At 32.5% G+C, this 116,905-nt stretch overlaps 6 protein-coding genes across 8 annotated transcripts; 3 read left to right on the forward strand and 3 right to left on the reverse strand.

Moving 5' to 3' along the window:
* Window positions 1-31,358: 31,358 nt before the first annotated feature.
* LOC130892513 (uncharacterized) lies at window positions 31,359-45,503 on the forward strand. Of its 2 annotated transcripts, none has more exons than XM_057797959.1 (5): window positions 31,359-31,707; window positions 37,804-38,132; window positions 40,986-41,149; window positions 42,937-43,038; window positions 45,058-45,503. In XM_057797959.1, exons 2-5 carry the CDS (start codon window positions 37,847-37,849, stop codon window positions 45,430-45,432), a joined length of 927 nt encoding a protein of 308 aa, XP_057653942.1. In that variant the 5' UTR covers window positions 31,359-31,707; window positions 37,804-37,846; the 3' UTR covers window positions 45,433-45,503. The 2 variants fall into 2 exon arrangements, with proteins under 2 accessions (XP_057653942.1, XP_057653943.1); XM_057797960.1 differs by having other exon boundaries at window positions 31,474-31,707; window positions 41,046-41,149.
* A 1,506-nt stretch (window positions 45,504-47,009) lies between these two features.
* Window positions 47,010-63,086, reverse strand: LOC130892416 (arf-GAP with Rho-GAP domain, ANK repeat and PH domain-containing protein 2). The gene is made up of 12 exons (XM_057797833.1): window positions 61,641-63,086; window positions 60,252-60,488; window positions 59,551-59,908; window positions 57,976-58,169; window positions 57,072-57,307; window positions 55,100-55,223; window positions 53,393-53,605; window positions 53,148-53,335; window positions 52,848-53,096; window positions 50,403-50,537; window positions 48,895-49,113; window positions 47,010-48,834 (listed from the first exon to the last, which is right to left on the reverse strand). Exons 1-12 carry the CDS (start codon window positions 62,662-62,664, stop codon window positions 48,571-48,573), a joined length of 3,441 nt encoding a protein of 1,146 aa, XP_057653816.1. The 5' UTR covers window positions 62,665-63,086; the 3' UTR covers window positions 47,010-48,570.
* Window positions 63,087-63,285: 199 nt separating this feature from the next.
* On the forward strand, window positions 63,286-68,351 carry LOC130892417 (uncharacterized). Its single transcript, XM_057797834.1, has 4 exons — window positions 63,286-63,997; window positions 64,125-64,257; window positions 64,557-64,686; window positions 64,745-68,351. The coding sequence occupies exons 1-4, from the start codon at window positions 63,396-63,398 to the stop codon at window positions 64,828-64,830; spliced, it is 951 nt and encodes a 316-aa protein (XP_057653817.1). The 5' UTR covers window positions 63,286-63,395; the 3' UTR covers window positions 64,831-68,351.
* A 6,250-nt stretch (window positions 68,352-74,601) lies between these two features.
* LOC130892973 (dual specificity protein phosphatase 22) lies at window positions 74,602-98,706 on the reverse strand. Of its 2 annotated transcripts, none has more exons than XM_057798732.1 (6): window positions 98,614-98,706; window positions 86,750-86,866; window positions 85,617-85,741; window positions 76,265-76,436; window positions 75,536-75,851; window positions 74,602-74,901 (listed from the first exon to the last, which is right to left on the reverse strand). In XM_057798732.1, the coding sequence occupies exons 1-6, from the start codon at window positions 98,632-98,634 to the stop codon at window positions 74,720-74,722; spliced, it is 933 nt and encodes a 310-aa protein (XP_057654715.1). In that variant the 5' UTR covers window positions 98,635-98,706; the 3' UTR covers window positions 74,602-74,719. The 2 variants fall into 2 exon arrangements, with proteins under 2 accessions (XP_057654715.1, XP_057654716.1); XM_057798733.1 differs by lacking the exon at window positions 98,614-98,706 and adding an exon at window positions 87,800-88,035.
* A 7,279-nt stretch (window positions 98,707-105,985) lies between these two features.
* Window positions 105,986-110,368, reverse strand: LOC130892253 (vesicular integral-membrane protein VIP36). The gene is made up of 6 exons (XM_057797532.1): window positions 110,139-110,368; window positions 109,971-110,086; window positions 109,725-109,922; window positions 108,766-108,928; window positions 108,544-108,710; window positions 105,986-106,291 (listed from the first exon to the last, which is right to left on the reverse strand). Exons 1-6 carry the CDS (start codon window positions 110,338-110,340, stop codon window positions 106,079-106,081), a joined length of 1,059 nt encoding a protein of 352 aa, XP_057653515.1. The 5' UTR covers window positions 110,341-110,368; the 3' UTR covers window positions 105,986-106,078.
* A 233-nt stretch (window positions 110,369-110,601) lies between these two features.
* Window positions 110,602-114,999, forward strand: LOC130892254 (caspase-7-like). The gene is made up of 5 exons (XM_057797534.1): window positions 110,602-111,099; window positions 112,167-112,646; window positions 112,845-113,083; window positions 113,380-113,525; window positions 114,629-114,999. The coding sequence occupies exons 1-5, from the start codon at window positions 110,965-110,967 to the stop codon at window positions 114,904-114,906; spliced, it is 1,278 nt and encodes a 425-aa protein (XP_057653517.1). The 5' UTR covers window positions 110,602-110,964; the 3' UTR covers window positions 114,907-114,999.
* Window positions 115,000-116,905: the final 1,906 nt, after the last annotated feature.

Raw genomic sequence — 116,905 nt, forward strand, 5'->3', positions numbered from 1 at the left:
ACACGAGATTTCTTGTTTATTTTCTGTTGCTTGATCTGTAGAAAATTATAGTGAAATACATAAGCAATAAATTCTAAATGAAATAAAACGCACTTTTTGATCCTGAGGAATCAGCAGCAACAAAATTAATCCTTTGGCAACTGATTAGCAACAAATTCTCCGTTCATCTATATAAAATACATTTCTTCTTTAGTTTTTCATATCTTTTATAGTCTCGCAAAGAATATTTAGGATTTTGCACTTGCTAGGCACGTTTCATATAGGATTTATTTTCAACAATTCCGTATACATTGAATTTTTCCATAATTCATAATTACTGCTGTATGGTGTATCTGAAACCAAGTCGAGCAAAAAGAACAGCAAGGCCGTGCCATCGAAGCAGTTCAAGCTATTTTCGACCCCTATAACTTCGTTGTGGATAAACTAAAAGTTTGTATTTCTAGTTACCGAACAAACATTGTATAATTCGGATTTCAATAAATTTGAACCAGTAGTTTAAAAATTGTTTACGAGCTTGGTCAGGTGAAAACTAAATTTGAAATTATTAATAGAGCTTACGTTTATCGCGAACAGTTTTCCATATGTATAACATATGCTATAAATATGTGCAGGTCAGGGCTTAAGTCTTAATAATGCACTGATGGATATCGGTTCTGCAGTATTCACATCCAGTTAAGTTTACGTGGCACTTTCGAGAGCTACAAGTCTGGGCGAGTTACATCTAATTAATGTCGATTTTCGAAGTATAAAAGGGCAGGAATCTTCAATTTGTGAATAGACTAAGAGGCCTGCGAGAAAAACCCTTAGAGATTTGAAAAAATCGTTGTTAGTATTTAAGAAGTAGAGGGTACTGGAAAGAGAAGAAAATGAGATGCCATCTAAAAACCAAGTCTCGCAACTCAGTTCTTCTACTGTAAAAAGTTGTGAGATTCATGTAATACCAAATCGGTTGACTTACTCAGTCCCTACTTAAGTCATCTTCTGATTTAAGTCAGCGAGATTTTGCAATCGCAATCAACAATCTATACTGAACACACTGTTTACACCAACACTCACAATTAAAGTATCTAACGCACGTTTCGATAACCAAGTTATCGTCTTCAGAGACTGATGGTATACTGTTTTACCTTTCACCTTCAGGCTCCGAAGACGACAACTTGGTTATCGAAACGCGCGTCAGACAGTGTAATTGTGAGTGTTGGTGTAGTTGTAGTGTAAACAGTGTGTTCAGTATGAATATCACCAACGATTTCAGAAATTTCAACTCACTAAACAATTTTATTTACTATAATATGTATTTCTTGTATTGATTGATTGATAGCAAAGTCATATTTTATTTAAGCATATAAGATTTCTAGATAATTTTATACTTTCGCGGTTCCCTCGTTTTTTTGGCTCTAGAAAAAAAATTAATGAAGTTGTTATATTTTTTTTATAATCTATACAAAAAAACAAACAAATTTAATAAAAATTATATGAAATCTCCAGGTGAGATATTTCTCATTTTTTTTTCATAAATTCGCCGTAAAAACGAAGATTTGAAAAAAAATTCATCGAAATCGGATGATTTTTCGATTTTCTTAAGCCAAAAAACGATAGGAACCGCGAAAGTATAAAATTACCGATTTTTAATATTAATGTGGTCACTATAAGATGTTGTTAGATTAGCTAATTACGTAATAACTAAGAGGAACTGAATAAATCAACCGACTTGGTACTACATAGATTTTACAACTTTTTACGGTTGAAGAACTGAGCTGCTAGACTTTTACAAGCTTTATTTTTGATATCATATTGTTTCATTGATGGCTGTAATTGAATATTTCAGCTGCTTCCCGATACGTTTTATAGTTATCAGACAATAGAAATATGTACAAAATAATTATTTCTTAGCATTTTGTTATACAGTCTATCTACTTAAGTTGGAAACATATGGGAAACTTTTTTATTAATGGTTTTATGATACAAAGTTCTACTTGGTCCAAAAGTTAAAATGCAACTATCAGATATCAATTATTCAAAGCAGTATACGAAGATTAGGTAAGGTTAGGTTAGGTAAAGTTGTTTTGAATTAAAAGTTATATTAAAATATGCAATTACAGCCATTTATTATGAAAATTAAGGTTTTGTGATTATTTACTAATTATTCAATGTAGGATCACCTGACATGAAGTATGTGACAGTGAATGTCAGAGTGACTTGGTGTTTATACCATTACAATAAAAATGGTGAATTTACTAAATCGTGAAGAAAAAATAGAACTTGTGTTAATTGTTGGAGACAATTACAAAACACATAGATATGCCGCAAATAATTTTAATAATAGAAACATTAGGCATTCAACAAAAATTTTAAATAAATTTAAAGCTAGTAGAATTATAGAAAATAAATTTAAGAATAAACGCCGAAAACGGGTTGCGAATGAAGACATTGAATTTTGAGGTGATGCTTTCTGTCGTAGAAGACCCAAAAATGTCATTAAGAAAAAGGGCCTCTGCAATCCAAATTACTTCTGTAAGTAAAGATACAGTAGCAAATATTTTGATAAGTAATAAATATCGTGCATACAAACCGCAATTTGTATACACATTACTACCAAGGGATTACAATATTCATTTCGAATTCTGCGCTCTCATCTAAGGAAAGTTGGGTGTTTTTTACAAAAACTATAATATTCTCCGATGAAGCAACATTTTCTTAAAACGGGACCGTCACGTCACAAAATTGTCGCTGGTAGTCTAACAGTAATCCAAACTTTGTAATAAAAAATCGGATTTAATATTCTTTTAAAACAAACGTATGGTGTAGTGTGTACGAAAATAAATTAGTTGGACCTTTTTTTATCGTTAAATGCCGCACAATACTTACAATTATTAGAAAATCAAGTGATTTTGTGCACAACCTTACAAGAACGTATGACAAGGTGATTCACAGCTATTCAGATATTTTTTGGCTTCCTAGGTCTTCTGATTTGACTCCCCTTGACTATTTTTTATGGGGTTACTTAAAACAGTAGGTTTATCAGCGAGGAAGTTTGATGTGTAGACCATTTTGAGAGGATTATTTCTGAAGAATGCCAAAAAATTACTCCAAATATGATAAGGAAAGTAATACAAGAATTTGACCAAAGAACAATTAAATTTTTACAAAGAGACGGTGGATATTAGCCTTAAATTTCAAGTCTGATATTTTTTTACGCATACCTTTTTAAAAGTTTCGTAATAACCCTGTATTGACTAGAAAAAAAAATTACTTTCATTTATAAATGATAACCCGTGCCGACTTGCTATTTTAATTTATCCATACAAGTTGCACTGTAACTACATGTTTCATTTGCCATTTTATACGTGATTTTTGAGACTATTATTGCTCCATTGTTTAGTGCGTAAACATTTCGGCGGAATTACGGAGTGATAGACAAAATATTTTCCTTTTAGGATTGCCTAGATAACAAATAAATGGTGCAAAATTACCATCTAATCGACAACTTCTCTCAATCCTATTTTACAATATTCGTGAGGTTAAATTGACTGTTAGGAAGTGCACCATATATTGGGAAAAAGCAAGAATTCCAACAAGGGCATTTCCTAACTGCGTGAAGAAACTTGTTGATTTATATAACGTTTGGAGAGATTCGCAAAAAAATTGTAAGAAAACTCAGATTACGTTCAAGAACAATTTCAAAATTAATCTTGATCATTTATTTGATATTGCACATGCTGATGCTCTTGAGAGAATGAGAATAGAAGAATATAAATTATTTTTAATGAAACAAAGAGAGCCATGTCGACCGGGATGCTTAGGTGGTGTAGATAAAAAATTGGCAGAAAAAGAAGTAAGATCTACTTCCGTCTACTTACACCACAAATAACTTATAAAGTCTAGAAGATTCAGATAAAGAACCGATCTTGACTTCTGAACTGAATTTTGAACCTGCCATGATCAAAGTTCAAAAAGAGGTAGAAAGAATCTCATAACACCTAAACTAGTTGCAGCTTTAGATCGATACCAGTTAAGCATTAAAGATTTCTTTTACATTCTTAATGCGGTGGTAGAAGCGCTTTGTTTGAGCAGCGATGATTTCTCTATTAACAAATCAAGGGCAGAAGCAATAAAATCTGACTTCCAAAACAATGTACCCGACGTAGTCACAGTCCATTGGGATGGGAAACTATTACCCGTGTTGGATGTACGGAGCTCAAAAGAAGAACGCTTGCCAGTTATTGCTTCATTTGACGTTAGAGAACAGCTTCTTGCAGTGCCGAAACTAGAGAGTTCTTCTGGAAAATATCAAGCTAAGGCTGTATCAACAGCTCTCTTTGACTAGAACCTTCACGATAAAGTTTTAATGGAGCTTGTGCTATTTTGGAGCAAACTTTAGGATGAGAATTGTTGCTTTTCGCCTGTCGTCATCATGTTTATGAATTTGTCCTAAAAGCTGTCTTTGAAACCAAGATTTAGCAAATTACTATTAGCCCAGATATTCCGATGTTCAAAAAGTTAAGAGAAAATTGGAAAAACATCGGTTCTGGTAAAATTGAACCATGTCTTCATTTCGTAAAATAACGTGTTACCGATACAGACATTCAAGATTTGTTACTATTTTATAAGACAGAATTAGAAAAAGGTTTTGTAAGAGATGACTACCGTGAAGTGGTCGAACTGTGCGTTATATTTTTAGAAGGAGACACAGAGGAAAAATTAAAAATAAAACCCCCCGGAGCTACGCATCAAAACTCTACAAGACGATTGCTTATTTGTCGTTAAGTTAAAGCTTGGCTCGAATGTACACTGGCGACCAAAGCACCTAACCAAGATTTGCGCTTCTTGAAGATGTTATAAGAGTACGAAAAAGTTGACGCAACAATTTCTCAAACGTCTATAAGCAAGTTTAGCCATCACTTGTGGTATTTATGTGAAGGGATATTCATTCTATCACTATTTGATGATGAAGTTGATAACGAAACTAAGAAGAAAATGATTGCCAACTTCAACAGGGAGGCAAAAAAAATGATTTCTGCAAACGCTACGACCCGTCGAAGGAAGAACTAACTCAAAAGTTGTTTGCTAAGTAAAATTCACTTTTGTTATATTTTCAAAATTGTTGTTGATTTTTATTTGTTATTTAACCTATTTGTCTTTTTCTTTTCAGATAAAATACTGGATCATTTCGTATCGGAAAAGAGCAAACAATTTTTATCACGACTGCAGATCGACGACGAGTTTTCTAAAGGAAGATGTATCTTAGTGGAATAAGAATGCTACTTTTCTGGAAACTAAAAGAAGAATAAGGGCTGTTAAATTAATGCAAGATTTTAATGGACTTATCACGGCTCAAGAAGGACCAAAACAGTTCTTGCTGCGCTGTGTCCAGGAACATAGAAAATTGTATCCGGACTGTAAAAAAACTACTCTAAAAAGAAGTTACCCTGAATAATTGTTATTACTTTATGGCTTTAATTGAAGATTTATGTTCATCTCATTTATTTATTTTATTCGTTGCATTTATATAATTTTTATAGCAGACCGTAATTTCAGGACAAAACACGTTTTTTCCTAAATTTTGAAGCTCGGTCGGCACTGGTTGCAATTATGCTAGATTGATGAAATTTTATATTTAAGTATCTTATAGCGTTGGTAAAAAATATAGAGGGTATGCATTTCGAAATTCGAAAAAAAATTTTTTTTGTCGTATAAGGGACACCCTAGCGGGTATGTTGAAGCTGTAGGACATTGAATTAAAATTTAATTATCTTTGCTTCTGTTAAATAAATATTCTTTGTATGGATTTTTCAATTTCTACAATAAATAATTATTATGCATTCATTACTTACGTAAATTGCAAAGTTGTTCAACAACAATAATAAATAGAAAGATTATCATGTTTTTAACAGGGAAGAAAGATAAATTGTATGCAGCCAGAATAATTAATACGGAATGATTAGTAAATAATGAGAAAACTTGAATTTTCATAATAAATGGCTGTAATTGCATATTTAAATATAACTTTTAATTCAAAACAACTTCATAACATTTTTTTGAATTGTGGAAAGTAAAGATACTTTACTCTTGCACAAATTCAAATTATTTGCTTTTAAAAATTGATATCTGATGATAGTATTTTATCTTTTGGACCATGAAGAACGTTTTTTTCATAAAACCGCTAATAAAAAAGTTTTCCATATGGTTCCAACTTAAGTAGACACACTGTATATATAAATGTTTCCTGGTGATAATTTTCGATATTATAAAAAATGAAGATAAGCAGGAAAATTGTGAGTAAAATTCATATTTTTTATCATACCTCGTAAACTACTGAAAAATTTTGAAATCTGTTGTATTTTAGTTTTCAAGCTACGCAGAATTTTTTACGAATAGGTAATAACTTTTTTTCTTGAAATTAACAATAAGAAAGTTTTCTATATGATGCGAACTTAAGTGGACGAAATGTATTTTAGTTTTGTTGCATCTTCAATCAATGCTATTAATGATTAATATTTTTTTTTCATATCATTCACCTGGCACCCAAACAAAATTGTCGATTTAGACATCTGGTATATTCATCTATTTAATATCCCATTTGTTATCAAGAGCCTACTTTGATTATATACCAAAATCTCCCTACTTTTTTTCGATAAACCTCGACATGCATACTTTGGGTGTAATACATGTTAAATACTAGGTTACCCCTCGTCAAGGTGCATCTACTATAAAATTAAGTCTCTCACCCCTTTTGTTTTTTTGTGTAACTGAACACGCTGCTTAATTTTTTTTGCTAGTTCAGATGAATGTGTCTCAATTTTAACCCTCTTTCAAACCTCCCCAATTAGCATAATTAATCCAGCATGGCGCAAAAAAAAGTTATAAATAAAACCACCCTCTTACCGCAACGCTAGTAAAAAAACTGTTTGCTTTTACTATTTGTTACAATACACCCTTTATGAACGGTTATCGTCCAATCATAATTAACTAAAATACGATGAAAAAAATGTTTCTTTACAATTTATTCGATCTAAATTAGTTGGTGTAAAACGGGGATGAGATTTTATTGATTACATTTTTTGTTGGCAATAAACGTTTAGGGTTGTGAATAACATTTTTAAAAACAACAGTTTGGTATTTGGTAATATCGATTTCAATATGCTGTTAATTTTCCCCGATAAATTTCTTATTTACAATATTCTACATAATCTTCTTACTTTTTTTCTAACTAAATCCTAAATGGATGTGAGAATAAGTGAAAATTACTTAGTACTGCAACTGAAGAGTAGGCCATCAAGAAGATCTGATCAGATTTTGAATGTGAATGCCAGAAAGGAGTCTGGCATCGTACTGTAGCTACGAAACTCGAACACGAGAAGAACATGTCACTTATTCTACACGACTGAAGCTGATGTAAGTAGGCATACGTGGATGGTCCCAGAAGTACCTGACCTAACCTAGAGATGGCGGTAGTTACACAATCTATACTACTTAGTATTTGTTGGCAGCCATCAATAGTAATACAATACTTTTATTTGGAAGGCATTAGCCCAACCAATATGAAAGCTGATCTAGATTCTACTCTGGGTGAGACTGTTCCTTAGTTATCAACAGTAAAATATTGGGAAGCAGAGTTTAAACAAGACCCTAGGACCTGCGAAGATTAGCATCAGCAGTGATCGACCCAATGAGGTGAAGACTCGAGAAATGTTGAAGAAAATCCACAAAGCGGTACTGGATGATCGTCGACTGAAAGTGCACAAGCTAGAGGATATTGTAGGCATTTCAACAAGTGCTATACATCGCATATTAACTGAAAATTTGGACATGAGAAACCTGTGCGCAAGATGGGTGCCGCGTTTGCTGACAATGAAAAAAAAACATCGTCGTAAAGATGTTTCTATCGAGTATTTGGCCTTGTTTCACAGAAATAAAACCACTTCACCCCAGAAATAAAAGAACAATCAAAACAATCGACTGAACAAGGAGAATCGGCTCCAAAGTAGACAAATGTCGTTCTATCTTGTAAAGGGAAAAACTATCAACGACGAGTACTATGCGAACATATTGCAACGTTAATAAACCACTGCATTTGACTAAGAACAAAATATTGTTTCATCAAGCCAATGCAGCAGCTCACACTTCTATTATTTCAAAGGCCAAAATTAATAAAAGTTTAAATTGCTACCTAATGCAACCTATTTGCCAGATTTAGCCTCCTCGGATTATTTTATATTCCCGGACTTGAAAAAATGGCTCGGTGGTTAAAGATTTTCCAATAATGAAGAGGTGAAATCGATAATTAATGGCTATTTTGGGGAGTTTGACGATTCTTATAATAAAAAAGGGTATCGAACTTATTGAACATCGCTGGGAAAAATGTATGGAGCTATATTTGTTGGGCTAGGTACTTCCGGAACCATCCTCGTAGTAGTAAGCGGGCAACTAAGAACGGCCATTGGCCATATCTCAGAAATGGATAATGTTGCAGATTCAGGGGAAAAAAGCAAAATTTGTATAAGTGGCATTTAGTCCCGTTCTGCTTAATAGATTTTTTTAAACTTAATGTTGTTTGAGATAGATTTTGTCCAACAATACGAAATAAACAAATTCTAAGTAATTTAATTTGCAACGTGAATGCTGGAGGGCGTTTTTTATGAATTTCAGATATTGTGATTTATCTTGAAAAATAAACAAAAAAGAAATCACCAAAGAAACCAAAATTTAAAGGAATAACTGGAGATGATACACATAAAAAGCCAATTATAAGAAAAACTTCAAGTTGAATCCATGTAAGAATTCGTAGGAGGTGATGCTACTTATGAAGGATGAATAGTACAATGCCATTTGAAAAAATTTGGGAAAGTAGAATGCCATAAAAAAGGGAAATGGAAGCCCACGAGCAACGTGAAACAACGCACCACGAACTGTTTCGGAACGAAAAGATGAAAATAACTGGAAACTTTTTATAAAGAATAAGATGAATATTAAAATTAACACCCCTACACCCTATAATGTGGAAAGGGAAAAGTTAAAATCAAGTCTAAAATCCCTGGTACCACAATTGTTGTGGGCCAGTGTAAAAACAATTGTATTTGGCAAACATTTTATTTTTTAGTACTTTTTCAATAAAGTGTGACTTTTAAAAAAATGTATGTATTTGAAACAATAAATAAAAGAGCTAACTTCAAATAAATCATTCGATACAGGGTGGTTGATTAGTGTGATAAAGTTCAGTGACTCCTTTGTCCTTTGGGATATCAATTTTAAAATCTGAAGGGATTATAGCCATTATTAGTCTTCACATTTTGAAATTATTTACAAAATTACAGAGTGTTCCGTATCAAATTTACATTTTTTTGAATGAAACCCCATATCTTTTATTGCATATTCTGAATCAGCTTGACTTTTCCTTAACAATAATATAAGGGTGGTGATGTGTTTTAAGGTGTATTTGAAAGTTGGCGTCTCTTTAAAAATCTTCATCTCATTATAATGAAAGGTCAATGAAATTCAAGCTATATTTCGTGATAAATTTTTAAAAATTTTCAATTTTCTTGTCTGATATTTCTTACTAGGACAAACTAATTAGTTTTCAACATCATTTTCTCTTCCAGTAGTACTGTAGTACCAGTACTACAGTACCAAACACCAATGATAAAATGTCAATTGATAAAAAATAAGTATGTTGATGGATCTTTTCGATACTCACATAAAATAGAGAAAGATTTATTTGAAAAAACCTAGAAAATAGTTTATTATTATTTTGATCCACCCTGTATCAGATTCAATGAATAATAACGAAATAAATAATGTTACAGAATACTTTCTTTCTCGCCAAAAGATCTTCATTATTGAATTTCTCTTACATTGTACAGGATTTTGAACTTAGGAGTTTTATGGGAAATTGGTTAAAATACCTCGTAGAACACCCTATATCATTGTAATGGAAAAATTAAATTAAAAATATGTAACTGTGATATGGCACAATATTCTGGAAGATTTTAAAAAATTTTAACTTGTTAGAACTAATTTTCAAATTGATATCGCAAAGTACAAGGGAGTCACAGAATTTCATCATTCTAATCAATCACTCTGTATACAACATTCAAATTTTTAGTATTTTTTTAATACAGCGTGATTTATGGTAAAAAACAAGTTTACAATAATAGTAATAAGTAATAAATAATAACAATAATAATGAATGAATCATTTTAAATATAGTTTGTCCCCGTGTTTTGAAGGTGTGTTTGTATTAATTTAAATAACAGTTTTAGCATTTTAGCCTCACCTTCGAAAATAATAATGAAGTAGAAGAAAATTCGTACCTATTTTCACTATTAGAAGCTTCAAAAATAGTTTTCATCACATATTTGCAAAACTGACTGCACTTGGGAAAGGTAAAAAATGCACTACTACCTAACCTAACCCAACCAAGGAATAAAAAAAGGCCCGGTGTGTGTATCAAAAATCGAAAATATTTCATCGATTGATTCCCCTCATATTATACAAACGATAGAAAACGGTACACAATAAAAAAATGCTCGCCCTTCATTTTTTTTTCTACCCTTACGGTTCACCCCAACGCTTTTTTTTTCACCCCCAGGCAATATGAGAAATTGGGTTTTGTTCTTTAGATATAAAATTTTGTACGCAGACTTAGGCGTGTTACACATTAAAACTAACGACTTTTCTTTGTGCTGTAATGTTGTCATATTTCTGAAATTTAGATGAGAAAATGTATACAATGTTTTCTTTTTTAATGAAAACGCTTTTCATTAAAAACTTTTTATTTATTACGGAAAGTAGCGCTAATGCTGATCTTTCTTAGGACAAGAATGTCTTCGAGTTCAGCCATTAAAAGTGTATTATTTTGAAAGTTATTACAGTTTACAGCGTCGTACTTAAGAAACAAAAAAAACTGATAAAATCAAAGCTTTAGCTTCTCTTTAAAACTTTTCATCTCATTATAATAAAAGTTTATTACATTCTAGCAGTAAATTTAATCTGTATTTCATAACATATTTAAAAAAAATTTCAATTTTCTCGTCTGATATTTAGGAGAAACTAATTAATTTTCAACTTCATTTTCTCTTCAATATACGTTCGTTTATAGTTCTTTTCCACAAAGAATTTGATTCTAATTGAACCATTTCCTCATTAATAATGGTTAACTTTTTGTTGTCTACTTAATTTTTGAAATGTGGCAACACTGATGTGAATATGTCAAATCTGACATTGTGATCACATTTTTAATGGTGAACGTTTATGGTACGTGTTGTCATACAGGTGCTATTTGAGTGGTTTACAGATACTTGAAAAATTACGGAGATTTTCTATAACTTTCTAAGTGGATTAAACCAACAACAGTGTGCCGATCAATTCGCTTCAACTTTGGTTGATGAAACACCATCTCAAGCCAACGTCTTTTGCTGGTTTTCATGATTCAATCGTGTTCGTACTTCACTACAGGATAAATTTCGTGAAGGCCATCTAAAATCTGCTGTGGTGCTAGAAAATATCGATGCTGTACGTAAACGGATGTTGCAAGATCATCATCTGACATAATGTAAGATTGGGCATTCGTTCCACACACATACATGCAATATTGCATAAAAATTTAGCTGTCAAAACGATTTGTTCGCTCAAAAAAAAAACTCTTGTCAATTGATGTAAAGAAATGCTGAAAAATTTTTAAGATGTGCTTCGAAAGACGTGACAGGCAACGGATCTGTGCTTATGAACCCGAAACTAAGCAACAGTCGACTGTATGGGTCTTTCACCATAAAACCAAAAGCTCTTTACGATGCAGAAATTTAAGGCACAGAACACACGACACAAGAGTCACTAAGCAACTAAATGCAACCAATATACCTACAGAAAGACACAAATATAAACGTATACGTCGACGCGAGCATTAATGACGAAATAAGAACAACAGGTATGTACATAAAAACCAAAAACCAGGAGACTAAACACACACAACTCATCGAGACCATAGCAGACATCAACGAAATAGAGATAATAACAATGAAAATAGGACTAGACAAATATACGACAATCAGACAACAAACAGATGGACAAGACAATACGAGAAATAGCACAATCACAAACGAAAAATAAACTAAACACACAACTAATAACACTAAAAGATATATTGAAGACGTCTCAAGGGGGAAAATGTTATATACAAACAAGACACAAAATGGAGGTTGCACATCAACTAGCAAAATACGGACAAAACAACAACAAACGACCACCAGACATCAAACATATTAATAAAAGGCAACTGAAGAAGACAACAAAACAAAATCGCGAGCTGGCAGAAGAAATGGGACGTAGACAGTACAGGCAGAAAGACTTACAAATTGATTAAGACCCTAAAAGAGATACGATTTGACATAAATTGGAAGCCGACACAATTACTAACAGGACACGGACATATGCAGGAATACTACGTTTCAATCTGAGACAGACAACAGGCAAATGCGATCTAGACAGCACACTCGAAGACTAATACCACATCATACACGAATTCGCCATAGAACAAAGACAGTAGGCACGCAAAACATAGACTGAAATACATAGACAGGACATACCCATCGACGCCTCTTCTTCTACTTCTTCCCATTTTAGGCAGATTGCCTGTTCATTCTTCGCAGCATGCTATTGCCTCAATTGATGACAAGATTATCACTCCATCTTTTTCATGGCCTTCCCAGACTTCTTCTCCCCAGTGGTGAGTTGTCTCTAGCTATCCTTACTATTCTTTCATCTCTCATTCTACTTATGTGTCCGTCCTATTGACGCTTTCTGCTCAGTATCCATTCGTAAATATTTTCTACTCTGCATTTTTACTTTATAACGTCGTTAAGTTCCCTCTCTAGGAGCGTTATTCCAGTCATTTTTTAAAAAACTTTCATTTCGCTTGTTTCCAGGAGCCTTTTTGTTTTTGCTGTATGAGGCCGAGTTTTATGGGTCTGATTACAATTTTGTAGGTTCTTGACTTGGCCACAATACTTATGTATTTGTTTTTCCATATAGTGTCGTTCAAACATCCGGCTGCTCATGCTGCTTTTATTGTTTGCTGCCTTACCTCTGTCTCAATATCACCATATCCGGATAGTTAGTTCTATTCCCAGATATTTGAATTTCATTTCTTGCTGGATTATTTTGTCGTCTATGACCAGTTTGCATCTAAGAGGTATTTTTGATGTTGTTAGGCTTGCATGGTTGCTGGGTGGAATCAGTAGCTCAGTAGTCATGGTGCCGGATAAAGGAGGAGGGTTCCCAGGTTAGGTTAGCACCCTGCCTGAGGTCAAAAAAACTCATATACTCATATAACCGACAGGCGTAGACGCATAGGATAAAAAGTTAATACAATGGGTGAATGAATGGGGATAGAACATGATATTAGACGACGAAAATGAAATCATAGCACAAACACACCAAAATTAAGACAGAACAGACGCAAATAATGGACGGTAAACTCAACAAAACTTGATTGAAAATAGACATACATGTCTATGTGTGTGTTTATATCTAAATGAAAAGACTGTATCTATAACATATAATAATAAAGGAAAACGTCGGACATTTTTTCCCAATAACTTTTAGAGTTTAGTTGATGGGATGGTGTTCTTCTTGGTTGGGGTGTCGCTACAGAAAAGGAATTTTACCGCATGGCAAAAGGTAGGTCGATAGACCATCAGGCCAAATCTAATTCTGTATGGGTCTTACAAGACATGTCAAATCCAACAAAATTTGTTCGTACTCGAAGTATTTCGAAGCAAATGGTCGCCCGTTTATTTTTTAATTAACTAAACCGTTTTATCAGAATGGTTAGTTCTTAATGGAACACCGAGATTTGTTTGCCAGAAGTGTTCGAAAAAATAAGGGAAATTAATTGCAGATCCCGCAGATCAAATATAAATCGGGAGATCAACGTTGATCTGAAATTGTTGATGTATTCAAATCACATATTTTGGAGGTACCTCAATAGGAATGGAAAAAATGCTTCAACAATTGGTTCAAACGCATGCAAAAGTATATTGATCTCAATGGAGAATATTTTGGAAAACAATAAAGCCATATCAAATTATAAATATTTTTTTTATTTGTCTATCTCTAAACTTTAGTAGCAACGTACTAGGGGTAGCAAATAATAATATATGAATGAAAAAAAATTGATACGTCAAGTTTGCTTGTGACATGAAAACATATATTTTTGTGAAAATTATAAGGAACATTTAGAGATATTTTTACTTAATATAGAATAAAAACTTATGATTTTCTTTAATATTTGACTTCTGGAAAATCTTTTTTAAGTCTCGAACAATAATCTGCTAGCATTTCAAGACTCCATTTCCCTTGTTAACGATTTTCCGATTTATTTTTGCCTACAATATTTTGATCAAAGTTCACAAAACATTTCCAGAGAAGATTTTCTTCATCATTCAGTTTCCATTCAAAGCTCTTTATCAGTTTTATCAGTTTTGTGAACCTTTGAATTTTTGTCCCACTGAATTTGGATAATTTTTTTTTCAGAAATGGTTTTTTATTTGAAATTTTGATTTCTTGGAGCTTCACGCGCTTTTTGAAACTCGCCACATTTCTTTTCTTTAATAAGTAGTAAACTTTCACATAAATTTCTCTTTATTAAAGGAACATATGAAGACAGTTATTTTCTCAGAAAACCGGGATGGAGCTTAATATTATTTGAATTGAGCCAATTCTGTAAAGCTTTTTGAAACAACTTGGTTGAGGGTGATTCTTTGAAAACATCAGCATTCATGTCTTCATGATGGTCAGCGAAAAGAGTAGATTCAAAAGTCAATAAACCACCTTTAACAAAACCGTTTCAACTGCCGATGTATACTTTCATTAATCTGCACCCCTTTCCTAATGATGGATTCAAACAGATAAATAAATTATTTGGTAAAGCCTGTCTTCGACTTGCAACAGTTTCATTTACCGCAATTCATTTGATCCTCATTGATCCATGTCAACTCAGTTCACCATCTCTAACCATGACAAAAACTTTATCTACTGCCGGAAATTGTTTTCTAGAGAAAAACACATGTATTTTCTGAATAATCGTGAGTTTTATTTTAGAAACCATGTTTTATTACTCTCTCATCCATAAAAATAGTTATATAACCTTAAATAAAGGACATATATACAGCATGACCACTAAAAAGTGGACAAGAATGTAGAAAGCACCCTGTAGTATAAAACCCATTATGTAATTGATGAAATTCTATGTATTCACTTGAAATAATGATATAGTATGGTCATAATTTAATAATAACTAAATAATAATGCGTTTTCTGTTGTTGGTAACTTTTTTTCAATTATAATTTTCCTTTATTTCAGAATAACGGTGCATCCTGTATACAGATGGTTATTATATTATAGCCAATCCAAAACAATCCTCCATACTATCAATTCCATATCAATTCTGTCTTTTCTTATTACTTGTATCAATATCAATTAATTTATTGCTAATTCATCTGTTACTATTTCTTTTTTCGCTTTGTGGCTTCTTAAGGTCTTATTGTTAAAGTATTGTAATTATTAAATATAAATTTGTAATGAACTCATTTACAATTAACAATTAAGGTTGATACGTTTCTGTGCTGGCGCTAATAACGAAGCAGACTGAGACTTTTCATATGGAATACGCGATTAAGTTTTATGTAATTACATACTCATTACTTGATATTTTAGATTCGATAGGAGATTAATTCCTTTGACAATAATTTTGTAGAATTATTATTTTTTTAAACAATGTTTTATCAAGTAATTCAAACAAATCATATAAAAGTTGTAGAACCAGAAAAGCAATACCCCAGATTTCTCAAAGAAGAACAAAAAATAAATTTCAGCAACTAACAACGAATTCCTGTGAAGTCTAAAGAATGCAAATCTAGTATTTTTTTACCCTAACGAATCCACCCTCGCTTTTTTTCACCCTCAAGTCAATTTATGCTAAACCAAATAAATACAGAACACGTTCAAGTAATTGTATATTAAGTTACAAGGTTCTCAAATGCTCTGGTCGACTACAATCTTCCCTAACTTGAAAAAAAATCTATAATGGTGTATATGTGTATATAAGATATGCTAGTTAGAAGGAACGAAAAGAAGTTTTGATTGCTTCATTGGGATGCAAAATATCATTTTCCTCCCGAATTTTATATATTTTTAACTACGTCTGGCGGTGGGAGAGCCTTTTAGGATCTCTTAATTGAGTTTGATCTCTACATTATTTAGTAGAATTTTAATAAAGATACGAATTTTAAATTTTACGATAAGAAGCGAATGTAATATTAATATAAAATGAATATACAGATTGTCACAGATTTCTTGGTACTACTATAAAATATATTTCACTTCCTGGGAATTTTTCGTCAATATGGATAATTGTTTTACAAACAATCGGAGAGGCAAAACTGGTTCAAAAGAATGTCCTTGGCGCTCTTCTGACCTCATTCATCTCTAGACTTTCATCTATCAATTTATTCTAGTTTCAATCAAAGATTTTCTACTCAGTTCCTTCAATATACAAATCTACTTTATAATAAGTGTTTACCAAACACTTAGAGAGCAGAACCCATTTGAAAGCTTCTCCAAATTCTTCAGGTGTTATAAACCATTCGATTTTTATTTAGTTCCACTTTTTATGGAAGATTCTCTGATAGTTTTCGTCAAAATGAATCTCAACTTTGGGATATGTGCTTTCCAAAACACCTGAAGAGACAGAGCTGATTCAAAAGCTTGGTCGTCACGCTCTCCAATTCTCATACACCTCTCGACTAGCAGTGGTTTCCATATTTTTGTGGAAAATTTCCTGCACTTTCATTCCATGATATCGACCAATACCTGGACAACTACTTTCCAAACTCTTGGAGAGGTAAAGCTAGTTCAAAAGCATGTCCTCAGCGCTGTTCTGACCTTATCCATCTCTAGATATTTATCTAGCAGCGTTTTCCACATTTTTATGGGAGATTTTTTGAGAATTTTCTTCAATACAGATGTCAACATTGGGTAAATTGTTTCCGAAACACCTAGAGAGACATAGCTGATTCGAAAACTTGGTCTTCACGCTCTCCAATTCTTATACATCTCTCGACTTCAATCTAGCTGTGGTTTCCACTTTTCGTGAAAAATTTCCTACACTTTCATTATAAGATATTGACCAACACTTGGACAAGTGCTTTCCAAATACCTGGAGACGTAAAGCTGGTTTAAAAACATGTCCTTACAGCTCTTCTGACCTTATCTATTTCTAGATGTTTATCTAGCAGCGTTTTTCTCATTTTTATGGAAGATTTTATTGGAACTTTGTTTAATACAGATGTCAACATTGTGTTAATTGTTTACGATACACCTGGAGAGACAATGCTGATTCGAACGCTAAGTCTCCACGCTCTTCAATTCTTATACATCTCTAGACTCCAATCTAACAGTGGTTTCCACTTTTCGAGAAAAATTTCCTACACTTTAATTTCAAGATATTGACCAATACTTGGATAACTGCTTTCCAAAGACTTGGAGAAGTAAAGCTGGTTGAAAAGCATGTCCTCAGCGCTCTTTTTTGACTTTATCCATCTCTAGATATTTATCTAGCAGCGTTTTCCACATTTTTATGGGAGATTTTTTGAGAATTTTCTTCAATACAGACGTCAACATTAGGTTAATTGTTTCCGAAACACCTAGAGAGACATAGCTGATTCGAAAACTTGGTCTTCACGCTCTCCAATTCTTATACATCTCTCGACTTCAATCTAGCGGTGGTTTCCACTTTTTTCTACAGCCTATTCATAAACTTGAAATTTTTTATATTGGGACAAACATGACAAACACAAACGAAAGTGATGGGCTCTTTTCTATTACTACGAATGGCCGACGGGAAAAGATAAACTTCGTTTATGTTGAACGTCACCAACGGCAGACCGATCAGTAAACAGCGAAATCAAACGGCAACTATGAATGGTCAATTTTATGAATCGGCCATTATGCTCAGTGCAAAAATCATAACCTATATCCTAATTAACCATATATTTTTATAATAAGTATTCTTAATGAAATTAACTTAAAATTATTAAAAACATCTTGATAACATTGTAAAGACAAAATGTGTAAAATTTTTCGTAGTTGCAAATTTAGACCTCATCTTTTGAAAATACTCCGAACCTTGCTTTTAGTTCTATATAGAAATCTGCATAAATTCAATGTTTCGCATATCATATGATCCTTCAATTACTAGATGGCGCTGCACGTACGATATTATTCCAAATAAAATAATGTCAATTGAATATTAAGAAACATAAATAATTTAAAAATTTCAGTTTTGTGGTAGATTCATTTCATTTAAAATTTATTTCTATAGTTCTATTTGGATTCAAGAAGTTACAATAGTTAATCAATTGCCACATGCAAAAGAATATTTTTGTACCAATCTATAGGTTTAAGGCTTCATATTCAAGCTTTCACATTTGACTTTTCAGAAAATAACCCGGTTCACGTTCGCTGTTGTTCAAAAACTGAGTGAATCAGGTCGTAGTCATAATATAAGACCCTTTCTTCCGTAGTCGACCAGTGGGTAAATGCGATAAGATGAAGGGTTGATCCCTGTGGGGTTGCTTGTCTCCTATCGGACGCCTCCCCAGTTGGCGGATAGGGGAACGCCTCCCAGATATGGGTGGTACCGGTAAAATGAAATATTCGGGGTGGACCAAATACTAGCAAGTTGCAGAGTAGTAGCTGCAACATTAATGATATGAGCTCATTGAAGAATAACTTCTCTAAGAACTTATAGTCAGAAAGTTGCAGGCGACCAACAACTGAAAAAAACCGGCTGTAACACTACGATGGAGAAGGCAACGGGAAACCACTCCATAAATTTTTCCAAGTGTAGTTAGCAAGGTGCAAACTAAAGCCGACGAAAATAATACTGATGGACATAGAGATCCAAGAGGAGGAAATGCAATACCAGACTGGTGGGGCTTCTTCGGTCTTTATCACACGGAAACCCTACAAGTTAGATCATAAAACATCAATCCTAAAGATTTTCGAGAGTATAATTAGATTGGGAATGGGAATAGTCTCTAACAGGAAAACTCAGTAATTTAACTCAAGACATGGAACATTTAAAAAGCGACAGACATCATAGAAATGGATTAAAAAATAAGAAATGCAAAAAATTGTATTCCCATCAGCGACAGGATGGTACTACTCCAATTAAATAGTAAACCATTTAATATGAATATTATTCAAGTATATGCCTCTACTGTTGAAAAGAAATATGACAATGAAATAGAACCATTCTATAGTCAATTAAAAAAGACACTTAAAAACCTAAAGAAAAATGAAGTCTCATAGATCGTAGATGACTTTAACAGTAAATTGGACAAAGTCAAAGATCTGACTTGGTAGGTGAATACGGATTAGGAGAATGCAACGAGTGGGGTGATAGATTATACCAATTCTGTCAAGAGCATGACATGATAATCACAAATACATGGTTTAAACTACAGGAATGACGATTGTATACATGGAAAGGACCAGGAGATAACCCACTTCACATAATTAGGAACCAGATTGACTATATCCTAGTAAACAAGGATCATAATCTTCTGATAGCCGATATTAAAATCAATCTCAAAGTCAAAAGTCCAAAAGAGTCCAATAAAATTAAAACTGGATATCACAGAGAACACTAGATTGAAAATCATGTAGGTTTGGAGGAGAATGAGCAGTCAAGGTAGGTTGCAAATCATCTCCCAGGAGCAAAGTGAACCTTCTTTGGAATTTCTGAATGTCGAAGCTGGTCAATGTGGCGCTTTACCTCCACTTGTTGATCGTCGAGCTGAACGATGTAGTGAAGTCTTCTTAAGAATGGTGCCAAGCTTCCACTGATTCCGGTTGATGGCATAGTACCTCGACAACACGCGATCTCCACGTTTAATTGGCGGTTCTGGAGAATATGATCAACGCTTGGCTTGTGATTGATCGGACGAAGTACATCCAGTTGCCATCTAATGTTCCATCCAAGGTAAAGCTCTGCTAGTGATTTTCCACAAGCCATTGTAATGTACCTGTATCTGAACAAGATCTGGCGGACTTTTTTATACATGGGGTCTGAATCGTTAGCCATGGTTTTTAATCGATGTTTAAGGGTCTGAACAATACGTTCAGCCAGACCGTTCGTGACTGCATGACACGGTGTAATGAGTTTTAAAAAAATCACACTCTGGGAACAAAATCGCTTCAATTCTTAACTCACAAAAATTGACGTATTATCCGAGACCATCATGGTTAGGAATCCATAAGTGGTAAATATGTGTTTCATCAATTCGATAGTTGATTCTGAAGTAGGCGAATTTTTACAAAGTTTTACCTCCGCCCATCTTGACTTAGCATCGATCACAATCAGAAATTGGTAACCATGAAACGGCCCAGTGTAATCGATATGAATAAGCTTCCAGTTTCATTCTGGTTCGTCCCATGGGTGAACTTGTGCTTTAGGGGGGCTGGTTTAATGTTTGGCGCAAGACTCGCAAGTTCGTGAAAGACGGTCAATGTCCTTGTTGATTCCTTGCCAGTAAACATATCGACGGACTAATTGTTTCATTTTAGTTGTGCCTAAATGAGTCCGATGAATTTAGTCCAAGATTGCCTGTTGTAGAGATTTCGGAACGACAATTCGATTACCTCTGAACAATATACCATCTTCAACAGTTTATTCACATGCCAAGGTTGGATCATTTTCGATTTCAGCAATTATCTTTTGAATTTTACTATCAGAGAATGAACCAATTTTGATGGTTTCGGCATTCATGGCGCAATGTTTATCTCGTCGCCACTATTAAGGTGTAGACAAACACAACCATGGAATTGGATTAACACTGATTTTATTGACAATAGTTTTTATATCTGGCGCAAGATTAGATAACTTGAAAAAAAGTGAAGTAAGTCACAACAATTATACACCATTATTTAGACAGATGCACTTAATTGTAGTCCTACTTGGAACTGCAGAAAAAAATCATTATTATACCTATTATCTTGCTACAACTGAATATTAAATTATAAAACGTAACTAGACGAGTAAAATGTACCTGCCTGTTAAGGTGTTTGGTTTAAACAGGATACCAGACGTGAATTGAGCCCTTTTTGTACCCTTTCCTTTTTTTTCTGAAAAACAAAATTTTAAACTAAAAACCATAAAGGAAAATGAATTCTTTAGATATAAAACAAAAGAAAAAAAATTCAATTCCAAAGTATCTTTATAAATAATAATGGTAGTCAAAATCGTCTGAACTAGGTCATCATTTTATTGAATTACGATGGGTTTTAAACATACTCACCTTCTTCTTTGATAACATTTTTCCAAACCTCTTAGCTAGCTCTGCTGCTAGCACTTTCTTTAGTTTTACAACCTCTTTGCCCATATTAATTGTACATGGTTAAATATGCAATAGTAAGGAGGTAGTCCGAGTTAGGTTAGGTTAGGTTAGGTTAGGTTAGGTTAGGTTAGGTTAGGTTAGGTTCCGCTGTAAGACCTTGAAGCTGGTGGAGTGGCTCAGTAACTTTCTCTCTTCTTGTGCCGTCTTGACGGACTGGTGGAGAAGAGTGAAGCTAAGAAACAGCTAAAAAATCCAAAGGAGTGTTGTACGCTGATGAAATGACAATTTGTTGTCCTCCCGGCGTACGACACTCCCGAGGATTGAGGAGGGTGGTTTAGTGGGTGAGAGTCCCACACAAACTCAGAGCATTTGCACCCGCCCGTTGTGAGGAAGGCATTAGCTTCCACCCCACCTCTGGGCAAAAAAAAAGGTTAGGTTAGGTTATGTAAATCTCTTATTTTATATGTAATATGTACTTAAGTACTAAATAAAAATATAAAGAAATATAAAATTTACTTTATTCTGTAGATTGTTACAAAAATGTTGTGAGGAAACTTTATTAAGGGCAGATTTTTCATTTAAAAAAAATGCAAAGTAGCCCCCTCTAACGGTAAATTTTTTCAGACCTTAAGTGATAATAGGTCATTTCTCTTATAGGAAAATCTAAAAATACAAAAATATATCTTATTATAAATGTCGGTGATTTAATAAATAACTGTATTTCATAAATCATGTACTTCAGTAGGTTAGCGCCCAAAATACACATAGGATTAAAATGACCCTTCGGTCTTGGCGCCTAGTTTACATGTTGTAAAAAGTACATTAATCCTTTAGCGCCCAAATTACATCCGCCCGTATTACGGATAGACAGAGGGGATTTTCTTAAAATGTAACGTAACATTTTTTAAATTTGAATTGAACGATCCTTAAAGAAAAAAGCAGAATCAGAACACGTCGAGTGGGTAGACAAAGATAAAGTTGATATAGAAAATCTGAATATGATCAATTATTATGAACTTGATAAAATTTCTGATCCAGAAATTCATAATCTTGAAGAGTGATTGGAAAATCCTTTTACCAAGGATACGAAATGATTTTTATAATTGTACTGATTAATATAAAATGAGTGTATAACTTAAGTTACGTCAAAGACATGTTTAATAATCCAAATTCTAAAATTTATTTATTTTTAATGAGACAAAAAATGTATCAAAGCGAATATAATCTTAACAGTCATATAATATGACATTAGATAATTTAGCTTGCAATATTTATGTTAAATAAACATGTATAAGCAAAGCATCGTGTGTAAATAGCTTTTTTATGGTGTAAATAACTGGTTTTCTTTTTCGAGAGGTTGTTAAGTTATCCTAGACCACATTTGGGCAACCACAGGCCCGCGGGCCGGATCCGGCCCCGTGTAAGATATGATCCGGCCCGCGAGACATTTTGGAAAAACCCAATTAAAAAAATATTACACTAAACTAAGTACTTATACTTAGTACTAGTACATATACTTATACTAGTACATATCTTTAAAAGAAAACACTTGTTTGTGCTTTTTATCTTATCCGGCACTGGATATGATATAAATAGACTATAAAAATGTGGAGTCATCAATAGACTAATGAATCCCATAGCCTACACAAGTTTCCTTGTGTTTCCTTAGTTTACTCACGGGAGTGACGGTGAGGCGGCAAACATCAAAACCTTCGATGTTTGCCGCCTCACTCTTTGATAATCACCGCCACTCGGCTTGCTCGATCAAATTCTTTGAAGTTTGCCGCCTCACGGGCTACACATCAAAAGATTTTATTTATTGCTTCTCGATTATTCTAAACTAGTTTATTCCAGATTATTCCTTCATTTTGTCTATATAAGCGGGTGGATGGCCCGAAAGTTAGTTCAGTTCTATTTGAGCTACCGAGGTGATAACTCAGACAAGCGATATCCTAGCGAACGGCTAGAGCCGTCAACTTGCTTTGTGAATTTGTGTGCATCTTGAGTGGTTACTAACTATAGTTTGTTATTAAGTTTATTGAACGAAAAGTAAAAAAAATGATGTCTGGTGGAAAGAAACGAAAGGTAGATACAGAGGGTCGCCAGTTTCAAGAAAAATGGACTGAAGAATTCTTTTTTATCTTGCACAATGGTAAGCCTATTTGTTTGCTTTGTAATGAATCCATTTCAGTAATGAAAGAATTCAATATAAAGAGGCATTACTCAACTAAGCATGCTACACAGCACTCACTGACAGGACAATTAGGAACAGACAAAATCCAGAAGCTTAGAGCAAACATTGAAAAACATCAACAAATGTTTCATAAACAAAGAACACAACTTGATAATGTTGTAGAAGCTAGTTTTATAGTTAGCTCAAAATTGGTTGGCAAAGGCATTAAAACCATTTGCCGAAGGAGAATTTATCAAGGAGTGTATGTTAGAAGTTTGCGGTGTTTTGTGTCCTCAAAAGAAAAATGAATTTGAAAAAATTAGTTTGTCAAGACGAACTGTTGTTCGACGTATAGAAATGATGGCTAATGATATAAAAACAACATTGACTGACCGTATGGCTGGTTTTGAATCATTTTCCATGGCATTAGACGAGAGCACCGATTTGTCTGACACAGCTCAACTGGCTATATATATTCGAGGTATTGATAAGGAGTTCACTGTTACTGAGGAATTGCTAGCTTTACAGCAATGTGGTAGTAAAAACCATCAATTTTATTCGATCCCGAGGGCTTAACCATCGTCAGTTCAAGACGTTTTTGGATGAAATATCAGCTGAATATAACGACGTGACATATTATTGTGAAGTCAGATGGATGAGCAAAGGAAAAATGTTTCAACGGTTTTACGAGCTTAGAAATGAGATACCAGACTTTATGAAAATAAAAGATAAGCCACTATCTGAATTGAGTGACCCAAAATGGATATGTGATTTAGCATTTCTGGTCGATCTTACAGGCTATTTGAATGATTTAAATTTGAAACTTCAAAAACAAGGACAGTTAGTAAATGATTTGTACAGCCATTTGAAAGCGTTTCAGATCAAACTACGCTTGTGGGAGTCACAGATGCAGTCTGGTAACAGTTACCATTTCAACACGCTCTCTGCGTCTGAAAATATTGCTTATGCTCAATATGCTGAAGAACTCAAGTTACTGTCGGAACAATTTTCGAACAGATTTAGCGACTTCAAAAACATGGAAGAATGTTTCAATTTATTTGCTACTCCTACAAAATGTAATGTACAAAATGCTCCAATACACTTACAAATGGAGTTAATCGAGATTCAAGAAAACTCACTCCTAAAATCCAAATTTGAAGACGTAGAGTTGTGCGATTTCTACGAAAAATACCTAGAAGAAGACAATTTTCCGTAATTCGCAAGAAGATTGATTTCTGCGTTTGGCAGTACTGATAAATGCGAACAGCTCTTTTCATTGATGAAAGTTAATAAATCGTACAAGACTGACTGACGATAATTTGGAAAATTCTTTACGTCTTTGTATCAGTGGAATTCATTCAAATATCGATGGATTAGTTTCCCAAATTCAAGCTCAAGTGTCTCATTGATTTCAGTGTATTTAACTTTTGTAGTTTGTAACAATTGCAAATGTAACTATTTAATTATAATGTTGTACCATTTTTTAAAATTTCATTTTGTTATTTTAATAAATACAATAATCACATTGTCAATATACACATACATGTCAATAATAAATACATAATACGATAATAACATTGTCGTATTATTTCATGTCTAATATCTATCGCAAAAAAATATTATCACTACTTTAAAATGTACTTTTAAACGCGGCAAGCGAACGTTTTGCACGCTAAAGTTTGGCCCTCAGCATGTCAAAGGTTGCCCATACCTGTCCTAGACAGATAGACAGGCCATGAAATGTTGAAATATCAGCGTTACGTAATTTATGAACAGTCCCTAGGATGTGTTGCCACAACGATTACTGACTGTGGTGGAATGTTGGGTAAAAGCTGTTCATTAAGCAAATCTGCAAATAATTCTGCTGTCATATCTTCATGATAATCAGCTGCACAGTTTCCAATTTTTTGAGCAAATATTAATAAAGCATTAGACATGAAACCGTATTTGCTTCCAGCGTGTACTATTATAATGTGTTTCCTTTTAGAACATGACCCATTCAAACAGCTATTTTTACTATTGTCAACCCAACCGAATTTTACTACATTGTGACTGTTAAACCATGTTTCATCTAGATAAATTATGTGTCTATTGGAACTTGAGTAGTCTTTTATCTAACGCAAATAATCTTGTCGCCATCGAACTATCTTTGACGATTCGGTTATTGCTATATGTATTTGCTGTATTATATATATTATTATATAAACTATAAATTGTCCTACGTATAAAATTTTGAGTAGATTTATCAACTGATTTCAGTTTTTCTTTACATGTCTTTCGGTTCTGTGAATGATCCAAAGCATCCGCTTTCGTGACTACTCGATAAATTTATTTACTCTAGTTAATGCAGCAATTCTTATTATGATTGCATTATCAGATTGCTGAATATTTTCCTTCTTTAAACAATCGAATATATTTAAAATAACTTGCTGTGTTTGTATATCTAAATCTTTATTATTAAATTCATATCTGTCTTTATTCTCACCACACTGAGCAATTTCATTGTCTTCATTCGCCCATGGTCTAAAGAAGGCCTATTTCTATTTATTTAAAGAAATTTATGAATTAAATAAATCTCACCAAGCGACGCCACTGCTTATCGCAGACTTTCTGGCATGAATATTTCGAAGAAATTGTGTACATACGGCTTCGGCCAATAGAAATGCATTTATGTTTACAATTCGATGTTTTCATTGGTAAATAGTGGAGATGATGAGTCCACGTGGATTGACGGTTTGTTAAATGTTTACCGAATTTTATACGGGGAGTAAACATTATTTTTCATTTCTTAATTTAGTATGAGTGCCGTGTGTATTTATGACATATTGATTGTCCTCGTATAACTGTCTTTTGCAATTAATATTGGACGAACTATAGGTATGACACTATGTTCTTAACAAACCTTGGTAATTATACACTTTCACGGTCACCTGGTTTTTTGGCTCTAGAAAATCGAAAAATGGATGGATTTTAATGATCTTGGTCTCAAAATGTTCCATTTTACGGCGGATTTATAAAAAAAATTAGTAGAAATAGCTGGAATGAAAATTTCTCATAGTTTTAGTCTTTTAAATCGTAAAAAAACGGTTTTGCAAAATAATCCTTTACAAAAAATTATGGTAATTATACACATTTTTCGATTTTCTAGAGCCAACCTAACCTAACCTAACCTAACCTAACTTAACCTAACCTAACCTAACCTAACCTAACCTAACCAAAAAACCAGGTGACCGCGAACGTGTATAATTACCCTTTTGGTAATTTGCGGTCACCTGGTTTTTTGGTTAGGTTAGGTTGGCTCTAGAAAATCGAAAAATGTGTATAATTACCATAATTTTTTGTAAAGGATTATTTTGCAAAACCGTTTTTTTTACGATTTAAAACAGTAAAACTATGAGAAATTTTCATTCCAGCTATTTCTACTAATTTTTTTTATAAATCCGCCGTAAAATGGAACATTTTGAGACCAAGATCATTAAAATCCATCCATTTTTCGATTTTCTAGAGCCAAAAAACCAGGTGACCGTGAAAGTGTATAATTACCCAAACCTTTTTGGTTTTTTTTTTGGTTATAAGTACGTTAATAAGGTGAAAATATAAATATATTCATTATATTTATATAAATGTTGTTCTTACGAAAATACCCACTCGAGGTAAAACTAAAAATATATCAATCTACTAAAAGAAGTGATACTCCTATTAATTACGAATGTGTCATCATTTTATCACTTCATATTCATATAAATAGATTGTAACTTCTTGTGTTCCAAAAAACCAAGACGAAATAAGTTTTTCAAGGCTTTTATTGTAACATTTTAATACTTATATTTTTTTATTCTGTTTTTCTCCTTGTATATAAGTTTCCAATTTTAACGGAATATCGAATTAAACCAATTACTTGGGCGTAAAATGCATATTGCTCAACAAAATCAAATCCATTTATATCCGAACTAGTAATAAAAAAGTGTAGGCAAAATGTTCGACTTCTTCGTTAATAATATTGTGGGTAGTTGTGAGAAGGTAAACACTACACCTAGATGTATATCTGTACGTTATGAAAAAGACACGACAGGATGTACGATAATAGACACACGAAATAGGAAATCGAAGCCATTGATGAAAGAAAGTTTATGGTATTGTGACTACTCGGTATTGTGTAGAGAGTTCGTATACTACTCGCCACGTTTAACACGAAACCAATCGGTTAATGAACTAAGTAAGTACAAATAATCGAATTTTAAAAGGTTCTCCGATTTTTTTCATTTATTTCAAAATATTTTTTTACGACAGATGATTATTTAGGGTAAATTGTCTTCAGTTATAATTTTCCGTTGACATCAGAAGCATTACATTTCTAATTTATTTCAATTTCAAGTTAATTCATACACGGTGTTTCAAAAAGAGGTGATCCCGTCTGTAGGATACATAAATAATATTTTGGGTTCGCTCAGTAAAAAATTTTCGTGAAATACTACTTGGTACGAACCCTGTAACTAGCACCCTCTATGAGAGCCAGACATAAAAACAAATTAATTGCATGTATAAGCTTCCAAAACATATTCGTATTAAATTTCAATACAATGTTGCCAGTAGTTGCGGCAAAATCGCGAAAAATGTGTATAATAAAATTTTTTACTAAGCAAACCCAAAATATTTTTCAGTTTTGTATCTATCTTAGAGAAGGAATCACCTGTTTTTGAAACATCCTGTATATGAATGAATGTTTTCAAAACGTAAAGGCCTATTTGAATAGCTGGTATTTGAAAACAAACGTGGCTAGTGGACGACACACACATTTTACTTCTGTTCAATCTGCCAATCTCATTAAAATCAAAAAGTTCTCTACGTTCAAACATAGACAGTATCTTAAACAGAAAAGAGTTGAAAAACGAAATATCCCATCACTTCATTTCTGGTACGTGCGTATTACTAGTAAACTGTTAAGTGCTTTACAGCAGCCTGGGAAAGTTATTCTTTCAAATATATCTTATAGATACAACAGTCCAGCCCTGATTGGGTTTCAAAAATAAAAAATGGGCTAAAAACATATTGAACTCTTATTTATACAAAACAATAAAAATACAAAAGAGAAGAAAAAAGTTAAAAGGTACAAAACGTGCTAAACTGTAATGTAGAAAATGTAATTATCGTAGAGGACATATATCACAGTTGTAGTTAGTGAAGTAAGATACTTCATACAATAATCAATCCGGTCTTTGTTAGATGAAAGATGATTTATGAAGCCTTCTTCTTTCCAAAGACTACTCGTTACCGTACTTTTAACTCTAATTGGAAGAATATATTTAGGTTTACTAGAAGATACTCGAACTTCAAGAACAAGTACAGAAAATGTTCCAGGAGAATTTCCATGTGGATGCTCTCAAGAAGTGCAGGAAGATTTATGATCAGAATATATATCTCATGCTTTTACTAAGTTAGCTAGTATCAGAACATCATTAAAACCCTTTCTAGCGAAATTTCAAGAAATAATAAGAAGAAAACTAAATATTATACTAGTTTAAACAAAGTTTTACCGGAGAGTTTATTGGAGATGTACATAGTAATTCATTCTTACACAGTTCTTAAGAGATATTGCTAATATTAATAAAATTACGTTTAAATTTGGATTACCAGGATATAGATTTGGAATATCAACACAAAAAGTCACAACACGTTTTGCCAAAACAACAAATAATGTCTTTTAAAAATAAATTACACTAAAAAAGTAGGAAAACCCTGTGGTCACACTCTGTTTGTCGTCCAGCAGCAAAATTAGTGTTACACAGGTCACGGCTTTGGATTGCCATATACCTGGTTGTCTACCTGAGTGGGATATTGAGGTTAGAAGGGAAGTAGTATAAAACAAACCTTGTAACAGCCCTCGCCAATTAACTGACTCCTTTGGACCTTCTGACGATATCATACTTCACCAATTAAAATATTTAGATGAAATCTATAAGTTTTTGAACAGCCACGATACTGCTCGTAAAGTCTAAAAAAATGATAATTGGAATTGTAAAACGAAAGCACCCCGCTCCACAAGTAAATGCATATTTTACATTTTAATGTAAATGTCAATATTGAGCGAATGATGCATTATTATTAAGTTCGAAGTATGCTAAGGATAGTTCTTTAAACGAACAATTTACCTCAATTAAAACTCGAGATATGAAAAAAGAAGAAACCTACAATATGGAAAGGATATGAGTGAAGAAAATCAAATACGAATCGATCGAGAGAAAAAATTAGATAAAATAAATCAAAGATAGTTTTTTATATTTTTTGTAGCGTGTTATATGTGTTTTCGTGCCTTCAGTTTACTAAACTCCTCAATAACTTCTGTAAAATCGATTTCTTTTGAAATATTTCTTTATATCGACAGCACGGCTAGATTAGACGTCGATCTTGACCCATTGTAAATCGAAGATAATTTTTAATCAGTTTAAGTTTCGAAAACTTCCTCTCGCATGATGCAACCAAGATGCAAACGATTCACTGAAGTTCCATTTTATTATAAATTGAAGGATTTCTTCGGCTCTCCATTTGGCAGCAACGTCCATACTCGTATTTCTGGGAAAACTTGCTCCTTGTCATATTCACCATAAAATTGTATCAGATTGTCAACTGCTACAGTCAGAGCGTCATCTGAAGCTTCTATCATAAACTTTGTTTCAATAATTTGAAAAATATTATTGATTTGTTTCATTGACCGACGTATTTCTTCTTGAATTGATAATCCAGTATCATGAGCTGTTTCACCCGGCATCGTTCTTTTTAACTTCCTCGTTATTGCATTTTTTTATACCAAAAGTGGTTCGTTCGGACACTAAATATTCATTCAATGCGTTTAGTAAGCAAGAGCAAGAGACTGCAAATATTGTTGAACTAAATTTACTTCTTCCAGTATAGCCAGAATTGTATATAAGTTAGAAAGGTGAAATCACAAACATCCGGCAGGAGCAGGCCTGCTCCTGATCTTGTATCTAAATTTGCTTTTGTTGAATCTTGAAAATGTTCCAAACTACTCACAATTGTCTCTATGTTTTCTTTTACAACTTTCACTGACTCGTAATAAGCACTCCAGCGAGTATCCGAAAACGTTTTAAATTTTTTCCAGTTTTCTCTTTCAGTAATTGCCATCTCTGTGTAGATAACGAAAAGAACGAATATAATTTCTTACCTTCAGGCGAGCGATTTTTTCGTCTCGTCATCTATTCTCATAAACGTTTTTGTTGTGTTTTTACGTAAGGGTAAATTACACGAAGGCATAATTTTGATTTCTGTTTATTGCACTACCACTGAAGACGTGTAGCTTCATTCTTCAAAAGTGCGCTTCTTGTGGGCCCTTCCATCTATTTTAAAACTTCGATGGTACTAAACACATTTTTAAAGTCTTGTTAGGGATTTGGGAAGCAATGAGCTTAAAATTTATGTAGCTTTTGTCCCTTTTTTAACCTAATTGTGTTAAATTCATCTGTCCCCATCTCGATTATATTTGTATCTTTCTTTTTAGTTTTTTATTGTCCTTCGAGATATAATATTTTTGTTCTAAATCCTTATTGTGCTTATTACTTTAATATATATTCGAAATTACAAAAGAAATAAGTGAAAGTTGATATTAGGACAATAATAATTCCATTTCCGGTTGCTGTTAAAAACCAGTTTGATTTTAAAAACAATAAATGACTTATAAAGCATATAAAAAAATCATGTTTTAAACTACATGTGGTCTTATTTAAACCATAAACAACTAATTCTTTGTTACGAAGAAAATATTCAATGAACTCAGTGTAATTTAAATTGCAAATTTATGTATGTGTCTTACAGTCGAACCCTACGATTTCAATACACGTCGAGTTCTTTGGAATCTTTAGGAGTCTCTGTAATTTCCGAGTGGACAAGGTCTCTGAGCACATGGCATGAAACAAACGTCAAGATACAAATACACATAAAAGTTCATTCAGTTTGTTCGGTATGTTATTCACGACAGGTACACAGGTAGTTTAAATGACATTGAAACTATCATTACCGTGTAAAAAAATTCTACGAAACCGACAAAATTATGAAACAATCTATTAGATTTTAATACTTTGAAGTGCAGTTGTTGGAAAAATGTTTGTTAATGTTTAATTATTTAAGGTAAGTCGAAATGCTTATTTATTTCCATATCTATATTATCATTTCAACAATATAGATAAGAGTTAATGTATTTATATTGACACAACTTAGTTAAAATAATTATAATTATTTATAAACTAGATGGCATAGCGCCAAACATTTTATGCAATTTGAACCAAGGTGAATATTATAATTTCCATTAAATTATCTTATAGAGTGTAGTTGATTACATTGAAATAATGAAACATCGACTCTAGAACGATTATTGAGGAGAAAAACGATGTTCGTTTCAATAAAAGAACCCAATTACGTTTAAAGCAACACGTAATTGAGAGTATGTATATCCAAATTAGATTCACGAAATCTTCCGATGCCCATTTTACAAGCCCATCATTTCAACTGGCATCTTCAAATCCTCTTCGATTCCTCAATTATTTCGTTAATCCAGCTTGCTTCTTCTTTTACCTCTACTGGATGATTTGCTTTATAAGCCTAATATTCAACACCCTAAAAAGACCTCTTGGCTTCAATGAGCTTCACTCATTTCAAATTTTACCGCTGCTATCCGCCAAAATCCGCTATCCATTTTAGTCAACAATGACACATCCGAACTTACAAACACAGACAAGCGCTTGAGAAAATCCTTGGATAAATTCACGGATGGATGCGAAGGACATTCCACCACCCCCTGACATTTACACAGATCCTGACCCTCTTTCGTGTCGCGGTTTCGCTCGTAGACTCCTTCCTCTTTCCTGAGTTATATAGGAGATTCCGGAAGGTCTTATCTTTTTGTTAAGAGTTAGCTTGTTAGCTATGTACTCTTAACTTCTTGGTCGTTTAGACGTCTCAATGTGTGTGTGATTATGCTGCATGACTCGGAAAACCTAGGATCTTTGTTTTTTTTTTGTTTTTGTATTTTTTTTTTGGTACATTTGAATTATATATTCTTCACAATGTAATTATTTATCTTTATCTCTATATATCTGTCGTGTCACGTTTCCATATAATAAAATCAACTTAATACGGTCAATAAAAGAAATTCCAGTCCAGGTCGATCTTTGCAATAGGTGAATTTCTTTGACAAAAGCCATTGATGCAACCCATCAATGAATTTATCATATTCGTTTGTATCTACTATCTGAACCAATCTCCAACTCCCTTTGTCATTCCAATTCACATCTTCAATTCCTCTTTCCTTGATTTCCCATTTATTTCGCTCATCCAGCTCTTCCTTTTGCGTTTTCTTTTCCCTGACGACTTGCTTTATCAATCTGATATCCACCGACAAAACTAGATGACTTCCATGATCACTCTAGTTTTTGATCCTCTCTATTTCAAATTTTCACGTTGCTATTCGCCAAAAATCCATTCTCATAGCCTTCAATATCTTCTTTGTTCTTAGTTATGTCTGAATTGTATTGATATTCTTGGCAATGTAGTTGTTTTCACGTTTGCATCCAATAAAATCAATTTAATCACGTTGCTTCTGGTTTCTTCTAGAAATACTTTTCTTCTCATATAAACTGACACTAAACAATATTTCTCAATTCCACTGATCAGACCTCAAAATCTTGAAGTCACTTCACTTTGAGCTCTGATTGAGCTGAATTAGACTTGTAGCTGAAAAAATCTGAACTAGATCGAACAAAAAATGCTATGAAAACTCTTTATTCACAAGCATACCCAAACTTTGGAAGATCTTGATTACACTGTTTCCACTTTCTCTTTTCTTAAATGCCTCAAAACTTATTAAAGAAATTCTACTGGCCAAAAAAACGTGGCGTTGAAGTCAATCGACTACAGATATGATGTAGACACCTAGGAGGTTAATGATTTGTTCCCTGCGAAGACTTGTAGAAAACTATAATAAGTAACACCATGCATCTGCCTTCAAAATAATACTTTAATCAAGGATCTGCTTTTTGAAAGTTTAGAGGCAACGTTGTTGATATAAGGGAGTCATCATTTATGTTGTTACCTCTTATTGTATATTAGTAAAGTGTTTTTATACTTTTTTTGGGCATATTTAGGTGTGTCACTATCAATTGACATATGCTGTTTATATAAATACTGACCGTTGTGTTTATAGCCTGATGTTGATAAAGCCCATAAACTTTCCAATATGATTATAATTATAAATAAATAGTGATAAGCATACGTAAATACTACATCGTTTCATTTAAATTGTCTACGTAAGAATTAATAATTAATAATATTTGTTTATGTTTAAATATGTTTTTGGTGTTCACTTTGACACGATCAAGATGGATTACTTCGTAATTATAGACACAAAGTTTCCTTAATTCATAAATCAAGGAATAATTTATCAATTTCTTCTAATTTTAATATACTTTGCAAGTGTTTTGAGGTCGGTGATTTGATAAGGGTTTGCATTTTTAACTGGATGTATTAGAAGTTCAATATTTCGATCTTATTCGGGGTAATTTTTATAGTACATATGAGGTCTTGTGAAAGAGCCCGCTTTCGGTTAACTAGAACTGGATATTTTTCTGATGAAATCTGGTATACGAAAGCTGCTACTTAAGTTTTAAGAAAGACAAATATACCTTAATTTCACTGTATACTACATGACACTCTTGCAATATCAGCTTACGCACTTTACATCGATTTATTCTGACAAAATGACCGATTTTGGACGACTTTTACGAAATTCATTCCGTAGAGAATTGCGACCACGATTGAATTCGGAAAACCAGCGAAAAACGGTGACTGAATAGGACTCAGAACTGGGGGAAAGCTGTCTTAGGCAGGTTCTTTTATGTCTGCCTAAGGATTCCGTCGAAATGAACTCGGTAGTGAAGGGTGCGTGAATTGGTAGGTGGCTTCATCACCAAAAGTTGTAGCTAGTTGATCGGCACACTGCTGTTGGTTTAATCCACGTCGAAAGTCATAGAAAATATTGGTGATTCAATTCCATTCTTTTACCATGATGAAAGTTTCAAGTATCAGCAAACAAGTCAAACAGTAACACGTTCTGAGTTCCCTCACTATTAGAAGTGTCTAGCTTTATGATCAGATTTGACATATTCACATCAGTGTTGCCATATCTTCAAACTTAAGTAGCAACTCTCGTACATAATGATATACAAAGGAAGAGCCCTTAGTAAAATCAGTTAAAAATCATTCCATCGACAAAATATTCTCATAATAGTATCCACAAATATTTTTCTTGGTTTCTTCCTCGAAAGATTAGGATTCTTAAGCATTTTTGTCAAGGCATTTTCTAATATTTCGTAATATTCGCATCAGATGTCCACTATTGGGCAGCATTGGTACCTCGATTCTATGAAATGAATGACCTCTCCTTGCGACGATTTCTGGTGATTCTACTTTGTCTAACCACTTTATGTTCGGGTTGTTTATACTATCCACATCTACTTGCACAGCGTTTGAAACTCGGTATCACGGAATCTTGCACTATTGGACAACTTTTATATATCTTATAAATGGCGATTTATGGTATCTTCTTCCCATTTTTCCTTCCCGTTTCCTTCATATTTTCTTGTACTGTGCGAGTATCATTATTTGATTGATTGTCTGTTGCCTTTGTTCGTTTTATGTTTTTTTTGTCTGCTTTTTCTCCATCTTCCTATAGGCTTTGCTTTCCATATTCGTTTTGTTGATCTATCCTTGTTAAATGTCCATTTCTCTTAATCATTTATGCTCTTCTTGATTTCATTTCTTATTCTATCCATCGCAATTTTTCCTTCTATTTTTCGTAGATACTCCATTTCCATCACTTCACTGTCTATTTTATTGTTAGTTACGTTTTCACTTCCATATATCAGTGGTGTTATTATCATTGTTTTTTATTCGCTCAATTTTATTTTCATTAATATCTCCTTCTTATTGAACAATGTTTTATTCAATGCATAAGTTTGCTGCTTTTTGTATTCTGTTTGTAATCTCCGCTTCTATTTTACCCTCTTTTATTACTGTTCCAAGATATTCAAAAGTTGTGTCTTGTTTTTCTTTCACTGGTGGTCTAACTTTGCTTCCATTTTTCTCGTTTATGATTATTGTTTCACATTTTTTCATGTCAATTTCCATTTGAAATTTTTTTATCTCTTCTATCCACTTGTTATAGTTCTGTTAGTTTCTAGTATAATTACGATGTCGTCTGTATATAGTAAACCTTATAAGTTTATTAGGATCATGTTGAGGTATCCTATGTTCGTTTGTAGGTATCTCGTCCGTTTTATATTGTTAGTATAAACTGCCCCTATGTTTTATCCCTTTTTCTACTATAAAGCCTTCTAATATTTGTCCATTCAGTTGTATTTTCATTTTTACTCTTTTATATTCGCTTTTTGTGATAGTTAATACTTTTTTGGTATTTCTAGTATCTTCCAAACGTTGTTTCTTTGGATTGAGTCGACTGCTGCTCTCATATCTATGACTGTTAAGTGCAGTGTTTCTTCTTTTTCGTAATTATATTTCTTAGTATGAAAATAATACCTATTTGTCTTACTTTTCTTAATGCTTCCCTTTTAATCCCAATGTTCCACGATATTCAAGCGTCCAATATTAAAACGATTAAGTTAACGCCGTTCCGTTCAATTTTAAATACTTTCCTTACTGTCTGTATTATTCAAAATATTTTTTGGCGACAAAGTAACTTCGGTTTTATAATATAAAATAGAACACTTTTTTTAACAAAGAATAGTTTTTAACCAATTGAATAATCACGATTGAAAGTTATAGTCATTTGTGAATGTTTAACCATTCAAAAATTTCTGCAAACTCCGAAATAATTGGTAATCAGATGGTGCTAGATCAGAGCTCCAATAGTTGCCAAAGTTGTGTGCATTATAATGGTTAAACACTAAACCTTTCCGTTTTGAGAATTCTGTCTGTTTTTCTTTGATTGCTTCATCCAGTTCCAATTAATGTTGACAGTAAACATCAGAAATGATCGTTTGGTTCCTTGGAAGCTGCTCAAAAAACACAACACGTTGATAATCCCATCAAACTCACGGCATGAGCTTTTTTATTGTTTTTCAGCTTTCGATGTGGTTTGTGCTGGTTTTTAGTGTTTGCTCCATGATCGTTTTCGAACTATGTTACTGCACAGCACCCATTTTTCATCACCAGTGATGATTCTTTTCAAAAAAGGGTCAGTTTCATTTCGTTCAAGGTGCACATCGCAAATGTTGATTCTTTGTGTTAAATGATTTTCTTTCAATTCGTGAAATACCCAAATATCAAGCTTCTTAACTTGCCCAAGGCATTTTGATTGTTTTCAATTATTGTGTACGATACATTTAGCCTCTTCGCTACCTCTCGAACAGTTATATGACGATCCTCTTCAATTATGTCTTTGATTTGGTCATCTTCAACTTGAGTAGGTCGACCAGAAGGTTGCTCATCTTTGAGGTAAAAATCTCCACAACGGAATTTTTTATACCATTATAAAGGAACTTTGTTAGTAAAAAGTGAAAGTACTTTGTTGCCAACGTAGTTGTCTTCTAAGGCGATACATCGATGTGTCTCAAAATAGGCTACAGTTTCGACTATGACTTCTTCTTCGTTACAAAATTTCTGTCCAGCGAGGACTAAGTTATGCAATTTGTTCATCGTTTTTATTTATTTGTAATACGGTGCATTGTCTTGAGGAAACAACATTTTCTTTTTTTTTTCAAATAGAGCAATTTTTAGCGATGTTGTCCTTCAAAGCTATAATAATTATACATTGTGAATGAATATTTTACCAAAATACTGATGCCATATTCTTGTTGATGCGTCTTTTCGTGCGTTTCCTTATATTTTGAAGTCGGTTCATGACGTACTTTCCTTTCGGCTGACGATCGATTGGACTCTAGTGTGAAATGACTATTAATGAATGAATGAATGTACTAGTAGTGCCATCTATGTTATCTATATGCCTGCTTGGTGGACTTTCGCGTTTCTTTACATTTTGAAGTCAGTTCATGACGTGCTTTCCATTCGGCTGACGATCTATTGGACTTCAATGTGAAATGACTATTAATGAATGAATGAAACTACTAGTAGTGTCATCTATGTTATCTATGCCTACGAAGTATTCTGCCCATATAATACGATCTCACAGGGTATTATTTCATTTCGTTTTAGAAATATGTGGTTCAAAATCATTCCTTGACAGTGGACTGAAACGATGGAAAATGCAAAAGGAAACCATCAAACAAATAACCCGAACGATATTCAATTGAAGGAATCCCGTTCGAGACCGTGCAGCTTTTACGAAAACAGCGGCATTGAACACTTAAACACTTCGAATAACAACATATCCAAGGATGAAATTTCCACTAGATCTCAAATAACTTTTGTGAACACAACAGTTCCGGTTAATATGACGACACAGGATATCGCCGGAAAACACACACCTACTAGAAACAGCTTACGACATAGCAGAATGATTGTAATGAATAAAACCGGAGAAGGTAATTACTATTTCACAATTTTTCTTTTATATTTCTATTATATTCGGATTAGATTAAAAGTTTGGTTCCATTCATAGAACTTTTTAAAAAGGTCAAACTAAATATAGTTTTAGTTTATTAGCTTTTACGATGTATGTGAATGCGGTATTCATCTTACTAATATCAAGCTTTTGAAATACAAGGTGTAAACGTTTTTCGTTTACACCTTGTAATACTAACCGTTCAACCTCCGAACGGTTAGTATGTACCCTAAGCGAAGAGCAGGAAGCGCGCATGCTCTGTAGGAGACTGCGTAGCTCTCGTACTACAAGGTTCGTTGCAACACATCAAAGAACAGTACTTGGTACGATGAGGATTCTGTGCAATATTTTTCTTTTTGTCTAAAGTATTAGGGAAACCTGAAAAAAAATTACTAATTTTTCCGGATTATTCATTGCGCACAGGCCTGTGAGTTGGCTGTGCGCGTGCGCCGAACTTGAGAATCGCATAGTCTCCATGGGATAGAGTCGTTTGTTTTGATGTTTGAATCAATTTGAATTAAATAATTGATATAGTTTAGACGATAGGAGATCGATCTATTTACTAATTAAGTAACGTAATTTCAGTAATAAATGGATATCTCAAGTCATCGGCGTCGTCAGATGCAAAATATAGCATGTCAAACTAATATTGGAAGTAAAAAAGGAACTTGTAGTGCATGTTTGTGTAATAAAAATTAATTAAACATTGAAAGTGCATTAGGAAACATGTGACTTTAAGACATCCATTTATTACTGTAATTACGTTACTTAATTAATAAATAGAACGATCTCCTATCGTCTACACCATTTCATTCATTTAAATCAAATTGATTCAAACATCAAAACAAACGACTCCATCCCATGGAGACTATGCGATTCATCAAGTTCGGCGCACGCGCACAGCTAACTCACAAGCCTGTGCGCATCCGGAAAAATTAGTAAATTTTTTTTTAGGTTTCCCTAAAAGATATTTTGTAATTTCAATTTGCAACCACGGTTTTAATTATTAACTTTTTATCGTATCAAGGAGAAAATTCAGGGTTTGGATTTTCATAATGAGCATTTTCGATTCATATATTTTTTTTAATTTTTCCGAATATTTGGCTGTTAGCTTGATGGAACTCTCCAACAGGGCAGTTTGCGTTATTCGAACGATTCTGTTTTGTGATTTAACCGATTTAGGCAACGTTTGTGGTTTGTCTTTTCGTATCTTGGCTGTACTGTTCAAGAACCCTAGCCGGAGATTGCGCGAAAATATTGAGACGCTTCCAATACCCGTTATAAGATCAGTCCAGATTAGCAGGTTGGAATGAACCTTTTAGAGGAAGAGCCAGTGACCAATTTCAGATCGTCGTTTCTTTCAAAAGTCACGAAACTTTCTACAGTAAATCCTCTATACCTACCGAAAATGAAAAGCCACTTCTGACCGGGATAGGCTACCCTAAAATTTTAAGGAGGGTGAGAAATAAGATTTATTTTAGTTAAAGTATCAGTCATAAGATTTTAAGATATTACTTTCGACAGTATTTTGTCTTCATGGAAGTTTTGCATTTACATCCCTCCTAATTGTTGACAGAACGCTATAAATATTTATATAAAAAACCTATTTTCGTCATTTTATTTTAGGGTAGTCTACCCCGGCCACACGGGGCTGCCAGAAGTGGCTTTTCATTTTCAGTAGGTATAGAGGATTTACTGTAGAAAGTTTCGTGACTTTTGAAATGACCCCTGAAATTAATCACTGGCTCTTTGTCTTTACATATATATTTTGCATGCATTCATTTTGAAGCTTCGAGGAAAGATATTTGATACTTAAGTTTTGAAATAGACAAAGAAAAACTTATATTCATAATCAGATATGGCTTTATTGTTTTTCAAAACATTTTCTATTAAGATCAGTACACTTTTGCACGCGTTTGAACCAATTGTCGATTGAGGTACCTCCAAAACATATGATTTGAACGCATCAGGTGTAGAAAAACATTGAACACGCAATTTATTTTTGATCTGCGGGCAAATGAAAAAATCATTGGGTACTAAACAAGAACTGAACGGCGGATGATCGATCAATTCGATGTTTTGACTGTTCAAAAACGTTTTTGTTTGAACTGATGTGTAAGAGCTCGCATTGTTGTAGGCGAGAATGATTCGTCTTCTGCGATTGGTTTCCCTGATTTTTTCGAACAATTCCAGTAAACAAATGCTGGTGTATAATTCAGAAATGATGGAACCAATGGAACCATTGGCTTCGAAATGCTTCGTCCTTGATCAATTTTTGTTGGATTTTGCTTGTCTTGGACAGTCGATTGTATAGGCATCTTTTGAAGCACCGTGATTGAATTTAACTTAAGTAGCAACTCTCATAGTATGTAAACAAACTACTGACTGGTGCAACCGTTTTACAGAACTGAAGACGTGGATATTAGAACAACGCTTTCAAAACAACGTCAATGTCCTTTTGAATTCATTAGCGGCAATTTTGTTGGAAAACTATAGATATGATTAACAAGTAATTCGGGAGTTGTTTAATCCTTACCTAAAAATGTGACATAAATTTCGTTTTCCACGCATGAATGCTACAAAATGTAATAACAGAAGTCAAAGATTGCTAAGTCCGTCTAATTATGTGGCCATTCAAACTGATTTTTGTAATTATTTTTCGAGCTCTGTGATCGAATGCATTATGTAGTCCGCTATGCTAATTATGTACCTTCTAAATCGAATAGAAAACATCGGCACCTGTGATTAATACGCCTTTCTTTAACGAACAATTTCTTGTTCTTCTGTTATATTTTATTATATAAAGCGAACCTAATGAATGTTTTATTTTCAGCACCAACAAACACGACTATAACTTTACATCACCATAAGTTTATACGATTTCTACTTGTAGGAATTTTGGTTATAGGACTAGCCATGTGCATAACCTCTTTATGGTTGTTACTTTGGACACCAAATTTGAGATCAAAAGATAATCCTGGTTGGGGTGGAATACCGGTAAGTTCACTAATATTTTCACTTCATTTTGTTAACTTTTTTTTTCGTGACGAGCAGTTTCGTTCTGGATACTTATTTTTCAATGTCTAATTGCATAGTTCTTTTTTTGCGTGTACTATCGAAGACGTACTTCTTCGACTACCAATGCTAGTCTGAATTACAACTGCGCTGGTAGAATGATACAACAGGGCCTAAAACATCGTTGCCTGGATGTTAACAACAATTGGACATTAATTATGAGTTACATAAGAGAAACTCATGGCCGGTATACACAGCAGCGATAAAACTGCGCAAACGAACTGCACAGTTCATTTGCGCAGTTTTATTCACAAAAATCAGCACAGTTCGTTCGCAAGGCTTGGTCTAGGCGGACGCGTCCGAGCACGTTAAAACATGTCGCTAGAAGATTGTAGCAGAATCATACTTTCGTACGAGCGACCTGTAGCTAAAAACCTCATTGAGTTGCAGATAATCTTTCATGAGGACTTATCTTTCGGGGAAAATTTTAACTCGTTCAATAAAATTATGTGAGAGTATGACATTCTTTTAAGAAGGCAATCCTTACACCACACACTATGATTTTCTTTTCTTTTTGCACAAAACAAGCCAGGCTAGCGCAAGCGCGTCATCGTCTTATATCACGATTGACGTGTTTTTCTTCAGAGTTTCTGCCGAAAACGTTCGATAAACTGCTCAAATGAAATGTGCAGTTTGTTTGCGCAGTTTTATCGTTGGCGTGCATACCAGCCATTAGCCACGAGAAGGAAGTGATACTAACGCGTTTCCAAGGTACTAGAAGGTATTAAGTCGGTTAATGTCAACTAGTCGACGTTTTCATCCAAATTTTAGGTTTTATTAGGAAAAGAAAGAGTGAAAATCTGCCACGAGGAGTACCAGCTCCTGGAAGTAATGCTAGCGCAGTTCCGTGTTACTGAGATGTTTTTAGACGGAAAATATCAACTTGTCGATATCTTCTTAAAGACTTTAGGTTATATTGAGATAAGAAAGAGTGAAAATCAGCTTCGTGAAGAAGATGCCGAAGCGATTCCGTGGTACTAGCACGTTTTAAGTCGGTTAAAGTTAACTAGTCGGTGTCTACTTCAAGATATTCAGCTTTATGGTGAAAAGATAGAGTGTAAATCAGCTATAAGGAGTATTAGCTCCTCTAAGTAATGCTAGGCCGGCCGGTTCCAAGGTACTGTCAGGTTTTATGTCGCTTATCGTCAATTACTCGGTGTCTTCTTCAAGATTTTAGGCTTTATTGGGAAAAGAGAGAATGAAAATCACTTACAAGAAAGAGATGATGAAGAAGATGTCAACGCGGTTCCAGGGTACTGGCAGGCTGTGTTAACGTTAACTAGTCGCTGTCTTCTTTAAGATTTTGTGGTTTTATTGGAAAAAAATGTAAATCAGCCTAGAGAAGGAGTAAAATCTCTTGCAAGTAATGCTAGCTTGGCTCCGAGGTACTGACAGGTTTATGTCGGTTATCGTCAATTAGTCGGTATCTTATTCAAGATTTTAGGCTTTATTGGGAAAATGAAGAGTAAATATCAGCCACCAAAAGAAGTACCAGCTCCTGGAAGTGATGTTAGCCCGGTTTCGAGGTACTGAAAGGTTTAATGTCAGTTATCGTCAACGAGTGGGTGTCTTCTTGAAGATTTTTGGCTTTATTGGGATGAAGATATGAGATATGAGATTATATGAGATTATAAGATATAAGACATAAGACATATAAGATATGAGACTTTATTGTGATATTTTATTCATAACTATCTCTTATTTTCAAGGTACTGGTATCTAGTTTTGCTGGAATACTTTTTACAACTAGTATACCTAATCCTAAAGGATATTCAGGTAGGAAATTCGGTTATTGGCAGAAAACGCTTAAGGTGAGCATTTATTTTTACATAAACCTTCTATGATTCATCAATCAAAATATGTACGAGGTTTTTGTAAAAACTTCGGTGAATGATATTAGGAACAGACCAAAGCAAACGATACACATAAATCACCTTTATTGGCCTTCAAATTATACAACACACATTTGTGTCAATGTTCATAATACTTCTCAATTAGAATCGATCCAAAAACGGATATCACAAGTCCTTGAATGGCCAACACTCCCGCCAAATGTGCTCCTTTAAAAACCTCCTTTGTGTTAGGACAAGTCTAATCCACTTCTTCATAGAAGTTGTTGAAGAAGACAATCAATGTCTTGATCAACTTTTGACGTAGGTACATTTTGGGTAGCGGGATAAACGTCATTCAATCGATTGCTACTTGGAATCCAAATGGAACTGGTAGCACCAGGTTTCGTATCTAGAACCTGGCGCATTCGTTCATCAGGCAAATACCCGACGATATAGGACAATACAGCCGCAGATGTACCCATCGCCGCGTCACTCGATTCGACCAAAAGCTGTTTGGTTAATCGAGCAATTTTGTTTTACTGTTAACCCCTCCTCTCCCAGATTACACCTCCATCGCTATAGTTAGCAAATAGATTCGAAACGAAACCTTCTTCCAAAGGAACATTTTTCCTACATGAGGGCCATATCCCACACGGAAACTCGCCTAATCCAACCCAAAAGAAACCGTTCTTCTAAGGTACGACAGAACTTAATGGTAATACCAAGAATAACCTCTATTTCTCCCTAGTGACGATGAATATCCCCGCTTCGAATCCCCTGCGAAACGAAATCTCCTGGTAAAATTCATGACAATTCTAGCATTGCACTATATTAGATCATATCCTACAAGGAAACGTCCCTATTACAATCAAAAAGGGATGAAGGATCCCAATGGTAATGCCAAAAATTACCCGAAGAATCTCTCTCAATCCAGTGACAATGGAAAGCTCTAGCGGCATCCATTCGTTTTAATTTTTGATCATCTGGTCAAATGTGAGGCACACATTGGGGGCAGATCTTCTACTTGCCCTTATTTTCGCGGATGGGGCAAGGCGCAAATTGGGACACATATAGCACGTGTGAGGAACAAAACAATTGTTGTTACTGAACTTAAGTTCTACAGCGAGACACGTTTGTGAACTCACGCCTGATAGTGTCCTTCCTCCGCCATGGATCGTAGAGTCAGTGCGTTTCGTACTGACCGTGGCTCTTCTTCAGTCGTTGTTTCCTTGTCGTAAACACATTTTAAGTGACGTACACTTTTATTTGTCTTCGTAGATGTTTCTCCCAATTTCTGATAAAACTGGATGTACAGAGGATGCTCCATATGTTCAACTCCCGTAGAGGGTTTTTCCCATGACAGCTTTGAGGATTGGTGCTAGATAGCGCTCTTTGACGTGTCTATGCGCAGTAGTGGTAGTAGTACACGTTTCCGTTTATATATCGGATCATTCATCGATATTTTTAGACATACCTCGTAAATAATGTATGAAAAATAACAACTTTAAATCATAAATTGTTTTTGACTAAGAGTTGAATGGAATCTTTTTGATTAAGAGGTTTTTTCTTGATAGCTGCACTGGTAGAAGTGTACACTAAAGCGTTCTTTGTAGCAGAACCAGCGCTGTTCTTAATAGCAGTGCAAGAGAACTAGTTCACCCGGTTCACTGTACTACATGCACTGGATCTAGTGTCAGTTCAGCTAGTGAAGTGCAAAGCAGTGCAATAAGTGTAATCTGGAAACGGCGGTACTACATCTTCGTCATCGGACGAATGTAAAATATCAAAAAGTACTAAATCGGATGACATAAAATAACCTCAAATACAACAATAAACATATGCTCCATTGTTCTCTGCACAACTCTGCACTATATAGTTCTTTGTATTCGCCCAGTTCCAGTGCAGCTACCAAGATCAAACCTAAGTATAATGAAAAAACAATAATCTTGAGAAAAATTGGAAAAAGTGTATTTGATTTTTGGGACTTTTTATTTTCAGTACGTTTCAATATTCACCAGTACGATGGCGGCTTGTACATCTCTACTGACGTTCGTATTCTCTCTACTACACGTCATAGGCTTGAACGCAATGACGTGCGCTCCTCCAGAGAAGCTGGACTCTACTTGCTTCTGCAGCTTCAACACTACGGAAGCATCGGTGTTAGATACCAGTTACCATTACGTCGATTTGGGTTGCGAAGAAGTCCAAAATATTTTGAATGTTTTAATTATATTTGTGAGCATTATAAGTATTTTGGCGTTTATATTCGAACTTTTTTATTTGTATATGCATTGGGTAAATAGAGATATACGTAAATATTCCAGGGTTCCGATTAACGTAAATGCGTTCCATATTCATAGAGAAAATAGGTAACACATAATACGAAGGAAATTTAGTGTAGATATAATTTTTATAAAAAAATATATATATTGTATTATTTCGAAGTTGTTGTTTGCATTTTCCCACCGGCATTGACCCATTAGGTACAGAATAAAAAAGACCACGATTAGTCCTTATGGAAATTGGGTTCCGAACAAATTTTCCAAAACTTGGCACAATAATAGTTTGAAACAAGTCTCAATGGGTGCGAAAATCCAAAACCCACTGGAACCTCGTCAAAACTACCCCTAAATTCCAGTTCCAAAGCCACATTCTACTATAGGGAGGTTTCGTGCCCATTGAGACTTTTAATCAGCTTGATTCGAAGTATCATTGTGTTAAGTTTACCAACAGTTCCAATTCCCTTTCTTACCTTCGAAAACTTCAGGGGTAGTTTTAACGTAAGCCATTTCAATAAAACCACAAACAATGGAACCGTTGACTCCGGGCTGAGACTGTGATAGAACTCTCTTATCTCTACTACTCTAGAATGTGCCAGAACTCTCACATATGTTTTCAGAACTGTTTTAGAACTGCCGATACTGTGCTGGAACTCTCCTGTCTCTACTACTTATTTTTAGAGTTTCGTGTCCATTGAAACTTGTTTCAAATTATCTTTGTGCCAAGTTTCAGAAAAATTGGACGAAACTAATTCCTTTCCTTACCTTAGAATACTTCAGGTGTAGTTTTGATGGAGAGTATTTTAATAAAACCACAAACAATGAAACCGTTGACCCCAGGTCGACACGGTGCTAGAACTCTCCTATCTCTACTACTCTAGAATGTACCCGAGCTCTCACATATGTTTTCAGAACTGTTTTAGAACTACCGATACTGTGCTTGCTTCAAACTATCATTGTTCCAAGTTTCAGAAAAATTTGATAAAGCTCAATTTCCATATTTCATAACATAACCTTAAAAAGTAGTACAAAGTATATTGCTGGGCCGGTAAGCACTTGTTATCATGACACAGATACAACTATCTGAAGCACGAACATGCTTTTTTTAATCTTTTTCGACAGCGTTGCCAAACTTATGTCGACCTCTGTAAACCTTCTGGTAGGGCTCACTTAACACTATTAAAGGCCGATGTCGTAGAATAGAGAGTCAATAAACATCCCTACCTTGTTTTGCTATCAGACAGTTTAAGAGACGTAATTTCAACACTATTAGATACATCCAGAACGGGTTCTGGGCCCGCCGATGGATTAGCTAGTCGTTGGAGGAATCACTAGACATTGTACTATACACAAGATTCCAGAAAATGGGAATAACAACCGACAAATATCACGAAAAATGTAATGAAGAACTAGGGATCATCTGTCTTGACGGAAAAACGACGTCAACTGCAAGCAGGCAGTAAATTGCCTCGAGGACATAGAAAAAGCAAAAAAAGTATTCTGGGTAAAAAATAAGCTATAAAAGAGAAAAATTCGGTAGCCATCCAACAATAACAATTACACTGTGACGAGCGTTTCGATAGCCAAATTATCATCTTCAGAGCTTTACGTCGAGTTATTGCTGTTTAGTAAGTTGTAATATTAAATGTAAAGGACTTTAGTATAACAAAATTGGACAATTCAATATTTATTTTATTATAATAACAATTATTTAAAAAATCTGTGGATCTAACATATAAAATTTAATATTTCAAAATTACTTTGTATATAAATATGATTGATAATAAAATATTGGAGTAAAATACATTTTCTTAATAGAAAAAAAAATAAATTTTTTGAAGGCACATCATAGAGGAAGTATTTATATTCAAATTCGAATCAGTTAAAATGTTTACCCTCTAAAAAATAATATTTTAGGATGGGTGATAAACGAAAAATGGTGGACGTTTGGAATATTTTTAAATCCATTTATCCAAGTCCAAAGGTCACCAAATCATTTTTTTAAATAATTTCATACATATTAGTCATAAAAATTGAGTTATTAACAAAAATATCAGATTTTTTATTCATAACTCAAATTTCAACATTTTTTATTTGATAACAAAAAAAATGGATTAATTTTTTCTGAAAACAATTATTGGACCCCATTATAGACCCAAATAGTTTTCTACATATTAATCGACCATTATATTGGGATCGGACAACCGATGTATGGCAGATTTCCGGTTAAAAAGCATGGTTTTCGCGCTTTCCAGACTTTACATCTCTCCAATTTTATCTAGCAGTTTTTTCCACTTTTAATGGAAGATATCTTGCGCATTTTCGTTAAGATGATTGTTACCGCTTGGAAGCTTCTATACAGGAATAGTTGAATAGTTTTATGGATGATTTCCTGAACAATTTTGGCAAGATGGGGGCTAATACATGTTCAACTATTTTCCAAACACCTGGAGAGACAGAACTGGTCAAAAGCTTAATTTGTACGTTTTCCAGGTCTTATAGACATTTCAACTTCAATCTAAAAGTTATTCCACTAAATTTTCGTCATGATAGAATTCATCATTGGAATAATTGTTTTACAAACACGTGGAGAGTCGAAACTGGTTCAAAAACTTGGTCTCCACGCTCTCCAAACCTTATATATCTTTCATCTTCGATCTTACAGTAGTTTCCTATTTTAATGAAAGAATTCCTGCACATTCATGTCTAGATCTCAATCAAAATGTGTATAATTATTTTCCAACAGTTGGTGAAGCAGAACTGGTTCCAGATCATGGTCACCACACTTTCCAGAATTCATACACCTTTTGACTTCAAACTAACAGTAGTTTCCAATTTTTATGTAAGATTTTGCGCACATTTTCATCAAGATCAAGATAAACTTTTGGATAAAAGTTTAACAAACGCTTGGAAACACAGAGCTAACTCCAGATCATGGTCTTTACACTCTCCAGACCATATACCTCTCGATTTTTGTCTACTAATGGTATTACTAGAAAAAGTGGAAAGAGAACGCAGTTGAAACAACCACGGGACGATAAATGACATCTATTACAATGAAAATGGAAGCATGGAGGTAATTTAGAGGTAGTATTGAAAATTGGGGATGATAATTTGAAAAATTTGTTGGTTTTCGATATAAATTCGAAAATTTTCGTTACATGATGACCGTTCTTGTACACCATTTAAAAAACATTCTTTTCTAACACTATTAGAATTAAAAATCGTTATTTTACTCGATAGACACTAAATTTGGAGGCGGCGTTAGGTTATTGGGATATCTGGCTTTCAACATGGCGCTCAACCAATTAGCTCTTGTGGCGGCATCGTTCCAAACTAATACTGATCCAAAATAAGGAGAATTTTTCGATCTGATGGGATGCGAATTGGCATCGATGAAAGTGATTGTCCATCTCGATTGTGTACTACGTTTTGATTCGTGACCCAAATACCAAACTATATCTTCGATATTCCAACAATTTAAAGTAACTTCTCCCTGTAAATATAAAAAATAAATCAGGCTAGAAATTATTTTTTTTTCATTTTTTCAACTTACCGATTTATCTTTGAAACAAGTCAATTTTCCTTGAGAAAATTGGAAAGTGAATAATTTAAACAGTCTCGTTTTGCTATCCGCGAATCTCATTTCTCCTGATACAGGATATGGTTTATCCAAAATATATTCCCAATATTTGGATAAAGGCGCCAGTGTTAAATAATTATCTTTCCTGTCTTGTTCATCCCAGTATCCCCATTTCAAGACGACATTGAGAACCTAAAACATACAAATTTATAGGATAAATTGAATTTTACCTACCCTTATTTCATTAATGAAACGCTTTAGAACCAATACTTTCACCTTATTGAAAGATTTGTGAAAAAAAAGTACCAAATAAGTTTATAAATGATATAATGACTTATTTAACATCACTCATAGTACTTTTGATCTCATTTTAATCAATTTGAGATATAGTTCGTGTAAATTATGCTCTAAACACATAAAGAGTTTCTATTGGATTGAGATATAAGTTACAAACTGTTAGTACCATTGCTAAGATTCCAAACTCTTCAAGAAAAATTATGATTTGGATAAAAATCTCTACTATATACTGGAAAACGACAATCGTTAACCGTAAATAAAATATATTTGACCATCAAAGACCAAAAAATTTAAAAGTAACTGTCTTCACTGCTAAATCTAACTTTGAGACAGTTACTTTTAAATCTATATTATGTTTTAAGGTCTATAGCACTGATTTTTCTTCCTTTCTAATTTTAAGAACCTTTTTATTGGTCTAATAATCGATTACTGTACTTCTACAATCGATGCAACAGTTGCAGCACACTCTTCATGGGTTAAATTATAATTCTGGTTGTATTTTGAAGTTTTAAATGTTTTGCTTGTTAGTAAAAAGTGTTATAAACATCTCTTATGGGATTATGTCGCATAAATGCTTCTTAAATTTAACTTTCTTCGTTAATTTTGCTCCATTAAGTATTTTTCTTTCCATCTAACGTTTCACAAATTCATTGGGTCTTTCTTGTCTTTTGCCACCTCCTGGTTTCTTCTGCGCTATGCAACTTGGTTGTGGCATTATATTCTTTGTTTCCACATTCATTCCACTATATCTTTACAATTCTTTCTTTCAGTACTTCATAAGTTGTTTATAATCACTTGTTACCAACTTTTATTGGCACTAGAATTGGTTTTCCTCCCAATATTCTTAAATCATCTTCATTGAACCACTTAGATCCGGGTTTCTTGTCTTCTGCTACCTCCTAGTACCCCTTGCAGGATGCTACATGTTTGAGCCATTTTATTCTTATTTTTTATACTCTTTCCTCTATATCTTCAGCAATTATTTCTCTAGGTACTTTATAGATTGATTATATTCACTGTTATCAACTTTTATTAGCACTAGAATTGTTTTTTTTTTCACTATTCTCCAATCTCCATCTCTTTCTATCACTACCAACATCGTAATTGAACTTTTCCACTTTTTCAAATTCTTATTCCCCTCTAACTCATTATTTATGCCTTACTGCTTTTCTTCAATCACTCACCTTTTCTTGGTAATGTATCGGCCTTATTAGTTTATCATTCAAAATGATCTCTTCCAAAACCAGTTCGTGAACAGCAAATTTGATATTAGAGCTTAATTCTTTACAAATATCATAAGCAGTTTTATTTGGGCCCACCTACAAAAAAAAAATAGGAGATGATCTATTATTGTGACAAAAAAGCAGAAGTTTTCAACTACACTTTACTGAAAAATATTTCTCAGGATGTGGTCCTCGAACTTAATTAAATTATTTACAACTGATATTGAGATGGGGTGAACCATTAAGATGATTAATAATTTTATCGAAGATAGAACACAAAGTACACAGGACAGAATTCACAATATGGAAAGAAAGAATAAGACATCAGAAGAAATATAGCAACTATAATGAACCGAAGATGAAAATTGATTCACCCTGTAGATTTTTATTGAAATCAGAGGAAAAAAAGGACCAAGTCGAAATTATTACTATACCTAGGACAAAAGTTGCAATATGGAAGATATCAGGAAAAATAGAGCAAGTACAATTTATTTTCCTATATATATATATATATATATATATATATATATATATATATATATTGTTATGGTATGAATATATCCAAAATAAATTATTAAATAATAATAAGATATAAATAAAGCAATAAGTTCAGTTCTGTTGTTCGGTTACTTAGAGCAGTTTATCACAATAAAATAAATAACATTCTTTATATTAAGTTTTGGCCAACACTATATTCTAAATTCTTATTTAATTTTGACAAATCCTGTATAATCAAAGAATTTAATCCATAAATTGACAGATAAAAACAGGAGCACCAACTTCAAAAATTTGTGTGACATACCAACATAAATTTTAAGGTTATAAATGATAAAATATAAAAATTTTGACAACTGCAATGATAAAATTAATAACAAGAATGAAATAAATACAACAAAGAAATTATAGAATAATATTATTTGAATAAAGTCACAATAATTTAAAAATTTAGAAATGACAATTTAGTAACTAACTTTTAAAATAAATATCATTGGTTGAAAAAAAAAATAAAAAAAAAAGAATTACGAAAAGAATCAACAACGAGAGAAATTTTTTGGAAAGAAAAGAAGAGTAAAATAATTTGAATTGAAATTTAAAAAATTAAAATCTTGATAAAAAAGGCATAAAATATTCAAAGGATTGATAATTAATAATTGTATAAGTGTAGTAATAAGAAATTAGTGAAAACAATTAAATAAAGTGAAATAAGTGAGAATACGCACAAAGGAACAATTTCCAAGATAAAGAAGTTGTGAAAAGGAAAAGAACAGGAGTGGAACTACAGCGGAGTATCTATTTATTCTGCAAGGCGGTAACAATTTCCAATAAAAAAAAAAAAATTAAAAATACAACATAACAAACACTTAAGGTACTGTTCTATTAAGTTTAAGTATTTCTTTTAGTATATAATATTTGAGTTCACATTTCCATATAATTTAGTTTTATGAGTGTAATTACGAGTATCAATGAATGAATGAATGTAAAATAAAATAATTGTAATAGCTAGTTAAGAAATTGTATATTTTGAATATTTTATTCATTATAAAGAACAGACCCGGTCTTAAAACTATTATCACCTGACCTTATAACCATAACAATTTATCGCAATAAAATTTTTTAATTTGACCTCACAATATAATACCCTGAGAATAAAAAAAAAAATAATAATAAAATAAAGAAATTCAAATAATTATTAATGGCGCCCAAATTAAAATCTGATTTTATTTAAAAAAAAAAAAAATTTATAAAAATAAACATTACACATTATCATACCATAACAATATATATATATATATATATATATATATATATATATATATATATATATATATATATATATATAATATATAATATAATACTAAATACAACGTTCATTACCTTCAATGATGATTAAAATTACACTATTTTTGGCCCTTCCGGCCTTCTAATTATACGATTTGGTCCTTCGAGCCGGATACATATCATATAGAAGACTAGAAGAATCAAATAGTGTAATTTAGAAGGCTTGAAAGACCAAATAGTGTAATTAGTAGGTTCGAAGGACCAAACAGTATAATTAGAAGACTCGAAGGACCAAATAGTGATGAAATAATGAATAAAACATGTATCACCCTTAACTGATTATCAAAATTACACTATCGATCTTGATATTAATCAACTAGAAGGCTCGAATGACCAGATAACGTAATTATTGGGGTTATTTTACTGGTTTGATTTATAAATACCTTATTTGCTCCTTCAAGCCTTCTAGTTGATTAATATCCAGCTCAAAGAACCAGATAATGTAATTATTAGGATCATTTTAATAATTAGACTTATTCTGGTCTTTAGAGCCGGATTTTAATCGACTAGAAGACTCGAAGGACCAAAAAACGTAACTATTAGTGTCATTTTACTGGTTTTTCTTACCGAAACGTTATAAGATTGACCTTCCTTATTATGAAGATATACCCAAATTCTTAAATCACCTGCCGATTTATTTGCAACTTTACTTTTTTGTGATTTAGAATATTTCTCGAGCACCCTCAACATCATCTTTTCTTTTTCCAATTCCCCAGGATCTTCGGGAAATATGTGTCGATAATATCTTATCAATTGACTAACTACTTCGGTATCGAGTTGATGGTCATGATTTACGTTTATTTCACCGTCTACATCCTAAAAATGACCCAATAGAGCACAAAACTTCCGGTAAAATGATGTTCTAACCTCGTAATGCATTAAAGTAGGACCCCATATGCTGGAGAGGTTCTCGACAGTCATCAAATTTTTAGAACTTTGAGAACTTATGAAATGTAGGTGACCGATTAATTTCCTTGTTGTATTATAAGACACCGTAGGTAATTGATCCAATGCAGCCTTATACATTCTTATCTTTTCTTCTTTGTTTTTATGTTCTGGAAACAATCGAATATGTTTGGAATTTGTTATTAAGGATAAATGAGAGTACTTACTGGAAACTTCGTAAAAGTATTGACGTTGGTTACTACCCAACAGAGGTTCCGGTAAATCTCTAAAAAATCTCTTCAACGCCGTTGCTACTTCGAGTTCTGTACATAAATCGCTGGTTAATTGGACGGCGAAAGCGTCTTTTCTGAATTTTGTTAGTAGCTCTGAAACCAGAGAACCTTGTCCAGGTCTTCGGTAAATACCTTCAGTCATACTACCTAAAATTAATAGAACTATTAGAAGTGACCCTGTATTAAAAATATGGAATTGATTGTGAATTTTTAAAGGTCATTAAAAAGGATTGAGTGAAACAAAAGTTAGTAAAAACCGAAATTCTTGCCAAACAAGAAATTAAATGAAAAGAATAATTTATATGGTTTAGATTTACTTTGATGACTTCAAATGACAAACCGTCAAGCATAAGGGAAGTCCAAACAATTAGATGATATTTCATTAAATAAAATACTATTTCATATAAAATGGTTTAATTTCAAACATCCTGGAGCCAGAAAACAGTGGCTGTGAAAAAAGAAACAGTGTAAATGAACTACTTTTGAAATTTCCCTGTAACAGATCTGAGAAAAAGTAAACTGTGCAAATGAACTACTTTCAAGTCTCTCTGTAACAGAGAACATTGGCTGATAATAAGCAAACAAAACTGTATACTTCAACTACTTTTAAAGTTCTTTGTAGCAGGGCTGAAAGAAAACAGTGAAAAGAACTACTTTTGAAATTCCCTTGCAATAGGGCTGATAAAACACAAACAGAGTGAATGAACTGCTTTTGAAGTGTCTCTATAACAGAAAATAGCGGCTGATAATAAAATACAGTGTATTTGAACTAATCTTGAAATTTCCTTGTAGCAGGATGGGAGAAAGCAAAAGGTGTAAACGAGCTACTTTTGAAATCTCCCTGTAACACAACTGTTGCTGATAATTAACAAATAGTGTACTTGAACTACATTTAAAATTTCTTTACAATAGGGCTGATAAAACGCAAACATTGTAAATGAACTATTTTTGAAGTCTTTGTATAACAGAGAACAGCGGCTGATAATAAACAAACAGTGTATTTTAACTAATTTTGAAATTTCCTTGTAACAGGATGAGAAAAAACAAACAATGTAAGTGAACAAGTATTTCAATGTTCCTCTCACAAAAAATAGTGGCCGAATAGAAGCAATCAGTGTATATGAACTACTTTTTAAATTTCCCTGGCTGAGAAAAAATAAACAGTGTAACAGTGGCTAAGAAGAAATAAATAGTATATATGATCTACTTTTGGAATTTTTTCTTAACAGGGTTGAAAATAAGCAGCTAACAGTGTAAATGAACTACTTTAAAAAAATATTTGCAGAAAACAGCGGATCAGAAGAATATATGAACTACTTTCCCTGAAACGGGGTTGAATATTATAAAAGTGTAAATGAACTACTTTTAACATTTTCCTGTACCAAGGCTGAGAAAAAGTGAACAGTGTATTTAAACTACTTTTGAAATCTCCTTGTACCAAACACTTGGAATGAATCGAGAGATTTTTAGGGATGAGTTAAGTTATTGGAGTTGAAATAATCGACTTAATGTACTAGATTAATATAACCGTTTAATAAAAATAAAAGTGTGAATTATTTTTAGTGGATATAAAGTGAAAAAAAAAATAAAGATGAAAACAGTTAGACACATTATCAAAAAAGTTTTGTTTTTTCTACTTACCATGCGCATAAATGAAGTTAATACATTTCTCAACTACCACAGGAATATCATTTTTGGTTAGTTGGTGTTGATCGATATTTGCCCCGTTGTTATGTGCTTCTAATTTCACTATGTGGCACCAAACCTATAAAAATTGTTTTTGTATAAACTACAATATGGATATTTAACAATATTCGTCTATCATTAGATTTACTTTATCTGTATCAAGGAATCAAGGTTGAAATAAAAATATGTACCTAGAAAAAGTTCCAAGCAAAATTTTTTCAGACACCTGAGAAAACGACAAGATACTGTTAAATAAATACCGACAGACTTAATTTGGAGTACCAAAAGCAATTACAGCAAAAGAAATTCTAGATTACATATGCAGACAGTCATGTTAAAGGACTATGTAGAGCTCCATGGGGCTCAAATTGGAAAAAAACAACCTCGACTTTGATGGAGAGACTATAAGTAGACGATCTTGAAGCAACTAATATCAATGATTGGATGAGGGGTTACAAACGAATAAAGTTGATGAAGTACCCTAGTCAGTAGGGTCAATAATAGAAAATTATTATTGAAATAAATTCCACATTTTAATTCCAAAAAAACTATTAACGACAAGATGTATCACTCATAAGAATGGAGAAGCAGAGGCAATGGTATTTCAGGTTATTTTAGATAACTCCTTGTATATAAATTGTTGATTAATTAGTTAGGTTAAACATTGTCTTTTTTGATTAGTTTATCTTATTTTCTGAATTTAATTTGGTGAAAAATTTATTTTTGAGTTTAGTTGTGCCATAAACTAGATTTTCCAAATTACATTTTGTCAAAACTGTTTTATTTGATCAAAAAATAACTTTTCAAAGTTGGAATTTTTTGTTGAATTAAGTTTTCTCAGTGTAGTTTTGTTTAGAAAGGATTTTCTGTACATACTGAATTATTTTGATTCTATGTGGTTGGAAAACAGATTTTCTAAATTGGATTGGGTTAAAAATTGTTTTCTCTTGATTCAATTTTGCCAAAAGAGGCTATTCTAAGGTTAGTTCTGTCAAAAAATACTTTTTCAGCGATAATTCTGTCAACAATTTGCTTTTTCAAATTTAGTTTGATCTAAAAATGACTTTTCTTAGTTGTATTATCCAACAATTGGCCTTTCCAAATTCAATTTGATCAAAAAATAGCTTTTCCAAGTTAAAATTGGTTAAGAGTTGAGTTTTCTCAGATTAATTTAGTTTAAAATGGATTTTTAGTAAAAATTGAATTTAGTTTCATTCTATTTGATGGAAAAAAGGAAGAAATTGATAAAAAATGGTTTTATTCCATCCAAAGTTGACTTCATTTAATTAGATTTGATTAAACATTATTTTCTTTTGTCAAAAAAGGCTTTTGTAAGGTAAATTTTGTCAAAAATTTGTTTTTCCAAATTTAGTTTGAACTTTTTTCATTCTATTAAGTGAAAAAAGAGATCAATTTAATGAAAAATTGGTTTGATACCATCAAAAGTTGGCTTTACTTCATTAAATATAATTAAAAATTATTTTCTTTTACTAAAAAGAGTGTTTTCTAAGGTCATTTCTGTAAAAATTTCTTTTCCAAATTTAATTTAGTCTAAAAATTACTTTTCTGAGTTGTATTATCCAAAAATTAGCTTTTCCAAATTCAATTTATCAAAAAATAGTCTTTCCGAATTAAAAATTTTTCAAGATATAAGTTTTCTCAGTATAAGTTAGTTCAATAATAGTTTTACAAGATCAATTGGTCGTGAAATTGACCCTTCTGCATATAATGTAGAAAAAAGTTGATTTTTTGAGCTTAATTTGGTCTTTATACAAAATTGATTAGATAAAAAAATTTCCGAAGCTTAAACTGGTAAAAAATGACTCTCTGAGCTTAATTTGATAAAAAATATCTCTCAAAATTTAGATTCCATTTAATAAAAAATTTCATTTTTCAAATCAAATTCACATTCTCAATATATTGATACCTTAGTTTCCCTCGAAGTCCACATTCTCAAATATAACACCATATTCGGACAATCGATCAACATATTAGGACCTTTGTCGTTGGTTTTGGGATTGTTATCAGTATCCGAATATGGTTGCAAAACGATGCACCTCGCTTTCCTCAAGTCCATATGTTTAACAGGCTGACCGTCAACCACGTAACAAAATTCCCTTTGTGTTAACACTATCCAAGCTCCCATCCATTTACCACTAACACCTGCAAACATATATACAACAAAGAATTACTAATATTTCCAAAAATTAGTTCACTACTCTCCATTTTTACAACTCTGCACTACATATACAAACAATGCGTTCAAGACCGTTCTAGATTCTTCCTGAGCAAGTATAGACGTTTCTGAAAATTTTAGTTCACTACTATCCAATTTGAGAATGCTGCACTACGCACACAAACAATTTGAGGTACTAGAACGTTTTATATTCTTCCTGATTAAGTATCGAAGTTTCCAGAAAATTTTAGTTCCAATTTGACAACAAAGCCCTACATGTACAAACAATTAGAGGTTCTAGAACGTTCTAGATTCTTCCTGATTAAATATAGACGTTTCTAGAAAAATTTAGTTCACTATTATCCAATTCGATAGGGCTGCACTACTTATATAGACAATTTAAGATTCTAGAACATTCTAGATTCTTCCTGATTAAGTATGGTCGTTTCTAGAAAATATAACTAGACATATTGGATCAGAAATGGAATAAGAACAATACCGGACTGGTTTAGATGATTCCTTAAGATATAACTGAGCTAAATTGAACTGGGGCGTTTTTTACACCTTTCCTTTATATGGAAATAACAAAAACACTTATCACTTTAACCTAGGCACTGAATTTAATTGGAAATATTGTTGAAAAATTGAAAGTTACCTTCTCGAAGATACGCCCATCCCATTCGATTTATGTTGGTTGTTATTTTAGTGGAGAACCTGCACGTGAGCGATTCGCAGATGAATTGAACCCAAATTCTCCGTTCAGCGCTATTTCTTGAACCATAAATGTGCCCGCCTCTCGTTTTCCCAGTGGTATTCAACTCGAAACAGTAGAGTTCATCGTTATCATACCTAAAGGAGAATATATTGAAAAAATATTAAGAAAATGATGGATATATAGGTAAAAATGAATTATATTGACATAATCTGAAGTTAACTGAAGCAGAGGTTCAAAAAAATTATGAAAAAAAATTAAATTAATGAAAAGAACAGAAGCCCGATCAAAGTCATTGAAAATCATTTAAAATAATTAAATATAATAAAATATTACTTAGAAGCATTTGGATTAATGAAACTATATGAAAAACTATTTGAAAAACTATTTGAAAACAAGCAAAAAGTTATTATAAAAGTATAATGAATTCAACACAACAGAAAAGGAAGAAAAGTAATATAAAATGGATAACTATAAATAAGTGTTACCAAAAAATCTAATGAAACTATACAAATAAAACTAATTGAAAACATGATAAAAGAACAAGTGAAGAAATTATTACCTGAAGTACAATCATAAAATCAAAAGAAAACGAAAAAATAAAATTTAAAACTAATATAAACAATCAAATATATAACTATGACTAACAAACATTTAAACTAATCAAACTATATGAAAAAACTTTGAAAACAAACGATGAGCAATAAAAAAGTGGGAGAATCATAAGAGTAAAAAAAACCAAAGAGAAACAATTGGAAAGTAAACAAAATAAGCAAATATTATTAAGTATTACCAAGAAACGTTTAAACTAAGAAAAGAATGTAAAAAACTATTGGGAAACAAGCAAAAAACAACTAAAAAAGTATTCCTGAAACCATTTAAAAAAAATATGAAGAAATTGAAAGAATAAAATTGATTCAAATCAAATGAAAACCAAGTGAAAATTACTAAAAATAACAAGGAACTAATATTAATAATTGACAAAGAAAAATGAGCAATTAGAAAGTACTAAAATCATCCAAAACAACACATACTAAGTAAAAAACAAAAAAGGACAATAAAAACAACACTTAAAACATTGAAATTGATTAAAAAACAACAGATTTGTGAAAGTGAAACAAACAAAGAGTATTTAGTTTGATTTTTATAAATGCCTTTAAAATATAATCCAGAAAAATAGCCCTAAGCAACAAAAATAACTGGAAATAACCAGAAAGTGACAAAAAAAATTTTCATTAAACAAAAAACAAATAAACAGAACAAACAAAAAGTATCCAAATCGAATTTTATAAATACCTTCACAATATAATTCATAAAAACAAACCAAGGCAACAAAAATAACTGGAAATAACCAAAAATTGACAAAAAACTTTTCAATTAAACAGAAATCTGTAGAAATCCACTAAAAACTTTTCATAACAACTGAATTACTTGGGAAAAAAATACCAAAACATCCCTCAGCTTCCACCTTGTAATTAAAATTAAATATCTCAAAAAAAAACAGTAATATTTACATACTTGTAATTATACTTCTTATCCTGCAGCAATTGAACACTCAAAAGATTTTGAGCCGGAAAATGTTCCTTCAGATTCTGGCAAGAATTATCGGAATAGCACAACAGACTAGAATTTTCCAAAATACACCATCTACCGCTGTATTCGCCAAACAAATCTTCAACTGGTCCGTTTTGTACTTTATAAAGCATCCCTTTCTTTTGTATGATCATATTAACACCTATGGCTGCTCTACTTACAACATTATCTCTATTTTTGATACCTCTAACTACTTCAGGTGCTTTTTCTAATACACCCTTCACCTGTTTGAACCAATTGGATTTTTTCGGTTCTGTTAAAGTCGACTTCGATTCTTGGTTATCTAAAATAAATATGAATCAGACTCGAAGAAGGGAAACTAGAAAAAAATGTAGGTTTTCACTTTCACTTTCTGGTCCTTCGAGCCGGGTATTATTTATATAAGGCTCAAAAGACCATGAAGTGTAGTTATAGTTGAAAATATGAACATAAAAAAATTGCTTAGAGGCACTGTCGATGATTGTAATATTTTCTATATATAGAAAAAACATTTACCAACAATCTTCATTATAAAAAACAAGTTATATAGATTTTATTTGGAGGTTATATAAATATAATAACTACCATAAAGATATTATTTTATTTATGAGCAAATATGGGTAATTAGTTACACTTTTATGATTTACCTTGAGTGTACCAGTTAGTTTTCGATTTCTGATTGTTTTTTTCGGTTTCTTGTTCATCTTCTGGTAATGAATCTACACGTATGGGAGGAGTAGGAGGACTAATGACGTCGTCAGTTTCGGAATCGTTGGATATGCTCCAATCGTCGAGAGTGTGTGCATTTGATATGTTTCCGTATAGATCTCCTTGTAGCATTTCTTCCAGGGATTTAATATCATTTGGAGATGGACCGATATCCACTGAAAAATTTGGAAATTCACTTTTCTATAAAACTAATCTTCTTAGTTTAATAGAAACTGTTAGTATGTCATCTAATTGGGAATAATTTCTGCTTACTATACCTATAAACTGAAGATACAGGGTGAATAATTATTACGTAACCTTCTTTTTTCTAATTTGCAAACTTTCCATAATGCAGGTTACAATGTGTAACGAATTGATTCATATGGGTACAGGATTGACATTTTGGTAGCCACACAGGTTTTAAAACAATCTGGGATTCGTTGCTCATGAATTTTGCTATAATAACTACCTAAATAATTAGCAACAAAATTCAATTTCTAACATTTTTGCAAAAAAAAGGTTATGGCTAATTTCTGTCATGAATTGATATAAACCAATATATTTTGAATAAATCCAACTTTATATAAGGGAAACAAAGTTTCTGGTCTATTTTATCCTTTTTCAAGTTCTGAATTGATTCAAATCAATACATTTTGAATGAATTCAATTTTATAAAACGAGAAACAAAGTTTCTGCTCTATTTATTCGGTTTCAAATCGTGAATTTATATAAACCAATACATTTTGAATGCATTCAACTTTATGTGAAGAAAAACTTAGTTTCTGCTCTATTTTATCCTGTTTCAAGTCCCAAATTGATACAAACTGATACATATTGAAAAAATCTTGTTTATATATATTATTGTTGCTTGTATAGACCATTATTATAACAAAATATATCAGCAACATATTTGAAATTATGTATGCAGCTGAGTCAATTTCCAAGATAACAATGTGATTGTTTTTTGTTTGTTTCTAGTTTATTACTAGCTCCTAGGTAACTATTATATCAAAATCCATTAGCAACACGTTGCAAATGATCTCAAATTTTTGAAACTAGCAGAAACAATTTTGAGCTACAGCAACAAAAGCTTACAGACTCTTTACCAATAATTTCCAGACCCCATAATCTCATAATCAGTATAAATTTTAGATAATAAATCAAATATTGATTAATTGATAATTAATGAAATAAATAAATAAATGACTATCATATATACAGTAAATATTATTTAAGTGACCTTCAAAGTTTATTTATATATTAATAATATTATAAATAAATTTATGATTTAGAAAGTTTCTATTCTATCCAAATTTAAAAAGACTTACATGATATAGGAATATTTTCCGGCCTTGTTAAAGGATCAAACTGTAAAATAACACTCTTAGATGGACGTGGTGGTCTTGTAGGTGGAATTTGTAGCTGAATTTCATGGTTTTCATACACAGTACTCCTTCCACTCGCCGATCTTTCCAGCTTTTCAGTAACTTGTAAATTGAGATCTTCATTATTGATTTTTGTATCTGATCCTTTTGAAGTATTATCTAGAGGATTAACACAATTTGTTTTACCATCCTTAGGAGTAACACTATCATAAAATTTCCAAGAGTCTGATCGAAATAAGTAGTTAAAATTATCATTGACATTACTAACATTTGGTTCACAAACAATCGGAAAAACACTTTCATAATTTTCACGTTTTGAAGGAAACGAATTCCCAGAATTTCCACTGGAAGAAATTGATGATGGGGCGTCATATAAGCTTTCATCTGGTAAAGGAGGTGGAGGATGACTTGGAGGTGGTAATCCAATTAAATTTTCTTCAGATGAAGTAGATCTACTTTCACTTTCTGCGTTATTATAAATATTTTCTGATGAAAACAGGGGTGAACTAAATGTTATAGCACTAAATAGACTGATACTATCTTCGTCACCTTTCACGGGCGGTTCCGTTTCTTCTGAAGCATTTTCACTCTGAGAACTTGAACTGAACCTTCTAGTAATTCTTCTAACACTTTGTCTAGTTCCCTCAATCACTGCTCTTTTTCTATCTTGTACAAGTTGACTTATATCATCGGCTAATTGTTTTGATACTGAACTTACTTTCCTCGTTAACGTATTTGTGTGTGTAGTTTCTTCATTGCTGCTGCATAAACTTTCTGTAGACACTAATTTATTATTAGTTTCGATTTTTGGTGGTGGAATATTTAAAACGTTGCTCAAATGTTCTTTTGCAGATTCTTCACTTTTAGAATTTTCAGAAATTTGTTGCAAATTGCTTTTAATACTTCGTCTAGGTGTAGGTACGGGTTTTTTTAACTCTCTTAAACGTGGACTTGGCAAAGGTTCCATATTATTCACTCACTATTTATTAATTAAACAAGACTTGCAGCGAATTTATTAGGATGTTAAAATTTATCTTTTACAGCCAATTTTAGTTGGTAATTAAAATATCACAGTTATATTTTCAAACAAAGAACGCAAATAAAAAATGCTTATTGTGCAAACGATCGGATTTCAAGTAATAAACTACATTGTGTTGAATAGAATGACTCATCTTTCAATTAAATAAAATCAACAAGAGAATGGGTTTATATTTTAATCTCATATTATCGCTTATTTTCGTATTTCACTAACTTTTTATCTTATTCTAACCACTAATTCTCTATCTATTCTGTTAATTGATAAACATTTTTATGAGTTTATCAATAAACATTCAACATCAATGACGTTTATTAACAATAAATAAATAAAAACCTTAACCTTCATTTAACATAATGCAGGCATTTTTTAAAGAATAATAATATGTTATATAAAGAACCTTCCGTAATTAATTACAAACGAAGGATTTTTTATTGAAACTAACAATTTTTTGAACAAATTGCTTAATTTTTGAAAAAAAAAATTTGTAACTACTATTTTATTTAAAAAAAAAAATAAATTCAACCGTGAAGGCGTACTTAAATTTGCTTATGTTTTTTGAACGACAATTGACACTGACAAATAATTTAATTAAGGTTAGAAATGTTTAGTTGTTATTTAAGTTTAATTAAATTTTTGTTTCTAATAATGCATTGAAAACGATGTTTGCTGATAAAACGAATAAAAATGAAATTTTAGAATTCAAAAAAACAATCCATAGTCTCAACAAGCTGTATGTAAATTATGGATTTGCAATACAAGACTTGGAACAATCTCTTAAAACCACTTCGTATTCTAATGTTTTCTTAATAACTTTCATTGTTGCAATAGCAACATGTATTTGTTGGGATGGAGGATATTTTATTACAATCGTTAATTATGTTTTTGGAGTGAGATGTATATTACCCAACAATTACTTTATATGGGAAGCTACTAGACCTATATCTAACTGCAATTTTTGTAAAAACGTTACAAAACCGATAATACTATCGAACGTAACAAGAGAAACGTTTTTGCCATACAGTTATAGTTCAAAACCTATTGTGATAAAAGGAGCTTTCTTAAATTGGCCTGCCATGCAAGTATTTTCGTTAGAATATTTTCAAAACTTGTACAATAACACTGAGGGTTCGATCAAGAGCGTTACCGAGGAATGCCAATTTCTACACTTCAAGTCTGATTTCATATCTGTTAGAGATGTGTTTTTGATGAGTGAAAATCGATCTAAAAATCAACCAAACGAGAAATCTTGGTATGTTGGGTGGTAAGTACTGTAAAGTTTCAATATTTCAGTTGAATATAAATAAAAAATTATTGTTATAGATCTATTTCTAATTATCTACTTTAGATTTAGTATCTCGCAATCTGTTTATGGCAAATTCTTGTTGAAGGGGAAATTGTCATCCAACTATTTTAGAAGAAATGCGAAAGCATTATCCAAAACCACATTTTTTACCAGAAGACAGTGAAATACCATCGAAAGAATATGTATTTATGGGATATGATGATGGCGCAACTTTACATGTAAGTTGTATGCATTATTCTTAGATTCTAGTTGTTATAAAATTTTAATAATTTTTCAGACTATCTATAAGTTTTTCTCATTTATAATCTCTAATTTATAAATTTTTGACTAAAAACAATACCATAACTGTGCCCCAGCCTTCATATTCACTAGACATGGTGTATGTGTATTCTTTTTGTTTCCTATAACTAAAAACAACTCAAAATGCTGTAGTTTCATGAGAATCTTTTGGAAAGTGTTCTAATGAAGACTATATTTGATAACTTGACAATATTACACTGTTATCCTGTATTTTTAGCTCGATTTTATCAATCGGTTGATGTGGCAAGCTCAATTAAAAGGAAAAAAATACTGGAATCTACAACCGCCTCCAGAATGTGAAAAATTATGTAATACTGTATCTTTCTATGCTGAACCTGGAGATGCAGGTTGGTTATCAGGTTACCCTTAAATCCTCTTTTATTTATTTCATGTTTTTTTATTTAGTTTTAGTTGATACGAGGGTTTGGTATCATGCGACTACAATCAAACCCGGAGATTTCAGCATTTCTGTACAATCGGAGTATGGATAGACGATATTTGTACCTGTAAACTTGAAACTATGCCAAATAATAAAAAAAAATATAAATCTTGAGTGCCAGTAATTTAGTTGAAATAATATCTATATTTAATCTAATAACGTTAATTTGGCATTCGCAGTTGTTTCAATAATAATATTACCCTATATAATGGTATTTTTACACTTATATCTACAGTTTTTATTGAGTATTTCTTATTTGAAGCTCACAATGGTATGTGCTGGATTTTCCATTCCACTAATATGAAAAAACCATGAGTATTATAGGTGGAAGGTATATCTTGAGCACTGTAGACTTATTTAAAACTTCAGCTTGGAATAAATTTCTTTCTTAGGCTCAAAGACAGTTTCAAAATAGTAAAAAGCTCCATTTAATATCAACTTCAATTGATAACTTGCTAGGGGGACTCTGTATGGGCCAATACAAAGAAACTTATGGGGCTCAAGTGGAAACTATCAGATTATTTTATACTATATGTTTGCAAGAAACAGTAGAATTTTTCCGTAAAAATTTAAAACATTACATAGAATCGATTAATTCATAATTATCTTTATGAATGAACAAATTACTTGTTAATAGTGAATACACTCAATATTTTTAACATCAAATACATTTTAGGATTAATTTTTTTATTGAATATTGACCTGGGAATGCCAAAATTGAAGAAACACGCCCGGAAATTTACAAAATTAATTCTGTTTTTGTATATTGTGGACGATTTTAGCTATTTTTTTAAATTATAACTTGATTCCTCGGAAATATAATGAGTAATTCGTTTGTACTAGTCAAAAGCATTGCTGTATCATTGGAGCTTTCTTTGTTCTGTGTGATTTTAATTCAGCTTCTTTCAGTCTCCTAATGGTTAGTACAATAAGTAACTGGTGATAGCATCTTAACCAAAAAAATCAAGCTACAGTTGAAAAATTGGTAAAATTGACCCGAGGGTTCAAATGAGCTACTAAGTCGAGACTAATATATAAAACTTTTTAATCTGGGCGATTTTAGTAATTCTTTAAAAATTATAGCTTGTCTTCCCAGGAATGTATGTATTAAGATGCTGTCTTTAATTACTGCGTTTTTTATTATATACAGGAGTGAACAAAAATAATGAAATACAAGCTTTTATTCAGAACACCCTGTCGATTGAATCGTTGATATTTAAGAATGTTTACGAAAAATGAGATGTCTCATCTTTTCTAAAAAATTTTTTTTTATTCATTAGGATATCTCAATTTTTAGAGAAATTACAGCATTTTATACACAATTAGGAGTTAAGAGTAATAACCAAATGGTTAGTACAATACATAACTGGGGATAGATAGCATCCTAACCATTCCAGAGGAATCAAATTACAATTGAAAAAATTGGTAAAATCGACTGGACGGTTCAAATGAACTACTTTTCATTGAGAGTTGTCCATTGGGTGTATTACAAAATATAGTATTTAAGAATCAAATTTTCTAGTCCTAAGTACGTAATTTTAATTTAGTCTTATTAAAAATATTTATTTCATTGGCAAGCTGGTTATGTGGACTACAATTTGTTTTTGAGTTTTACTGTACATAGTATTGTTTAAAAATAAGGCAGTAAATTGAAACTAGTGGAAAAATCTTTATAAAAAAATTATATTCCGATTTATTGTAATAATATTTTCGTTGATTTCAGTCTTAGTGTCAAAGTGACATAATTCTGCTTGTTTATTTGTAAATTTTAAATTTCTTGTGCTCCATTTACACATACGAGTCACTTGGTGCTACATTTGGTGATTAATGCGAATATGGACAAATAGAAATATTTTTAGTGGTTAATTAAAACCACCCTAGTAGAAATAAGTACTGGCCGCTATAAGAATTCAATTACGGAAGTTTTTTATCATGCCTCGTATAATTCAATATATTTCACATATTTGATATAGAAACAAAATTTCTACTCCATTTTATCCTGTTTCAAATCCTGATTCGACTAACCAAGTTTCTGCTCTATTTTATCCTGTTGTAAGTCCTGAATTGATTTGAACCAATACGTTTTGAATGAATTCAACTTAAGTGGAAGGAAACTAAGTTTCCGCTCTATTTTATCCTATTAGAATTCATAGATTGATTCAAACTCATACTTTTTGAACGAATTCAGCTTTAAGTAAAAAGAAACAAAGTTTCTATCCTATTTTATCCTGTTTCAAGTCTTAAATTGATTTGAACCGATCCATTTTGCATTAATTCAACTTCATGTGAAAGGAAACAAAGTTTCTGCTCTATTTTATCCTCTTTGAAGTCCTGAATTGATTCAAACCCATAAATTTTGAACGAATTCAGCTTTAAGTAAAAGGAAACAAAGTTTCTGCCCTATTTTATCCTGTTTCAAGTCCTGAATTGATTTGAACCGATAAATTTTACATTAATTCAACTTCAAGTGAAAGGAAACAAAGTTTCTGCTCTATTTTATCCCGTTTGAAGTCCTGAATTGATTTAAACACTTACATTATGAATTAAATCAATTTTAAGTGGAAGAAAACAAAGTTTTTGCTCTAATTTATCCTGAGTCGATTCAAACGGATACGTTCTGAATGAATTAAGTTTCAAATAAAGGGAAACGAAGTTTCTATTCATTTCTATTTTATATCTTGCATATCTAATAAATATTTTCAAGTTTTTTGTAATATTTCTCCCTTATCTAAAACATTTAACCAAAGAATTTGACGTATGTTCAAATTTTTAGTTTTTATTTATAAATCTAGAGTGATCTGTCTATCGGATAAAAAACTTCCAGCCTCCATTTGGAACTTTTAATCTTCAAAAGTGTATTTAATCTCACCACTATAAGGACACGCATCGTTCAATATCATTTAATCAATTATTACAGGAGGTATATTCGTAAAGTAATGTGACGAGAAAACAACTACAGTGCTTTGGTTGGAATGCTTTTGACTCTACCCCGTACATCCACGACTCCGCTTTAACTAACTAGCATTTTTATCAACACATGAAGCCTCAGAGGTACACCAACATTCACAGTAACACTGTCTGACGCGAGTTTCGATTACCAAGTTATCGTCTTCAGAGACTGAAGATAAACTGATAGTTCAAAACATAAATGGCAACATTCTTTTAGAATACAGTATACAAGAGGATCTAAATAAAAATTAATATAGTAGTGCTCGCTGTATTAGTATAGGCTCTTTTTTTTTAATAAAAATTGTGCTTACTTCACGAACATCCCTCGTATGATGGAATACACAAAATAAGGGTGGTTTATATTATTATTTTTTGATGAAATTTGAATATAAAAATATTTTTTCCGAAAATGCATCATTTTTTATTAAATAATATAAAAAAAATTATGTACTGTCCCAAATGTTGAGCCGAGGATATTTCTCATTCGAATTTAAATGATAATATGACAGATTACTTTTAAATTATATAGTTACCAATCTCTAGTTATATTTATATTCATATATTGTGCCATTGTATAATAATTGCAATAATATTTATTCTCTATAAAACATTTTGATATGAAAATCGAGTTTTTTTATTTATTTTTTGTCACCAAATCAAACCAAAAAGAAGTTGGGGAATTATCTGTTGAACTTGGCAACGTAACGTTCGATACGGCAACAATGGAAGCACGTGACTTGAAGGGATGACATGTCATAGACGTTTTGCGTAGTTATTTTTTGTAAAACCTAACGCTCTAAAAAATAAGTGACTTCAATTGAGAGCAACGATGAATCAGTTTTTGCTTCAGTCTAGGTGCAGTAAAAATTTCAGCAGACCATCGAAGGATTGTTTTATCAAGAGTTCAATTGTTTTTGGGTGATTTTTACATACAATTCGAGTTTTGTTTTGAATATTTTGCGCCCAAATAAAACCAAAAAGAAGTATGGAAATTACCTGTTTAAATTGGCAACGTTCGATACGCCAGCACTGGAAGCACGTGACTTGAAGGGATGACATGCCATAGACGTTTCAATACGATTTTAAGTCATTAGGTTTTACATAGTTGTTTCTTCTGGAACTTAAAGCTTTAAAAATGAGTAACATTAATTTAGTGTAACGGTGTTTGCTTCAGACTTGGCAACGGTGCAGTAGAAACTTCAAGATATTACCGAGGAAGTATTTTGTCAAGAGTTCTGGTGTTATTTTCAATATCTTATCCCCACATATAAAAAAAGACGTTACGTGTTGAACTTGGCAACGTAACGTTCGACACGGCAACAATGGAAGTACGTTACTTGTATTGATATATTAATATATCAGTTATCAGGTGAATTTCAAGAAAATAAAACAACTTTTTAATCCTACATCTTTATTTAGACGTATAATTCCAACTTGTAAAAATAATATTAATCTAATATTAATTTCTGCTTTTTCAAATCACTTAACACCGATTTTCAAAATGACGCACATAATATAGTAAATATTAGATTTTGATCCATTTTCTATTTTTATAACGTAACTCAATCAATGACCCTCACATAGGCAAAACTTTGATTTTATACCTTACACACGTGAAGAAAAGAGCACTTTTTGTCTCACTTTTAATAAATCAACCCTGTATATCAAAATAATCGGTTTTTCAGCTCGTTGTGGGTCAAAAATATAAGTTTTTAATTTCAGTTAATCACATTTAAACATGAGTCCTATCTGTGATGGAGACAAACGCTGTAGATGGTGCACCTGTATATTTTGAAGATGGCGTCTTATTTATGTATCCCTTACTAACATTGTAGCACGTGCTAAGACCATGAGTGAACGTCAAGTGCCGGCCTCTGTTGCACAATGTATGATCATTCTTTTTTTGGTAAGGGAAGGCGTTAAAAACACTGAAATTCCTTCGTAGCAAATAGATTTTCACAAAAATTATGTAACGCCATTTTGAAAAACGTGTATTTAATATATATCTCTCACAAGCGAACGTGAATATTTCAGCATCTTTCATTCAAATCGTTTCCACAAAAGTTTATTCATTCAACAAGAATAACAAAAATCTTCTTATTTGAATATTTGAGGTTAGAAAATGGAACTGATGAATGAAAGACGCATTATATTCCAAAATTGTATCAACAATAAACAATTAACAATCTTCTATTTCTATAACTTTGTATAATTGTATCTCTAAAGCATTCTAAACAACCTACTTCAATATTGCTAATATGTACCATCATAATTATCAAATATTGAGTTTAAGAAATAAATAGCTGAATTAAGGCGTTAATCCTAAAAAAACTACCATTCTTCGTTTCAATACCTTTTACTTGGGAGTTTAACAATAATGAATAAAGGATATATACACTGACTAGATGATTTGTTGACAAAAGGCTATTGCGGAGAAGACCCGAGTACCTGATATTCCAGTTCAACACTCGTGTTTATTTTTTCGGTTTGTCTAAACATTTCTAAACATACTAAGACTCGTGAACATCTTCTCGGCTCGTCTTATAGATTTTTAAGAACATACAAAGACTTGTACTTTTTTTCAGTTCGTCTTATACATTTCTAAACAAACAAACACTCGTGAACATGTTTTCAGTTCGTCCTATACATTTCTAAACGCACACAGGCTCGTGTACCTCTTTTCTGTTCGACTTATACATTTCCAAACACACTAAGACTCGTGAACATCTCGGTTACTCTTATCATTTTTAAATACACACAAAGACTTTTGTATCTCTTTTCAGTTCGTCTTATACATTTATAAACGCACAAAGACTCTTGTACTTTTTTTCAGTTCGTCTTATACATTTCTAAACATACAAACACTCGTGAACATGTTTTCAGTTCGACTTATACATTTCTAAACACACTAAGACTCGTGAACATCTTCTCGGTTACTCTTATACATTTTTAAATACACACAAAGACTTTTGTATCTCTTTTCAATTAGTCTTTTACATTTCTAAACATACAAACACTCGTGAACATATTTTCTGTTCAACTTTTACATTTCCAAACACACTAAGACTCGTGAACATCTTCTCGGTTCGTCTTATACATTTTTAAACACACACAAAGACTCTTGTACTTCTTTTCAGTTCGTCTTATACATTTCTAAACATACAAACACTCGTGAACATATTTTCTGTTCGACTTTTACATTTCCAAACACACTAAGACTCGTGAACATCTTCTCGGTTCGTCTTATACATTTTTAAATACACACAAAGACTTTTGTATCTCTTTTCAATTAGTCTTTTACATTTCTAAACATACAAACACTCGTGAACATATTTTCTGTTCAACTTTTACATTTCCAAACACACTAAGACTCGTGAACATCTTCTCGGTTCGTCTTATACATTTTTAAACACACACAAAGACTCTTGTACTTCTTTTCAGTTCGTCTTATACATTTCTAAACATACAAACACTCGTGAACATATTTTCTGTTCGACTTTTACATTTCCAAACACACTTAGACTCGTGAACATCTTCTCGGTTCGTCTTATACATTTTTAAACACACACAAAGACTTTTGTACCTCTTTTCAGTTCGTCTTATACATTTCTAAACACACTAATACTCGTGAAAATTCCTCGATTCGTCTTATACATTTTCAAACACACACAAAGACTTTTGTAGCTCATATCAGTTCGTCTTATACATTTCTAAACAAACAAACACTAGTGAACATGTTTTCCGTTCGACTTATACATTTCTAAACGCACTAAGACTCGTGAACATCTTCTGGGTTCGTCTTATATATTTCTAAACACACACAAAGACTCGTGTACCTCTATTCGGTTCGTCTTATACATTTCTAAACACGCAAATTGGATAAGTCACAGAATAAGCACTTGTAAGTAAATGCTAGGCATCGCAGATCCTACAGGGCGTGTCTAAAAAGATGATCTCGTCTTACCTTTCTTTGAAACCGCTATTAAAAAGCGAACCACTTCTTTGGCGCGCATGTACTGTCGAAATAGCCTCACAAATGATCAAATTCGTGAAATATTTTTTAAAATATTTCAGTGCATATTACATTTGATAATTAGGATGATGATTTTTAGAAAAATGAATCGTTTAAACAATTCACCTCTAGATATGTTATTGCTTATTTATTAAAAAAAAAAAAATTAGTTCAACTAATTTTAACATAAAAAAGTGTCTTTCATTCAGACATTTTATGTATCATTTTAAAATGTTTATAAAATTGGACGTTAAAACTTAAATCTTTATCTCGCAAGCAATTTCTACTTAAGCCTATCGTCATAAAAAATTTTATTAACATGGATTTTCTCCATTCACAATTATTATCTAAAAATGTGCTGATTTGACAAATCAAGGGTTCTTCCCAAAGAAAAAACGATGGAGTTTTCATATTTTTGTAACAAACGTTGTAATTCAATAGGAAAAAAATCGCATTTTTAAGTAAAATCAATTACAGGCGAAAGCTTCCCCAGGCTTCAACTATAAATAATCAACAATTTTGTTGTAGTTGGTATACATGAACCACCTGCAGTTAAAGGGAAATCCCATAGAGAAATATTAGAAATAATCTCGTTTGTTTTCAGTTGTTGACATGAAAAAATTTGTTCTTGTAAAAAATGGCCTCGCCTGCTTCTTTGTCACGATAACGCTTCGAGTTTCAATTTGCCAGTTGGACTATAATATTATTTTGAATAACGGTATTTAAAAATGATTAAAAACTTTTTAAAATTCACAGCGTGTTAAGTAAAATTGACTTAGAATGATATTATAAACGATATACCAACGAAAACGACTTTCATAACGAACGTTTTTGAAATTTTATCAGGAAAATTAGGGTAACGCACAATTTCTTTCAACCTGGCTAATTATAGTCATTTTGCCAAAAATTTCGTTGATTAAACATCTCTCAATTACTTCGTTTTGTTTTATATACAGGAGGGAACGAAAATAATGAAAATTAATCTTTAGAAAGATATGTAGTTGACATGAAAAAATGTGTGTTCGCGAAAAATTGCCTCGCCTGCTTCATTGTCACGGTAATTCGTCGAGTATCAATTTGCCAGTTAGACTATAACATTATTTTGAATAACGGTATTTGAAAAAGATTTAAAATTTACAGTGTGCTGAGTAAAATTGACTTAACATTATATTATAAACAATATATCAACGAAAACGACTTTGATAATGTATGTTTTTAGAAATTTCGACAAATCACTTTCGCTGGTACCCACCAGAAAAATAATACGAACGAATAAACGAAAATAATCAAAAGTAAGCTTTAAAAAAATATGTAGTTGACATGAAAAAATGTTTGTTCGCGAAAAATTGCCTCGCCTGCTTCTTTGTCACGTTAATGTTTCGAGTATCATTTTGCCAGTTGGACTATAATATTATTATGTATAACGACATATTCAAAAATATATAACACTTCTTAATTTCGTTGGTTTCCGAACATTTAGATCATGATACGATTAACCAAATTATAATTTCCGAAAAATCCTACAAAGAACAACAGTTTTGAAGGAAATTCAAATCTCCTGGCTACGGCACCAAAGGTCGCATTAGAAGAACTAGACCAGAATCTAAGGAACCTAACGTAATAAATTGTTAATGCAATATAACGAAGGATGCTTTTCAATAGAATTTACGTCAATACTTTTCTTGTACAAATTAGAATTTATCTGAAAATCGTATAATTTCGCACATAGGTAACCAAATTCAGATCTCTATATTTAAAAAGAAGAAAATGGTAAGAAAAACATTTTTTTTTCGATTGGAACTTTTGGAAAGTGTATTAATATTGTTTAAAAAGGAATTTTCCCAGTCCCCAGTGCTGCTGAAAGTAAAATAGGTTCAAAAAAAACCGCACGGAAAAGAGTACTAATTTCCATTCTTTGGCCACTTTTTAAGAAATTTAAAATCTTTTTCTTCATAAAATTTGTATATTGTTTTAACGTATTAGAAGATTTTTGTTGTAAAATTATTATTGCTATCGTGTTTGATGCTACCCTACTTTCCCTTACGTATTCTTGTCCGTTATGAAAGTTATCATAACCTATAATCTCTCTCGAACTATGTTTTTGATTTTTCTTGATATAATCACTGATGTAAAAGGCAATGAGCAAGAAAGAAAATAAAACTGAATGATAATAACATATTATTACATATAAATATTGAGCATGAAGAACTATTTGGTTTGGTGGGTCTTACGGAGACATGGACGGTGCTAGATATTTAAAAAGGTGGGCTGAACATATTGTAGAATAAGATAGAAAAAATAAATAAATAAAGATAAGTAACCACTTACATATTAAAATAATTATTTGTACGCTTAAAAATTGATGTTTATTTAATATACACTAGGGATCTATACGAAATATCTAGATTTGTTCATCCAAATATATGACTTTTTACTTAAATTCCAAAATAAAAAAATTTACGTTTAGCTCTACTTTAATAATTCTGAATATCTTTTGATCGTCTTAGATCCATTTGCTTCGTTCAGAATGTATTCCGAACATGCACCAATGTTTAGTTTGACACTCTTACATTATATGGTGTATCTAACGTTCTTTTCAACGCCATTACTAATTTTCAAACTATCAAGCAATCAACAGTGTACCTTCGCCATCTTCATGAATATCCAGAAATCTTTCGATCAGGTCTAGTACGTCGGATTGGTTACTGACCGCTCCATTAGTGTCAAAGTCTTAACCTCAATGTCAGGATAAACTTATGATTGAAATTTTCAATTAAAAATAGTGAGTTCCCCTAGTACTTTCTAAATATGTGAGCTGATAATTACTTCTCAAATGTTTTTGCAATAATTTTTAAAACAAACTCAACGAAAAGACAACTTTTACTATTTTTACAATATTTAGTTATAAGGAATACGCCAAAATGTATAATTTTAAATAAAATTTTCCAAAATCGTCACGTTTTAAACCATCCCCTGAAGGTTATAAGTCACAATCATCTTCTCTTAAAGCAAGAGGTACTGCAATTTTTTCTGGGCCCAAACCCCGACGTTTCGGCGATATTGATGGACTTCCTAAGGGCGTAGATGGGGCGGTTAAAGTTCCAGATGATCCCATTGTACTAAGATCAACTTTTGATCCGGATCGAGAAGGTGGAGCAGATCCTACAACGCAGTAATTGAATTCACAGGATGTAGATTATCAGAGAAACTTCAACTTTGACAACTAAACTTTTGTCCGAAGTAACATGTACACAGTGTGATTCATTTAAATCGTCTGTAAATGTGACACTCCGAAGAAAATTGCAGGATTTGACTTAGTGTAAAAGCGACCATAAAAAGTTGACCTAATGTAAGTGACCTAAAGGGATGACCTGGTGTAAAAGCGCGACCATAGAAGGATGATCTAGTGTAATAGCGACCATAATAAGATGACCTTATGTAAAAGTGACCATAAAGGGATTATCTGATGTAAAATCGTGACCATAAAAATATGTACTAGTGTGAAAGTGACCATAAAAAAATAACCTTGTGTAAAAGTGACCATAAAGAGATGACCTAGTGTAAAAACGCGACCATAAAAAGATGACCTAGTGTGAAAGTGACCAAAAAAAATGACCTAGTGTAAAAGCGACCATAAAGGCTTGACCTGGCGACCATAGAAGGATGATCTAGTGTAAAAGCGACCAAAAAAAGATGACCTAATGTAAAAGCGACCATAAAAAGATGACCTAGTGTAAAAACGACCGTAAAGGGATGACCTAAGCAGTTTTGATTAAAATGTAGTTAAATATCTTACCGGTAAAACTTCTTAGACCCGACGGACTGGACCTGGGTCTACTACTACTCGTACTGCAACTACTACTCGTACTCGTGGAACTCGGACTTCTTCGCATTTCGGATTGCGATCTACTACTTCTTCTTCTAGTACGTTTTTGAGTACTTCCGGATCGGCAAAGTCCGGTAGGACATTGTTCACCTAAGGCACATTTTCCTTCGCATATCGATCGCGATTGTAACAATTCTTCGTAATTATTGAGCATTAGAGAACATTGCTCTTGATCTCTATAAACTAAAGCTAAACTAGGAAAACGTTCTTTTAAACGTCTCCTTTCCTGAAATGAAAACCGAATGAAATTATAACAATATTTGGGGTTCAAACATATATCTTCTAAAATTATTCTATTCTATTAATGTACGCAGTACATTTATCGGTGCCACTAGCGGAAAAGATATTTCTACTGAGGTGCAAAGTAATTTCGAGCAATATGGTGGGCAGGTTCACGAGTAGCTTTTATCAGAAATTTGAAGATGAGCCAGATTCATTAACCAACAAAAGTTGTGCTCTAAGTCAAATTGATTGAAGATGTAACAATCAATCATTACCAGCTAAAAGAATTTTCCTCTTCAGAACACGATGATGTGACAAAGTAAAGAAAAAATGAGCTTCAAAACTAGGTCATGAATGAAAACTAAAAACATCATCTAATCATGAAAACATGTTATAATATTTCACTGTTTAAGTTACCTCAAGTAATCTAGTGCATTCGAATTCTTCTAATTGCTTTTGGAAACCCAAATTCGGATTGGCGACTGCTCTTCCAGCTCTAACGACTTTCAAAGCTTCTTTCCAATTCAATGTAGTAACTGTCATTATATAAGCAACAGCTACAGTTACACTACGAGACATTCCTGCAAGGCTAAAAAATATATTTAACGATTATGAAACATCATGAGTTATTGGGTTCTTTTAGTAAATAGAGTGCGTTCGTAGGCGTCAGTTTTAAGTCTCAATAAGTTTTACCAAAGTTTCAACTTGCCCCTTCGATCAATTTCATTATAGTAGAGCTCGAATTAGTTAGCTCAGAATCAGCGTTCCATTTCGAAGAGTAGGAGTAGGAAGATTGAGACCACGGAATCGGATCACTTTTTATCAATGAACTAGTAACCACCCTACACCTACGCCTGGATATTGGCTTTAAAAGAAGAGCCGAAACGTCGAGAATTTTCAAAATTCCAATGCGATTCAACCAGTGGACCTAGCTCTACTGTTCATAACGTAACATAACCGCAGAAACCTTGCCATAGTTTCTCTGTTATATCTCCTGCTTTTCCTTATTTTCCTCTTCAGCTTTTTCGTGGTCTTCAGATTCTAGATTTATCTTGTGGTGTCCACTTGAGGACCTGGTCATAAAAATGGTTATTTCGGTTAATTCCCAAATAATTTAGAACTACCTTAAAAGTTCTTTATATTTACTGTTATTGAAGTGAACCTTCCCTATTTTTTAAGGTAAAATCCACTTGTATTCAGCAAAAATGGATTCTCGTTTGGAAAAAGTGAATTACAAATTGTACATGTTTCCTGTTAAGATCAGAAATTCCAAATTGTAATTGTAAGTATGTAATAATCGATCTATAGCGTTCGTGGTAGATGATGATGGTTTGTCGATGTCCACTCCAAATAGTGATTTGTACTACATATATTAACCATTCTACGTTGTTCTGATGGAACGGTGACGACATCTCCAGTTATTCTGCAAAAAATGCGATGTGCTCGAAAAACTTTTGTTGGGTTTGGCTCATATGGAAAGAACCATATAGTCGATTGTCTTATAGACGTCTTTTGAAGCACCGCGATTGAATTTTTTCAGCATTTCATAAAAATAGTTATTTCGAGTGGACATTCCCAAATCATTTAGAACTACCTTAAAATTTCTTTGTATTTATGATAATAGAAGTGAACCTTCCCTATTTTTTAACGTAAAATCCACTAGTATTGAGCAAAAATGGATTCTCGTTTGGAAAAAGTAAATTACAAATTGTACATGTTTCCTGTTCAGATCAGAAATTCCAAATTATACTGATGAGATTAAGAGTTATGCATTTCTTCTATGGTTATTTTTTTGTGGTTCATGCCAAGTATGTAATCATCGATCTATAGCGTTCGTGGTAGATGATGATGGTTTTGTCGATGTCCATTCCAAATAGTGATTTGTACTACATATATTAGATATTTCGGATCTCATTTGGATCGGTATCGTTCCAAATTCGACAATGTTGCTTGCTGACATACTCCTTCGTCAAAGAATTGGACATTATCGATACCCATGCAAAAGTCACGACCCAAAATTCTTCACATTGTTGACTGAAAAATGGCAATTTCTTGCGAGGGTTGCGAAATCGACTGCACATACTTTCATAAACGGAAGATATATGAGAATGGTATAGAAATATCTGGCCCAACAAAGAAAAGACAAAAAATATATTTATTTTTCTTCGTAATCTCCTTGTAGCTTTCTATAATAAGAATCGTCAAACTCCTCTAAATAGGCATTAACTATCGATATCACATCTTCATTGTTGGAAAATCTTTCACCGCCGAGCTATTTTATCAAGTCTATGAACAGAAAATAATCCGAGGGGGCTAAAGCTTACATAATATCCGCCGTTGATAGTTTTTCCTTTTTCTAGATAGTCAATGGAAATTATCCCACGCGCATCCCAAAAACCAAAAATCGATTGTGTACTTTCTAATACGTTGGTATTTCCTCGTATTGTATAGTAGACACAAATTTATGTTTGTGTAAGGTTATATCCGTTAATAGAGACTGTGTTAAATATACTGAAATATGTGAAAGCTAATTTGACATATGTAGCAGCAATCAATCTTAAAAGTATTTATTTGAAAACGCAACTTTTTGTTAACAGGTTCTCCCGACGTTGGTAATGAAAATGGCGAGCTGATCCCTGTTTTCAGCCACTCGAAACAATTGTTCGATGCTATGTATGCTTGTCTATTCCCAGATGTCTCTTAACCAGGAGATTTGTTTTCTTTCTACGCCTCTGCGGCCCTCAACTTCAAAATAAGTTGTAGTAAACGTTAACGGTTTCCTCCAGGGACATAACAGTTTTCGGTATTTAACTGTCGGATCGATTCAATTCTGCATTCAATTTCCTTATCCGTATCAAATTGCTCTGTGATGTAGCGTCCTAGGTATTAAAAAATTTCCAACGTTATGTCCATTTATCTGTAGTGACGCGATTAGCTAAGCCATAAACTACATCTTAGCAACAATTATATTCAGTCATATTTCCTCTCCCACTACATTTTAAAGACCCTGCAGATCATCATCAGCATGGCGAATTCTAGTAGTTCTACTGGAATGTCACCACCCCCAGATACTGGGGTTTTTTTCGTTGAACAGACCAGTCACTTCTCTGACCTTATTGAAGGTATTATGTATTTTCCCTTGCATCTATTCGCCTTTCAATTTTTGGCAGACTCAATTTTGATCTCTAATTCTTTTTGGTTCGTATATCCTGAGTACAAAGACTGGCTTACTTATGTGCAACTGGGGCCCTGAAATTTTGCCCAATAGCTCCACTAAAAGTGATTCTAAATCTCCCACCTCTCCACGTAATACTGGAAAGTCTGGCAGAGAAAACATCAGTTAAAATGTTGAGAGACGAAATCATCAAAGAAAACCCGTTTCTAAATAATGACCAACCCTGGAACATGCCTCAGGACGTTGCATCGAAAAAGTTTACCTTCGAGAAAAACTTCACCTCAATAATAAACTGTGAACGCAAGTGGTACCAAAATACTATACAAGAAATGAACAGAAGTGCCTTGGAATGGTATACGGACGGATCAAAAACAGCAGACGCAACTGGAATAGGAATGTATGGGTCTAGAACCAAGCACTCTGAAATTCTGGGTAGCGCACCAAGCATTTTTCAAGCAGAAATCTATGCAATTGATTAATATGTTCATTTCAATCTAGAAAGGAACTATCGCAAACAGGATATCATCATCCTATCCGATAGTCAAGCAGCCATTGAAGCTCTAAGCTCTAGTTTAGGATTGCCTAGAAAAATTAAACGAGCTAGGCAAGAAAAATAAAATTACCCTACAATGGATTTCGGAATACAGAGGGCAGACAAGCCCTTCATGGGACCTGAACCCGTCTGTGGTATCAGCTACAGAACAATGGAAAAAACACTGGAAAAGAAGGTAGATAGGAGCAAAACAAATTATTGGGACAAATTGGATGATATTGGTGTGGTTTCAACCACAGAATGCTCGGTACCACATGTCATACAGATCATGATGGTGATTAGAATTGGCCCTTCAGATCGTTTTTTATGCGGTTCTTCAGCATTTATGCAGAATGGTCATGGAAAATTTCGACAAACGAGTGGAGGTCTTTTGTCTAATGTGTTCCAAAAAGTAGCCTCACACTATGGACTTAATGATTCAATAAAAAATTTGTTTTCTATTTGAAATCTTGCGTTAATTTTGGGATATCCATTATATTCTTAACGTAGTCTTCCTTCAGTTGTTGAAGACTATAATTTGGATATCGAAACGCACGAGCCTTTATATGTTCGTTATTAAATCAAATAAACCCAAGATTATTTAAGGAAAAAATAAATAGATCATGTATATATGCCTCGACGAATATTGTATTAGATACATTTTAAAAAACGTAAAAAATCCAACGGGGGATGAGACAGGCAAAGACTCTTCTGGGAAACTATAACCAGAGTAGATTTGCTGGATGTAACAACCTATGTAAGAACAATCTACGACTAGTAACAGAAGTTCTAATAAGGCACTGTCGCCTCAACAAACACTTGAAATAGAAGACGAAGATCTCTGGTAATTGAAGCCATCCCACATTCTAGACTTTTTAAAAGTAGTGGGATTAATGAATCAGCTGAAAACACTGGGTTCTCCAGTATCGCAGCAAGAAAGTGGGAAACAATAGATCCTTTGGGTCGCAGTGTATACGAGAACCCAAATCATTATATACATATATATTCTTCTGTGTTGTTTTCGCATTTTCTTCTGTTCCATAAATTTCAGAATCTCTTCATTCATCCATAGCTGAGTTTTTGGTTTGGTGCTGTTCTTTGAATTCTTTTCCATCATTCTAGAATGTGTTTGCGAAATAGTTTCCATGTTTTGTTTACTGTATCACTTTTTATTACAGTAATTGTACCATTTTTTAACTTATTAGTGTCCGAATCGTTTATGTTCGTTTGTTTGCTTTTTCAAGGTTAATTTTTTGTCGGGGGCTAGTAAGTTATGGTCCGATCTTCTCACCCTGAGAGGGTGTGACTTTTGTTTTTGAACGTTTTGATTATTAGAACACACAACTAGCCTTTTAAATAAATAAAATAATTTTAAATAATCCCCCCTTCCACTTATAATGACTTGAAATAGGATATTTTTATTTCTCGATAATTTAGCTGTCTAATTCCATTTTTGTTTGTTATATTATAGCAATTAGAGCAGATAAATTATAGTGTTATACGACATTATTTATTAGTAGGTAAAACCGATCGATATATCTCTGGAATATCGTATATAATCAACGTAGGTTTTTTATTGGGCTATGCGTGATTTTTATTTCCTTACGGGTAAAATAAAATTCACGATCTTGTCGATTTTGTGTTGTTTCTCATTATTCAACATAATTAACCCGACACAAACAATAAAAAGTACAACTTTTTTTCATAACCTATTTTTAAACTTTTAGATTTATCAAATAAAATTACGATTTTTTTTTAAACTTATTGCTGTTTTCTAAACAAAATGCTCACCAAAAAGTGACAGTTAAGGATGTATTTCCTTTTTCGACAATTACATGTGAGTTCTCAGAACCCCAAAAGCGAAAATTAACAACCCCATAAAGGTGAAAGAATGATTTGTCAGAAAAAATCAACAGCTATTTGCTGATGCTCAATAATCTATTCAATAAACTCTCTTCGTTATGTATGATCATTAGGCTTCAGTTGTTGTGTCGATTGAATTTTATAAGCATGGAGACGAAGATCTTCATTGAGAGCTTCTTGAAATTCAACGGATCCTGTCTCACGGAATTTTTTAATGAATTTCTTCACAGTTTCCAAAATTAAAACACTATTCTTATTATTTTGCATGAAATATAGTCGGAATCGTTGGAATTAATTAAGACATGTTGTTCCGTCGTGTAAAACTTCATTTTTACTAACCTTAAACTGTCAGCTGTCGATTTGTTTTTTTTTCAGGGTTGTCAACACTTTACTCTATAAATGGCGACATATTTGAATCTTGTCTTTATTCTGGGACACCTTTTGTAATTATCCTTACTGTTTACCCAGAAACCAAAGTATTTAAGTTTATAACTTGAACAAAACGAGTTTTGAGAATATTAATTAATTAATAAAAGAGAAACACCAGGGACAATCTGTTTATTTTGAGATGCCACGTAACTAGACTACAGTTGAGTTGCTGTTATCACAGACTAAATAGTAGTACATACGCTTCGACATCGAAATATGAATTTATCTATGTGAGCGCTTTGATCTACTTTTATTTCGAGGTTTGTTCGAACAACAAAGTACAATGGGTGTTTGGCGATGAAAGTACTTCACGAGTAGCTTTATATCGAATTTTAAAGACGATGGATATCTCTAACATTGCTAAAATGATACGTATAATGTAAAAAGTTCCAAGATGCGTCTATGAAGCGATTGAGGTAACTCTTGATGATGAAATTCAATTTCACATGATTTTTGGTAAACAAATGCTGGTGTACCATTCAGAATTAACCGTACTACGTTGTTCTGATGGAACGGTGATGACATCTCCAGTTATTCTGCAAAAAATGCGATGTGCTTCGTACTCGAAAAACTTTTGTTCGATTTGCCTCATATGGAAAGAACCATATTGTCGATGGTCTTATAGACGTCTTTTGAAGCACCGCGATTGAATTTTTTCAGCATTTCTTTGCACCAATCGACAAGAGTTTTTTTTGAGCGATTGTGAAATTATCCAGTATCCAGCGCGAACAAATCTTTTTCACAGCTAAAATTTCAAGCAATATTGAATGTATTTGAGTGGAACTAATACCCAAGTATGTCTCAATCTCACGGTACGTCACATGGCGATCTTGCAATATCAGTTTATGCACAGCAACGCTGTTTTCTGGCACAATAGTCGATTTTGGACAACCTTCACGGAAATCATCCTGTGATGGCTCGAGATGGTGCTGTGTCACCAAAAGTCGAAGTGATATATGATGACAAACTTTATGATTGTAATGTCAAATTTGACATATTAACATCAGTGTTGTCATATCTCAAAACTTAGTAGCAGCCCTCTTATCAGTTTCAATGAATCGCGATTTTTTCTATACAAATAATGTTGTTTTCAGTGGGTTTGGGTTCTTTATTGAGAAATGATGAAGTTTAAAGTTGACAAAATGTTCAGTTTATTGAACAGAGTTTTAAAAAAATACCTTTTGAATCGACTGACAATACTTGTTTTGATTAACAAAACTCTTGCTAAACAATCGTCGGATTGTTGCTCAATATTTAACAATTCTTAAGATTACAAATTGGAGCACGTTTGCCTGTCGCCATTTCATTTCTCTTTTTCGCTGTCGCGTGAACATATCAAAAAGTGCTTATCGCCTGCCAACTTAACTAAATTAAAAATTAACATGAACATGGTTACCAACTTTGACTTTTTATAAAACAAAATAGGGTCAAGGTTGGGATAGGTCGGGTCAGCTGTCAATTTAATCAATTCTCAACAAATATAGTCATTAAGAAGGCCAATTTGTGAGAGAATAAGAGAATCAGGAGGAGAGACCCACCTTTGCTTCATAGACTTTGAGAATGCTTTAAATAATATATACAGGAATTATATAATGTAAGATCCTATAAAACAGAGAAGTAGATAGAATAACGGAATATATAAAAATATAATGATGGTAAAAGAATCAGAAACGAAATGTCAAAAACATTCAGGACAACGGGAGAGGTAATACAGGAGTGTATACTAAGCCTAATGTTTTTTTTCGATTATTTTTGATAAAAGTTTACAATAAGCAAAAAACACAAACTACAAGGATTGTAATGTCGATGTATTAGGAACTAATCGCTAATTTAGGAATATGTTAAAAGCTTGATATATACAACACCAGTAAACAGAAGGAACGAAATGATCGATAGAATAAACTTCCATTGTGATGAAATGAGGCAGAATCTTGGAATACTCTTCCATGTTCAAAGAAATATCTTCCGTAGACTATGGTAGCTTTATTTATGTAACTAACACGCCGTTGGACAGTATGCAATTAAATTAGAAATGTTTTATGTGTTTTAATACCTCCTGTAAGTATTTTCAATAAATAATTACAATTTATGATAATTTTTTTCAGAATGTCTCTTTATGGCAAACGGTTTCTTTGATATGTACAACGATCTACAAAGCTACATATCTCTTAGACCGTCAAGCCCCGGAACACCCTGAATTTTTTTCACTAGTTGTTAACGAACAGCACCAATGATATGATTATACCAGAGACACTCTTTTCTATTTTATTTAACTTATTTCTTCTTAGTTTACCCTTCACAAAGACCTTTGTCTCTCGGTTTTTACCTTTTAATGTAATTCTCACAACTTAAAAGTTTGAAGCTTTTGACAGATCTTTGCCCGATTTCAAATGAGTAACAATTTTATTCGCATGAAGATAATGTAAAATTGAAATTCATCATTAATAATTGCCTGAATCGCTTCATAGATGCATATTGAATCTTTTGACATCATACGTATCATTCTCGCAATCTTAGTGATATCTGTGACAATCCATGATTCTCAATTCGGCGTCGTCGACAAGAATTTCAAATTTCGAGAAGCTCTCAATAAAAATCTTCGTCTCCATGCTTATAAAATTCAATCTACAACACAAAATCTGAAGCCTAATGACCATACACAACGAAGAGTGTTTGTTGAATGGATTATCGAGCATCAACAAATGGATGTTGATTTTGCGAGCAAATACATTCTTTCACCTTTATGGGTTTTGTCGCTTTTGGGGTTCTGAGAACTCACATGTGATTGTCGAAAAAGAAATTCATCCACAACGTTTCACTGTTTGGTGTGAATTTTGGGCTGAAGGTATAATTGGACCAGACTTCTTTCAAAATGAGGCTGATCAAGCAGTGACTGTTACAGGTGCTCGATATTGCTACATGATACAGTTGCCGAAATTGGATGGATGATATTGAAGTGGTTCCAACCACAGAATGATCGGTACAAACCATGAAACACTTCAATTGATGCATGAGACATTTCCAGGTCGTGTACTCTCTCGTTTTTTATGCGGTTCTTCAGCATTTATGCAGAATGGTCATGGAAAATTTCGACAAACGAGTGGAGGTCTTTTGTTTAATGTGTTCCAAAAAGTAACCTCACCCTATGGACTTGATGATTCAATAAAAAATTACATTCAAAAAACAAACATTTGTTTTCTATTTGAAATCTTGCGTTAATTTTGGGATATCCATTATATTCTTAACGTAGTTTTCCTTCAGTTTTTGAATACTATAATTTGGGTATCGAAACGCACGAGCCTTTATATGTTCGTTATTAAATCAAATAAACCCAAGATTATTTAAGGAAAAAATGAATAGTTCATGTCTATAGGCCTCGACGAATATTGTATTAGATACATTTCAAAAAACGTAAAAAATCCTTACGCGTTTCCACTTGTAATTACCAATTATAAAAGATGTGTGTCTATACAAAGAAACTAATCGATGTTACGTAACGTAATTCAATGTACGTCGCGGAATATAGCCAGGAAGTAGTTGTTTTTTCATTAATTCTATTAATAATCTCATCAAATATTTCATCATTGAGGTATTTATGAAAATATAACGCATATTAAGTCTTATACTTTGAAGGATAGTGTATAAAGACATTGTAGCTCGAAATTCCCTTGTTATTTTCATACGTGTAACTATGTTATTCATTATTAATAGATTTTCCCTTGTTCCATCGAGAACAATGCCCTGTTGTATTGAAATAATTGGATGCTTACCAATGTATGAGGACATTTCCATCTCGAATTCGGGCCGCGTGAATGAAATCGTTACATAGAGAGAAATATTGAGTTAAATTTTGATCTGGAGAATCGGACGCCATCACGCAAAGATAGTGTTTATCCTGAAACAGGAAATAGCGGAATTATATTTACCCTTGAACAGATGTTACATTTTATATTGGGGCTTTTGGGTTTACAATATGGGAAAACCGTCACCTGTTCGATTAAACTTTCCTTATATAAGGTTTTCGTTTGCCGATAATTTCGATGTTTTCTTCCCTCAAAACAATACGTCGCGAATAAAAACTTGGATTTTCAGATGTTGCAAATTTGTACAAAGAATTTCTTACCATTAAAACGTGTCTTCGCGTACATAAAAATCACTTGTTGGACAATGTTTGTTTTTCGGGAATACGTAACGTCCTGGGATTCTTACTGCGTGCTTCTCTTATTCGTTCAATATTTTCTGGTGTCCTTACACTTCTTATACAGTATGTTTCCAGTCGATCTGAAGTTTTTCACCCATCTGAAGATTTGGTTATTGTTAGGAACAACTCCATGTCGACCGACATCACATCTCTAAGAAACTATATACCAGATACGTTGCAAGGCCCAATGCTCCATAGTGAGTAACTGAAATGGCTGAAGAGGTAGGTCAAAAATGAAATGGTTGGACAATGTCACTGTGGGAATTACATGATGATGCGCTAAGCCAAAGGACCTAATGATATGGAGGTCCATTGTTGAGAAGGATTTTGTATTAACATGTAATTGTCCCGTTATATTCGCAATGCTAATTGTTTACTCCTACGGCTGCTATAGCTTCGTTTCATATAGTATCATAACAATTTATAATCTTTAGTTTGCCTCAAATAAAGAAAAAGCCCTTCGTAGGAATTGTACCTTCAAAAACGGTCACAGGTGAACAGAAACAAAAAATATATACATATAATCAAATAGCCAAACTTTAGCTTCAGATAACATATCAGAACAGGACCGGCTTCACGGTCTATATCAGTGTACGAGTTCGTGACAATACGGTGAAAAATCTAACTTGTGTCAATTGATTCAAAAATGATCGAATTGACGATAACAACATTACATACTTTGATATATGTTAATTTACTTACCGAATGTATCCTTCTTGCTGTATCATGGATAGCTAAAATATGTGTAATGTTATACTTTGCAAGTTGCGCAGCGTCCTTAGAATCTCTATAATTTCCAACGTAAAGCCCTGGTAGCACCTGGAATTCAAATATGTCAATTTTGTATATTGAAAATAAGTTTTCTTGGCAATAGACCAATAGAAAATGTTCTACACCAACTGTTACTAAATTCGTTTTTTATTAATCCGTACTTTACGATTAGAAAGAAATTATTTATGATGTTATATCAGAGTTTACCTCCTGGATCAAAAAAATTATGCTAAGTGCAATGAAAATGAAAGAGCAATACATTTCAGCAGATTATTTTTAACAATGGTGGTAAAGAGTGATAAAAAGCCTCCGAAAGAATCAAATAATTCGATTCGATTCTTGGAAATCTCTAGTAACAAAATAAAATAATTACAAATAGTCGTCGCATCCGCCAAACTTTGAATTCGAGAACAAACTAGAGCTGGACCAGCTTCACGATCTTGATTAGTGAAAATGGTGGTAAACAGTGTCAAAAAGCCTTCGAAAGAATCAAATAATTCGATTCGATTCTTGGAAATCTCTAGTTTGACGAAAATAAACAGAAATCCCTTCTTAGAAATTGTCTTTATAAAAACGATCACAAAAAGGTTAACAAAAACAAAATAAAATAATTACAAATAACCGTCGCATCCGCCAAACTTTGGTTTCGAGCACATACTAGAGCTAGACTGGCTTCACGGTCTATATCAGTGAAAATGATGGCAAATATAATAAAAAGCCTTCGAAAGAATAGAATAAGTTTAATAGATTCGTGGAGATCTATAGTTTGCCACAAATAAACATTAATTCCTTCCTAGAACGGTCACAAAAGGATGAACAGAAACAAAATAAAATAATTACAAATAGTCGTCACATCCGCCAAACTTTGCATTCGAGAGCAAATTAGAACAGGACCGGTGACAAAAAGTGATAAAAAATCTTCGAAAGGATACAATAATTTGATGCGTTGGGTCTTTATAATAAAATACGAGTGTTTCCAACCTTAAACTGAAGATGTCAAAACTTATCAACATAAGAAATATATTTGCTTATGCTTTGCTTTTACATTTCGATGATCACAATGACTATACTTCACGAATTGGTTGACCAACCACCGTATTCACCAGATCTGACCTACAACGACGGCCAATCGTAGAACAAAAGTATAGAATTTCACTACTCAGTAAACACGATCTTTTTAAATAAAAGATCTGGTTGCGTTTTGCAGTGTTGTTTTTACTGCATAAATATTTTAATTATCAATTAATTTTAGTGTTGTGGTCTAAAGGCTTGTACACACTTGTAGACTTCGTCGCGGGATATAGTTTAGTCATTTTTCATTTACACAATTGTTATGAATTGTTATTAATTATCTTTCGTGTGCATCACATTTGAATTTCGACCTTAAAATATCAAAAGAAATTGCTCTTTTTCTTTTAGAAAACAGTTACCTTATCAGAAATGAATATTGATTTCCCATTTAAAGTCAACAGTAATATCTTGACCTTGAACTAACCCTTACGAACCAGACGTTTGTTTTACAATAAAATTTATTTTTCATTGTTACCATGAAAAGACACGAAAAACGTTTCAAAAGTTCCTTTTATACAACGAAGTTATTTAAATTAATTTCAATGTCATTTACGGTCAATAAACTCTTAAGTTTAGAAAATTAAACATGAAATTAATCAGCATATTATCAATAGAATAAAATATCTATATTCAAGTGAATTAGACAGGAAAGAATTGTTGTTGTAAGCAATTACTTGAACTAGCAATTATCATCAAAATATTCGTATATTATTCTCTATTTTGTATATTGTATGCTTACTAAGCATAACAGGAAATTAGCATTGATAAAAATAAGAACAAATAACAAGAGACATGATAATTTCGTGAAGAAAAACAGGTATATCGGGAGTTTGCTTTAATTGTACCAAATAACATCGCTGACAACAGTTTTGAATAGATCGTTTGCTAGAGAGATACTGATGAGATACAATAACATCGAAACCGGTCATTGGATTACAATTTTTGCAATATCAATCAGAAATATCTATATCGACGAAAGTTTATATAAATCTGACAAATACATTACTTTAAAGACATGTAAAAAAATTGACATATTTCAGTCTTTATCAAAATACCTGTTTTTCGTAATTTTTTTTATTGAAGGAGATCTAAAATCAGGATGATTTATCCAGGAAAACGTGTAAATTGCACTAGAAATGCTACATCCCATGGAATGGTTCTCGACTCTCCAGCAATGTTGGAGAAAATCCACAAAGTGATACTGGATGATCTACTGAAAGTGCGACACAGTAGGCATTTCAAAAAGTGCGATACATCGCATATTATCTGAAAATTTGGTCACGAGAAAACTGTGCACAAGATGGGTTCCGCGTTTGCTCACAATGGAACCAAAACAGTGTCGTGAAGATGTCCATCGAGTGTTAGCCATGTTACAGAAATACAGCCACTTCGCACTAGAAATAAAAAAACATTCAAAAAATGGATCAAAAAGGGAGAACCGGCTCCAAAGAAGGCAATAACCGTTCCATTTGCAGGCGTCGGTGTTTTTAGAAAGGAAAAAACCATCAACGGCGAGTATTATGCGAACTAATTGCAGCGTTTGAGTAAATAAATCAAGCAAAAATGGCCGTATTTGGCTGGACAATGCACCAGCTCACACTGCAATTGACAAAATTAATGGATTAAAGTTTGAAGTTCGTCGACTTTCCGCGTAACTTTCACAGTACGAGGTGTGGCTATTAAGTAACGAGACTAACGTTGCTGCAGAAAAAGTAGGCATGCGCTAAAGGTTAACTATAGACAAACTATTGTAGCCGCTGCCTTCGATTGTATAAGGGTTGTTTCTTTGTTTTGGTCGTAAAAATAGACCAACGGATTTCGCATGGAACTAAACCTTATAATTTATTGAAATAAGGATATGGTAATGAATGTTTACCGCGTCCACGTGTTTTTGAAAGGTTTAAGTGTTTTTAAGATGTAGTCCAGTCATCTTAGGTCAAATTAGGTGAATATCTCGGAAAATCGACATACCCAGTATATTACCACATGAAATCTTGTATCTTATATTATATTAAAACTATTCTCAAAATTCACATATAATTGGATGATTGCAAGTTTTAAAATCAGGGCTGAAAGGTCACAAAAATCGAATTCAATTCTCTATAACTTATATAATTAACATTTTTGTATACCTTAAACTGTTTTCGAGATAGAGGACGTGAAGAGCGCGATCAGAGAATTATCTGAGGTCAACTGGAAGTCTCGATCAAAAACTCGTAATATTAAGGTTATAGTTTATTACTAAATGTATAATTATCATTTTTCATTAACTTTTAGATCGAGTTCATTTCTTCTTTGTTAATTATCTATGTTTAAGTGTTAATTTATTTAATAACGTGTCATTTTATAGATTTATTATTGTCAAAATTAATAAAAATTTCGAGAACAAATTCTAATTTCAATTCTCTTCTTCTTTTTCTTCTTCTTCTTTTTCATCATCTTCGTCATCGTCCCTCTGCTGCAGAATTTGAAGTTCCTCTTAATTACCGTCTTCAACGACGTTTATCTCCAAGTCATTTATGATTTCTAGGTCTAGTTTCTATTATCATTAATATCAGTCTGATATGGTACATTGAAACAAGCTTGTCTAATACATTGGTCGTAAGCTAAAGAGCACCAGGTGGTAAAATAGTCATGATAGGTTTCAGGAATTCGTTACGCATTGTCCGACCCCATTCCTGGGTTCTAGATCATGCCCTAAACAAGTTTGAATTTGATAATAAACGCGATTGAGCTGTTTCACTCGTTGGTGGAATATTTGATAACTGTACAGGTTTATTCGACTTTGTTGACTTAGTGCATATAATAGGGGTCCGATTCCCAAGTATAATTGTTAAAGTTATGAAAGAATTTAAGAGTTTACAGTTTCTAAATAAGATGTTATTAATTATTTTCTACTTCGAGTGCTATTGGTGTAAATTAGAATATAATTATAATGTAATTAAGTATGTTCCTTATTAATTTTTCAATTACCGAAAGATTATGATTGTTATTGAATTGATATATTTTAGAATTATCAGAAAAAAAGATTGAATTTAATCTTAAACTAATCAAAAAATGATAATTATATAATTAGCAATAAATTATAATCTTAATATTTCGAGTTCTGGATCGGGACTACCAATTGACCTCAGATTATTCTCTTACCCCGCGCTCTATCTCGAAAACAGTTCAAGGTATGAAAAAATATTGAATATAAAAATTGTAGAGAATAGAATTCACTACAATACTTGCGACGATCCAATTATATGTGTTTTAGGTTGCCAAGATACAAATTTCTACGTGGTAATATACTGGGTATGTTGATTTTCCGAAGTCAACCCCCTATAACGACTGGACTAATGGCTTAGAAGATGTTGAATATGATTCACGTTCGAGTCGCCCTTCCATGTCAAAAACGGATGAAATTATCGAAAAAGTAAGTAATTTTGCTCGATCTGAATCTATAAGAATAGACAAAGAATAAAAATTTTAATATGCGAAAAGTGTGTGCAAAACTGATGACAAAAATTCTCACATTTGATCAACAAGAAGCTCGCTTCGTATTGACAATTTGAATGCGATTGAAAATGACTCAAGCTTATTAGGAAAGGTAATAACATATAACGAAACGAATCTGCATTGAAAGGAACAAGAAATGAGTCTGTTGAAGCTGTGTGTCGTGAACGCACCTCGTATATATGTATATATCTTTCTTGTTATTAATCTGTTCGCCGCATATACTGAATTTTGTTACCATAGCAACAAGCTGTATTGTGATTTCTATTTTTAGACCTTTTTTTTGCTGTCGTCCGTCGGCTAGCGCTGGGCCGAAAGATAAATAGAAAAAGAAATGTAACATTTGCTTTTTGTCCTTGGTAGCGTGTGATTATTAGCGCGCTACTATCTTATAATATATTTATATATTATGTATTTTGGTTTATGTCAATTAGCAAGAGTGGATAAATGTTTTAGTTTCAAAGTACAATTTAGTTAAATAGTAAATACAGTCCACTACTTATTTGTTTATAGTTTAATGATGTAGTAAAGGTGAATAAGAAGAAAGTTTAGTGTTTTATTTGCCATTACAAATGAACTAAAAAATAACGTAATCAGGAATCTCCTGCACACTGTGAAAGGAAAAGCGATGCGCGTCATGAAGGAACTGATAGACTTTTGAACAATAGAAGAGTCGCTTGAAGTGATGTAATGATAACAAATAAATATAAATAATATCAAAATAAGATATTTTATATCACAAGTCTCTTTTCTTGGGATTTCAAAAGTGTAATATTCATAGAACCAAGATTCATATTCAATATTATACTAACTTTCTGACACATTTTGATGTCGAAACACAACCACAATTGTTGAAGAAGAGAGTTTTGTTCCATTGCAGGTTGTTCACCTTAATAATCTGCTCAAATTCGGAATAATTATGAAAGAATAACGAACCGAAAGATAATAGATAATACTTAGTAAAGGGTGAATGTTGATGTAATCTTGTGGTTCTACTATTTCTTGGTTTAAATCAGTTCCATAATCCATTACACAGTTTTAATCAACTTTCTATGTAAAATAATGTGGCTTAAAATGGAACATTCATTTCCTAACTATCTATTTAAATTAAACAGCGGAATAGGGCGAAGTTTAGGTACGTTTTATAATAACTATAGAATTTTGCAGTCAATTATATTCTCTGGAACCCATCCAAATTATAATCAATACAACTCGAATTACGAAATGTGGTTGAAAGTATAATATGTGTTGATTTTACTAACAACACAGTAAAAAAATAACAAAAAAATTAATAGAACTTATGCTGTATTAATTCTTCTAAGAATTAATCTTATGCTAAAGAGAAACATAAATCGTGAATCGAGAAACCAGCTTAAGAACTGCCACTACTGATGGGAACCATTAGGATCTGTTAATCATATAGTAAAGTGATACAAAGTGTCCCTTATTTCACCCTCCATTAAAGTATCGTCTCAAATCACCTATTTTTTGTCTTATTTTAATGTAACTGTGAAGAACCACATATTTCTAGTTATTATTGTATACGTTAAGATTTATTACTAAAGGCTGAACATTCCTAATGGGAACCAACCTCATAGTTAAGTGATTCCAAGAGTTCCTTAGACACTTGAAGTTCCATTAATGTATCAAATTACTTACTTGACTCTAATCACCATAATATCCATTTCTATAATTAGTTATAACTTTTGTTTACAGTAGGATTTAGTATTTAAGACGGCTTGTACACGGATACTGGGTTCATAGTAATTTAACATTCGTTGAGTACAGTAGTCAGATTATTGAAACCACTTTATTTATGTATAGTTTTGCTTAATAAATAGCGCAGTAAACTATTTATTCAAATTAATCCACAGAAAACCTACAACAACTGAAGACAAATATTTAAATGTTTGTTTTATGTTAGAAGTAGATCCACATTTCTGAAGTAGAAAAATTACGAATTTTAGAAAAGATACAGTCAAAAAAAGAGGATTACAGCAGATGCTCAAAATATTGTCCATTTACTTCGATACCACAAGCCATGGGATTTTCAAAACTTGCAATACATTTTGCAAAATTCCTGACTGCTCAACTCTTTTTATCACTGTGGTAATCCTAATTTTCAATTCCTGATTATTGGTAGGTTTTGTTTTATAAACGATGTTTTTTAAGTGACCCTACAGGAAATAGTCTAAAGGATCCATGTCGGGTGATCGCGGGGGCCATTCGATAAAACCACGCCTTCCAGTCCATCTTCTGGGAAACTACTTCTTTAGTTATTGCCATTATGCCGATTTACGTTTCAATTAATACAAAAAGTGGCTTCATCGCAAAACATAGCATTACTTTTAAAATTTGGATCGTTTTGATTGTAACATGTTTTCATCATTAGGTCTACAAACTCACTCACGTAAAATTTTCATTATTGATGTTTGCGAAAATAACAAGTTCCTGGATATTTGTCTAGTACTCAAGTGTGAATCGTCCTCTTACAGGATACAAACATCTAAATATTTGTTTTTAGTTAATGCAGTTTTACTGCGCCCTGATTTGGATAAATCTTTTACTGAACCAGTTATGGGATTTCGGTTAGGATATAAATTATTAAAGATTAAACGTTCCATTGTGACTTTCAATGAACTTCAACAATAATAATTCATTGAAACGCCAAATTTGTTATTGTAGCAGTCATAGCCACCTAAATGTATTATCTTAACTTCCGCGGAGATAACGCAAATGTGGATATAACTCCGAAATTATGGCATTTGGTTATAGGGAACATTAGATGAAAAATATATACAGGATGGTCCATTTGAAATAAGAAAGTTCATTATTACAACAATGCAAATACCACCATAATACCGGCCGTATCACAAGAAACTTGTACACACAAAGTTATGTCGTTTTCGAGATAATTGAGGCGTTCCATACATAAAAAAACTCACTCTGTATATGCAATAGAAAAGAAATATTGAATTACAACGATGTTTTTCTTTTATTTTTTTTTTATTTTCAACGCAACATATATTTTATATGATTCATAATTTTACTATTGGGACCCAAACGAACCACTCACCAATAATATTGATATTTTGCAAAAATCAATAAATAAGATGATCATTTATTTAAATATTTATTTTCCCCGTCAAACTAAATCAATAACTAAAATTTTTTGGTACAAATATTATATGAATTATTAAAATAAAAAAATCATATCGAGAGTTTTAAATTGGTACAAGCTTTTTTAATGTTCGTATGAAATTTGTGTTTTGACATAATAATTTCCCATTTAACATTATTTAAATTTGAAAACAAATGTGACCCAGACAGACATATAATCTCTTGTGTCTAATTTAACTCATCCCTGGTGTGAACCATTGGGATCTGTTAGTCATTTAGTTGAAGGATATAATAACGTTCCTTATTTTTAACTTCAATTAACGTATCCTCTAGGATTACCAAATTTCTGTCTCATATTAATATGACTGTGAAGAATCATAAATTTTCTGCTTAAATTCAAGGTATACTGTATAGTAAACGATCTTAATGGGGACCCACATCGTAGATGATTGATTCCGGGTGTCTCTTGGACCCTTGAGTTTCTATAACGTATCAAATTAGTTTTGATATTTTAATACAACGAATATGGTCAAACATCATTGGTTAGCCCGAAGATACATTACAGTTTTAGCGCCGTATCTCAATTAATGTGTGTTCGTCAGCAGTCTGCTTCGAAGCGGAAAGTTCATCTCGCGATATTGACTATGAAGCGCATCAACGATAAAATCGTATCAAACGTCTATTAGAGGTCTTAAAATAGATGCCAAGGATTTTATTCAACAAACGCATCATTAGTAACGTCCAAATGTGGGATTATAAACCCCAATAATCAAGCGAATTGCGCCCTAAAAAAGAGCCGAAACCGAGTAAAGTAGAGTGCACAAACATGCCCGACTAGTTTAGAGTCAACCTCAAAAGAATAGAGTGTCTGCGATGATAGTGACTGAAGGATAATTTTTTCCCGCTTTCGATGTCTTCTACACCAAAGTAAATCGTTGTTATTTTCACTTTGAGTTGTCTATGTAACTCTGGGTTTTCGCCTGTATAGCTCTTTAGAATTTGTTTTTGGAGATGTTGTTTTTTACAATGTTCCGCACTATGCTTTCAAGCTTATGTGCCTGATCTGTACATTACAGATTTAGCTCTACTTAATATAAACAACTGTGAAGGCAAGACTTTGTGTATTTATAGCTTTATACTCCCGCTTTTTCCACTACACAATTTTTCTAAGGCTTTCGATTTTGCGAATTATAATATTTTGATTTACAAATTGCAATACTACGGTTTCAGGGTTAAAACCTCTCGCATTGTTTAAGTCATACCTTATCAACAGAAGTCAGCTTGTAAAGGTTGATACAACGATGTCTTCTTGAATGACAATAGAATGTGGAGTGCTCCAAGGCTTAGTACTAGGCCCTATTTTGTTTCTTCTGCTAAAAATTAAGTTTCTCCTGTTTGCGATGAGATCAGTTACCAAAGAACTGAACTTATCTTCTTAACAGTCTATTATGCCCTTATTGAGTCGCATCCCCGATATGCCCTATCCTTCTGGGGTATGTGTGGTGCTACTCAATTTAAGCGAATCTTCAAACTACAAAAGAGAGCTGTTAGATATTTACCTGGACTAAACAGCAGGGCTCAATGAAGGGAGCTCTTCAAATTATTGAAAATTCTGCCTCTTCCTTCATATTCATCTTTGAATCTGTTTGCCTAATTCGTAAGCACGCTTCTCCAATTTCAGAAAGGTCTATCCACATAGGAATGCGGAGCACGACCTTTACCTACCTACTCCACGTTCAGAATTAGATAAGGGTTCAATATTTTACAATGCAAAAAAATGCACAATCACTTGCCAATTTAAAACAAATGAATGTTTGTATTTCGCAATAATTTGAGGGCATATTCACTGGAAAATGCCTTCTACTATGTAAACGATTTATATCCTAATAATAATATTTAATTCCGGGCCTTAATTATTACCTATTATTTCTGTATATTGAAATTTTATTTTATTTGTATCTTTATTTAGTTATTTTTATGTTTGTTTTTTAGTTTTTACAAGGTTTTGTCTACAAATTGTAACAATTTTTTGACAATAAATTATTTCTCTCTCTCTCTGTCATTATTAGTGACATTGCTCGAAGCTGTTTCGATATCCAAAAAGGATCCATTGTCATCTCTTTGTCGACTATCGAGTTAATATTTTTAGATCTTCCAACGCAAAATTCATAAATCTGTTCCTAATATATCTATCCAGAAGCCTTTCTAGCATCTTCAGAAATTTTATTAAGTCATTTGACTTAGGTATGAAGTCTGATACTTTGCCAAACTGCCTTTGAGGATCTTAAGCAATGTTTTGTACACCGACAATTTCTTTTCCTATTATGCTATTGTGTGTCATATTTATGATATGATAAAAAAATCGATGATTTTTAGTTGAATTATCGCATTCAAAAAAAGTATTATAATGTATAAATTATGAACGCAACTAACCTCCAATCGATATGGAGGCATAAAAGACCTTGAAAATACGTATGAGCTATTCTTTTTTAACAAATCAGCATAAATGAAAAATGAGAGTGAGAATGATTCAACAACTTTTCGCCTATAGATTTCTTGACATTGTTCTCAAGATTTAAATACGAGGAATAGTAAGAAAATTTCTATAATATTTCATAAAATTGATTTATATTCGTTTTAAAACGAATTTTAAATCGCTCAAATATAAGGGAGACAGACTATACTTTTGATATGCCCTATGAATATATTTTTTCTTCAAAATAAGTTAGGTTAGGTGAAAAGTTTCAAAAATCTTGTCCCAATGGCTCTTTTTGAGACATCAATACTTGACCAAGTGGAATTAAATAATTTCTCTCCATAATAGACGCTAGTATAAACAAGAACTGGTTCTGGTTGATCTAGAAACTTGACTGCGTTTAACGTTCACTCCAAAATAAAACCATTAAAATGCGTAAAAGCTTCCAGAAATATCTTTTCCACAATGCTAACCATCAACGCTTGTTCGTTTTATCTTTTACTGTCAGTTCGTAGAGTTTTTTAGCAAATAGATTTAAAGAAATTGGTTTACTCTGGTTAGAAGATACAAATCATATGTTAATAGCTTCATTTACCATTTTATCTAGAGTTATATGTAAAATATAGGGTTTCCTGGTTCATTTTTAAAGCTATCCGTCAATGATAAGTCTCAACAAGCAAGTTTCAACTTGCTACTTCGATCAATTTCATTATAGTAGAGATCGAACGACTACACAGTCAAGTTGTTTTGCAAAATGTCTCAAATTGAGTTATGGAATTTTTGACTAGCGAATGATTAACACCAATACAAATCAAAAATTAAATGGAGGCTGTTTACTATGACTTGTGTACATCATTTTCAACAATTAGGACGAGAATCATTAGAAGATGACGTACGTGCGGGAGATCCTGTGACGGGTTATGATCCGACATCCAATAGAGATTTACTAAGATAGTTGCGTCAAAAAATTATCGAAAAAAAGGCGCGGAAAATCAGCCGATGTGTGCGGTTTCTTCATGACAATGCTCAAATCCACACTGCTTCATTTTCCAAGGCTATTATAAACGAAAGTGGCTTCACAGAGATTCAACACCCCCACATAGGCCTGATCTAGTCCCGTCCGACTATTTTTTTGTTCACAAAGCTAGAATATGAGTTAAAGGATGAAATATTTAATACGACGATGAAATTAAATAAGCGGTGGAAATAGATGGAGAGTGTATTAAAAAATAAACACAGTTTTTCTTCATTTCTTCACTACGTAGATTTGCATTTGAATATCTGTATTCCTTTATAGGAATATAATATAATGAGAAAATTTTGATTCAAACACCCCGAAGCATTTTGCACAAAGGAAACTTTATGAAAAGTATTCTTCTTCATTATATAACGATGCAATTTATGACAATATCAATTTTTATCATCAAAACACTTATCATGTTTTGATTAGATTCTTCACATTTCAGAATTTTCTATCTTACAACAAAGTATCAACAATTTTTCCACATTCTAAAAATACCTTTAAACGCTAAAGCCCAAAAGAAATAAGCATTTGTGGCACATTTTGTTTAACACCATGAAGAAAACTATTGACACGCGAGTGAGTAAAAAATTTCAACCTAATACTCGCCTTATTCATACCATTCCCCATGCTGGCGGGGAAGCCGCGGTAAGCTTTTCAGCCCCCGTTTCGGCTGCTCCTGTGCCCGAACGCGATACAACTGAATCTAGGACTTTAAAAGGAGGTTTCCAGAACGGTTTCTACTACATAGAGATGTGCCGTTATAACGGTAAATGCTGCCAAATTTTTGGCGCGAAATTAATACAAGCTTCGATACTCAGGATATTCACAACTTTAAGTAAATAAGGAATAATTTGAGTTTTACGAAAAATTCATTTTGAATGTTGACTCTGTTGAAATAAAGATGTAACTACAACGTTTTGACTACCTACTGTACGCTCCTGACTTATAATTCTAGAGCATTGTAGAAACTTCTGCAACTAAAGATAGAGCTACTTACTATATTTTATAATTTCCATAATTTTATAATTATTACCAGCGCGGTTAAATGGGGGAGGCATCTGTAGCTTCCACTACATTAAAATAGGTCCCTTAGATGGCGTGCGACTTTCTACCCGTTATAATATGAACGTATATGTCACAAATAAGTAAAAATAGTTTTCTATTATCACATAAAAATATGCCTGCCGGGAAAATCACGTAAAAAATGTGTACTAGGTAATTTTTAGCTAAAGAATTATAAAGAAAGTTTTTTTAGAAAATATTGTGATCTGCTTACCATAAAAATACAAAATCATGACTTTTGACTAATAACTAGATTTCTTTAATCATATTTTCACGTGAAAAATTAATGTTTCATCAACGTTTATCAATTTTTTTCCATATTTACTCAACTAGGGAAATTTATATGTCAAATATGTGTGAAATTATAATTTGAATTGATTGGCTACCTATCAAATTCACCAGATCTGGTTCCCAGTGACTTTCTCCTGTTACCTAACCTAAAAGTTTGACTTGCAGTTAAGCGATTCTCCTTACACAAGGACATAAACGCCCATATTTGGAGGAGTAAGACTGCAACTGTTTATTTTAATGGTTGAAACGCTTGGAACATCACTAGACTAAGTATATAAACTTAAAAAGAGATTGTGTTGAAAAATAAGAATGATTCGATCCGATTCGACTTTTTGAACTGGATTTATGAATTACCTTTCCTAAATCGAATATATACAATTGTAGACTAAATAAAAACGTAAACATCAATTATTTTCGACTAAAAAATAGCTCCTCCCCCTTTTATCGTTTTATTCATAAATCCAGTTCAAAAAGCCGAACCGGAACTTAAGCAATCGATATCTGGAATCTCGATAAATGGATTCTACGATATCGAAAACGCTAAACTATTTCATCATGATATTAAACCGAGCGGATACGGAAGTACATCGTATTAAATAATAGAAATTGTATTTGAAGCTAGTACGTAACAGTTAAAATAGAATGTAACCATCTCTAATTACGTTGTAGCGGCGGCGCTCTGTCTATCAGATCCGGTCGATACGGGACACCACGAGGTGTTATTGTTTGAGAGGAAATGTACCTTTGTTATTCATAAAAACACACTTCCTTTCTTTTTGAAAACTAGTATCGTAACTATAATCCAACACTATGGAATGTAAATTGTCCAGATTTGGAACCCAGTTTTACCAATTGGTGACAAGCAAATAAAATAATTTTTTCACTTAAATGTTATTTAGGTAGCGATCTATGAAGGGTGCTACGGGTGATTTCTATGAACTTTTTTTCTACTTTTTGTACTACAACGTTGCTGTAATTAAAAACGTGGTTGAAAAGCCTCTTTTTTTACTTATGACGTTATTGACAGCAAAATTATTTTGAAAACATAAATATATGAGTTCCATCGACAAGCTCTTGGCATACTTCCCTGTCGATGGTCTATGGAACTCCGAATATCTTAATAAACCTAATTTTTCGAATATCACCAAGAAAGTAACGTTAAGTCTGGAGATCTAGGTGGCCATATCACAAACTTATACCTCTCTACTAGTCTTCCCTTAGCTCTGACTGTCTAAATGACTCCAATCCGCACTGCTTCATTTTCCAAGGCTACTGTAAACGAATGTGGCTTCACAAAGATTGAACACTCACAACATAGCGCTGATCTGGTCCCGTCCCACTATTTTTTGTTCGCAAAATTGAAGGGTGAGTTGAGGGGTGAAATATATAGGTGGCCATACCACGAACTTATACCTCTCCACTGGTTTTTTCTTAGATCTAACTGGCTAAATGACTTACAGAAAATTTTATTAGAAATATTTACGAATTTTGTATAGACCCCAATTTTTCAATTTCCTATAAAAATATCAAAAAAATTGTTTCGTAATTTTTGCACTTATGAAAGTGGAATATTTTTCCCGTTTGGTTTACTTTTTACTATCCCCATGTGTTCAATACGACATCAGATTATTTGGTGACTACTACCGTTATTAGAAAATCGTTTATATACACTTTAATCATATCCAGAATGTTCGAAATCTCTAATTTGCCTTGAACAAATACAAAAGGTCTTCATAGAACAGTCTCTATAAAAACAGTCACAGCAAAAAATTCAAAGATTTCATGCTTTCTTGAAAATTTGTAACCGGCGCGTCCACCAAACTTTAGATTCTATTAACATAATAGAACAGGACCGGATTCGGTCTACGTCAGAGGACGAGTTTGTAACAAAATATGTATGCACGCCATTGAGCAATATTTTCCTTCAGCGGTTCCGTTATACCCGATAGAATTTAATCACAGAAGATGAAGAGGTCATTTGCACAAAACCGATCCAACCAAATCATACTAGAATTGTTGTTAAACCAAAAGTAACTAGATTTCTTCTTATAATTGCAAGTTGGATGCATAAAAATGTCAAAAGGTTCGATCAGTGAGCTTCATCTTCTCCTGTTTTTGATGAAGATGCCTGGGATGGTTTTTAGGAAAGGACAGTGAAAAAAACTGGCAATTTTATCTTTAAAAAAAAAATGTATTTATTTTCATTGTACAGTTGCTTAGTTTTTTATTAAGATACCCTTGTCAAAGAAGTCTTCCGTCTATTCGAACAACCACGATTTCATTTCGTTTTCACCTCTACGTTGTCGTTGAAGCGCTTTCCGCTAAAATCCATGATTTATTATTGTGGATCTCCTTCTCTTACACATTTTTGTTTCCACTAATTACAAAGGAGAGGGGTGAAAGTTCTACATCCATCTTTAAACTCTCTAAAAAATTTTCGGTCCCGATTATTAATCATTGCTCCAGCTCACGACAAACTTATGCAACCGACATGTTTTTCGCAAACTGGCGGTCAATTCGATCACGTCATACTACGAGCTATATAAGCTAACGGACCTTATAAACCCTCGTATATTGTGTCTTGCAGTTAGTTTGGTGCTCCAAATCGATCGGCATCACAAATAACAAACCGCATCTTACAACTAGCGACCATTTCAATTAACTTAAGCGAACAGAAAATATGAAAATGGATACCATACCAACGGACCTTACTAGCCCCTCTTATATTGTGTCTTGCAGTTAGATTGGTGTTCCATATCAAACGGCATCAAAAATAACAAACCGTATTTTACAATTGGCGGCCATTTCAATCACCTTAAACGCGCAGGAAAGTTAAAAATGGCGCTGGTTTGTTTACAAAAGATGCCGCACCAACGGGTCCTACTAGCCCGTCGTATATTGTGTCCTGCAGTTAGATGATAATCGGCATCAAGGACAACAAATCGTCATAGAAAGATGTCACACCATTGGACCTTACTAGTCCGGAGCTCCAATTCACTAGTCGTATAAAAGAACTTTGTCTTCTGCATTTGTGTGAAATATTCTCTTGTCCATGAAAGAAATGGTTGGTCGTATTCATTGGCGTCAATTGTGTTGCTTCTCTTCAAAAGATTCCACTATTTCGTCAAAAGTTAACTTTCCATGATACACCTGGACCTCGTCACATCTCAAGTAGGTTTACATGGATCCTTGCAACGCCTTTAGGTCTGTTGGAATGTCGTTTGATTCGTTTCTTGAGGAACCTTTCTTGTCGTGTTCCATACATACACTTCCATAGGGTTCCTATCAGGCTATTACTCACCCTATGACAAAACCAGTTTTTTTTTGTAATACAATCCCTTGTCTTCCAAAATCCGAATCTGAGTTAATTCTTCGATCACATTTCAAGGTTCCGCTACTGATCTCCAATCCTTTCACTGTGCTGGTCAAATAACCTCAATTTGAGTTTTTTTTTTGAAGAACTTCTTCTGAGATAGTTACTTCACTCACAGAGGAACCACTCATAAGAGACAATCCTCAACTTGGGAAAATCCCGTCTCCTTCTATCTAATAGAGCCCCAAAACTTGTTTTCCACGAGCCATAGAGGTCTGTGTTTGCACTTCGGCATGTCTGTCTGCTGAGGGTAAATGAAATAGAGCGTTGTTAGATGAAGCAGAAGGGTGACTATGATTGCATTGGACCCTGCCATTTGGGAGATACGATTTTACCAGGTTACAGGAAAACCTGGCGAGAGGCAAGTTGAAATATCACCAAATAACGATAATGAAACTTCGAGGAAAACTTGAAAATTTTCGTGTAATAGTTGTTGGTAGTATACGAAGAAAAAGAAGGTCAGAAGGGTGTTTGCTAACAAGTATGCAGACTGATTTTTTTGTTGGTAGCACTTGCGGTAACCCTAAATAGATATAATCGGTATTAATGGAAGGAGAGTGGTACTTGCTCCCTGTTCCAAAGTGGTAACTACAAGAAAAATGGAAGAGGATAAATCAGTTGGAATGACAACATGGTGAAGGGGTAGTAATAGTAATAGTTTAATCAGAATATTTTTACAGTTTTTACATTTGTACTCGGTTAGTTTGGATGTTTGATAACGTTATGTAAAAAAAATTAAAATAATTCAAAGTTAGAAACAGTTTTCCATGTTGAGAATTATCTACATTTAAAAAAATAGTTTTTAAATAAAAAAAACATCTACATAGAAAGCAGTACAGTGATGAAATTTAATGCGATGGTTTGAAAAAACCAAATATTTCAAAATTATTGTGAATAAAGGATGATTCAAGAATAATGCACATTTTGTTTCGATCTTTAAAAAAATTCAACCTCGTATAGCAGCGAATCTCAAAGTGTACCAGATGAATCACTAGGAGTCCATGGGGGAGACTATATGGTCCTACTTCCGTGGTTAGGTTCAATCTTCACATTTTTTTACTAATTTTGAAAATAGATTGTACTAGGATCCATCGAAACTAATAATAATATGAAAGTGATCTATGAAGAAAAAAGTTTTGGATCCTCTTATGTACACAATTGATCAATATTTTAATATAGTTGAAGCCTTCTAGACAATGGATATTCAAGTTAAAACGCATTTGTGCACTTTTTAGATTTTTTAGTCAGCATAATTGACTCAAGTCCAGCAAATTGGGTCTGCAGAAGATGTCAAAAAACCTGGACATGCACGCCCCATTCGTACTAGACTCTCTGTCGATTTTACAAGGAAAATCATCAGCGGTGAGATTTTTGGAAATCTGATAGTTCCATTAAAAGTAGGATGTTTGGTAGGGTGGTTTGAAAGATGGTCTCAAAGACAATTGGAAAAGACAATCTCTAATGATAAATGAAGCCTCTAAAGACAAATGAGGCTTTATTTTTAAAGAAGAAAGTTTCTAAGGAGAAATGAGGCTGTATTCCTGAATAAGACAGTCTCTAGCGACACATGAGGCTTTAATTTTAAAGAAAAATAAGGCTATGTTTATTAAAAAGACAAAGACAGTTTCTAAGGACAAATGAGTCTTTCGTTTTATGAAAAAGAAAGTCTTAAAAGACAAAAGACCCTTTATTTTTCGAAAAACAAGTCTCTAAGAACAAATGAGTCTTTGTTTTTTAAAAAGGCAGTCTTAAAAGAAAAACGACCCTTTATTTTCGAAAAAACAAGTCTCTGAGGACTGAAGCTATTTTTGTGAAAAAACAGTCAAAGACAAATTATGATTAATTTTTTGACGATTTTTTAACAAGGTAGCCTTTAAGGAAAAATGAGGCTTTGTTTGTGAAAAAAACAGTCTCTAAGAACAAGAGGCTGTATTTATGAAAAATATAGTCTCTAAGGATAAATAACACTTTGTTTTTGAAACAGACAGCCTTTAATGACAGTCTCTAGAGACAAATGAGGCTTTGTTTATGAAAAAACAAATGTTTAAGGTCAAATTTAATTATGTTCGTCCTAAGGACACCTGACAGTTTATTTTTGACAAAGACAGTCTCCAAGGACAAATAATACTTTATTTTTGAAACAATCTTTAATGAAAGGTGACAGTTTATTTTAGAAAAAACCGTTTATAACTATAAATAATAGTTTATTTTAGAAAAGGGCAATGTCTAACGACAAATGACGGTTTATTAAAAAAAACAAACCCTAATGACTAATGTCGGTGTATTTTCGAAAAAAAAAAACAATTTTTAACGACAAATGACAGTTTGTTTTTAGAAAAAATAATTTCCCTAAGACATAAAATAGATACTTAAAAAATTTACGAGTTTGAAAACTATATCACTACTCAACAGTTAATCCAATCTACCCTCGTAGTAGACAAGAAAAAATCCTCCTTTAAAGTATAAAATACCACAATAGACTCGAGAACCCTCGAAACACAGTTCAGCTCCTCGAAGAACCCCAAAACACGAAAAGACTCCTGTAGAACAAGCTTCTACTATATACAAAACCATCATTAAACACATTCAAATGTATGGTATTAAGTTATGGGGATTTACCAACAAATCAAATGTAACATAAGTCAATGATAAGTAAAAAATCCTACACTACAGTATGAAACCACTTCAATACATTACTCCATCCCCTCGTAGAACAAAATACAAGAAGAATGGAAAGGAATTGACAACTTATCTTAGAAATGGTTAAAAAGGACTTTTCAATGTATAACTCCTGTTAGGGTCACGAAACAGCTCTAAAACCAAGACATCAGAATAAATCTGTTGTTTTGATTACTATTAAACACAAACAATAAAATAACAATTAAAAACCTGATAATTTCTTCAAACCATCAACTTTTAACAATAAATATCAGTCGAAGAATAATAATATATAAAAAACGCTGTCAGGTTATATTTAAAACGATTTTGTTATGCCCTGAGTTATTCCTATATCAGGGCCAAAAATAATAAAAATGAAATTTTTATATTTTTACCGAAAAATTATGAATACAGTTAAAATTTTCAAAACATATGACATAAGGGACAATGTATAATCTTTCGATATGTACTGTATATAATAAAAATACATAGAAAAAGTATCACTGGGTTCAAATTCGATTTTTTTATGTGAAACGTTGACCTTTTAATCGAACAACACAATCGTCACCTTATCAATTGAATAAACATAAGATATTTTGAAAAAACATTTGTTGATTATATTAAAAATACAGTATAATACATTTTTGTCCATTTCTGAAAAATTGAAACATATCTCAACTAACCCTTTCAATAAAATCTTTTTCTACTTTTTTCTTGTTGTTTTTGATAAAACATGATTCCCAGAACTACGCATACTACAATGAGGATACTGGCACCCAACATTAAGAAGAATAATTTTGTTCCGGACATGGATGATGGAGGATCGTCGACGTGATCCCTTGGAGCTTCGAAATAACTTGCAGATGGTATTATTTTCGATCTATCTTCACCTGTATAATCCTGAAATAGGAAAATACCTCACTATCGTTATTTTCGACACTTAATTTCACAAAATACAAATGATTTTACCTTAATAGGAAAACACCAAGAAGACAACTTGGGATTTACTTGAGCTTCATGGGTATTATGAGTGAAACTGGTCCTTTGTATAAAACGATTAACTCAAGTTACTTGGATAGTTAAGAGCAAAACTTGGGTCTTAATTAAAAAAAAAAAAGGATTTACTTGTATGTTATAGATAGTTATGAGTAAAACTAGGTCTTGCAAAGAAGGATATACTTGAGCTTCATGGGTAGTTATGAGGGAAACTAGTCTTGGTCTTTTAAAAAATGCTTTACTCAAGCTTCTTGGGTAGATATGAGAAAAACTTGGGTCTTGGTCTTGTAAACAAAGATTCACTTGAGTTTTTTGGCTAGCTATGAGTAAAACTAGATCTTGCAAAAAAGGATTAACTTGAAATTCATGGGTAGTTTCAAGTGGACTGGTCTTGGTTTGGCAAAAAAATATATACTTGAGGTTACAGAGAGTTATGGGTACAACTTGGTCTAGCAATTTAGAATTTAGTTGAGTTTCATGGGTAGTTATGAGTAAAACTAGTTTTAGTCTTCCAAAAAATTATTTACTCACGCTTTTTGGATAGTTATGAGCAAAACTTGGGTCTTTGTCTTGTAGAGAAGGATTCAGATGGGCTTTTTGGCGAGTTACGAGTAAAACTAGGTCTTAAAACGAACGATTTACTTGAATTTCATGGGTAATTTTGAACGAAACTGATCTTGGTCTTGCTAAAGAGCGTCTTGAGTGATTAGGAGTAAAACTTGGTATTGATCTCACAAAAAAAGGATTCATTCAAGCTTCTTGGCTATTAATGAGTAAATTTTCATATTGGTATGGCAAAAAAATACTTACATGTGGTTATGAGTAAAACGAGATCTTGCAAAGAAAGATGTACTTGAGTTTCATTGGTAGTTATTAGGGAAGATCGTCTTAATCTTGCAAAAAATGATTTACTCGACCTTTTTTGGTAGTTATAACTATAACTAGATCTGGCAAAGATGAATTTACAGGATAGTTATGAGGAAAACTGATTTTGGTCTTGTAAAAAAGGGTTTAATTGACCTTTTCAGGTATTCATGTTTAAAACTAGGTCTTGATCTTGTGAAGAAGGATTCACTTAAGCTTCTTGGTTAGTTATAGATAAAGCTAGGTCTTGCATAGAAGCATGTATTTGAGCTCCATGAGTAATTAGAATTTTTATCAAATTAATCTTTGATATTAAGCAATTTACCTATAAGTTTACACTTTACGTCATAGAATGACAGCTCCCTTGGGTGACAAAAATACTAACAAACTTTCTGGTAGGTCTGATAATAGCTACGCAGAGGGGAAGCAGAGACACTGATAGGTCTAATCACCAAGCACGTGGAAGTCTGCTATCACCTGCAGGGCTGCTGACCTGGACTGATGTGCTGATTCTGTGGAATAGAAGCTCTTAGGAAGAAAATCTTGGGAATTGAACTTGTGAAAGAACCTTACTTTCATGCACCAGCAACACCCGGAAGATTATTTAATTCTGAAAAGTTTCTAAGTGCTAAAGGAGGGCGACAAAAATGAGTACAAAGGGACAACCCATTCGTAGTATTAGTGAAATTACACCTTAACAACAGACACTATCTCTTCATAATTGATTTGGATATTGTTTAACTGATTTTGATTATAAACGGTTCTCAAAGAATGAATTGCAAATACAAATTAACTCATCCTGACGTTCTATTGGAATTTAACACTGGTAAATTAAGATGATACATCAATATTCCTATCAACTTATACTATTAAAACAATATGAATTTTACGGTGATGATTTCTCATTAAAAATATTTGTAAGCAAATCAAAGATGAAGATAACTCAATTTAACCTGAAAGAAAAAGTTTCTATTGCAATTTCTGGTCCCTCATAACTAAACCAACAACTAAAAAGACCTAAAACTTTACCGTTTACAATACAGTGACTGTTTTAAGTGGACAAAGAAGCAATTGCAATATCAAGAATCTGTTATATTACCAAAAACGATCAAAAAATTTGTTGTAGTACAAAAAACTCAACAAATTGAAAATCTTTTCTTTGAACAACACACCGAGATGATATGTGAGTTCAAGGACACAACCAACTGTAATATAAGAGAGTTAGTAGGATAAATATTCCTTTTGGAAGAAAAATAATTTATAAGAAGATAAATATAGCTAAAAATGTATACCTCGACTCCCAAATCAAGTTCGTAAAGTCGTATGGACATAATATCATGGTTATCTGACAAATCTCCAGTAGTCGCTGAAACTCCTATGTAATATCCAGTTGGTAATCTCACTCCTTTTACCTGGAAACATTCTTTCCAAGCAGCTTTGTTTTCGAAATCGGTAGATACTGTAAAAAATTTATATTAATAAAATTTGAAATGAGAAAAATGTACTAACCTCACCTGTTAATATATCATTTTCGTATTTTATTGAAATATAAGTATCATGATCAAAATTTCTAAATTTTGCCTCACATCCAGCTAATTGAGTATGAGTACCATCTCTATCGTGATCATAAGATAAACTACCGTTGTTGATCATAGCAGATATATAAGGATGTTGATGCTAGAAAATCATTATTACAACAACCAAAGTGACATTTCCTCTTTATAAGCCAACCTATGATCTATCTTAAGACCATTCTTTCCTCATATTCACCGCAAAACATATTGAGATGGATACCGACACAATATGGAAGGAATAAACTTTAATTTAATTTAAGCTTCAAAAACCTAAATGAAATAGATAACTGAGTATAACAATGTCCTTGAAGTTGCTACGTCAATAAAATTTATAAGATATAAAGTTTACAGCTTCGGCAGAAATTAAGAAGCTTATATATCAAAAAACAAGAAAGAAGCAAAAACTCATTCGAAATGCAGAAAAACCAAAAGCTTGCACACAAAAAGAACCCAATTTTGGACAAGAAGTAGAAAAAGAACTCAAAGCTGCAGAAATCTCTTGACCCATCAGTTTAATGCCAATCATCTCAAAGCTGCTTGAAAAGCTCCTATAAAAAAAGGAAACACAGATCCCAAAATAGAAGTTTGGATCACATCTCATCAGCTTGTATTCAGGCCAGATCTTTCCACCATGCAACAAATCTACATACTAAGCTTTAGAACTCAAAACACACTGCACAGCTGTATTCTTAGATGTGAACCAAGCCTTTGATAAGGTCTAGCACCCAGGCCTATTTTCCACAAGTAATTTGAAATGAAATGGCCATCAGACCAGATAGAAGGTTGTAGAGGGATTTTCATTGCAGAAGACCTCAATACTTTAGTCTATATATAGTAATTGATAATAAAAAAAAAGATAAATAACTTTCATTAAATCAAAATTTTATTATTAAACTTACATTATGTGGTCCGTTGTGATTACTATACGTGTCTAAAATTATAGCTAAGCCTTCAAATAGATCTTTACTACCGAAAACCGGACCATCGATTAATCTATCTTTTGCATACCATATAGCGAAACCATCCCCAAATAAATCTTTCCCTTTACCGTGCACTTTAAATTGAACCTGAATATCCCAATTACGACTTGTAACGGGCTAAAATTGAATTCGTTAATATCTAATTAAAAAGTTATTAGTACTTACCATAGTATTCCAAATGGCACCTCTTTTACTTTGGGAATCGTCCACTAAACGAATGTAATTAGGTGTTACTATCGTGCTTCCGGTAAATTGCCAGAAAGGTATATCTATTCCTGAACCTATAAGAAAATTCTTCAAAACATCTTAACCTCAAAATTGAGTGTATTTTACCATAATACGGTTTAATTAATGAATGTTCCCTTTTCATGAAGTCTCTTGTATTCCATTGTGATTGTGAATTTATCACACTTAAATATCGAGACAATAAAATTACACTAGAGAAAAAATTAAAATACATCTTTGCACTCTTTCTCCAATATCGCACAGAAGTTAACTGATGATGATTCCAAATTAAAAGGAAAATTAAAAACATGATTTAGTTATTTCGTAAACTTTAGGTTGGCAATTTATGTAGTAGAAACATAGAAAACTAAAAACGGTTCCTTTTGGAATACGCAAATTAAAACAGATTATTTGAAATCCACGTGAGAATTAAAGAAAATATTATTGTTCAATTGATATTCTAAATAAATATAAAAATATAAAAAAAAAGAAAAACAGTCCCTTTGGCAAAAGTTTCAGGTACTTAATGGTGGCTTTAGACCTACATTTTCGAAGCCATATTAACTGATTAAGAAGGTAGACCATAGATAAATAAAAAAAATAAGGTTAGTTAAGAAAAAATATTCATCATTATAAATAAGTATAGAAAAACAATAAACCATAGGTTTCCTATCCTATGTTTGGTCGGAACATTCTGAATGTTTTTACAACATAATTTATATTATTTATTTTCTATGCTTCTGCGATATCTGTTCTTTGTAAGAAGACAGATGTCTATTGTCTACGATTCTGTGATTTTGATAAGTTTCAAAGCAAGTTTTTCAAACAATGGTGAACAAAAATAATTTGTTGTTTATTGTGGAGTAACGTATTTATTTGTCTTAATTAGTGTGAATATTTACTTGTGAAATCTGTTTACTTTGGAACATTAAAAATGAACCAAGAATGCAAAGATGTTATCATTGACAATTTTGTGCAGTTGATGAAAAATTGTGATGTTCAAGTTCTTACGAAACCCCTTATAAAAAAAGGGGTTTTCAGAGAATTGGAAATAAATCAAATATTTTCGGTAAGTACTCTTTTATCTTAATAATGATTATCTATAATAAGGATTGTTGCAGTCAGGTTGAAATGAAATTTCTCACAATAAAAATCATGTGAATATTTTGAATCTTTTTTAGTAATTTATCCCTGCTATAGCACCTAACCTAAAGGGTCTCAAAATAAATATACGTATGAAATTCTCACCTCAAACTTATTGTTTAATATTGGGCTATTTTCTGTTAAACAAAAACGTCATATTGATACAAATTAACTATAAAACCTTTGTTTTTAAGATATATTATTAAATTTATAGTATCTATTTATATTATTCCAAGTTATCTTTAAACTTAAGTTTAAATTTTTTAATTTCCTATAAGTTTGTAGTAGAAAAATATCAAATTCTTCAATTGAAATTAAAACATAGTTTTTTTAAAATAAATCAAAATTTATTTTGTCTTGATTTATCTTGATTTTAGATCTCTTTTGATAGAAAATCAGTTCAAAACAAAAAATGAAAATTCGATGTTTTGATCTATTTCGGTCTTTATCAAAATATGTCAAATTTCTATCTGTTATTTTGGACTGATTTTTTATAAAAAGACCGAAAATCAAGACAAATCAAACCGAAAAACATATAAAAAGCTGTAAAAGTTGAAGATCATCATAATTTATGAAAATTATACAATAAATAGTTACTGATATAACTTTGATAAAGAACTTCAACTATTAAATGTTTTTTTTACCAGGGTTTCCTAAAATTTTTGTTACTATTCTTCTAGTTAGATTAGAAAGGCAAATGAATCTCATGGATGAAATCTCCTCTCCATAAACTTGAGTTAAGACATTTTATATGCATATAATAAATCATTTATCTATCACAGGCTAAATTTATAATCACCACTATTATGGTCATATCAAAGTCATTGAACAGACCCTTCAAAAATGTATATTTATCACCATGCAATGTAATTTTAGTATACTGTATCCATAAATACTTAAATTATACATATTATAAATAAAAATGAAGCGGTACTGATTCGTTTTAAAAAATTATTACTCCATTTTTATTAGAAAATATATTTCTCTTAACAGACAGATGACACAAAACACAACAAGAGGATATTTTTCTTTGCCCTGCAGAAAAAAGAGAATGGTTGGATTCCGTTTTTAGAAGCATTAAGAGAGACTGGTCAAAATTCTATTGCTAACATGTTACTACGAAAGGGACCTACAGTTTTTAATGAAATAATGAATTCTCCTGATATAGAAGATGAACCATTACCGGATTTAAGCAAATTAAATCTACCAATAAATGATACAACGGATACTCTGAAAGTTAAAGTTACTCTTTCATCATCATTTTTAGATACTTATGAACATAATGGTACCGTGGGTTTTTATACTTCAAGATCACAAAAAAGAGGAAGATGTCTTATAATTAATAATTACGAATTTAATAATAAGGATCTTCCGTATAGGAATGGAGCTTTAGTTGATCAAGAAAATCTAAAAAAATTGTTTAATCAAATGGGCGGATGGGATTTAATTAGTCACACTAATAAAACTACTTCAGTAAGTATTAAATTATATTTTCAAATAAATTGGATTTTATGGAAATAACCACTACAGTAACAAAAAATTACATTATCTGGTCCTTCAAACCGGGTATCTACTATATAGAAGGTTATAAGGACAAAACTAACATTTTAGCTTGAAATTATTTTTTTTTTCATTTATTTGATAATAATTAGGTTTTGAAATATGTTTTAGCAAATGAATATGATCATTAAAAATTTTGCAAATTATAAAAATAACTATTTGTATGACATTTGCTTCATTATAATTATGAGTCATGGTGGAGAAAGATGTAATGATACAGTTATTTATGGAATTGATGCTAATATACAAGACAATTATATTTCCGAATCTAATATGCGGAAATGGTTTTCTAATGAAAACTGCTTATACTGGAGGGGAAAACCGAAAATTTTGTTATTTTCAGTTTGCAGGTAAATAATTTCATTTTCATCCTTTACATTTATATAGAAAATTGAGCGATCCCAAATGTATTTGAAGGTATATTTTATTGAGAAAAACCTGAAATCTTTGCGTAAGAGGGGGACAACTTTTGAAATTACAGCCCAAATTTCACTTTACTTTATCATTATATCAGCTGTCTTTATGTGTCTATTTCTGCTTTTTTTGTCTATATCTAATTTTCTCATTATTTATTATTGTTTTGTCTTTTTGGTCTAAATCTTTTTTTCCAAATTTTTTTTTGTTAATGTAAATATAACATTTTTAGGGGTGCTGAACGACATATACCCATAAAACACAAACAAATAACAGAAATTGATGGTGCTTTGAACCATTCACAAGTTACAAGTATACCACCTCTAATAAATTTAAGATCGGATGAAGACATGTTGATTGGATTTTCTACATTACTAGGTATAATCATATTTAGTTAAGATATTGATAAGAAAACTGACTCTTTGAAGTTGAAGCAACTTTTTTACATTTTTGTATGACTTAAGATTGATTGGTAATAATAGAAAAATAAAATCGCAAATATATCAGTTTTTGAAAAAAAATTATTACCTATAGCATGGTAGGGTTTTATATATAAAATTTAATCAAAAAAATGGTAAATGGATTTTAGGTAATTGTGGAACTAATTTGTGAAGAAAAACTTAAATGTTGCTTGGCAAATGTACAAAAAACTTTCTCCATTTCTTTGGAGGTGTTTTATTAAAGGAAACAACGTTTTAGGTCTTCTTCTAAGTTTAGTTACACTTATATCAATTTGTAAACAATTAATTATAATTTTTCTACTAAATTTAAATTTGGAAAGTTTTCCATTTTTTTTGACACTGTCATTGTAATAAATCTATTGGCCATAATTCATGAAAGGAAACGTGTAATTTTGAGGTCTTTCCCCCCAGGTTTAGTTGGACTTCCATCACTTTGTAACCAGCCTATTCCAATTTTTCTGCAATAATCGAGTTGTGAAAGATTTCCACCAGATTTTTTTTTAATCTATCAAGTGCAATAAACCTATTGACCACAATTCACAAAAGAGAACGTGTAATTATGAAATTTTAGATCTTCTCCCCTGGTTTAGTAGGACTTTTATCACTTTGTAAACAGTTGATTGTAATTTTTCTATGAGAATCAAGTTTTGAAAGTTTTCCACTTACTTCTTACATTAATAAACCGATTAGGCATAATTCACTTGAGGAAACACTAAATTTTGAGGTTTTAGACCTTCCTAAAAGTCTATATTCATCTGTTACATTTCGATGTTACACTTTTTCTGCTTATCTAACGTTTGACTTGCAAAAATTGTATGGTGAGTTGTTGGAACTACCCACTAAACTGACACGTATCTTTCCTGGTAGCTCCCTCACAGTGGATGAAGATTTTGTTCTATAAAGTCCAGAAATATAATTTTCAGTTCAATATTTTGAATCGCGTTTAAATCCATCATACCAATTTTTTCAACAAAAATTTAAAAAAAATGTAAGATACTTACCATTTTTTATAAATTTCAGGATACCAATCCCACAGAGATTACAATAGAGGTACCTGGTACATAGAGCTATTATGTAAGAACATTATGAACTATGCTCACAACCACTCCATAAACGATATAATGTTAATGGTAGACGAAGGTTTCAGATTGAGGATATCAGAAAAATGTACAATGCAGACATCGGAAATTGTTAATATAGGATTCAAAAGATTATATTTGCACCCAGGGTTGTATTTCGAAAATGGTATTCTTAAAAAGTACAGTGAAGATGTTAATTTGTCCAATGGGACCAAGTAATTTAATATCATTGGTATCGAATCCCTTAAAGTAATTTTTATATATAACGGATGTTGTAATTTACTTTTTTATTTTATAAATATTTTAAGTTTACTAGTTTTTTTATTTAGTTTTACATATTTTAAACTTTGTTACTGTTTTTTAATGAATCAAGTATATATTTACTTGATTCTAACAGAATAATTGCAATCAGCTATTCACAAAGTGATGAAAGCCCTACTAAATCTGGGGGAAGGCCTAGACCACAAAATTATACATTTCATTTTGTGAATTGTGGCCAATAGGTTTATTATATTGACAAATTCGAAAAAAAAAATTATGTGAATAACTTTCGGAACTTGATTTTTGCAGAATAATTACAATCAGCTGTTAACAATGTGATGAAAGTCCTAATAAACTTCGGGGAAGACTTGAAACTTCAAAATTACACGTTTCCTTTAGTGAATTATGGCAGATTACAAAGAATCAAATGGAAAACTTTGACAACTTGACTTCCAACAGAAAAATTACAATCAGTTGTTTACAAAGTGATGGAAGTTCTACTAAATGTTGGGGAAGGTTGGATCCTTTGTGGTTGAAGCTCCCAACCTGGCAACTGAGGACCAGATCTGGAGAATGTGGTGGGTGCAGAAGCATTCTACAGTTCCAACTCATTGTATTTGACAATCATTTTTATGACATGGTGCTTTTACAAAATAGAATTTTTTCTCTTGCTTACGAGTAAATTTGTTTGTAATTTCCATATATTCATGATCACATTGATGCAAAAACAACCACAATAAGTAATGTTATTCTTTCAAGACATTTTTCTATTTTCAAAAATATCCCTTAATCTGGTAATAAGACTTTAAATAATTGAAAAATCGCAAATCAAAACCGACTTGTAGCACAATTTTTGTCATAGAGAAAGAGAAAAGTCATTTCCTCATTTTTTCTTAAGGCATTGTTTCCAAATAATTCATTGCCCCCTTATCAAATTCAAAGTTTACCTTGGAACAATTTCTGATCATACTAAGCCCTCACAATTAAAGAAAACAATGAACATCATCTTTATGTTCGACATACTTTTTGAACTCTGATTTTCCATTGAAAACTCTGAATGTTCAGCTTTGAATCATAGCAAAGGACCAAGTCTTCATCTACAATAACAATTTTGACAATGAAATACAAATCTACATGAATGAATATCAATATTTTAGGACATACTGTAAACATGTTATTAAAGACACTGTATATGAATCAAAGCGTTAAAGACACACTATGAATGTGATCTCATTAAAGACACTGTAAACTCTCTCAGGACACACCATAAACACCCCAAAACAGAATGTTCTGGCTTTTCTGCAACTGACCCAAAATACCTTAAAAACTTTCTGCAGGAATTACATTATTTTTTGCGCATTAGTCATAGCTGAGTTGTCTGCTAGCCAACATTGTCCCCGCTGGCATTTGGCACATTACGCAACTAACTATGCCGGCTGTATCAACTCACACTGCTTGCTCTAGTAGGACTGCCCGTCTCCTCACTTGTTTTTATTATTCAGTTTACTGCAGTATATAAAAAATATTTTGCAAATAAGATTGTATTGTCTTTGTTTTCTTAGTAAGACACGAAATTTCGTTTTTTCGAGCTGCAACTTTATTTTACATAGGGCAAATCTTTCTGCAGGCCTCTTCCTCGATATGCCACAATGTCACTCGTTGTTCTGCTTTGGGGTATAAACACGTTAGACACACTGTAAGCACATCAAAACCACACTATAAACTCGATCAGGACATACTATAGGGCCGTTAAAGCCACACTAGAAATTCGATCTGGGCACACCATAAGCTAGTTACAGACACGCGGTAAACATGATCAGGACACATATAAACGCGATCAAGACATACTGTAAACTCGTTAAAGACACCCTGTAAACGCGATCTTATAAAGTGGCTATAGTAGCAGATAATTTGTGTGTTATGAGAAATAATTCACTGTATTTTCTGATCACATCTC

The sequence above is a fragment of the Diorhabda carinulata genome, chromosome 4 (genome assembly GCF_026250575.1).
Source record: "Diorhabda carinulata isolate Delta chromosome 4, icDioCari1.1, whole genome shotgun sequence".
Taxonomy (NCBI): Eukaryota; Metazoa; Arthropoda; class Insecta; order Coleoptera; family Chrysomelidae; genus Diorhabda; species Diorhabda carinulata.

Coding starts and splice junctions, on each gene's coding strand:
- LOC130892513 (XM_057797959.1), top strand. CDS start 37,847: ATGGAAAATGCAAAAGGAAACCATCAAACAAATAACCCGAACGATATT. Junction 38,133..40,985: donor AATGAATAAAACCGGAGAAG/GTAATTACTATT, acceptor TTTTATTTTCAG/CACCAACAAACACGACTATA. Junction 41,150..42,936: donor CTGGTTGGGGTGGAATACCG/GTAAGTTCACTA, acceptor CTTATTTTCAAG/GTACTGGTATCTAGTTTTGC.
- LOC130892416 (XM_057797833.1), bottom strand. CDS start 62,664: ATGGAACCTTTGCCAAGTCCACGTTTAAGAGAGTTAAAAAAACCCGTA. Junction 58,170..59,550: donor GATAAGAAGTATAATTACAA/GTATGTAAATAT, acceptor ATTCTCCTTTAG/GTATGATAACGATGAACTCT. Junction 53,606..55,099: donor TAACTTCATTTATGCGCATG/GTAAGTAGAAAA, acceptor TATTAATTTTAG/GTAGTATGACTGAAGGTATT.
- LOC130892417 (XM_057797834.1), top strand. CDS start 63,396: ATGTTTGCTGATAAAACGAATAAAAATGAAATTTTAGAATTCAAAAAA. Junction 63,998..64,124: donor AAATCTTGGTATGTTGGGTG/GTAAGTACTGTA, acceptor TTCTTGTTGAAG/GGGAAATTGTCATCCAACTA. Junction 64,258..64,556: donor ATGATGGCGCAACTTTACAT/GTAAGTTGTATG, acceptor CTGTATTTTTAG/CTCGATTTTATCAATCGGTT.
- LOC130892973 (XM_057798732.1), bottom strand. CDS start 98,634: ATGGGGAATGGTATGAATAAG. Junction 86,867..98,613: donor TGGGGAATGGTATGAATAAG/GCGAGTATTAGG, acceptor TTTGAATTCCAG/GTGCTACCAGGGCTTTACGT. Junction 85,742..86,749: donor CAGCAAGAAGGATACATTCG/GTAAGTAAATTA, acceptor TTCCTGTTTCAG/GATAAACACTATCTTTGCGT.
- LOC130892253 (XM_057797532.1), bottom strand. CDS start 110,340: ATGTTTTTAATTTTCCTTTTAATTTGGAATCATCATCAGTTAACTTCT. Junction 109,923..109,970: donor GTGCCATTTGGAATACTATG/GTAAGTACTAAT, acceptor ATTCAATTTTAG/CCCGTTACAAGTCGTAATTG. Junction 106,292..108,543: donor AACTTGATTTGGGAGTCGAG/GTATACATTTTT, acceptor TTCCTATTTCAG/GATTATACAGGTGAAGATAG.
- LOC130892254 (XM_057797534.1), top strand. CDS start 110,965: ATGAACCAAGAATGCAAAGATGTTATCATTGACAATTTTGTGCAGTTG. Junction 111,100..112,166: donor AAATAAATCAAATATTTTCG/GTAAGTACTCTT, acceptor TTCTCTTAACAG/ACAGATGACACAAAACACAA. Junction 112,647..112,844: donor ACACTAATAAAACTACTTCA/GTAAGTATTAAA, acceptor AATATGTTTTAG/CAAATGAATATGATCATTAA.